Source organism: Sturnus vulgaris, chromosome 3, assembly GCF_052056855.1.
Source record: "Sturnus vulgaris isolate bStuVul1 chromosome 3, bStuVul1.hap1, whole genome shotgun sequence".
Taxonomy (NCBI): Eukaryota; Metazoa; Chordata; class Aves; order Passeriformes; family Sturnidae; genus Sturnus; species Sturnus vulgaris.
The window spans coordinates 45,204,479-45,340,598 of record NC_142245.1 but is presented as its reverse complement, the minus strand read 5'-3'; the positions used below and the strand labels follow the sequence as shown (position 1 = coordinate 45,340,598).

Below are 136,120 nucleotides of genomic sequence, written 5' to 3'. Positions count from 1 at the left end.
TAGTGTAATTCTTTGCACTAATAAGCTGCATTTGATGAGATCCAGGGTTGGATTTGCCAGAGCACTGAGCTGCAAAAGGTGTTTGCATTCACAGCAATGACTACTCTCAAAAACCCATGCTAGTGCTTATGACCCAGCTGCTCCTTCCCACTGGAATAGTTAACAGCAGGCAACAGTGAGGAGAGGTCCCTTTGTATTCAGGATTTTCCTCCCATATGTTTCATCAGGCTAATACTGTGAACATGAAAACCATAGAGCATAATGGTTTAGAGCTCTCTAATGCCACAGAAATATTAATTTCTTCTTTGGAGGCACTGGTGTGTGCAGTATGGAGGAGCTGCTTTAGTTGCTATTTTGCTTTGCCCCAAAACACTCCAAACTCTAATCTAGCCTGGAACCAGCAGTAGAATGAAAACCACCCTGATGATGGTTTTGCAGCATCAGTAGCCTCTGTGCTGCTAAAAAAAATTGCATTCGTGTAGTATTACTTTTGCAAACCAAACACCATCATATAGGAAGCCTTGACATGGTGACAGACCATGAAATTGCAATATTGTGTTGCCTATGGATGCCTTAAAGTAGCCTTCATTTAAATGGTACTTTGGGTGGAAATAGAAGGACTGTGCAACAACAAATTGCATACAGATTTTCAGGCTAAGGAGATCTTTAGTGTTCACCTGGCAAACTCACGTGAGATATTACTTTTTATTCCATGATCCCCTGACCCATACAAGGCTCCATGCCAATCTCCACTGTCTTCAGTGGGTATGTTTGTATAAACTGTAAGCCAAACTGGCATCTGCATAAAAATAAACTGCATTTGAAGCTTTTTGGCCAGCCTTAACCTGAATACCAAAGAAAGATTATGCCTCCATATGTAAGTTTTTATAGTACTGCTCTCTCCTAAATCTTTTCAAGACTGAGCATTCTCCGGCTATCTAGAATGCAATCCCTCACATTTTCAAGACCAGCAGGTCTTTAAGACAATGGGAGGCAATGATCTTATTTTCAAGACAAGCAAAGAGAGGAATATATGAAAGCTGTCTAAAAACCTGGTTAAGCAAATGGAGTTCACAGTTCATTCCTGATCTTTTTGGACCTAAGTATCTAATTGTGAGCATTTTCATTCTGCTTTAATTCAGAAAACTATGTTCATTTACACAAAAAAAAAAAAAGAAGAAGAAGTATAAATACAAAAATATTGAGTCTAAGATTGTGATATTGACAACACTATTTTTGTAATAATCACAATAGATGTATGGAATATTTTTGTTGTAGCACAACAGTCCTCTTTAAGATCACTGAACAGTTTCAGGCAAGACCAACTTAACTAGTTTACTGCTGATGAAACGAAGTTAACTGTCCAAAGTCTATGCTGCTGAAGAATGCTCTAACAAAGGGAGAGAGCTCTAAAACCCACACAGATTTCAGTCTACCACCTGTGAAATACTTATCAGTAATACTCATTCATGGGAAGAGCAGGAATCTGAGATGCAGCATTGGTTTCACTTCAGTCTGTTCACAGAAGCTAGAAATTATATTACAATTTTAAAGTCAGTTTCAAATGTAAACACTTAAATTAAAAAACCACTTTAAAAAATACTGTTTCTCCTATGGCTAAATGATTCTTGAAAAATATTTTATGTGTAATATTAATAGAAATCTTTACAGACACTTGACTAACTATCAATATATTTTGTTTTGGAAGGTGCAAATTCACCAGGCAACCAGGTCCTTTGTGTTGCTAACAATTAGTGTTCCTGTTAATTAATGTATTATATAAGTTGTTTTGTTTTTTTAATTTCAAGCTTACACAGTACCTTGGTTGTCCATTCATGGTATGTTTGATAATCTTAGAAGAAAAGATCTGCAATATAACCAAAATTCTCACTGCAGCAATAATTTTACTTCTCTTAATGTCCAGATATCACCAGCCTGCCTGAACCCACATTTCTGGAGGGTGACCTCCCACGTTACCTACACTGAAAGGGAATGTAACATTATAATGTTTAGGCCCTACTACAGAAAATTCACACACAAGACTGGACACTGCAACTCTAATTATCACTAAAGGAGAGAGAATTTTCCAAATATATCCATTCCATTACAAGCACACCTGGGAATTGGTTGTACCAAACACAGAATGCCCATAGCTAAGAGTTTGTAGCTGTTTAGGGCTGGCAAGCAAAGGATCACAGTCACTGCAAGGAGAGCATTCATGTGGATGCTACTGCAACACAGCCATGGCAAGCTCTGAAAAGAGTATGAGAAATCTATTTTTGTGAAGGTGCTGGACAAAAAAACACCAAATAGGCAACAACCAACATAACACTCCATATTTGCACTCCGAAATATCAGTGCAACTCACTGGAGTAGAAATACCAGCCACAGCAGAGCAGCACTCACTGTATTTTCAGCTCAGGCAACAACTGCAGCATAACATTTACCAGAGAAACCCTAAGCCTGAGGCAAAGCCATAGCACTGAGGTGTCATTTTGCCATGCACTGACAGGGAAGCTAAGCTTGCCAGGAGGTTTTGGTCAAGGCTGTGCTGAGTAGTGAGTGCAGACAGTAGGTTTTTAATTGCTCCCTCGCCCCCAGTTCAGGGTCCTGAAGTGCAAGATACAAAATAAGATTTCACAGGGCTTCCTGACAGGCAGACTTCACTCTGCTGGTTAGATTTCTCGACAAGACATCACACAGTTATGTTGAACTAGTTTGTGTTGGCTTGAGCTCTTCTGCAAAACTCTTCAAGGCTCTTCAAGACTCAAGATTCAGGTGGGCTTAGATTAATACATTTTGCTCTCTCACAGGTGTACATAGCTGCTGATGCTAGAGGCAAGAGTAGGACAAAGGAGGCCAAAGATCTGAAATATGGGAGGCAGTGACTGCCTCTGGTGGAGATTAAAGCAGATTTGTGCAGAAACTCTCTATCTGAGCAGTATTTATTTGTGCACTGTGGGTGTTAATAGAACTCAGAGCCATCTTCACAAGCTGCATGAGTCTTTGCAGAGACTCTTAGGGAGCTTCTTATTCTCTCAAAGCAATTCTCATTAGTTTCCATAGGAGATCCAAAGTGATATCATGGGATGTTAGAGACCCATCAAAATTTGCAAATGATAACTGTAGCTTCCCATTAGTGAAAGATTTTACAGAGATGCCCAGAAAATTTAGACAAAGTTCACTGTATTCAAGCCTGATCAGAGATCACAGTGAGTGAGAATAGTCACCATTTTAAAATCAATTACAGCTTTCATGAGTTAGGTGCAATTTTCAGAGCAATCACATCAATTCTGCAGATAATCATTCTGCAAGATACGAATGGAAATTGTATGATATCAAAGAGAGAGAAGCCAATTCCTTTTGAGTTCACATGACTGAAAGTGAAAGACAGCAAGAAACATCAGGGAGTCATTTTAGCAGAAGTACAGATAGCAGGTGTTTAATTAGACTCAGACTATTTGTGTCTGACTGAAAATGTGTCATGCAGAGGTAGCACTTCCACGAGAGACTAGGCTGATAATCTGTACTTTCAGAAAATATGTAGAGAAATTATCCTGGCCACAAATAATCACAAACTGACTGCTGCAGACGTGCATAAAGGATAACTTTGGGCATAAAACATCTTAAAGTATACATTCAATGAGACTGTAGTTTGTATATGACAGAAAAAACCTTTCTGCCAGACTTTGCCCATCAGAGATGTGCAATTTACATTTAATGAAAATAACCTACAGAAAGTTTTTGAGTGGCTTGGTTTTATTTTCCATCCGACTGAGATGAAGTACATGTCATGTTTAGGATCGATACTAGTACATTTTGGGAACAATTTTGTAGAGCTATAGAAATAGCTATAGGTTTTAAAGTTGCTTGACTTCTTGTGCCAAGAAGAGAGAAAAGAGAGCAATGGGTTGATTATGGGAAAGATGTTGTTGCTAGGAAGAGTTAAATGTATATAGGTAACCCCATTTCTATACAAATGAGACACCAGTTAGGGAACACACTTGAATTTCTTCTTTATCCAGTTGTTACAGAGTCTACTAGCCTGTCTCTGGGGACTTCTCAGCCACCAGGCTGCAGGAGAATAAACAAACCCAGATTTTCATCCGTGTGTTGTTTATTTGAGTACACAGCTCCAAAAGAGACTGTAGACGAGAGCTCTTTATGACCCAAACAGATTTCTGAAAATGCCACTTGATGAAGCTTACAAATTTTCTTGTGCCTTTCTATACTAGCATTGTTCCTGGCCTCCAGTGCTTCTCACAAATCCTTGAAATGCAGGTTTTGAAGGTATAGGGAAACACTTCAGCAGAAGAATGACAGCTTAGCTTAGTTCAGAAACAAATAAACCTGATTTATGTTTGGACAAGACCAAGAATTAAAGGACAGTCTTTGGAGACTCTGCTTTAAGTTGGAGAGATAAATGATTTTTATACTTGGATGCTCCTGTTTACATTATTCCTAATGTCATTAGTTAAACAACTTATTATTTCTTTAAACAATCATGAGATAAGGCGAGGATTTCAGAATTGCTTCACATCTGTATGAGTAGATTACAGGCTAAGTCGCAGAAGTTCTCTGACTTCCAGTTTGTCAGGAAATAGAGATGTGATAGTTTATCACTAAACCACCGAAGATTTCTTGTTTTGTGTGAGCTTTTCTCCCTAAGTACTCAAATCCCTTTCTTATTCACATACTTGTGGACCATGATTAAGTTACCTCTTAACCTTCAACTGCAATAAGAAAACAGATTAAATTTTATATCCTTTTCCTGCCATTTAAATTTTTTCTTAAACTCTTTTGAGCAAATAAAAGAGCATTAGCTCTACAGAAGGTTGTTTTATTCCTGCAGTGGTGGTATTATTAACCTGTACAGAAAGAGCATTTTCTTTCTGCTCATGCGATATTTCTTTGCTTATACATCCTTTGGTCTAGGACCAGGTAGTTTCTTAATTGTCACAAACAGGTATTTGAAGAGTGCTACAATGCACATCAGAGCAGTGTACTCTGTGATTCCCTTACCCTCAGGAGATAAAATAGAAATCCATTAAAGAACCAGATTTCAGTCCCTCTCTTTATCTTTAATATTCATTGGTCATGGACTGTTGGGGTTTTTTTTAATTAAATATTATTTACAGAATATGAAACAGGTCCATAATGGTACCAGTCAGTTTAGTATCTTGACTAAATACTCTTTTCATGCTTCTGTTATGCAAATGTCTTAGATTCTAAATAAGTAAAATATAGTAAAAATAGAAAGTAAAAAATAACAATGACATCTATATTAATACATATATGTAATATATGTGTGTTAATAGGGATATCAATATGTTAAATTGTTGTTGGCATAAGCATTCTAAAGCACTTACAATATTTAAGTATCAAAATAATTATTTTAAAAATATTTATTAACATGAGGAGTTTTGTGATATAACCCTCACTCAGTTTCCTGTAGAACATTTGTCTTTTGAGTGTTAACCCTGAGCTCTTCTTGGTTTTTTTCCAGAATCACATTCTTCACCTCCACAAAACCCTAGAATGATCATGCTTTGCTCATAGGCAGCTGTAGAAATTAATTTTTAAAGTAGAAACATGTTTTTAGAGATAATTCTCTCTAGCAGACATAGAATAATCCAGAGCCGGTGGCAACACCTTGTTTGGAAAAGTAATATTCAGAGGGTTGACAGGTATTTTGCCTTAGGCAGGGACAGCCCTGTGGTATGTGACCTGAAATTCCCTGTGAAAATGCAGATCCTTTCTGAACACAAAGGAGCCGCTTATCTCTGTCCTTCCCTTGATTTGGGCATGGTTGCAGACGTCCTGCCAGGAAATCCCATCACTGCACCAGGGGCACTCCATCCCTCCCCCTTCTCTTTGCCAGTAGTTACAGCAGATAACATCACACCTGTGCAAAGTGCTCATCTCTGATGCCTTTCAACAGCTGGTGGTTCAGCCAAGGCCCACCTTTTCCCTTTTAATTTCAAGAGTTTCAATTAAAGAAAAGAAAATGAAATCCCAACACATTAATAGATCCAGATTTATGGCAAACTGAAAATTATACCCCAGCATGTTATGACTCTCTTTTTTTTGTATCAGTGGAAAAGGGGTTTGTAAAAGAGTTTCCACATATTACATAGATCAAATTGTTTGTCGGTTTGTTATTCAAAATCTACATTAGACACTTAATAGATAATTTAGAATTCTGAAAATCACAAGTGGTCTGCAGTTTCTGAACCTAAAGCTGCTTTATCACTTGAGGCACTTGAAAATAGCTTTTTTTTTTAATGATATGTATACATAAAGAATGAAATTTGCAATAGAAAATGCAATCCCAGAAGAGCTACTTCTCAAGAGCTAATAGGATTTATAAATCCTATTTTCACATGCCACTTTTATACACTATATACACATGAGCCCAGTTTCTTACTATTTATTTCCGGATTTTTACATTAGCTGCATGTTTTGATCTCCTTTTTTTCCCCAGTAGGAGAACTTCTTCGTGCTTATTAGGTAGATGCAAATCATCTACGAATAGTAAGTAACACAGAAAAAAAAAGTAGAGATAATATACGACTTCCACTGATCTCCAAGTTACTTCCATATTTCATAGACTTTGAGTCATGCTCTTCTGGAAAAAGAAAATTAAGGTGGCTGCTCAGCCTTCCTATGAGAAACAGGGGAGGGGATTGAGGCTTGTGTGTGAGCTTGAGAAGAAGAATATCTTAGCTGCTACTAAAGGATGGAAATATCTGCTGGCAGATCAAACAGAATGCAAAATCCATGCTAAAATTGAAAAAGAGCACTGAGGTACTGACCCAAGCATCAAAAGGACAGAAAGTGAAACCAGGACAGTGCTGGCCTGGGCAGTCAGTGAGCAGTCTGGCAACATTTTGACAAGAATCATCCCTCCAATATTTAAACTAAAAGGTAGCTGAGGTGTCTGGTGAAGGTCAATAGGATAAGAGTACTGAAAACTTCAGCCTATCAATTACTTGAAGATAAAAACCCATTTATAAAAGAAAATGTGTACAACATTTAGGCTAAGTGAAGGTGGATACACACCTGCCCTCCAAAGTGATGATGACAACATAACTATTTTTTTTCACAAGTAAGTAAAACCATCTACCTGGAAAGCAACTTGTGGCATCAAATATGCTCAACTAATTGAGAGAAGTCAAGGTGACCTATTGACCTTCACCAGACACCTCAGCTACCTTTTAGTTTAAATATTGGAGGGATGATTCTTGTCAAAATGTTGCCAGACTGCTCACTGACTGCCCAGGCCAGCACTGTCCTGGTTTCACTTTCTGTCCTTTTGATGCTTCGGTCAGTACCTCAGGCTTTGGTCCCAGGCTGGTGCTGAGGACTTGCTGGAGGATGAAAGCGCTCAGGTAAGATGCAGAACCAAACCTCTACCCTCTACAGGTGTCACCTTTTGAGGACAAGGGCGGGGAACAGCAAAGTGCTCAAAGTGATCAGGTAAGACTTGGGTGATACCTGCTAACACTGGTGCAATGGAAAGCTGGGAGAAGACATGAGACTGGTGACAACACCCTCCCTCAAGAGTGCAGCCATGCTCTTTCTGCAAAAGAAGAAAAAGAAATATTTGCATCCAGAGAAGAGACACTCATACTCATTTTTTTGGTCAGGTGGGCCAATACAATAGGAATGAAGGCAGCCACTGCTATTTGATACCTCACATAGCCCTTCCAGTGTTCAAAGATGCCTCAGGAGAACTTCATCCATGACTTTTGGTCAAATTAAGTGGCTAGGTTTTTTAATCAGAAATGGTTTATTTGAATAGTATACATTTTAAAATTCCTTTAATTAATTTTAAAAGATCAAATTTATAATTGTACTAATCTGTTTTAACACTTAATAAAGAAAGGGGTGATTAAAAACTTCCTCTCACAACTGTATTACTTTTCATACCAAACTGTCTTGTCAAGAACCCACAAAGCTGAACTTTTCCTTTCAGATTAAAGTACTTTTTCCTGCTCCTTTTCTCCTCAGTCTTCAAACCAGGAGGAAGAACCTGATTCCATTAGCAATCCCACCCAGACTGTAGGGAGCAGAGAATAATCTGTTGCATGAGAGACTGCCGTGTGTGATGTTCACTGTACAGAGGAGGCAAGGGATGAAAAGACAAACCAGACCCACAGAAACTTCTCCATATCTCTTCCCCGAGCCCTTCTGTTGATCCAGTCCTGTCACTCAAATCCTATGAGTTCCCACACTGAAAGCAGTTTCCAAAATGCTGTTTCACTGTAGCTTCAGCTGCATTGCTTTTACATACAATCTTTCTTTTACCTGTTGTGCCAAATGTGTAGCATGCTGCATGGCATTGGCAGTGCAGGCATTATCCAGCTCTAGGGGGAAGTGTTATAAATTCAAGCATCTCCTGGCATGTCAGCCATTTACCTTTGTAGAGAATTTCTACTGAACCCACCTGCGACAAATCTCTTTTCTCATTGCCCTTTCTTGGATTATGAGTAAAATAAAACACAACCTATGACATTAATGGTCTTGTAATATTGGTTGAACTATCTGGATGCTAGGAAACATTACAGCTGAGGCCATTTTTTCAAACAGTGTATTGTATTATAAGTTTCCACTTGCTCTTTGTTTTGCTTTTTTCCTGTGGGACCCATTTGTACACTGAACAAAGTAGGAACTTGCTTAATATAGCTATTCAGCATTTTATCTCACCTTCCTTGTCCTGTTTGACCATACTATTTCTGGGTTTTTTTTATGAAAGGAAAACTGCTACTTCTTTTGTTTCTCTGCACACTCACACTGTGCTGTCTGAGTACATAAGAATTAGGTGTACATTTACTGCCAAAGAAATCTGGTGTTGAGGGACTTTTGCTTTCTAGCAAAACTCCCTTTCTAGGTGGAGGATAAAGAGAAAATGAAATGTCAGACCATCCATTCATGGCATGGTCAGCTTCAGACAGGTGGGAGTTCTCCTTATAGAGCACTCACATTATGCAAACTTGAACACCTGATAGAGTTCTATAGCAGCAGATGTGCTGTGGGCATGGTGACACTTGAACTAATTCAGGTATTGCAGGCAAACTAGCAGTGGGAGCCACAAAGGATTGCAATATTTGCATTGTGCAGAGAAGCACCAGTCCTCTCATAGCCCAGTGCCACCTCACCTAGGCACCACCTATAGATTTGAAGCCCAGTTCCTAGCTCTTTAGTAGTGGTGTGTTGGAGTGTTGAGTGCCTTTGTAAGTCTTATACCCAAAAATAGGGGAAATCAATTACAGGATTTGTCTAAACAGCAAAACGAGGTGTATCAGCTTCTGCACAAACATTGAGTGCAGCTCATGCTGTGGGAGAAGGAGACTCAAGCAGGCTCTGACATGCAGGGGAGGACCCAGGTGGTGGTAGATGTTCACTTCTCACGGCCCATGTCCTCAGGCAAAACTTTTTATTTATGGTTCTGTTTGTGGCTTGCAGAAGCAAATACACCACACTTACTAGGAGGTTATACACGGTAATTCTAAAATGAGGCCAATCTTTGTCTGTTCCTAAGAGCTGTCACAGTGTCAAAGCAGCGATTCAGGTGGGAGCTCAGTGCCTGAAGGCAATTTCTTGCCTGTTGTCAGCATTTAATTGCCAGACAGCTCCCTCTCTTAGAGCCTTAGAACATGGGTTTTGCAAGGTTTGACCTTCAAAACTGCATCTTCCTATGAAGAAAAGCAACAAGATTCATGCCCTTTTCTTTCAGACGCTGTCACTGGCAAAAGTAAATTATAGAGAATTAAAGTCTTTCTGTCCATGTGATCCACAAAAGTTCAAATCATTGCCCCTTCTCTCTGTGTCTTACTTCCTTGTGACCCCTTTTGGCATGGTCCCTATTTCAAGTCTTTCTTCCCTTGGTCTTCCATCCTGTGTCTTTCTTTTCCTCTCCTGCTTCCTTCAGCTTGTAAGCTCAGCTTTCAAAGACTCCTGCTCCACCGTCTGCTCCCATAGGACCTCACCCAGCTCTACCAACTCTTTGTGCAGCACTCGTGCCCAAACACATTAGAAAGTAAATCAGCATGCCAGGTTGTTACAGACATGGACAGAAAGTCCAAAGAGAGTGGCTTCTCTTTTGCTGTCTTCAAGACCAGCAATCAAAGCAGTGGATTCTTCTGCCCAAGAGCCCTGGTGATCTCTCTGTCAAGTGCTGTACAATTTGTCCCACAGCAAACACAGCACAGAGAGCAAGTGAGGCAGTAGAGAGTATAAAAAGCAAATTGCCCAGCTGATGAGGTGATGAAAGCTTAGAGCTGACAGTGTCTGAAAAAGCATTACTTCTTCCTGTGAACACCAGATATTTATTATGAAGTCTGGTCTGGGTTTGAAGGCACTAGTTTTTAATCAAAAAAAGTTACAAATGTATGAAACCTTGAATCTGGATGTACCATTAATGCCAGCTGAACAGCTTGAGAGACACTGGCATTCTACACAGAGTTCACAGGATTCAGTATTTTTTTTCCTTTCACTCAGCCTTAGTGTTTTGGTAGACTAGAGAATTGAAACCACCATTTTTTGAAAGCAACAAACTTAAATACAGCCATAAAGGGTTTACACTCCACAGTCTTTAGAAGCAAGTATCAGCTGTTAAAGTTTGTGCACAGGTGACCAGCCCTTAGGCTGAACTGGTGAACAGTGTGGAAAAGCAATATACATTGCACAGGAGAGAAGAGGGAAAGCAGCTGGCCAGCCACACCTGGGACTGCAGTAATCCAACAGGAACCAGATAAAACTACTAGGCATTTCAGGAAGTGAAGCAGGAGCATTGGAAACTCCCTTTAGGTGAAACCCCAAGAAATAGGGAGGTGCTGATTTGTTGGCTGTCACTGAGGTCAAATAAACAAAACTGAGCCCTGTGGGTGAAAATTAAATAGAGGCAGGTTGATTATTTGGAAAGGGAAGGTGTGAAAAGGGATTGCTAGGTGAAACAACACATATGGTTTGGGCTCTGTGGATTACTTGTCAAACACCCATGCAGCAACATCTCAACATAGCCTGGACCAGGACAATAATCCTGCTGTTGTAACCATGCTGTGTGCATCCGGCCTCCTTCCCTTGTCAGAGGGGGCAAGAGGGTGAGCTCAAAAATCAGGTTGAACGGGACTGAAGGAGGGACCAAACACCACCTTAACATCAGGGGTCCTAAGCAATCTTCCTAACAAAACCCCAACTTTGTTATTGTGTTTAAATGAAGATATAGTTTAAGAGGAAGTGTTTAGAAGTAGTTCTGTTGATGCAGAGCCCTGGTCTAAGCCTGTTTACACTCTCCTGCCACGTTATCCTTTGTAGCAGCCCTTGGCTGAGCATAGCCATGAAAATGATGTCTGTGCTCCAGCCACACCTTGGTGTTCTGCCTGTACCCTGTCCCACTTGTTTTCCTTCATTAATACACTGCTATGGGAAGGTTGAGGTTATTGGCAAAGCTGGGCAGTTTCTGGAGCTGCCTCAGTAAAGAAGTACAGGGGAACTCATGCCAGTCTGTCTTGTACGTGTGCCCTCGTCCTCTTCCTCCTTTATTCCTGTCGAATATTTTCCCTGGTTAGCAGAGCAGAAACAAAACTTCAGCAATACAGAAAAATCCTGGAGGTGCAGTCTCTTCTTGAGCCAGTGGATCACTTTGCTAGTTAACCCATGAAGTAAGTTAGGGAGAGAAAAAAATCCTTTAGTGGAAAAAAGCCCTGATAAAATAGATACGTTTGTAGCTGGCAGCCAGCTAAGGATAAATTCAGAAGCAAGAGCTCTGGCAGGCTGTAACCATGCAGAATGATTTTTCCCAATCAAGTCATATGAAGGGGGGTTTGACAAATCAAACACACAAAAGCTGTAATTCTGCATGTGTCAAGCAATTCCATCAGTGAAGTTTGGCACAACAATAAGAAAACTAGCCCTGACTTCTCTGCCATGTTACTTGGTGTGAGGTGCCACCTGGGACATCCTAGCTTTGTGGGCAGAGAAGAGCCCTACCAACCTCATGGCTTCCTGCAAGCCACAGCCCCCTCAGCTGGGGCCGTGTGAGATGCAAGCAGAGCGTGAACCTCCCTTAAGGAAAACAAAACAGAGAAGGGCTACAGGCAGGTGGAGGTCTGTAATTCCAACTGCAGGTGCCCAAACACTACTTCCATGCAGGATACCTCCAAAAAGGCCCAAACCCCTATTCCATGTGGACTTTTTCATTGTGCCCTGTGTTGGTCCTCCAGGAGCAGCACCAGAGCCTGGGCTTGGTGCTTTGCCTTGAGAGGACTCCCTCAGTCAGAATGTTGTGGCAAGCACCTTGTGACAAGAGACATGCAATTCATGCAGGAAAGAAGAGATGGGTCCTGTCCTCAGCTCATGCTTACTGGGGTGCTCAGGTGCTGTGTCCCCTCCACAGCTACAGGTCCTGTCTCCTGCCGGGCTGTGGGGTCAAACACAGCCTCAGAACTCTTCCATATGCTCCACAAGCCACGGTGTGGGTGAGGTTTTCATACCAGCTCAGACTCAACCTGGCTGAGTCCAGCTCCTTTGTACACTGCTGTGCCTCAGCCCTGACCTTCTCACAGGCTCAGCACAAGTGTCGTGGTGTCTCATGTCCTACTATTACTGTTACCACCAAGCAGGAAATGCACTCGAGTTGTTGCATGTAGGAAAGACATTTTCTATGTGAAATTTCACTCAACCTAAACACAGCCGAGTGCCAGCCTTAGGAGACTGGACAGAGATCATATCATTACAGGCGTGTTTTAGGGCAACAACGTTCACATGTACCTTGCCACAGAGGGATGTCCCATGCAAAAATCTCTCCCAAATAAGCACAGTAGAGACATATCAGACTGCCAATCTCTAACAGACTAGATTTTGCTGAAGGTTGCTTCACTTTTTTTTTTTTAACTTTATGAACATTCAACCCTAATGCCTGACTCCCTGTGGCAATCAGTTCTTTGATGTTCACTTGGCATCACAATGGGGAGATTTCTTCTCCTGGGAAGTATCTGGAGCAGCTGGGTTTATAAAGGTACCAGAGACTCACCATGAAGGCACTTTTGCATCCCAATAGGTTTCAGTTGGTGAGCTGGACAGGGACAGAGGAAAGAAGAGCCCAAGGGATCCCCAGGAGGGGATGGTTCAGCACGAAGTGGTCAGAGGAGAAGGGTGATGGGGTGAAGGGAAGACTGAGAGGAGAAAGGAGTGGGTAATCAAGGGGAAAGCAAGGAGGACTTAAGGCAGTTACAGACATTGATGAGTGATCATTTATGACATTGATACGGGTGACAGCTGGGATTTTATGAAGCATTTCAAAGAGTGACATGCTTTTTAGGCATTTTGAGTCTTTTCCACTGCTGTCTGATAAGGGGAATGCAGCTGCAAGAAGGCATATGGCTCAGATAAGAGGAAGCTAATAAACATATGAATGAAATTTAAACCCAGCTAGATCAAAGGAATTTTTGGCTATTCTCATAATAAGGGCATTATCCTTGCCTTGCTATTTCCCTCAGATAGAAAACTCATCTTTTAGTCCCAGGGAAGTTTAGCCTTTTTCTCTAGGTCTCCAAACAGAACTTGTGAGAATCTAAAAGGAAAATTGATCTTCTACGTTACACTTGCTTCCAGCACAGCCCTCTGATTCCTTTCTAGTCTCAGCTACTCACTCCCCAGCATCACACTCAGTCCTTCACAGCTGCACCCACCCCAAGCACCAATTGCAACCCCTCACCAGCCCTGGCACCCCTGGATCAGGCCAGGACGCTCCACAGCTCGGGCCCTGAACTGGAGAAAGGTGCAGCGAACAAGAGATGCAAATTTGGGTCTTACCTTTTTTGCCGGAGCGAGGCCAGAGCTGTTGAACATACCTGGATGCACTGACCCGGATAGCCTGCCTGCAAGGTTGCTCACACCTCCTGCTCCTGCCAGCACTGATAAGAGCCACCATCACTCTCTGCTGCAAGCCCTCACTCCACAGCTAAAGCTGCCAGGACTGGTTTTACCAGGTGGGATTTTTTCTTACATTTTCATGGTATTCTTTTTAATCTCTCCACAGAGGAGAAGCTCTTGTCCTTCAAACCAACCTCTCCCCAGGCAGCCACTGATTGCCATCACCTACATCAGCTGCTTGGCCTCACTGAGGCCAGTTAGAGGTGGAGCTGCCTGAAGCCCAGAGGACACTTTTTCTTTAAGGAGCTCTGCAGATCACTCTGTGCCTGTACACTCATTTTAACCCAGTGAAGTTAGCAAACATGTTTAGCTAAAATAAAATGACAACATCTTAAAGATAGCATTGAGTATGATTTGGGGGCAGGATTTGGTCTATTGAGGAATATTAACTCCCCCTTTAAGGCAATATCTACTTTATCTGTTGAAAAAAATACAGCTTTGTTTACTCTCTTTTGGTATTTGCCCAACAGACAGTATTGTCTGATTCTGAAAACACATCAGGCCACACAAAAGAGCTTCCAGACTCTTACTGAGCTGATGGTTCTTTTTTATATCATCATTTTCCTTATCTTGGGATCCAGGCTGTCATCTTTAATTATTTTAAAATGAACTGCAGCATCTTTATCAGGATATTTTATCCCCTGGTCACTCTGCTATCTCTTCCTTATTCATAAAAGCAAAGAATTGTGATTTGTTGTATTTGATTATTGGTGTTTTACCTCATTGCTTCTTAAATTGAGGAAACTTTAAAAAAAGAAAAAGTATATTCAGCTTCCCTTTATATTCTGGCTCTCTGGTGTCAGTGCCCTTCCTGGATGCTCAGCTCTTTCCTGCAGACTTTTCTCACATTCTGGATGGTGAAATGCTGTGTCCTTCTTCCAGTTCACCTGGAACTTATCAGCAAAATGATGCTGGAGAAGAAAGACTCCTGGAGTCTAGAACCCAGCTGTTCTGTCTGCATTATTCCATTTCTCCTGCTTCACCAACCCCAGATCTAATGTACTAGTCACTGTGCCCTTTCCCACCAGCTCAAACACTGTGCCCCTTTCCTGTGTTCACAATTTTCCTTTATTTTAATTGCGGCCTCTTATTCACAAAAATCAAAGTTTGATTCACACAATGTGATCCCACACAGCATGGGCAATATATAGATAAATGCTTAGGTGGCTACATTTCTATTAGTTCAGCACAGCACATGCATCTAGTGATCAATAAAGTACAAATTTGGATAAGTGCAGATCAAGTAAAATAGGATTTTAGCATTTTCATTATCACAGGAAGAATGTAATGAAGCAGCTCTATACCACAACACCCCAAGAGTCATCTGATAACCTGCATGTGCTTCTCAAGAGCCATTTATTTAATATTTTATCATATTATGCTTAAAATTAAGAAGCCTGCAAATACAGGAGGATGAGACTTGCAGGTACAGAGTAGAAGTGGAGTGAGCATACAGACTAGGAGGAAGTGAGGGTGGGACACTGGGCAACAAGCTTCCCTGGTACGGACAAGAACCTGATGAGTAGAGGTGCAAAGAGTGGTGTACAGCAACCCACAGAGCAATCAGAGCTCTACACCAGAGAGCAGAACAGTAACTGGCATCAGAGCAGAAGCTGAAATGAAAGCTGACAGTGGAACAAATGTTGGTCGGTAAAACACAGGCTGATTATATACCAGTTAGCATTGATTCGGGTGCCAAGAATAACAGCAGGCACTGGAACAGAGTGGGGGAGTGTGAGGCACTGAGAAAGAGCTCAGCACAACAGAGCAGGAGATGATTAAACAAACAAACAAACAAACAAACAAACCCTCACCCCGAGGAGGAAATTATTACAGCAGCATGAATATGGAGCTGCAGCCATCTTCTGTGGGAAGCAAATTCTGCAGTGAGCCCACAGACTAGGAAAGCCCACAAATGGCAAGTCTACATTACTGGGGTAAAATGAATTGGTGAGAGCTGTTAGTCAGCATATGTTTGACCTTTTTGAGAAAAGCAGTATAAGCACCTTCATTAATGACCATGGCAGGGAGATGATCTGGCGTGGAAGGAGGTTTGATTTCCGGACCATCTGCGATCCCGCCTGCCAAGCAATGGGAAGGCACCAGCCAGCCCCAGCCCTGGCCAGTATTCCTTCTCACAGGCAAGAGAAGGTGAGACAGGCTTCTGCCCACTTCTCATGTGCAGGGAATCTCATTTAACTCTTGAGCACCTGAGGACCAGTTGGAAATTGTGCAAACAAAAGGCACTGCTCACTTGAGCAGAGGCAGATCTGGGCTCTCTGTGTCTGCCTCTTACTGGGAGAAAGGGAAGGATGTCAAGCAGAAACACCCAACAGATTAAACCATTTTAGGTCTGGTATTTCACATATACAGCCAGTGTTTTGGTATCCATCAAGACACAAGACACTTCCTTTTTTCTTTTAAGCACACATGGCAAGTATTTTTCATCTCCTTTGTTACATTTTATCGAAGAGCAGCGGTAAAGCTGGAAGATAGCAAAACCCATCACGCTCACTGAAAAGAATACGCCATCATAGAAATATCTGGCTGTTACATACAAATACATATAGATGGGAAGTGCAGTGAAAATAGCACAGATTGGTTAGCCTCATCTCTACACAAGAGTTTAGTACAGTGACTCCCAAGAATTTGTTTGCAAAGTTGGTCTGTACTTCAAGAATTACAAACAACCTAAGGACTTGGGCAAACAGGACAGTATAAAAAGATCAATTGGTAGGGGTGTTACCAGCCCACAGAGCTATCTCAAATCACAAATTAACCATCTCCCTTCATGCCTATGGTTCAAGACAAGGCCTGTATTAATAATGGATGACTGGATTCTGTCATAGGAAGAATTAGGTACTCCTGGAGTTAGTAAAAGTATGGAATGTGAATGGGAAAAAAGGGTAGGATAGTTCACCTGGGGTCAAAGAAGAAGGTGTGTTGCCTTGTGCTGAGATATTTTCAAGGGATGCTGAGGAGGAGGAGGATCTGGTTCCTCTGCAAAACTGTATGCTGCTGCTTAGGCTAAGTGCCACAGCCAGGAAAGACGTGATAGTAGATCCAGGAAGCATCATGTGAGAAGTTTTCCACAGTGTCACAGAAGGTCCTGGCACTGGCTAAGGCACCACAACAGCCTCACTGAGCTGTCAGAGTGCACTTCCCATCAGCTGCCTTTTAAACAGACAAATGGGAAAAGGGCTACTCAGAAACACGAGTTGAGTTTCTCTGTTTCTGAAGGGAAGATCAAATAGCCTGTCTTGTGTAGCTCTGTTAACAGAAGACTGAGAGAGGTTGGATTATATCTGAGCAATAAATGCAGGAAGAGAGAGGAATTATTTCCATTTAGATAAAAGCTGCTACAAGATTAAGCAGGTGTACACTGACCCTGAAATTTGGCTTGGAAAGAAGATATTTAACTTTCAGAAATAAAGTGCCAGGGCAGCCTTTGAACATAAATACTGGAAGAAAGCATTTGACTGTTACAAGATAATGTCAGATTAACTTACAGAAGAGATTTTGTGAACAGAGGGGTGGTTCTCGGGTTTGGAAATGATGGTGTGAATATGGGGTTTCAATTGCTTTAGTGTTATTCATAATTCCAGTCAAAAAGAGACTTTAAAATATCATGCTAGGCCAGGTTCCCGGTTATCCCCTGGTGCCAGGACAGATTTTCTCTTCTGTGCTTGATGCTGTTTGGTTTGGGTTTGTTTGAATTTTACTCTTCTTAAGGGCAATACTGCTTTTTCAGCCAGCATCAGGATGTTGGTCCAGATGTGTGGATGCCTCAGTGGCACAGGGACAACTTTTTGGCTGTGCATCAATCTGTCTCCCCCTGGCCTCAGAGTGGTCCAGCAAGCAATTTTGCTTGCTCTTTTCCATGAAATTTTAGGTGGCATTAGATAAAGCAGGGGAAGACTCATGTCTGGCAGCTGACAGATCATGAAACCGGAAAAGTATATGATGAAAAGAGGCACTGCCATTTGAAATTGAGATGTCCGTGCAACTGAGGGTCTTTTTCCTCTGATCTGAACAAAGTCCAGTCCTGCAAAGATTTCCACACACCAGTAGATCTAGGCTGGGAGAGATCCTCTCATTTTGGGGAAAAATTGCCTACAGAAACCATGACTATTTGTAAAGTATTGCTTTCAGTCTGTACCCTTCCCAAGCTGAACACTCATCCAGGTTTTCTTGTTTTTTTAGAACAGGACTAAATAGAACTAAATCCTATTAAGTGACAACAAATATAAAATGTTGCATATAAATATCTGAAAAGGTACAACTTATTTACACATAACTAACAGAGCTGTTATTTAAAGTGCTCATTTTTAACCCAGGACTATTTCCCAGCTGCTAATTTATAATGTAAATGGGCATGAGACCTTCTTTCTTCAGCAGGAGCACTATTTAGCAAAAATCTCCTTCAGAACCAGTCTTGGCAGCCATGAAACATGCTGGATGTGCTTAGCCTAAACCATTTGACAGCAGCATCTCTCAGAGTACTGATAACTGAGTAAGACTTAAGCCTGTTACAAACATATTTTCCGCCATAGCTTAAATACATACCTGCAGCTGGTATGAAGCCCAAGTCTCTATTTGTTTCGAATTTGTTTTGAATTTGTCCCTCAAATTGAATTGTCACAAATAACTCACTGTAATCCACTTCACTGAGTTTGAGGCTAAACAATACCACACATAAGAATAGCAGTTAATGTTCTGATTTGTGCATATCCTTGAAGTTTGAATACAAAATAGACTAATTTATGTGGAATTTGCTAAACTTCAATGAAAATATGCAGTGTGGCTGCTGCATCATGACAAGAATATGAATGTGATCTAAGCAAGACAGGAACTGAAAATCACCTCTGATCTCACTGACTGTTCTTGCTTCCTCATAGTCCTTTAAAAACCACTTTGTCATTACAGAGACAAATTTAGGCTCTGGATATTGAGGGAGAAGCTCCAGGTCTCATACAAGTTTCTGATTCTTGGATAAACTGTTTATGTGAATGCTTTAATCTCTGGTAAAATAGCAGCACAAACACAAAGGGGACAGAATCTGGTTGCATTTTTTAAGTGTGATAAAAGCATGGTCTATCAAGCAGAAGGGTTTATAGAATCATTAAACAAGATAAACTGGGTTCTTTCTGAGAGAGGTGCAAAAATACAGGCTGAAATTGGAGTGGTAATTCCTTCCAATACTTGACACAGGTTTTCTACTGATTTTATATCTCACATCTAACCAGATGAGATGCAATTAAAATGCCAGATTGACCACATGACCTCAGGGAATGGAGCTGCCAACACGATAGCATTAACACACCATCATGCTGCTGATGTAACATTTCCATAAACATTTAAAACCAAGCCTGTATTGCATTCAAGAAGGGTTTCTGGATTACAGGATGGCTGCAAAGAGTGATAGTGACATAAAGGCAGAAAAACAGCAGAAGGAAATTGTTATCTTTGCTGTCCTCTAGTTCAGTTTGGTGCATACACATCCTCTTGTTTCTTGGAATTCAATGGAATTATCTTATTGGGGGGTCTTGCTGAACCAGGGTTGTGTGCTTTCCATTCATCCCTGCTTCTCTGCTCCAGCTACCACCTCTAGGAGTTTAATCCAGGCTTACATTTTGCAGCTGGGAAAGAAAGTCCTGGCTAGCCATTTGCTCAAGGGATCTATTTTTGTTCAAGCTTTCAGTGTTAGTCTCCTGTTTGTGTACCAATCATTACATTATTCTGTTTAGTCAACAAGCTCACACCCAAGGGCATTCAGGACTAAAATTTCTCAAAAAACTATTTACATGTTGAGATTGGTTTATGCTTCAATGCATGACTTGCAAATCAAAAATTGCAACTCTTATTAGCCTCCTTTGTGGGAAGACGTGGTAGCAATACTTGCATCATCAAAACTATCAGTAGCTTGGCAGATACTCACAGGGTTTTGGATTGTTTAGAGATGGGACCTCGCTGCCTGACTCATATCAGTACCTTGGAGTTAAGTCTTTTGCCTCATCTCAAATAGGAAATTGCAGCCTCAATTGCATTTTAATAACAACTAGACCTTACCAAGGGAGTTGTAGTATGAGTGTCCCCAAGACCATCAGAGGGGCACTGTCTATCACAGGGGGATGCTACAGCCTTGGAGTGGCTCCAGTGCATGTAAGATTTTTTTTTAACCTGTACCCTGAAGTTAATAAAAACACATCTTCCTTCTCCATGCAATGCCCTCCCTCCTCCCCTGTAAGGGGCTTCACTCCTGACCAAGGGTGCATTTATACATTCATATTTGTTCTTAGTACCTTATTGATGACTGAGGCACAGCCAGAAGGGCAGGAGGATTGATGAGATAGCCCTATTGCCCAAAATGAATGCTCTGTGAGTGCCTGAAGTAAATGTGCAATTAAACCCTTCTGGAGGGTCTGGCCATGTTTCTTCTGAGCTCTGACAACATCTTGCATCCCAAGGGCCTTCACAAGAGGCGAACAGCTTCTGCACAGCAGGCTGGGCAGATGAACTAGGAGGCATTTACAGAGCTCCTGGCTCTTGTAGGGTGCAGCAGACTGTGTTTAAAACCAATGTCTGTGTGTTAGACACTTAGGACCATCTAGGGCAGAGATGCTGCCACAGACACTCTGTCCCCATGCATCTCCCCCAGGTTAGTAGGGGTAGGGACAAGGATCAGGTGTGCTCCACGGGTGATTAGAGGGATGAAGGGAAACCTGGGGGACCCCAAAAATAGAGAAAGAGTGGAGGTAGGGGCATGGTGGCTAATGCCATCTCCCTTTTCTACTTCATGGCCACAGCACAGCTCCTCTGCAGAGCTACCACCGTGGGTACTGGCATGAGTGTGGCACCCTGGTTTCAGTGCTGTGCTGAAAAACGCATGCTGGAAAACTGGACTGGGAATGAGCTGAGCTTTTGACAAGATGCTCATGTTCAGTGCTCAAAGGAGCATGGCCTGCTTCACCTGTTAAAGAGGAGATTTGAAGGATGCTCATCTTTTCAGGGCAAGCTGGTAGCTAATATAATATAGACTGTCTCTTAGCAGACAAACACGTAACAAAGTCCTATAGCAATGTTGTTTTGGGAACAATTAATTAGAAATTGTGCGGTTAACCAAAATAAACAGGAAGTTTTAAACAGGGGAAGTAATTAGCATCAGGGACAGAGGGTGAGAGCTGGGACTGTTTCTGTCCGACCCAGAAATCCTATCTGCTCTAATAATGCAGATGTGTCTTGGTTCCTGTAAGAGGCCACAGAAGAGCATCAAAAGGCTCCTTTCTGCCTGTAAAAGACAGAAATTCATCTTTTCCCTCCACACCTCCTACTTATAACAGATTGACTAGTTTTGTGCTAGTGACAACACCTCTTTGATAGTCCTGCTCTCAAATTATTCTCCTCGTCTCTTCACCCTGCCTTGGGCACTGGCCCCTCCTCAGGAGCTGGGCTGGAGCAGGCTGACTGCCCCTGACCTTCCAAGTCCCCCCATGCCCCCCTTCACTGGCCATCTTTGCTACTTACCTTTGGCCTCAGAGCAGCTGTGGTCTCTCCTTTTGTGCCCCATGGAAGCTGCTCTCCCTGCACCACTCCACCTTCTCCAGGTGGATGATGTTGCTTGCAAACCTTCCAGGGGCAGACTGCCTGACTTCACACTCTGCATGGGTCAGGAAGCCCAGGGGGTTTTCTCAGCTCTCAGCAGGGTCAGCAATACCAGGTCAAGCTCCCCAGAAGAGGGAGTACAAAATGAGGATCGTTTTCTTCTTTCCTATTGATTTTTCTCTTCACTGAAAATGCAGTAGGAATTTGAGTTTAATGGAGTGTGGATTTTCATTTTTGCATAATAAATTTTAAACAGGGCTTCATTATCCCAGGCAAATAACATTAATCTGCAAAAGTAGCCTATTAAACATTTGAGGGACTTTATCCCAAAGGTAATGTTGTACTTCATTACTGGGCAATGATATCTTTTGCATCTCTGTTCAGAAAGCATGCCTCAAATCACAGCTGGCAATCACTAAACAAATTTAATAGATCTTTGCCCATAGTCAGGAAACCAGCCCAGAAATGCAGAATTAGGATTTGATAATTCCTGTGTAAACCGACACTATGGTTTGCTGTCTTCTGTTTATGCAAACATGTGAATTTATTTTTGCCCACATGGGACTGAGTTGGAAGTTTTACAGTTGTAGGATAATATGTTCAGATATAATGTTGCAGGCCAGGATTCAATCAGTCTAATGTTCATAAGCAAAGCAGCAATGCACTCAAAAAGGAAAATAGAACAATTTAATTCTTCTAGATGAGCTATTAGTTTTTATGTCATTATGTTACCATTATCATGAGCACTGGCTGACATGCACAGTACAGGCAAGTGAATCATACAGTGCCAGACATTGGATATGGTTTTAGAAATAAAGTGGTGGCTGCAGCTAAAGCTAATTGGCAGGGATGGGACTTTCCTGTCCCCTCACCTAGTGCCCCTCCCTATTAGGGCAGACGATGAAGTCCCTTTCTACTCTCTGAATCTCACCTTGCCACCTATTGATACGGCCCAGCTAGGTACTAGTGAGAGCTTAAGGACAGTCAGAGAATACTGTGAACTATGTTCCTAAATGAAGAGGAATTCAGAAGGTTAAAGGGGTCAGCCAGCCTCAAAAAAAGGCATAGAGAAAAGAAGGAGCAGTTCCACGTTCTACTCCAGATACTTACGCATAGGCACTATACACACAAGACTACGAAACCCCTGGGATCGGCACCAAATGGATTTGGGGAGTTTTGAGCCTCCCAAAAGAGTGGGTTTCTCACTTTTTAAGGTAGAGAGTTTACTCCTGTCTTTCCAGACAGCCTAGGCCCTAAACTTAAAGGCTGACCCAAGGCCAGGCAGTGCCTTGAGCCACACTTGCCCTTGGAAAGTTTCAGCAGTGACACTGACCTATGCTCCTGCTCATGGGTCTGAACACTCAGTAAACTTAACACAGAAAAAACTTGTTAGGATAACAAGCATAATTTGCCTCAGGGGCCACAGGAGGCATCTACAGTGGGGAAATGCCAAACCATTATCCTGGTTCATAGACGATATGGTGCAACTGAAGTTACAGAGTTACAGACTGTAGATAAATGGTGAAAAACTTACTTCCATTAAACTTCATTTCAGATTACTTTTGGCAATGTCCTTGCTCTTCCTTCCTCTAGCTCCTAGTGACAGGCAATGAAGCCCAGCGAAAATGGTGTGGTCACTTAGCAGTTTGCCAGGATGCTTTTTCCCTGACATTGGCTGTCAGCCTGTGCACCTGCTCCCAGCCACACTGTCCCTCCTCATTACCTAAATCTGTCATTTGGCCCCAACTGCCACGAGTGAGATCATCTTGTTATCAGCTAAGGCAACAGCTCTGGCAAACCTGCATCATCACCAGCAAAATAACTGCACCACAGTCCTCATACTCGTTGGCAACATGATGACCTTTGCAGATAATTGTCATAAGAACTCCATGATTAAAAGTAAGTAGAATGGTAACTTAGTAGGCATTAAAATTACATACACCAAGTACCTAATCTGCATTAAGCAAGACACAGCTTTGCAGAGGCAGTCTCCAGGATCTCAAAAATATGGTTTCTGTTCAAAACAAGCAACAATAAATTTTTTTTGCTATCTACGAGCTTTATGATATATGCTGAAATACTGATAGTTGGTAGCGCAGAGAGGAGAAACCCCATTCTCTTGTACTGGTGCACACTTGGAATAACACTGCTTCCTGTTATAGTAACTTTATTTTGCTTCAGTAGAAAGCAGAATCTAGAAGAATGAATAACAATGAAATCATGTTAGAGCAATAGTATTTTTAGCAACTTATGGTTCATCTCACTACATTTCTGGCAACTGTTTACAAAGCAAATTGTAACGTGGAGATTCAAGATTTGGCATTGGCAAACAGGTTCTGTGCAAGTTCCTACCTACCTGGAGGACTGTCCAAGTAACAGCGCATAAAAGGCTTTCCCCTTTCCCCTTCCTTCCCTTTTTCAAGAGCCCATGCCATGCATGCTAGCTGCAAAGCATCCAACTTGAAACAGCTTTGTGGGCAATCTCCATTTGATCCTGTGCAGGACAGTCTCTCACTGACCAAAGCAGAGAGCAGGCACCTCAGTGAGTCTCTTCCACACACCACACCTACGTTGACTTTCCATCTCTCCTAGATACTGCCATTGATCCAGAGCTGCACACTGCTGGGAGCTGGGAGAACATCCTGGGAAATTGTTGCTGTACACTTGCCCCTTCCTTACACAAGTTCACATATTGCTCCTGGCCATTGCCAGAGACAAACACTGGGCTAGACAAATGCTTAATGCAATCCAGAACTGCTGGTCTTATGCAACTTCTCTGACATAAGCACCCAGATAGGGAGGTTTTGCAGTGCTGGTATTAAGGCTGCAAACCACCCAAGTCTATGGAGTTACCTACTTAGAAAATAACTCATTTCAACCTCCAGCAAGTCTTCATCACCCACACAACATGCCACTGGTGAACCTTGGGAAGAAACTTCAGGAAGAGAACAAGTTCATTAGGGGACAACATGGCTGTCACTCAGCTTCAAAATCAAAACTCAAGTGAGTTTTTCCATTTTCTTTCCTCCAACACAATGAATATCCTGCCAGTTCTTTCCCTTAAAATAACAATATAGCAAGTTTATATTTAATGACTGACAGACAAAGAGATGGCGGCAAATGTCAGCTGTAGCACAGGAATAAAGCTATTAATGGGATATATGCCTGGAACAATTGAAGACAGGAGTGAGGACAGAACCCAGGCAATTATTTTATGTGCACAAGTAATTTGCTTGCATTTCTAACTCTCTTGCAACTTTTTTTCAGCACTGTTGCTTTATGAGCCATGCTCTCCATCTGAATTTACATGCACCTGCTTCACTGTTTGCCTCTAGGTAAGGGATGCACTTTATACTGAGGCTCTTGCATGATAATCTTACTCCTTCTGATCTGGATTCCAGTTTAAACTTATCTTATATGCTGGCCTCATGTGAAGATGTAAAAGCTGTATGAAATTAGGGCCATTATTTTCATCAGTTTTTTAGGCTTCTCAAATATTGGAGCAGTTGGTTCATAAGGACATGATAAATGCTATGTCACTATTTCTTATTTCCTATAATCAGTCAGCATCTGAAACAAAACCAAATATACCTTAGATTGCTCTTCTTTTTTTTTTGGGGGGGGGGGGAGGGGAGGGGGGTGTTTGTTTTTGTTTTTTGTTTTTTTAAGAAATAACCAGCACAATATTAAGCCACAATTAATATCAAGGTTAGGCACCACTAGCATTAATAGAGCCTCCTTGAGCTGTGGAAGGCTAACTAAAAGATGCACAAACAGGATTTCTTCAAGGCACACACCTCACTAAAGAAAATACTCCCACTTCATAGTGCAGGCAGGCAAAAGCCAGACTTTTTATTTAAGTTCAAAATAACAAATATTCACCTACAATCACAGTATACTGCTTAGTTTATCGCTTCTGCTTTGAATTCTGTGCTTTCGTTTCACGTGTCTACATTTCGCATTTGTGTACACGCTGCAAAAGTAACTTTGTATATCATTTAAGATCTGTGCATATCCTTTAGAGCTTAAATTACAAGGAAATTAAAAGAAATTTTGAATTTTAAGGTACTGAAAACAATCAATAAAGTTCCACTGAAAAAAAATTGTATAAATGTTTCTTATAGTACAGTACTCTAATTTTATGTCAGTGTCATTTTAATGCCATAGTTTTCAAATATTGGCTGTATAAAGAGGAGACTAGGGGAAAAATTATCTAAAATGCCATTCCTAAGTCTGTTAGACTCTGGTGATTTATGATATATGTACAGTATATAAATATATTTATGTATATATGTACACATATATTGGTTAACATTCATTATAAATAAAACTGTGTTAACCTAAGCAGTATAAAAATAGCCACTTTCCTGGGAACATGCAAACACAGTATGCTCTCACCTAATCTATAAAACACAAAACAACCAAAACCTTTAGCTCTGATTTTCTATAAATATAAATTTCAATTGAAGACTTTCAGCTGATTTAACCATAAAGTAAGTTTTCCAGTAAAGATATAAAAATTTGTTTGATGCTAGCTATAATTAAGCTCAAACACAGTATATTTTGGGTTATTTACTTTCAAGTATTCTTCCCATGTGCGCTAAATCTAGACACACTGTATTTTTTTTCTTTTACAGTAAATTATTATTCAGCTCTAAACACTAAAAGCCAAATTACAGGCAATCTGGCATGCTTGCACTGCAGGTAAAAGGCTCTCCTCTACACTGTTCCTATATGGGAGGCTGTCCTAATATGGCTATTTGTGCTCCAGATCTTTTGTTCATTGCAAAGCATTATCAAGATTTCCCTATCATAATATTCTTAAGGCCAGAAGAGAAAGTACTACAACCACTTAAATCTCGTCTCATGCTCACTGAAATTCACTCTGAGGTCCCTGCATTCAGCACAGTGACTGGTAGCTGGACTAAAACACCTCTCCTATTTCAGCCAAAGAGGTGCCAGCTTCAGAAGTTGAGCAAGATCTTGACTTTTTAGTGACTTTTCCCAAGGGGAAAAAAATTCGGTTCCATCCGAACCAAATGTGACGTTTTTCCTTTTTTCTTGCCATATGAAAAACTGAAAAATCATTTTGCCCTGAAACATTCCCTTCTCCTCCGAAGTGCTCCGAGTATCAGTTAGAAAAGCAAAAGAAGAAATAGGAGCTATGTTCAAAAGTGATGCTGTGTCTGTTCCTCCATGTACCCATCAGCTCAGCAGAGTGCACACTGGGCTGGACTGTGGGAGGAACAGCACCAAGTCCTTCTGCTAAACGGATTCCAGCCATCTATTAGGAGAATGCCATAAGCACATGACTGTGCCACTCATGTGTGGCATAGGCTAACTCATTTTTCATTCCATTCCATGCAGCTAAATACCCACTCCTGCCCATTTTGGAAGACTGAAATGCATCTGTCTTCCTTTCCTAGCATCTCACCTCATCCAGAACTTTGAATTGCTTTTGCTACCTCTCAGAAAAGTATTTCATACAAAAAACAAACAGCATGGAAGACTCAAGGCACACTCTCTTTAGGACAACATTTTTCTGGTGATTAAATGACCTTTTAAGGAAGTAGGAAATTTAGACATAAATGGCATGGGCAAAGGAGGGACTGCAGTTTTGGTTTTGCCTTCCTAGAATTATTTTTTGCATCTGCAAGTTACTGGGTAATAGAGGGATGACCTATATATTCCCCCCTCCACCAGATCTAGAGATATCACTCTGAAAATGCTTTCCAGATTAAGTTGCTAGCTTTAATTGGATTAAAACTGTGACTATCAAAAGTGCACATCCCAAAATCTGCTGTCAAACCAGTTGCAGGATGAGGTGTGCAACCCAATGAGCTGGATGTCAGTGAAGGCCTAGTCTTCTAAAGATGTTCAACGAAGCTACTTGTGCAAGCCTTTCTCTCTGGCATCTCTGAATGTGGTACACCTAAATCCTTATCCCTCAACCAAAACGGCCTTATGTTCCCAGCCACATCTTACATTTATTCCCATTACCCAGGGTGGCTCCCACATTTTTCCCAAAAGTCTTTTCTATGTCAGAAGTGATGAATCCTTGTTAAAGTAGCACAGTCTTCCAGCTTTTATATTTTGAGAAAAAAATATGAGGCTTTCTATTTCTTATGGTAAGTAGCATAAATGCACCAAAACACCGGTATGGATACCCGTGTATTAATTGTTTAGAGAGCTGTCATTGGAAGTTGGGGATTGGGAATTCACAAAAGGCTCATTTGCCTTCTGATCGTCCTTCATGGAGGCTGCTTGGTCTGAGATGGAAGAGAAGGAGAGCTGGTCATGTTCCATTATATGCACTTGGTCCTCTTCCTTGTCCTTCTTCACATAAAACAACTTCCTAAACTTTTTGAGCTCATGGAGTTCGCAGAAAGTCTCAAGAACCACCAACATTGCGATAAGGCCCATCAACAGATAACCTGAGTGCAAACAAAAAAAAAAAAAAGAAAATGAATTATTAGCAAACCAGGTAGGGCTGGAGCAGTTTTAAGCCTGTGACTTTTCTCACCCCTGTCATCTGTGACTAGTATGTTAATTTTCTTTATGGCATTATTTCAGACCTTTGAACTGTGATATCCTTGTCTTTTTCCTTTTTAATTCTACAACCAGCAAGACTCCATGTAAACAGAAAAACAATATCAGTGGTTCAATTCTGTTACAACTGTGTAAGAAAAACAATGTGTAAAGGTATCAAAATAAACCAGAATACTAAAATTTATCACATGCACACTCCCCTACTTACTTATGACTTTCATGATTAAGTGCCCTTCAAAAGATTTTGATCAAAAGATGGAAAAACTTTTACCACAGCATTCCTATATATTGCAAGCAGAAGTAAAATATGGAAGTTAATTATGGTCATTGGTTATTTGCATCAGTTTAGCAGAACAAATCTCTTACTATTCCATGAAAACTTTGGAATTATTTTCATCTAAAATTATTAGACGTACAACACCCTGAAGTACCTGAAAAAACAAAGAAGCTAGAAACATGTAATAAAACCAAATGAAAAATAAAACCAAAATGAAAAATTACTGTAAAATTACTCCTGGAATTTGAAAAACCTGACACAGTTACTCCACCTTTTGGGGATATTTGCAATGTTTTACTAATGGACACAGATTAGCGAAAACTTGGAAGTGTTATAAAAAATAAATTACAAGTTACTTTAGCCGTGTACTGTCTGACTTATTTTTAGAGATAATAGTCAGGTCTCATAGTCTGAGACTGTTGGAAATGGAGATCTCTATACCAGCAGCACACTGTGCTCTTTTTTTTATCCTCTCCAAACATACACGTGTATAGTTTAAAGGAAGGTGTTAAAATGAATATCTATTAATCTCAGTGTTTCATTAGATCCCTACTTCTGATCATTAAAATTCAATGAGGAGCATGACTACTTAGTTATTTTATCATTTCAATGAAGTAAATCAAGCAGACGCTGAGTGTGTAACTATTCGCAGAATGCACTCATCCAAGGGCTGAACATCAAGTGTGGTGAAAAATCAACACAGATTAATTATTATAATTTCCATATGGTCACTGTTCTGTTACCTAAAGGCATAAATATTTCACCTGTAGTTACAGATTATTCACTGGCAGGAACACTCTCCTTTTCTTTCCAGGAGTACCATTAATCATTTTTTTAATACTGAATACTCATCTAAATCAGCACTACAGCTGAAATTTATTAAATGTTTTCAAACTTTATATCATAACATCAAATAGGAGCTATATGTTAACACAAGGAAAAACTGACAAAGCTATATCAATTGAAAAGCATCTATAAATCTGCACAGAGAATTTGTAATTATCTTTGAAACTCAGTCCAGTTGATTGCCACATTGATTTAGAAAGGGGTTTGCATTCTCCTAAAAATTCTTGAAAAGCCTGTAGTACTCATTAAGCATTTTCTGATGTAGAAGTCCAAAATATCTTATAGAGAATTTAGGTTCAGGAGAAAATATTTGGTTCCTTGAATTGTTCACATGAAAGGAAAAATAATAATTTAAAAGTTATAACCTTAAAACCTATTGAAATTGGATATTTTAAGGTCATAACTTCACCTAAAAGCTACTTTTTCCTTTTAGTATTTCCTGCAATTTATTTCCTAATTGTTCTACAGCTTGAAAAAGCTTTAATCAGAGCCATAATGTTTTCTTCAGATTCTGAGTTTTCGGAACAGCAAGTCTGTAACAAGGCCTTTGCCATGTGTGACTTTCCATTCACTTCACCACTTAGCATCCCCAAATCAACACTGCAGATCAGCAGGTTAATAATTAAAAGCTACCATTCATAAGACAAACATGACAGGGAGAGGAGGAAATCTGCAATGGCAACAGGCCTAGCAGGATAAACAAAGTGTTGTGTTGGATAGTTCAAGGCCCTGATTCAAGGAATGAAAAAACCTCTCAGGTAAAACACAAAACCAAGTTAACAAACTCTTTGCCTACATTATGATTGCTGGATCATGCACAGAGGCAGTCAAATGCAGACCAGCCTAAGAAATGGACCTGACAGGAAAGGTTTGCTTTGCCTGTTCTGATCTTTTAACTGATGTCTCTGATGACCCAAAGACTGCTCAGGTTGAATCTGTATGAGAAACTGCAATGTTTCAAAACACTGTTGCTGGAAAATATTGCCCTCAGCATCCATTTACTCAGAATACCAACATAAAGATAATTTTCTTCTTAAAAAACTTCACTTTCTTAAAATCACTGATCACCATAATTTCTTCTGTAATGCAACAATTTAAATTTAGCATTCATGGTCTTGCTTTTCTAACTTTTCAGTCTACTTGTCTGTCTTTGACAGCTGGTATGTACCAGTGCCAGCTTCAGTTACCTTCTGTTACAATTGGAGTCAGAAACTTTGCTATTCAACCCCAGTTTCCACGGCTTCTTGGCTTATCTCTGTCCACCTGTCATCTAACCTTATGGGATGACCTTAGGTTACACAGATCATCTTGTCTCTGTGATGCACTTAAATGTTAGCCCAAGGTGCTCTTAACCATTTTCATAACAGTTACATGAGGGGTTTTTTCTACTATTAAAAGAGAGTAAATAGCAATGGTTAGAATAATGGAATTCTAGTTTCAGCTTTTTCTTTCTTAACTAAGAAAACTGACCTTACTTAACAGCTTCCTCTTTACAGAGCTACCTCAATTAATGCCGTGTTTGCTAGCTGACAAATGATCATTATTCACAGAACGGAGAGGAGAAGTCTGATTGTCAGTTTGATGTTGATTTCTTTTTAAATATAAAATGCCTTTTACTTAGCTGGTTAGTTTGACACTTACATGTAATTCCAATTTTATATAGTTCTCGGAATTTTTGATTGTAGCCTTCTCCTGGCACATAGTCTCCAAGGCCAATGGTGCTCAGGGAAATGAAACAAAAATAAAAAGACTCCAAAAAATTCCAGTCATCTTCCAGGACAGAGAATATTGCTGCTGGGATTAAGAAGAAGCAGGAGACAGTGACAAACCCGAGGACCATGGCATGGATGATTGCAACGACCTGCTTGGAGAAGCCCCAGCGGATGTGGAAGTACAGCACGGGCCGCCTGGTGACGTACACGACGATGCGCTGCACCACGGCCGTCAGGAACAGCAGCGTGAACGGGATCCCAATGACCGAGTAGATGATGCAGAAGGCCTTTCCCCCATCAGATAAAGGCACTGTGTGTCCATAACCTGCAACAAAGCACAGCAGGCGTGGGCTGAGTTAAAATTAGGAGCTCAGTGAGAAGAACAAGCTGCACTATCAGTAATTCTGAATTCTGCTATTCTTGACAAATGCTGTTCAAAGGTCTGTTTTAAGCAGGCAAACAAAACTCAGTACTAGCCACGAGCAAGTAAACCCAAATATTTTTATATTTCTTTTATATTTCAAAATTGTGAACATCGTTGTATACACGCTTATTTCAGAGAAGGAAGAAAGGCCTAGTCAGGAGTGAAAGCGTATGCCAGGAAATTCGTGTTTGATTCTGGGTTTTCCTGCTGAACTTTTTATTTAGTTTTACAAAGTGGTGTAACTTTTCTACCCACCCTGTAAGCCGGAATAATACATACTGCAGAAAAGTGTTCCTAAATCTACAGTAGTAACACACTCTAACACCTTTTGAGAAATCAATTAAATTACATAGAAATAATAATAATTGACATTCCAGGCTATCTAATTCCATGCTTCCAACAGATTATAATCCTTCAAAGGTATCTAAAAGCAGAACAAAGATTTTTCACACCAAAACTCCAAGGATATAGCCACTGTGGCTAGATTTTTGCTTCATCATTTGCACACCAGAAGGATGAGTAGTGATGAATGCAGAGTACAGGATGTTGTGGGGGCTGATCACAGCCAGCAATCCCAATGTCACAAACCTGTGCAATTGTACTTGTACCCAGTGCAAGTGGCTAAACTGTCAAAGCACACTGACAGACAGCATTTGGTTCTAAATGTAAGTCATCACCACAGAAAGGAACAGTAAATCCAGCATAAACCAGGAATGCTTTCTTCTGTCTGCCAAAAAAAAAAAAAGAGGTTTTTTTTTTGTTGTTGTTGTTGTTTTCATTGCAGCTAGGAAAAGGAAATCTCTTGAAATTTAGTCTGGGCAGCCTTCACACTGATATCAAACCAAGCAAGTGCAGACAGGCCCTACCAATTCTGCAGCCTCAGATCAGCCAGCCCATTTGGGTTATATTACTGCTGTACAGCAAGGCATTTTCCAGAGCTACTGCAGCTAGCTATCTTGAGCAGTCCAGGCAGAACACGCAGTCAATTCAGGCTTAGCTGTTTCTGATTTCTGAACTGGACTCACTCTGCACCTCCCCATGTGCTCCCTCTAGTGCTGCACTAGACTGGCAGACATTCCATGAGGCTCCTGGGAAGTCTCTGCCTGCTCTCCTGTGAAACTGGCTGTTCTCCAAGTCTCTTTTATATGAACAAAATAGATTTCTTCTCTACTTTGATGGATTTAATAATAGAATCATTGCTTTTTAAGTTTTCCAGAGGAGTAAATAAAAAATAACATTTCCTTTTCTTAAGATGCATAAAGACACTTCCAGACAATGAGAGGCAGGCAAAACGTCTTATCACTACAATGTACAGAGTCTTGTAAAAGAAACACATGAGGTGTAATTTCTCTGTGTTAGCTAACCCAACAGGGAATTTCAGTTGTACTTGAATTTTAATGATACTGTGAATAATTTACCCATGTTCAGTCTTTTGAGCCCTGGTAAATCGTATTACTTAATGGCTTTTATTCCTGCTCACCTTCTCCTTACTTTATCTGTTTTGAGATAAGAGGATCAAAACTGCACAGAGCAGTTCAATCAGATTTATGAAATTGTAGAGAAGTGTTCTGCTCTGTGCCTAATAATGCTGGAGGTTTGACTGGCATTTCTGACTGCCACCAAGCTGATGCTTTCTTGGACCTGTCTATCAGAACTCTTGGATCTTGCATCCACCAGGGCATATCCCATCACTTAATGTTTGAAACTATGACTGAGCATGATTTTATCCACACTCATTTTCAAGTGACACTTTACTGCCCGGTTGCCATGGGGCTCTTCCATCATCCTTATGGCCTTAATTAATGTTGTGTCTTCAGTAAACTTAGTTGCTTCCCTCTTCCAGGTCATTTAGGAATAAGTCAAAGAGCACAAACCCAACAGATGTACAAGTAACACCACCTGTAACAATCCCTAGGGGAATTAACAAACCATTCCTTCAAGAACCTACCATTTCCCCTACTCTGTTTGCTACCTTTTGTATATCTCACATCTATGCAAGTCCCAGTTAACTTAGTTTTCCTGAAAATATTTTGTGACACAAGTTTGCAACTGCAAGTTTGGCAGAGAAGAGTGTTGTAGGTATATCATAGGATAATTAAAACTGATCCATGTGACACAAACACAAAAAAAGGCAGCTGCACTGCTCCATCACATCAAGGTATCCTCAGTAAACCAGAACCATGGGTATGTTATTTACATAAGCAGCAGATCAGACCTCCTTTGGAATAATCTACCTCATTCTGTATATCCATGCTTAAAGAATGCAAGCATATTGGAAGAAGAGCAGAAAAAGGTTACTGAAACCAGCACAGGAATAGAGATCTTTTAATGAGAGGAAGATAAAGGGTTGGCTTTCTTGGCATAATTGAATGGAGGTTGAAAAGTGATATAGTATCTCCCTGCTAATGCATCAGCATACAAGTACCACCAAATAGAAATGCTTTAGATAAAGAGTAGTAATAGCGCCACAAAAAAAAAAAAAAAAAAAAAAAAAAAAAAAAAAAAAAAAAAAAAAAAAAAGAAAACAAAAAACCACAAACAAACAAAAACCAACCAAACAAAAACAAAACAAAAAACCAAAGCCACACCACTTTGTTATAACATGAATATATTTGGTCTAGAAATGAGAAAAAGGTTTTTAAGCTTCAGAGACGAGTTTTGGAGCAACCACCCATTTCCAGAACTGGGGGAAAAAACCCCAAATGCCTATGTTAAAATGGAGCCTGATGAAGCTTGGTAACTTTGTGGATGGTGCAGGAACATGAAGCTATACAAGTAGAAATTGAGCTTGCATACCCAGAAAGTCCTTTGCAAACTCCAGGTTCCTGAATTTAACATATGTTTGCACTGTACAATGAATCCAAGCTTTCATAAATTTGAACACAAACATCTGTAGTGTGCATACAAACAGCAATATCAGACACATTTGTCAGATCGTTACACACAGAGCAGCTTGATTGTGGCTTAATTCCAGCACCCGTGCTGACCCAGGCAGCAATAAACTCATTTCTTGGATAGGACGAGGGATTCTGTTACTTCTCTGATACTTCTCTCACAATTCCTTCTGAAGGGCAGAAATTACTGCTATACAGTATTCACCTAAGCTCAGAGGAACTGAGTCTGGAGGAACACTGCTCTCCAGCTCCTACCAATTACAGGAACTATCACACTAAAGAGCATTGACAGTTTCAGACTGAGGAGAAAATATATGCTCCACTCAATCAGCAGCAGTAAGATGACATCTTCCAAAAGCAATGTATGAGTGATCAGTGTTTGGGAAAGAGAGTCACTGCTTGGGAATGATGATATAGAAAATCTTGAGCTGAAAGAGTCACAATTTATGAGGCTATGGCAAGTGGGGAAAAAAAGGATTCCTATTTTTTGCCAGTATGTCACTGCTTTATGTAACTTTTCTTGACAGTCTTAGCTAAAGAAAATTGCCTTTAATCTCAGTTATCACTGTACAAAAGTCATTAAAACACCCTGAACTAACAGAGATACACTTTAAAAAAGAGGAAATTACAGATCCAAGGCAGGAGATACTCCACTGCCTGCTTTCAGACACTTGTGCTCTATTGCCTCCCACCTCTGCTCCTGCACCTGTTAGTACTTTGTACTGTGTCCTCTTCAGGGAGGTGTGTGTGCCATTCATCTTTTTCAGTGGAAACCACCATGATCAGAGGCATCACGGTTGCAGTCCTAAGGTATTATTTTTGCTATGAGAAAAGGATGCTCACCAGAAGGGCACTACTTACGAAGGTATTTTTTTATTCTATCAAGGGCACTTGCTGTGTGCAACCAGAATTTAATAATCAATCCAGCCTGATAACTGTATTACTGATTATGAAGAAAATAAGATTTATTGACTGCTGTATTTTCATATTGTGTAATGAAAATATCAGGTAACAATCACCCATTAAAATCACTGACCTTTGAGAAATCAAACCCTCAGATAACCTGTCCAAGCACTGCTACACACAGTGACACAAGAGATAAAGGATATCACTCAAAAAATATCCCTTCTATTGTCTATTCATGCTTTAGAGGTACTAGTCCTTAAAAAAAAATTGGAAGAATGCATCCAAGACCAGCAGATTTGCCAAATGAAAGAAGATCAATGATCCATCTAGCTCTATGTCTTGAGATAGACCATACTGGATTTATTACACAGAGTAAAGCCTCATAAGATGCTGACAGTTGTGTTTCAGTTCTGTTCACATGTGGACATTTTTTCCTTAAAAGCCATTTTCTCCCTTATGACTTAGAGGATTTCTAATATTATATGCTTATATAAATAAAATGTCTTTATCAGTTCTGATGTAATTCTGAAGGCTGTTGCAAAAGTGACAACATACATACAAAAGTGTTTATTTTGAGAAATAATTTAAAATACTGAAATCTTTTTATATTTACTTTTGTAAATATATGTTATACACATCAATGTTGTGTTCAATAAAAATAAAAAACCTTCCCCATGCTGTACTTCAAGTTAGTCTTCTGCTCTTAAATCTTTCTAAAAAGGCTCAGTCATGACTTTTCTACACTTCTCAGTGGGTTGTATCCCTGTTGTGCAAGTTCCTCTTTCAGTTATTTTATCCTCTGCCTTAGCTGTGACTAATTGCTCCAGTTAGATCACTTTGTAGATAAATAGATAGGATTGGCCATTATATTCCAGGTAAGATATATTTTCTCTCTCCATTTTTATATACACTATCAGACTTCATTTTCCAGAGTCTCTAGGTAGCTTCCAACAATGGCCAATTCACAACAGCTTGTGTCAAACCCAGCATTGCCTTTGAGCATTTCACACTCTTCTGTCCTCTATTAGCTTGGTACTTGTTGGCAGTGGGTGTTCTTTTCTTTCATCCGTCTCAGTCACTGCTTTGACCAATCTAAGCAGTTGTGCATCATCACTGCTTTGTTTCTTTATAGTTCAGTCTTTCCTGCAGCTCATTAATGAGTCCTTCTCTGTGTTAAGAGGCAGTGGCTGCCTTACAGCTCTTTCAGGACCTCAAATTGTGCATTTAGTGCCAGAGTGTGGAGGTGCCATGGTTCTGTGCTGTAATAACCCAGCCTAGACTTCCACACAAATCCACAGATGATACCCCAAAGAATGGATGTTTGAATGGCGGAGATGGATCTAACATCAAGTGAGGCAAGTGACAGGCAAACAGAAGTGCTCCAGCCCTAAGGAAGCCTCCCCCAGCCAGCCTCTCTCTCCCAGGCTATGGGGATGAAGCCCCAGTGAGTACCAGCCTGTAGCACTGACTCTCTTCCATTGCCTATTCCATTGCCTAGTTTAGAGGCAGGTTTTGTCAAGCCACACCTGCCTCTGGCCCCAGGTGACCTGTTGCAACACCACCAGTCCTGTGCAGCACCCTGAGATTCTCAGGGCACAGAGAGGGTTTTGTTCAGCACATCCAGTGTCCTCCCCAACACACCCATTCAGATGGCAGTCACACCATGCAGCATAACACAGCAAGTGTGCTCATGCCTTTGCTGATCTGAGTCAGTGTCCTTGAAGAAAAGTCAGACCTTTAAGTCAGCTCATAATCTCAAAATGCCCCAATAAATTAAGTGCATCATGTATTATGTATTTTTAAGTGATGCAAAAATCTTTAATTCATCCCAAGCATAACATGACTCACTGGAGTATGATGAAGATGGTCAATGATAATATTTACATAATTTCTAGACTTTTATTTTTATAAGCCTTTGACATTTTCCACTGTGTTTAACAGTGAAATACATCCTTTTTCAGAACTGGTCTATTATCTTCTAAGATAAGGAGGAAATGTCAGGTGATGGTCGACCTGTGCATTAACAGAGATCACCTTGCTTGCTGCTATACTCCTCCTTGCAGTAGAGGAGAATAGTTTGAGATCTAGTTTTATGAAGAAAGATGTATTTCATTGTTAAACACTTTTGGAAAAGTTCCCTAACAAGGTTTTCCTAAACAAATTAGAGAACCGGGATTTCCAGCTAGGCTGAAATATACCACCTTATACTGCAGAAATGAGGAGGAAAAGTTCCACTGTAACAGGCATTTTTAAGCAGAGGAAATCCATTTGGAAATTATATTTTGCTACCTCCTCAGTTGATTTAATGGAACCGATTTTGTGTGCATTAGAAGAGGGAAGAAGTGCTGTAAACTAAATGATGAAAGAAAAGAGAAGAGAAGAGAAGAGAAGAGAAGAGAAGAGAAGAGAAGAGAAGAGAAGAGAAGAGAAGAGAAGAGAAGAGAAGAGAAGAGAAGAGAAGAGAAGAGAAGAGAAGAGAAGAGAAGAGAAGAGAAGAGAAGAGAAGAATGATGAGATTTGTTTGAAACCTAGTCCATTTCATTAATGAAAGCTTACTATGCAGCCCTCAAAGACTTGCACTGGCACAATTAGAGACATGATGAAGGGTGTGGCAGAAACCTCTTAAACCAGTTTTGCCACTAAAGAAAACAGCCATTAAGTTCATTCTCACACAGCACCACTAAAGGTGATTTAAAAGTGATTTAGACTTCAAGCTGAGGTGATTTAGTATGGTGCTGATCCAGTTCTCTTCGATAATAATATACTCCTCAAACCTCACTAGAATAAAAGTAGTAAAACTATATTTAAATTAATGTAACCATGAAGATTAGATCTTCTTCACAGCAATATCTCACCTTTTCATATCTCAGAATAGAATCTAGAGTCAAGGGGCTTCTTCCAAAAGTACCAACCAAACAACCAAAACTCCAGAAAGATTCCAACACACTGATTTACACACATCTCCTATGTTTTGATTCCTTCTGAGACTGTTCTCTGCTGCCACTAGTTATCAAAGCCAAAGACTTCTAATTGCTCTGAATCAGTGGCCAGCCAGCTAGGTTTGGACTTGCCACGGAATGGACATATAATGAGCTCACAAATGTCACCTGCTGCACCAAGGAAAGCTGAAATGGCTTTTAGCACAGTCAGTTTAGTAATAAATACTAAATAATAAATAAATACTCATATGAGCAATTTGGCTGTCAGAAATATCCGAACCAAAGAAACAAGGCATGGATATATTTGCTTCTATGGTCAAAGCCAGTTTCAAAATCAATTTCTACCAGAACAGCTGGATGTCAGAACATTTTTATCTTGCAAAGCATTCAAAATCTGCCTCGTCTGTTCGTGCACAGGAAGCAATATTTCACCTGCCCAAGAAACTGCATCCACAGATGCAGGGAAAAGGGGATGCTAATGAATCAAACTGGGGAAAATGTTTGTATGAAGACAAGGGATATTTTCACACTTTATTCATATTTATATGACGAAGAACAGCTTGCTCTACAGTCTTATATTTGGTATTGTTTAAACTGCCTATGGGTTTGTACCAATGCTAGCAAAATATTGTTGTTCACTTCCTGTTCTTATACATTCTGTGTCAACTTAAATAACTGGTATGAAAATGGGTTTATTGTGTATGGACATGCAACAAATCCTCATTCAGAAATCATGGTGATCAGTAATATTAATAAAAAAATAAATAAAAAATATTATTCTGGAAGCAAAAGTAGTAATGCTTCCAATTTCCTACTGAGTATGTTCTTAGTCCTCTGAAAAGCCATTCTGCAATAAGCCCATCCCAACTGTGATTTCTCTGAGAGTCCTACATGAAGGGACAACAAAGTTTTATTGACTGGGACCTTTGAACAGAGCGGCACTTCTGGTGGAAAATAATTACCCATATAAAAATACATCAAAAAATCAGCAAATAACTTGTGTATATATTATTTTTAAATAAATGTAATAAGCCCTTAGAATTTAACACACAAATATTTAAAACTAAACTAAAACTAATGTGAAAGTATTTTATGTATCCTGTAAAAATGAACATTACTGTTTGTATTCTTTTCAGTTATGTAATACTTACTACTAGTAATACATTCTGCTACCTAAGCAGAATGAAAATACTTCCTTGCCTTCAAAATGTATACCTTAAGTACAAAAATACAAGCCAGCCAGTAAACATGAATGGAAAGGTGGAAGAGAATGATCTGAGAGGGGCAATGTGCAACACAGCAGCATCCATATGCCACCTGCAACATCCCTCCCTAACCTACCCTATCAGGTAATCACATGCACTGGTGAGCTCCCCACAGAAACTCTCCTCTCCAGGCTCAGCAGTCCCAGTCTCTCCAAACCCTCACAGGAGGGATGCTCCAGTTGGACTCTCCAACAGCTCCACGGGTTTTTTTGCACTGGGAGGTGCAGAACTGGAGCCAGTCCTCCAGGTGTGGCCTCACCAGTGCTGAGTAGAGGGGAAGGATCACCTCCCTCAGCCTGCTGGCAGCACTCCTGCTGCAGCCCAGGGTACCATGAGCCCTCTCTGCCATCTGGGCACACTGCTGGCTCACCTGCCCCTCATTAGTAATGCAAGGAAAACTTGAAAGTGCATTAAGTCTCTTCAAATGAGTCAAACAAGTAGGATCAGAATAAAGCCATATATTATGTATCTATTAATTTTCTTAACTAGAGAAAAATTACAGAACCCTTTGTTTACAACAAGAAGTGCTGTATCTTTTTTGCTATTCTAAGACCATTCATATTTTTCTAGAGAGATAAATGCTGTTCCCTTCTGCAGCTTAGTGATCCTGTGAACTCTCAAGTTCCAAAAAACATTTCATCATTTCAAAATTATAGCCCAGAAATTCTTACATTATTTATGTTTACCATTAACCAGTTTCCATGATCTCCAGGGAATATTTTCCTCTCAGCTAGGAAGTGTATTATGATGGTTATTGCTTTTGTTCCAACTCAGCAGCTAATGCTGGAGAATCAGCTATTCAGGGAAAAATTTCTGTAATCTATTAATGTTACTACGCACTTTTGTATGCAAACAGGTCTAGAAGGTGGGAATATTGGTTTTGTGGCCTGGGCACGTTTATCCAATTCTACATTTTTTCTGTATCAGTAATGCAGCAGAAGGAACTGTTGTCACCTTTTATATTTAGGAAAAGTGACAATAAAGCACAAATAATTTTTAATTTATTTCTTTCTTTAAATTCTGACATACTTCCATGTAAATTATTATGAATTATTATTATACTTTTCTGTCATGCAGAGATCAAATGATAAACATAAGAAAAAACACATTCTTGAAGACTGATAAAAAAAAGCTTTGCTCGGCTTCAGAGTTAGCTGCTCTCATGATCCACAAAGACTAATATAAAAATGCAAGCTAAAGACATTTTTCAATCAAATTAGACTGGAAAAACATTAAGTAGTACAAATATATTGTTGTCATTTCAATCAGCAAGAGAAAATCTGCAGTCACTGGAGGAGGAATCCTGGACACTACATATTTATAGATGGTAATTTACTATTCAAAACATGATAATTTTTTTATACTCTTCACATACCACCAAGACAGCAGGAGAAATTGCAAGATGCCATGATGAAAAACATGTTTTTGTGTTGGGCTTGTGAGCAAAACTTTAAAACATGAAAATAGTTTGGTTGCTACAGGAGCTTAGATCTTATATCTGAATGTCATGAAAAAACATTTGATCATATTGCTTAAGAGATCAGATATCTGCCAATTCCTGTCCCAACTCAATTATTTTGATGATTAGAATGCAAAGTACAGCCACAGGAAAAATATAAATTGTCACCTTGTTTACATTAGTATTATAGCACAGTAAGTGTTGATCCATACTGTGGAATATTTGGTAGCATGTACCTGGATTTAACATTATATTTAAGCCAGGGAAGCCAGGGTTTACTTCAGGTTTGCTATACTCTGTTCACAAAGACTGGATGCCCAATAATAGCTCGGGTACTTACCACTGCTTCAGGTTGTTTAATTAGAAAGAAGTCCAGGCTACATGCTCCAAAACTGTTCTACAAGTTTGAACCAAAGCAGGAAGTCTGAATGATCTGTAGTACACTCTTGATCTGAACCTGAGCACAGGGCCAAGAAATATAGCATATTTCAGTTGCCTTCAGAATTTGAAGTTGAATTCAGTACCTCCCTGGCATTAGCTCCTCCACTGGTATTCCACAGCAGAGCTGTGCCAAACTGGCTCACACTTCCCTGATGGGCTCCAGATTTTTGGGAGGAAAGACTTTCACATATTGTTTCTGGATTTCCATCATTGCTCAATAAGATGAACAACAACAGTATTAAAGGTCTGTGAGGCTACCTGAACCCCAGGCCACTTGATAATGCACAAGGACGCTCTATTAATTGAAGGGCAGCTAAACATTACTCTGATCCAAGCCAAACAAATGCTAGTATCTCCTAATTCTCATGACAGTATTCTGCATTTATTGTCATCAGAAAGATCATCCATGTCTCTCTCAGACCACACAGGCCAGGCACACCCACAGTCTGATAGGAATTGCAGGATAGGAATAGGTTACTGCAGCTAGCAGTAACATTTTGTCCATTTAGAGTCACCGCTGTTTTAGACAGTATTTACCCATAGCAAGTAAGTGAATGAAAAACACCACAACCCTACAGCAGTGATGCTAGCAATGAAGTCACTCCCATATCAACAGTTAAGATGTGGTGGGTGTGTACAAGGAAGTACTTGTTACTAGAGCAGCACAACAGCAGATGGAATCCACTGCACAGGAACCAAATGCAGACATAAGATTAAGTACAGAAATCAGTATCTCCCCTCCACATCCGAGATTATTATTATGAGTGTTTGGTGCAGTATTATCTCTTCTCAAGAGAAGTATCGAAGGGAAACACAACTCACAAGACAGTAACTTTAACTGGAAAATGATAGCACTCTTTCCTGCCACCACCCAACACTGGGTATTGCTCCTCCTGCCTGGATAGATGATGTATGACCAAAACAGGTATTATCAACCCAAGGGAACTCTTATATCCTTCCAGCAGAGTCTACATGAAAATATGCATTCCTTGCCACCAGAAAGATACCTACCATATGTGAGACATGGCTCCAGGTGAGGCACATTCACCATTCAGGGATAGTAAATATGCCTATATAAAGAGCATGTTCTCCAGGGATGCAGACAGCAGGCAAAGCTTTCCCACTTATCCTGAAAGAGCAGGTTTTTTCAAACCCTGCCTGTCAGCTACATGGCTCCTATCAGACTCCCTGTTGAGAAACTCTTTTTTGTTGGGACATGTAAACTTCCAGCCTGTCATGCAGTCTGTGTGGGCTGGACCCATATTCCCACAGAGCCCCAACAACTTCAGTCATGTCTTTTAGATGTGTCATTAAAGATTTCCTGTCCTCTGTGTGCTTCACAGTGCACCAGGGCAGGAGCAAAGACTAAATGTGAGTGACTTCAGCAGGCAGAGGTCTGCTAAACCTCTGTGCCAAAGCATTCAGGCCTTACTTTTATAACGGATGCTAATAGAGAGGCATGCATGAATTTCAGGGTTTGCCATTTAGGTTTGTATGGGTTTTATTGGTTGGTTTTGTTGTTTGTTTTAAGCTAACAGCACTTTTTCTTTCTTTCTTTTTTTTTTTTTTTAAGTTCAAAGTCTTTATACTGGAAATTGGTTCCTCTTAGTGTCATCCTGGATTTAAGATCCTCTAAGGGTTTAGCTGCAATCCAACCAGGATCCATCTGGTGTCGGGCTATTTTTCCCCCCACAGAACTCTCAATAACAGCATATTTCTAGAAATACCCATCCAAAACACAAATATCACATCTTTAGATCTGCTTCTAGCAAAAAGTTAGCATAAATAAACAAACGCTTATCTCATTTCAACAATTATTTTCTGTTATCTCAGATTCATTTTCCAATGGGGAAAGAAGTAAAAATAACAAAAGTCTGTTGAATAAAAACCAACAGGTCAAAAGCAAGGTGAGACTTCCTGAGGGCTCCTCTGAGAATTCAGCCAGGAAAATTCCAATTATTCTTTTATTGGTTTACTTGCCCGCTAGGCAACAGATGGTCAAAAATCTGTATCAAAGTAGGGGCTCCAACAGACTACTTTATTATTAAGGTTTCCTGATAGAACAAACCACGTACACGAAACTTAAATTTGCTAAAAGAGAAATAGGAGTGAGTTTTATTAGGAAAGTTTAACTTGTAGTCCTCTGAAACACTAGAAAACGAGATGAGATTTTTGCACTGGAATGTTCAGCAACATATGTGCAGCAGCATTCCCATAATAATGGATTTATAAAGCCACTGATCACCAAGATTAACAAGCAGTCAAAGAAAAAAGTTCTTTAAAAAACTTCATAAGAACTTCGATACCAAATTCAATGTATTGAAAGGGGTTGTTGTGATTTAACACCAGATGGTAACTAAGTACCATACAGCTGTTTGCTCACTCCTCCCTCATGGTGGGGAGGAGAATTAGGAACAAAAAGTAAAACTTATGGGTTGAGATAACAAATTTTAGTAATTGAAACAAAGTGAAATACAATTATAATTATAATAATAATGACAATAGTAATAATGAAATGGAGAATGAAAGGAATAAAGCCCAAGATAAACAAAAGGAGCAAGCACAATTGCTCATCACCTGCTGACTGGTGTCCACCCCATCCCCATGCAGCAATTGACCTCTACCAGCCAACTTCCCCAGTTCATACACTGGGCATGATGTTCTGTGGTACAGAATATCCCTTTGGCCACTTTAGCTCAGGTGTCCTGGCCATGAGCTCTCACAGCTTCTTCAGTGCACCTGCTCCCTGACACATCATGGAAACTGAAAAGTCCTCCACTTGGGGTAAGCACTACTGAGCAACAACTAAAATTCCAGTGTTTTATCAACCTTATTCTCATAGTCAATACAGAACAGAGCACTGTAACAGCTACTAAGAACAAAATAAACTCTATCCTAGCTGAAACCAGGGCAGGGTACAAGCCTTTTTGCAGTTCTTCCTGAGGTTCATATACTGAAATATTCAAAGTAGGAAAAAACCTCTTAACATGGACAATGTTTTGGCAGAGAGAAAATGTCATTATTGATTAGACTTAGCCAGTAGCTTGTCCATGATATTGATCTTCTCATTTCTCATGTTGATTCAGTAAAAAAACATGATGAGGCTTTCACCCTGACTGCAGCATAGAAGTTGTATATCTCACACATTAGATTTTGCACATCCAGCTTTTGTCTTTAATTCCAGAAGTCTGCACCTATGTAAAAATTCCTTTTAGCAGCTAAGACCCATTTGGTATCTAACTGGCAGTGAAGCTCAGAGGACACACACTTCCTTAAGAGACTGATAGAAGACAGAGCTTTTTTTGTTTTTTTCCAGAAAAGGTCTGCAACCTTTTATTCATTTAATGTTGCAACTTTGTCTTTCCACAGCCCCTCTAATTTTCATGTAACAGGTTTTACAGTTCTATCAATTACTTCAGCTTTCCACCACTTGAAAGACCTTGTGTATGCATGGTGTACCACAGGGATGTGCCAGCTGCCACTGCTGAACCAAGCACCTGTGCACTGTGGTGCTCTGCTTGAAGCCTCGTACAGTTCACTGGAAAAGAGATTTCTAAAAATTTATAATTCACACCTGTTACCATCCCAAATGCACCCTGGGATGTGTCAAAAGCTTTGAATGTGTTGCAGTGGCACTCATTGCAGTGTTTTAATCACATATCCAGTTACTCAATAATACCTATCTAGTCTTGCTAACTTATTTTCTCACATTAAAATGAGCCATGGTTTTTCTTCCTGCCATCTGGAAATAAAAAGAAACAACCAGCTGCAAATTAGTAGGCTTTCCACCTCCACTTTGAAACGAAGATTGTTTTATTGCACAATCAGAAATTACAGAGCATGAAAACAGTGAAGAAAACTTGTATTGTGGGCAGAAAGGAATTATCACACAGCATTAAAAAATTAGGCCACTTCACACTGTCGAGTTAAAATCAAATCCGTAAGCAGCATCTTTGCATTAAAATGCAACCTCACGCAGAAGAAAGTGTTATCTACTAGATACAGCAGGGGAATAGGAATATTTACTTCTAATCTTGTTATTGATTTGACATGTGGAACTCAGGGAAATTATGAGCATCAGCTCCCTTGTTTGGCAGAGGAAGACACATAGTCCTTGCCGATTTTTGTAACTATTTCAATATTTCATATATAAACCAGTCAGTCAATCACCATAATGTATTTGCACGTGAATAAATCCTATTACTCTCTTCTGTTTCAATAGCTACTTCTCAGAAACATGAAGAATTTAACAGCACATAAAGCCAAACAGAAACAAAACAATTTAACACAAATAGGAAAAAATCACTAAAGCAACAAAAAAACCACACAGAACTGAAGTGCATCACGCTCCACTTCCATGCAAGCACATTCCATCTGGAATAATAACGATAAATTATGAGACAATATTTACATAAGGACCAAAGTGAGATACTTTTACAGATGAGATGGCTTATTCAAAACTCTAAATCACAGTCCTAAATATGATGCTTGATGATACTCTCTCATCTGAATAGAGTCTAGCTGAATATATTCACCATTTCAAGCTCAAAATAGAGCACAAATTTGCAAAAGTCAATGGGGAAATACTTCAACTGTTGTGAGAACTAGTTTACTGAACCATAAACAGATTTTATAGATACACTAGTCCTATTCAATTACTCACATTTAAGACATCCCACATAGCAAACAATAATTGTGGGAAACATAAATTTGATTAGTTACACTGGAATAAGGACACCAGGGATAATCACAGCTGTATGTCCTATCAATAAATAAAGGGAAATGAAAACAACTGTGGTTGCACATACTATTTATGTTCACAAGCAGATGAAATGTAGAGGTTTTAGCTTACCTAGAAGTTATTTACAAATAAATAGGAATGTAGCATTTAGAAAGGTGAACTACCTACACAAGACATTTCGCCAGCAATGTAAAGACACAAACAGAGCAACTTAAATACTCTGTGTTTTTCAAAACCTATGTTACCTGTTTAGACTAATGGCAATTTGTTTTAAAACAATGCACTTCACTTTGCTACAAAAATTTCTCTTGGTGGGATTACTGATGATTCCAAAAGTTCCTACAACTATAGGATGACTTTCCCAGTGGAAATACATAATTCTAACCTCTCAGGGCCAGAATAAGATAGCTGTGCATATAATGAAAACAGGCAACGTTAAATCACTATGAAAATTCATCAAAAAATACTCCAGTTGCACAATCACAACTCTGGACTCACCAAGTCAGTTAAAGACTGTCAACACTGACCAAAAAATTTTGAGACCCATTTCCTTAAATCCATTTCCAGTAATGCAGTACACATACCAGAAATGCTTAGCAATTATCCGTGCTGAAGGTTTCATGTTCAGCACCCTCCTGCCAGCTCTTGCATTTGCAAACTGTGACCAACATGGAAAAGGCTGGATTGACACAACCTGTGGCTGTGTAAGGAAATCAGTATGCTGTACGTGGCATCTCTCAGACCTCAGCATAAAGGGGAGGGGAATATAAAATTGTTGGTAATTCCAAAAGAAGAGCCTAGCACTGAAGAGTCTGAGCAGCAATGAGTAAACTGATAATTAACACATCTTTAGAACAGAAGATTTCTTTGCAAGTCTGGTCCTATGAATGCATCCAGTTTCTTGTAATTGTCAATGATAAGAATTTGTGAACTGGGTACAATGGTATGACTCCATTACTTCCTTACTAACTCCAAAGACAATGCAATTTACCACATAACAGTAGTTACCCAGCAGGAAAAAATCAAATCAAGTTCCCCTGAAGATATATGGACCTGAAATACACTGGATAGAAATATTTTAATGATGGCATCTAAATTAACAAAAAGGAATCCAGTTAAAATTCTTTCAGCTTTGCTAGCTGACATTTTAATCCTGTGTGAAATAATGCTCCTTTACAAGGGACAGCCAGCAATTGTCAGATACATTATTAGCACAGGAAACACTTTCTGAGGTTACCAGCTCCTTTCTTATATCTGTTGTTGATTTGGCTGTGGTTTTTTATTCTGTCTGTGCTTTTACCACATTGCTATATGAAATGCCTAACTAATCCCAGAGTAACTGCTAGGAAAAGGTTGCTATTGGTTTTGCCCCCTCTTATATTGGTTGCAGCTTGCTCAAATGTAGTAACTCAGAGCAAACTAATCCAGCAGGAAGGAAATATGTTTCTTCCAGTCTGATAAACTGACTTGGCTTACTGTTGTAGTCCTGTTGGCAACAGACCTAGCACAGGGACCCCAGGGTGAGAATCAGGCATCCAAGACATCTTCCTACCACTGGCAAAGCTGCTAGGTTGGCTCAGCCCATTTTGTTTTACAACACCCTGAGCAAACCCTTTGCTAGGTAAAGAGAGGCATCCAGCATGCTAAAGCAGAGAAAACACTGCCACCTTCTCACAAAGGCTACTCAGGCATTTGGTCAGTTATGTGGGCAGCATTATCTGGTGTGTAGTTTGTTTTCTACATGTAATACACAACTGAACAATTCCCTAGAAGGGAGAGGCAACATTTCTGGATTGTCCACTGAAGTAAAGATACAGAACTCTGCATTGCACACTTTGATGTGGCTTCTGTAAAACTCAATTCGAGTAGCTGTGATTTCCTCTAATATTACTGAGCAGAAAAGCTATTACTAAAGGAAAGGAAAAAAAGAACATCAATTGCAAGAAATTAAAATCCTTCTGAAGTGCATCCACAGGATGGGAAATCAGCTTACCATATGGGAACACAACCAAGCAGCAGAAATGGAGAATTGCAAGACAAAATACACAGATTCCTATTTTCAGCCACACTAATGGCTCATACACAGTCTTTTACGATTGTTTTCCCCTTGTCTTAGTTCATCCTTTAGCAAAATACATACAAAAATGTCACTGTAATCTCTCAAGATGCAGTACATAACAGTAGTGCACTAATCAGCAAAGCAGCTTCTGGTATGCACATGCTTCAAGATTCACTGATAAAATATTAACATAATAATGCGAAAGATTATCACCATCTTCCTCGTGACATGGTGCAATGCAAGGCTAAAACCTGGTTTGACATGTTGATTGAGATTCCTGGCTAACAATAACTCCCAGTGGCAGCTAGCAAACCTGACCTGAGCATTCAGGTGGCTTCACTGAGTACGTAGAGCTGCACTAAAAGATACAACTGAAAACTAAGGATGCATCTTTCCACTATAGGGAGGCAGAATGTAAATACGTAATAACTATAATAATAAACTGAGGTCTAAATCTAAGGTCTGAGATTAGTCTTGGGTTTATTTCTTTTTTCTTTTCAACATGAATGATTAATTCACACAGTGTAGCATCCTGTAGTGTTCACAGTTCTTTGGTTACCCAACCAGAGTTGCAGCAGTGGACCAGGAATCGGGCTGGAGTCCTGGATTTCTAAGCAGATGTGTAAATGCACAGAAGTAAATTAAACAACCCTCACATTAGAGAAATCCATTCCTAAATACTAATCACTCAGATTATTTACAGCATTTTGTGCTAATTTCTGTGCACCACTTAGAGTTTACAGAAGCTGGGTATTTCAAATTGTAACACAATGATACTTCTTAGAGCCCTGTCCATTTTTACTATAGTGCTCAGTCAGCATTCCAACACTAACCAAAAATAGAGCCATGGAAATCATTGATCATAGAACTGTTAAAGTTGGAAAAGCTCTCTAAGATCACCAAGTCCAACCATCAACCTATATAATATATATATAAAATATATATAATAAGTAACAAGACCTGCTGTGAAGTGTTTAAAATTTAATTGCCCATTAGTAAATCATATGGCCTAGAGCTTCTGAAACACTACAAGAGATGGAAGTTCTCTGGTTTGCTTTAGAGCTTTCTCATTTCCTTTAGGCTGTAAGCTTCAAACGAAAAGGTCTATGCCATTCTTGTACAGCATGCAGTTGGGAAAATAGCTACTTTATATAATACACAAAGCAGAGATTCCAAGGCCTTCCCATATTAATCTTAAATACAATGATAAATATTTAAGGCTCTTTTCCCTTTTTGTGGAGGGAGATGTATAGACTTCTATGATAAAGTCCCCAAGAATTAAACATCCAAGCTATTTAATTTTTAGCAGATCTCTGGATATGTTGCTACTTTCTGAACATGAGGATGTTTTTTCTACTTTAAAGCCACATACAGTGGAGTTTTAGCCTGTTGGGCAAGAGGTGAAATCAGATTTTTGCCTTGTGTTTGCACTTTGTGCCTCTGAAGTAACATCTTCTTTCCAAACTACATTGTAAACAAAAAAGCATACTTACTCTAACTTGCCTCTGGACTTTGGCACTAGTACTGCATGTTGCAATGCTGCCAATCACATTTTAAAAGCTCAACCGAGCAAAATAGGTGTTCACAGTCTGCCATGTAGTTTTAAAACATCAAACATACTACAACTAGATATATCATACAGCCAGTACAACAAAGAAATGTCACAAAATCTAAGTATTGCCTGAATGTATTTTCTTTTTAAAAGTCACAATTCAGAAACTAGATGCATCTCTCATTCAGCTTAAAGGAAGAAAGAAAAGTGAACAATCATGTGTCTTACCCTTATCATTTCAATATCTAATTCTGGTTCAATATCTAATTCTCTTTTACCTTAAACCAACTTAATGTCTAGTCTTATAAACCTTCTGTGAAGAAGCTATTGTTAAAGAATTTAAGGTTATTCAGCTGAGACAATTTAAACAGTGTTCAAATAATTGAAAGACAGAAGGAGGTACTCATACTACAAGTAGAATGAAATTCAGAGGTACATTTTAACCTTTCCATTTAATTTTGAGTTATTTTTAGCATACTCAGAAAAAAAAATAATCAGTGTGTCAGACATGAAATGCATGAGGAGCAAGAGATATATGGCAAAACCCCATTCCCATAGTACCAGTACTCTCAAAAGCTGCATTTGCAATGATATTAAATTACACTTGAAAACATTCTATACAGAGATTCTGGTCACATCAGAAGTTTTCAATTTGTTGTAGAGGACAGCAGAAAGCCTCTGCTTGCTGTTATCATAACAGTCTGGACCCACAGTTTGCAGGAAAATGGAATTCTGCTGTAAAGTTTCTAGCAGTAAATAGTATACAGCTTTGTCAGAGGGCACAGACTCAAAAGCAAAGGGTACTTGGAAGACTATTGGGCTGGCTTGTTTCACTGGCAAAACCTGCTTCCCAGCCCAACCTGCAACTGGCATTTCCCTGGTTCCTCAAAGATGATGTGATAACTTCCAAAGCTGCTCCAGTGACTGGCACAGGATCAGTTTAGAGTACAGATCACAGTAATACTTAAGAAGCATCAGTTAGTAAATGTTTGGAGTATGGTGACAGCTGGTGTACCACTTGGATTCATATGTGCTTTTTCTACAAGGACATATTCTGTTTTCAGAGATGAATGTGTATCTTTTCCCTTTCCAAGGGAAAGGAAATCCATATGTTCTTCTAAGAAACATTTGGATACTTTTGGAAATCACAGTCACTTGAAATGCTTTGCTCTATTCATTCCTTTCAATCCTGCTCTTAACCAGGACCACATTGCTGTTCTGACCTCATAAAAAAACAATCTGTTTAAGGTTCAGGCAAGGTTCTTCAATGAAAAGATGGCTGGTACATTTCTCCTCGATCTTCTGGGTCACCATCAGTAACTACTGTGGTTCTTGAATTCTGCACAAATATTATAACTGTCAAGCAGCTGAGGTCAGATCCAGATAGACAGTAGGGATTTAGGTAATTCCCAAGAAAACTTTTATTATTGTTCTTTAATCCTGAAGGCATCAAAACTCTCATAGGAACCCCAATTTTTCCTCAAAATGCTAAACTTACTTCTTCACAGGCCAAGAAATGTTTTGGTCTTCATATGGTTAGTAGCTTGTAACCTACTTTATAATTAACCTGGAACAGTGACTAAAATAGACATTTGTCTGTATATATGATGTTACTCTATCAAAAGAGCCCCACAGATTATTAAAATGATGATACAGTGGGCCAGAGTAAAACAAGGACAGAACCAAAACAACCAACAAATTCAAAAATTACATTCAGATAAAAGTGAAAATCCTACTAAGTAATGATCAGGAACAACAGGCTTGGTTGTTTTGTTAAGCTCTTGTTAAGTTTTAGAAACCCTGCTCTGAAAGTATGCATGACTTAGGATTTGATTTAGACATGTCAATAGAATAACAATACAAATTCTAGCTTTACAAAAGGGTTGAAAAATAGAAAATGTTTAAAGGAAGGCAATTTTGGGGGAGATTGCTCTCTTGTTTTCAACTGTTTGTGTTTCAGCACAGGAAGAATGACCTTGGCAAAACACAGAAGGACTACAGAAGCAGCAGCTGCAGTCCTTCACCTGCTGAGAGTTGCTGGGGTGGCTCCTCATCATTGGGAATTTAGCAAGGCAAGTGGAACTGGAGGATACAGAAGTGAGGGCAGAGTTTGTAAGAAAGTTATTCCATCCATCAGCACCAGCATTGCTGCGAACAATAATGCAGTCTCGGTAGTCCATGGTTTGTTTCTTCAGTTTCTGTCAGGAGGTGGTTTTTATTACTTACTGGCCTGTAAAGAAGGCCAAATATTGGTTTAGAGCAACTCTTGACACCCTTTGTTTCAGCAAGCATAAGCAGGCTCAGCTGATTGCTGTAGTCCCATGAGAAACCAGGAACTACCATCCAGCCTGGAACATAAGACAGAGAGAGATCCAGATTTCCTCTCTGATACTGCTTACTTCAGTAGAGAAAACAAAACCTTTGTCCTGGGCATACAAGAGATAATGTGACCAATCTGCTGGCTGTAAATTATCTCTGTTACTCATCTCTGGTAACTGAGTGCCTTCTGTCCTGAAGTCCAGAGCCTAATATCTTTCTCAAAAATGTTTATTAACATTGATTTTGACAAAATAAGGGGGTTTGGAGATATTCACACTACACATTTTTTGTTTGTGTATTCTGGTAGGTTTGCTTGGTTTTGTGTTGCAGTGTATTTTAACTTGTCATATCCCTTCTTTTTAAATGCTTTAAATGTGATTTGTTTTTCTTTTTTACTAATTCATTGAACATTCCCATGATTTTATGTTTTATGAAATTTATGTATTTTATGTAAGGCACAGATACCAGAAGCATCCAAGCTATTTTCTCAGTATTAGTCCATACATACTCAGCTTCTTACACAACTTCCCAGGTGGTGATGTTTTAGTCTCCTCTTCCTAAGGAGTTCTAGAAAACCTTAGCTCAAATCCTTGTCCTGAGAATAACATTAAGCTGAACTCAACTGAAATCTCCCACATCCCAGGAGACAGCATCTTAACCCTGGGGCCAGACTAAAATATAACAGCAGCAAATCTGGAACTGCTCCATGGGTATAGAATGAAGGAACTTCCCCTGAGAAGAAAGCAGACACACAGGTAGACAGAATGACTCCTGGACTTTGTGTTTATACCACTTAAAGCAAGAGGTGGGAAGCCTGGTTCCAGGACAGTCTACTGAGCTGAAGGCCAACAGCCTTGGGGCCAGTAGCTGTCATTACCCTGTCCCAGAAAACCCTGCAGGCTTCAACCACTTGGCTTCAGATCCAAACAGTTGGCTTATTGAATGTAATCCTTCTCCTCTGGCATCTCTCTCAACCTACCTCATGATTTCCTTTGCTCTTACAATCTCTCTGGTATAAAAAACATACTGTTGCAGAGCACAGCTCAACCTTCCTTGGCCTCTGCTATGATTCCCAGCAAATTACCTTTCCCTGTAGATGTTGTTTCCAAGTAACAAACAACTATTAAAAGAGAAACAAAGTTCCCAAAGTTTGGCATGCTCACCCTGGTGAATAGCTGCAATTCATCACCCCGATTTAAATAATCCATGAGTGCTGCAGTCAGAACAGCAGCACAATGAAGCTTCAGTGGTCTGCTGGAGTCAGGGGTGACTACCAGTGAGACAGATCTCAGTTTAATCCATCACCAAGTTTGTGTCTTTTCAGATAAGAGGCAACAGAGAATCTTATGTCAGGTCTCTAGACAGACATTTGGTATGAATTACAAAACATTTATTCGGTGTGTATTAATGAGATAATACAGGCATCACCAGGGACACAGCCCACATATTCTGACAGCAGCAAAAATAATGTATGCATTTTACATTGAATTCAAGCATAGGACAAAAAAAACCTTGTTTTCTCTAAAGCCTCTTCACTGTCCTCTTATTTATTATCCTGTTTAAGTTATATTCAGGTCTTTCTATAAAGGTATGAGAGACCCCAGTAGTTTCTTCCACCTGAGGGCTTTACTGTAAGAGCCTACAAATCTTATGATGTCTTTGTAATGCTCCATTGTGATGCTTTCATGGCACTCCCTCATCTTCTATGGATTTGTTAAGATCTGTAATGCACACTAAATATGCACTGAATGTGGGGGCCTGTTCCCCTGAGGGGGAAGAAAGGCAAGAAAAATCAAGCACTTGTGAGAAGAATATGTAGAAAATGGTGCAGACTGCCAGGCTTCTCTTTCCCTGGTCCCTTCATATAGAATGCACTCTCTTTTGCAGTACATCACAACCTCACAGCCTATTACCTGTCATAAATAGTTTAGTTTCTCTTGCAAGTCATCAGTAGCAATGCTTATGAGAGTCAGACCTAACAGAGAACACCCTTATAAATCAAATTATAGATGCATTAACTCCTCATACAGCTTGGCAGCTAAATAACTTGTATGCAAAACCTTCCCTGAAAGTTATATTGTATCTTTACTAGCCCTTCAACAAAGAACTTTCAAAGTAACAGCCTCTGACAGCATTTATCTGCAACTACTGAATTACTATTGTTCCTTACTCCATTCACAATATAGCAAGCAGAATCCCAAATTCAGTCCATTATGGATCTTGGGTGACATTCTCTGAATGCAACACAACACACCATCCTCAGCACCAGCAATGAGACTGGTACAGGCTGAATGCTGGAGAAAATGCTGCTTTCACTTTGCAGACAACCACGTTACAGGCTTCAGAAGTGGTCAGATACTGACAATCCTCCCCTCTCTTATTACCTTAAACTCCTGTTCAAATGAGAGGCCAGCTGACCTTAATCAAAGAATTTAAAACACACGTTGCCATCATAGAAGAGGCAACTTCTCACCTTTCCTCTGCAAATCCCTAAATCAGGACAAGGCTATCCTCACTTCCTTCAAATGGGTATCTTGCCAACTCTATCACAGCAGAGAAGGATATAAAGAAGCTTTTCCACAGCATTCCTCTGGTGTCTAAACGTTATGTGAAATCTCCAGCCATGTTTGTAGATGAAGGTAAAAATACTCAAAGCTGCACAGTCAGAATAAGTCTTACAGTCTGTATAAAACGCCACGGAATATACTTGCACTGAGAAGACACTTTTCAAAACCAAACAGAACTACAGGCCCTAAGTTCCTAAATTGGCAGCTCCTTTCCTTCCCTACCTATTTTACCTTCAACAAGCAGCAGTCAGTGTACTCTTCATATCTGTCAACACAACCAGTATCATTTTCTTTGGTTGTTTCATTCTGCTTACAACTCAAGTAATGCAGTATTCCCATATTGCACCAATATGGGATAAGATGTTAGACACTGACAGCATGCCAAGACCAATGAAAACACCACCTGGAAGGGTGAGTGCAAAAAATTACTTCATTTTTATTGTTAGAAATAAGACTTCAGTACAGATGGCACCACAGCAAAGCCGACCAGAAAGAACTGCTTCAGCATAATGATTTGATGGCATCTAACACTGAGACAAGCAGACCATAGATGTGTGTCAGGTATTAATTACAGGGCAGACACTACTTAAATGCACACAACTATATATTCTCAGTGTTTAGGTTGTCAATTATTAATGACCAAATTGCTTCACCTTACACATGGCTCATATGGCATTCTGCACAACTACTTAAGTGGCATAGGGAGAAATAAAGTCAGAAGAGGAACCTGCTGCCTGGCACTGCTACAATCTACTGAAGCCTCACCACCAGTCCATTTCATTGCCCTTTGTTTGCCCGTCCTTCAGGCAGCTTGTGATAGTCCTCTGACAGCCCATGTGCACATCAATATTAATTGCTTTCAAGTAACAATTTGCCTTATTCTGCAACCTCCTTTCATTTATGATTTTTTTTTCCCAAATCCTTAGCTGGCTTTATCACTTTCTTCAAGGATTTTCTCCAGTGAGTAAGAAGCCAGAGACTATAATAAGGGTGGGAGGGAACAAGAAGAAATGTCAGGACTACCAAATTTAAACACTTTCCCTACATGCTTTGTATAGAGAACTGAAAGGCTATGAAAGAAGCCTTGTCCTCTGTACAAGGGGCAGGTGTGCATTTATTTACATATGAGAGACAAATTCAGTCAGCTGAACATAAGGAACATTCAGGTGTTCCCTGTAACTTCACTTAAGCACAGAAACAACCCTCAGCTGGCACGACCAGTAGCAGGGCTCTCTTTTCTGCTTTTGCCCTTACTGTACTTGGCAAAGGGAGGGCATTTCAGGCATACACTTTATAACAATACAGCTTATTTTGAGTATTCAAACACTTCTGAACAACTGTTTGACATGGCCAGGCGGGTTCTTCTGCTTGTTGTCCCTTTTAATGATCATTTCAAGATACTTTAAAGGTTTCTTACGCAGGTGCAGAGTTAATTGAGGGGAAAAAAATGCACCTCACCAGAAATAGACACACTCTGGGAAGAATCTGAACAAGCATTGGACATGCTATACCGGTCTGGATTTATACTTGTCTACTTGTACAAACTCTAATTTATATTAAATAGGGATTAAGTACAGCTGAAGGCCACTACAAAAACCAAGGAACAGATGGATTTGGTTAAAAGGGGCCCAAGTCAAAGGGCTATCAGACACAGAAGGAAGTACCACGACTTGATGCCTGGTCTGTTACATCAGTGGTGACTGGATGACCTCAGTTTATGAAACTGACAGAAATAACAAAAACTCACCTCTCACATGTCAGACCTCTGGGTTTTCTGTGCACATCCATGCAAGTGGCATTTTCTAAAAGGTTTTCCATTTGGACAATGGTACTTTGAGTCTTCTTCCCTGGGAAGGCCTCTATGATCAAACCAGCTAAACATGAAGGGCCAGGTTATGCCTTGCCCTGCAGCAGACATGCAATGGGAAAGAGACATCCCTGCCTGAGCTGTACTGCTGAAGCCAAAGATCCTGGAGCTGTGCATCAGCAGGAAGTGTTCAGGTGTTACCAACTCAGACCCAGCCCCACTGTCCCAATTGTGAACATTTTTTGAGCAAACCATTAAAAAAAAAAAAAAAAAAAGTGGGACCTTATTCAATGCCTTTTTTTTTTCATGTGAGTTACTACACAACAGAAAAACTAATTTGAATATAAAAATAGCTCTTGGACAAAATAATTTACATTTCATAGTACCTAACAGTATAACTGATTAGGAAGGAAAAAAGGCATTATAAGGTCAATTCAGTTCCTTAAATTTTAAGTGTTTTATAACTTTACTGAAAGAAAAAGAAAAAAACAAAAAAAAAAGAGTGCTGAAGTACTATCACAATTCCATGCTTTTTTCATCAGTAGTACTCCTATATGTTGATTAATGCTTAGAAATGTATTCACTGAAATCATTTAACTGCTTTAAGTGTGTCACTCTCTCTTTTTACAAACTCTAGTAATTAAGAAGTGGGGAGTGGAGGTGTTGTGGGAACACCCATTACCCTGTTTTACTTTTTAAAAACACAACTTCCTTATAACCCTAATCCATATACTCAATGACAACTATTTATAGGACAAGCATTGCCTGTTTGAGATCAGTCAGGAAGCACTAACATATGATCAGGTAAGCAAATTATTAAATGTCATCATTAATATCAGCTGATTAAATTTCCCATAATAGAAGGAGTGCTAACTTGGGGGGAGGGAGGGGAAAAAAAAAAAAAAAAAGAAGGAAACAGTGCATATTTTATAGTATTATCAATGCACTACCAAGACACAAAGCCTTCTCTGGTTGGACAAATTTTAGAGTGATTTTTTAAAAAGCTTTTCTTATTTGACAAGCCTTTATTACTTATATCAGTGCCCTGCATTCAAATCACCAGAACCCATCTTTCCAGCACAAATGCCTGCACTCATCCCTTAGGAGAGGGCTGTCCACTATGACGGTATGTGAAACGCAACTACTGTAAAAATAAGTCCTTGTAAAAACTGTGGTTAGAGGAATGCTTCCTCGAGATTTTCAGAACACCAATGCAAATTGCTATCTGGAAGAAAGGAAGCATTATCTTTCAGTCAGTTATATTCAAATATTAAATGAAAATTGACAGTAAAACACGAAAATGAAATTTAACTTAATTATAACCAGGTTGGCAGTCCGTCCCCGTATGTGTGTCCCTCCACCTCCGAAAAAAAAAACCAAAACCAAAACCAAAAAACAAACAAAGGAGAACTCATAGGGGACACCTCTAGAAGCATTTAAAAGTTGAAAGAAAGAGACGGGCATTTCTCCCGATTTTCGAAACCGCCCATGATTTCAGGGTGGGGGAATTGGCAGCCTGGCTCCAGGGGGGTCAGTCACGGGCGATGCATCCTGCACAGAACACGCCTGGAGGACGGGAGGGTTTGGGAAGCTCGGCTCCCTCCGGAGCCCGGCCCGCAGCCCCGGCCGCCCCACACCGGCCGGGCCTCCCCAAGGCCTCCGAGAGGCGCCGGGCCAGCCGCCTCTGCCTTACCCGTGGTGGAGAGGACGGTGCTGGCGAAGAAGAGGGAGGAGGTGAAGTCCCAGTTCCAGTTTCCCGAGGCGTTGCTGAGCACCGAGACGCCGTAGTTGCTGGCCTCCAGCACCCGCATCAGGAACTGCTCCAGCTGCTGCTCCGAGAGGCAAGCGTGCTCCTCCAGGAAGCGCTGCTTCAGCTTGCCCAGCTCCTGGCGCAGCAGGTCTTCGTAGGGCAGCTCCACCGAGGAGAAGACCACGGCGCCGAACACCAGGTAGAGCAGGTAGCCCAGCACCAGCAGCGCGAAGCACCAGGCGGAGCGGTGCTGCTCCACCAGCCGCACGCAGGAGCTGCCCGCCAGCGACTGCAGCATCTTCCCGAGCCGGGGCCGGCTGAGCCCCGGGCCGGGCCGGGCCGCCGAGGGGAGCGGGGGCTGAGGGGAGCAGGGAAGGGAATGGGGAGCGGGGCCGGCCGTCCCTGTGCGCCGCTGGCTGACTCGGAGGGCGCGGAGCGGCGCTGATGTGGCGCTCACGTGGCGGCGCGGCGCAGGTACCGCGGCGGAGGGAGGGAGGGAGGGAGGAAGGGCCGCCTCCTCCTCCTCCTGCTGCTGATGCTGCTGCTCCCGCCGCCTCTGCCGCCGCGTGTTGGGACACTGGCGCTTTCTCTCGCTGCTGTTCCCTGTCTCCGAGTAAGGCGTGGAAGCCCCCGCTGGGGCCCAGAGAAGCCGACAGAAAGCCTCCCCCCGCGCCCTGCGGCGGGCCTTTATTCCCCTCTCCGCGCAAAAGTCTCCGGAGATTGCCTTGCCCCGCTACTCCCCGCCCCCTGCAGTGAGAAACCCCAAAACAGCCATTCCTTCCACTATTTTTATGTTGTTGTTATTATTTACTTATCCATTCATTCATGTTCAAACGCAGAGTGAGGTGACGCAGTGTAAGCAGGAGGCTGAATTTCATTCAGTGCAGCATGTGATGAGTTCAAGGAGAAACCTAGATGTCATAAATGCCCTAGCTCAGGTCTGTAACTTCAAAATGGGGCCCGTTTGAACCAGGTGACCTCCAGCAGCTCCCCAAACAAGCTAAACGAGTCTTTGCTCTTATGCAGGGTTCCTGGAGACACTTACTTTTTAATGGTGTGGAGTGCCTGGCTAGTGCTCAGAGCAGCACCCACGGTGAATACAAACGCACTGTGCAGCCAGCCCTCTGTGTAGTCCCAGCCAGCAACCTTCACAAGTTTCACTCTGAATGCTTCTCTCTTCATCCATCTCGAACTCCAACCAGTAAATACAGTAAACAACACAGTAAACTTGCTAGATGAGGTTCCCAATCAGATGAAAAAGAACAGTAAAAGTTATAGCTTCCCAAACTATCCCTTAGGGTAAGTAAAGGCTGCTTCTAGTAAAGGAGAAAGAGAAAAGGTTGCCTGGTCACAGGTTCTGCCATAACCCTTCCACCTCTCAGCTGATGGCAATTTATACAAACACAAAGGAGTAACTTGCAAATTAGAAATTTACTAGGGCTGAGCCAGGGAGTTTGGACAGACTAAATAAAATCCAGCAACCTATATCAAGCTGTGAGGTACCCCTCTAAATTTAAAGGACTACGGTGGGGAAAGAATAGAAAAATGCAAGGCAAAAACAGTTTTTTCAGGCTAAAAACTTAAAAGGATATGTCAACATTTCCTTTTATACAACAGCTACATGAAGCTATGGGATAAATCTGGCCTGACAGAATAGCTCATCCAGTTCCTGGTCTATTTCCCACTGCCAGCCACAGCTGGGTCATTCCAGGGCCTCCAACACATCCCCCACCCCCGCGTTTCATTAAAATGTAAATGTGTTCTTACAAGCAGCTGCTTGAATGGTTGGTCAGTAGAGCACTTGGGGGATGTGGGAAGTACACAGGAGACAGGCCGAGCAGGCAGACTCTCCATGACGTGCTGGAAGCACACATGTGTGATATTCGTGATAGGCAGTGGTCATGTCTTTGCTATAAAACAGTATTTTCCCAACCTTCAAGCCAAATATTTGTTTAAAGGGTAGAAAAAGTTTGCCTAAGAACACACCTCTCCCTTCAGTTTTAGGAAACTCTTGCTGGGTAAGCTGAACAGTTTTATTTACCAGCCTCCTTCAGTTTTCCATTTTTATGAATCAGTCATTCTCCATTTTTAGAAGCCTCTCACACTTGGAGGCTTGCTGGGCTGAAAAGAAAAGGAGGACTCTCTGCTGTACAGAGCCTGAAATACTCTCCTAACTCAGTTTTTATCCCCAAAGCTTTTTAGAGGCATGGGCTGAGGGGAACAATGGCAGAGCATCACAGCTGTGTCAAAGCATTCAGTTCTTGCTTCCAAAGCAAACATCTGGACAGTCTGAGTTTTAGCCACCATTATCGATATTCATATTTTAACTCAAAACTTTATTTATAGATTTATTTGCGATAGAAAGGTGTCTTCATATTCATGTTTTCTGATTTTGAGTGATTGTATTTACCATGATAATATCACATGTGAATGCAGTTATGGCATTCCAGCTTCATTCCACACATGCTCTATCCATTTTCATGTTTTTTCTAGTCAAAGATTTTGCCTAGTCAAGGACTCAGTGTACTGAATTCTGTGTTATGTCCTGTATAACAGGACGTCACAACATGCTTCAGCAAGGAGTGACTGAAATTGGAGAGCAGGCTGTTGCAGAACAGCCTTTCCCCAGCTGAAGTTTCATTCTTCAGTGATCATACCTCTTAATAAAACATGAATCCAGTTAATGAAGTGTACCACATCATCACATTGTTTGTCCACCAGCAATACTCTCTGTTGACTGGGTTCCTTACTGTTGGAGAAGTCTAGCTGCAAGCAGAGTATTGGTAGATAATGGTACTCTCCATTGCACGAGACTCCCTCTGAGCCTCAGAAAATGCAAATACCAGCTGCCTGTCTACATGGGCAGAAAAGAAGGCAGACTTTCTAATCCGCCATTGAACTAAGACAGAAACCACAGTGGTGTCCTGGGGTGCTAGAAAACCACAGAGAAAGTTAGAAGTCTCCAACTCTACTGCTTAGGGGGATAGGACAATTCCCCTACCACATCACTGGGCTAGCAGCTTCTGTAGCATAGTCCAGAGGCTGAGAAAATCCTCTCCTGTACGTAAGAGTGTAAGGCCCTTTCAGAGCTGTATGAATCACTGACATTTTCTGTTGGGAGAAGTGAAATTGAAGTAAAGAGGCTTTGTGTTAATGGCAGTCTGTTTTTCTCTGATATTTTGGTTAACTAGAATAATCTTTAATTACTGAAACATTTCCAATGAAATGCTGAAGTGCTTGAAACACAGAAGACAAGGAGATTGTGGCTAGAGGAAGAGGACAGCCTGGTGGCAGACAGTGACCAGAGAGGGGGACTACTGAACTCTAGTGTTTTGTCCAGTGACTAAAAATCACAATAGGTAAAAATAGTAGCTTCAGTGAAAAGCAAGAATAGCTCTCAGCAGTGCTGCAGTGCCCAGAGCCTGGTCTGTACTGGGTGGCATAGGCCAAAGGGGAGGTTTGTCATGGGGGCTCTGCTGCTGTAATTGCTGAGCTCTAGTCTGGGAGCAGGAATGAGTCAGGGGAAACACTCATGTTTGGTATTGTTACATATATTAAGAGTATAAAATATTTTCACCACCAAAAAGAAAACTGAAAATAACTCATATGCATGGAAACTTCAAGCTGACTGAAAGATTGTTTCTTTTCCTTTTTTTTCCCCAAAAAGTGTAGTCTTGTGGCCTGATTACAAAATTTCTTACATCACTCTTGGAAGAATAAGCCCTTCCTCTCGCTATGTTGGAGAACCTTAAGTCCTAGAAGCTGGGTAAATAAAATTTGTTACCAGTTACTTATCCTGCCAGACCTGTTCTGCTCTGGCATACCTACAGCATGACCTCACAGTACAGGGAACAGAGGAGGTGGTGGTGAGGAAGGGTGGGATGAACCAGGACAGCGTGGGAGGCAATAAAAACTTAAGTGGGGAGAACATGAGGCAGTATCAAAGCTGTGTCACTCTGACAGCTGAATATTGAATAGCAGCGGAGAACTGATTTGTCCTTCAGAACTTTTCTTCAAATTTGGCATGGATATAAATTCAGTGGTTATGGCAAGTTTGAAGTCTGACTGATCAGTCCTAAATTATGTATACATGAAGAAAAATTGCCATAAATGTGAGATTCTCTGAATTCACTTCTATTAATGATTCTGCCCCTAAAATATTTTTTAATGAAACTGATGAGAAGTAGAATCCTTCATGATTTTCTCTATCTGTGAAGTGAAGGCTGGAACATAATACATTTCCTTTTATAGAAGAAATTTTTTTCTGATCAATTGTTTCTAAATATTCAATTTGCAAGCTTTTGCAGAAGTTACTACAAGGTTGGCTAGTAGCTCTGATTAAATGTCATATCCCCGTGGGCAGGCAGGATGTGAAGTATAAGAATCACATCCTCACAGGCACTGACACAAAAGTGGTTAAGTTGAGAAGCAGTCAGATGGGTTGCCATGTGTTCTGTTTCCAATGGGTAAGGTGTTCTATTTTGGCTAAGTGGAATCGTCTAGATTTGGGTCAAAAGAAACTTATAAAAGTTGAAACAACAGACCCTGACTTCTCAGGGAAAAAAGTAATCTGTGAAGAGGAAATGCATTCCCATCTTAATTTGGCAGGAGGATGGAGATGGAATAAGAGAGTATGGATGTATCCAAGCCTTCAAAATTTAACAGCAGCCATACTGGTGACAGTAGATACATTGCTATGGAAGAAAAAGAGTCAGCAAAATCTGTGTCCATGTTCATGCCATTTCCAACAAAACCTGCCTTGCTAAATTCTACTTGAGAGGGAAGGGAGAAGGCTTGAGATTTAGTGGTTTCCTCAGAAAAAAAAATTATTCTGTTTACTTAAGGGTGCAACTCTGTCCACAAAGATTAAGACCACTGATGTGTGATAGCAAAGGAATGAATGTGCCTAGTTTGGAGCTATATTTAGGGGAAGGTTTGCATCATGAAGTAGTAGTGCTTAGAATCAAGGAAGTTTATATGCATGGTCAAGCACAATTTCTTTCTTGAGTGAGTCATCCTTGTTCATTGTAAATGTAATTTTCCTTAGAGTTGCAATAAGTATTCATATTTAATCAATGATCTTGGTGTCCAGATAGCATAACTAATAGATAACTGTTTTGTTAAGATAAGCATTTAATGTCATGGAAAAAGTAATGTCATGTATATTTGCCATCAGGTTTACCAATGACATTATCCAGAAAGCAGCATGGTTTCTCTGAGAGAATAAAGATGAAGGCTGCATGTATGTACATAAACACACACACTCGTGTATATATATATGGTCTTATATAATTATATATATATAGAATGCTTCTTCAAACTCCTCACTACTATATTCCATTGTGCTGTTACTTTACTAGGATTGTGTTAACTCTAAAGAAATGTACTAGCTCAGAGAATTCAGGATGTCAACATGACCTTATTAGAGAATTACATTAAATAAAATTCAACTATTTGAATAAAGTGACCTTGCCCTTCTAAGTCCTGTGACAGTCACCCAGAAGAACTGATCTTTTTAATCTCTTGTTCAAGATGTTGAAAAGACAAATAGTTGATATACTTCGCAATTTGTACTGAAAAGTAAGGGTTCAAGTCACAAAATACTTTATATCTCTTCCATCTACTCTGTAGAATTTTTTGTCCTTCTTCCCCCAGCTTGGCAGTCTGCTCTTAAATGTGGTTATGGTGGGGAATAAAAGAATGCAGAAACTGAAGTGGGCTCACACAGCTGTGAGTGTCTATGCCTCCATCCTGATCTTACCAGTTCTGGGATCAGTTTTGATTTTGTCTTGAAGACGTTGTGCCAGTTCTTGAGCACACAGGAAATGATGGTGTCAGCAAAGCCCACCAGCTTTCTCTGGGCCAGTTTCAAAACATACAGACCTAGAATGGATTACACACTAAATGGTCTGTTTGTAATTACTTTTTACAGTAGTTGGACTATATTTCCATGGTTTCTGATTTTGGTTAACTGGGGTCTGGTCCAGTCTTAGTTTAGTGGTGCTGTTGGGAAACAGTAGTACATCCTTTTGCCTCTTTTAATTCAATTTGCATGGCTGTAGAATTTCTGTACTTGTAAAATCAATGCTATACAATGGGCTGAGTTGAACTTATGTTACAGTGGCAGGCAAAATCTTGACCCAGCAGTGGTGACGCTCTCTCTGACAGCTCACACACCCTCTTACCCGTTCACGGAAAGGTCACATTAACTTGTAAAAACAGCTTTCAGCTTCAGCTCCATTTGACTCTGTGTTCCTGGGCCCCAGCACGTGTACATAGCACAGCTCTGCTCTCCAAGTCCTCCTTGCCCTGGGCTGTGCATTTGGACAGAACAATATGTGCACGCTTGGACAGGATGTACTGGGGCCAGTGTGCTGGAGCCTGGTGTGGACACTGACTGCTCTTTTCCTCTGCCTTAGGCAGCTGGGCTCCAGCGACTGGGGATGTTTCTGAGGCTGGTATCATTCAAGCCTGCAACACAACGGTTCCAGCCCACAGGAGACCTAGTGGATAGTACACATCACCTCCAGGCCAAGATACTTCACTGAAGTAGGGAAGTCTGGTGCTGGATGTGGCTGCCTGCATGTGGATCACACAGGGCAGGATCTCAGGATGAGTTTCAGATGCTGCCTAGGTGCTGCCCAAGAAGTAACCAGCTGTGGAAGAAGTCAGGTTGAAGATCTGGGAAAGGATCTCTATTTCCTGCTGCATCCATAGCTGATAGCTAGGATGTATTGCAGCTTGGCTTTTCAGGGCTCTAGGCTCCTAGAGAGCAATCCTGACCACAGGCCCATCTTTGCAGTCTCTAATATGTAAGATACATTCTAACCCAGACACTCAGGCATACCTGAAAACACCACTTGTGTCTAACCCTGCCTATTTCCTGTGCTGTTTGGATCCTACAGTTTAAAGGAGCTTAATGTTTAACTGTAGGGTGGCATAAGTTCAGATGCTTCCCTGAAAATGTCCCAGCAGGGTGGAGGACCCAGGCAGCCTCTTCCCTGGGCATAGGCTTTGTGCTCCCCATGGTGGAGGGGAGCACTGAAACAGGCACCCTTCTCTCATCATTTCTGCAGCGCAAATCCGTGTGTTTCTGTAGCTGGTCATGATAGCTCAGAGGCCTAATAGTTCTTGTCTGGGCAAGCAGCAAACAGCTGTACCAGATACCCTCAGCCATGGCATTTAATCCTGGTAGCTGTAGGCTTGCATTACCACAATGGAGTCAGTAGGAATTACTACTTGGCAATGAGGAAACACACGCAAAACCATCTAATTTGTGATACTCCCACCTAACCATGCTATTTGGACAGGTCCATTTTCCAAGCAACCCTTCTGCCTCAGCAGTGTTAAATTTTAATAACTGCTATTCATTGTCTCACTGAACCAATGTCTGGAATAGTCCATGGGTACTATTGCCACATGCACCTGCTATAATGAACACCAAAGCCTATTTCAGTGACCTGAATATTTTGAAAATTTAGTCCTTTATTTTTATCCACTTAGAGGGAGCACAAGCTACAGTGTCCTACTTTATCTGTGTCATCTGACTCATCAATCAAAATTGAGGCTGAATCTTATTATCACCCACTGACTTTCAATCAACCTAACAAACTGATCAGAAGTACAAAAGAAAGGTTTTGTCACTCAGCCCTATACCTTTAAAAATCTTGAGCCATGTGAGATATTATAAAGTTTACAAAACACAATTTCAGCAAGGCCAAATCCTACACTCTTCCTTGGAAAGGTACGCTTAGATAGAAAGAATATCACAGGACAGAGAAAAACTTCTGTGGAGTAAGACAACTTTAATATGCGCTATTATACTATTGGGTTGCTTAATTTTAAATATAACACAATAGTAGTATTGTTTTATTCACTTCCATCAGAATCCACTGTACACTCTTATAACATTTACCAGATACAGAAATAAAAAATATATTTGGCCTACAAGCTGTTAAAGAAATGGCTTAAAATGTAGGCCTATCTAGAAGAACCTCTGTGAAAAACCTGACAGTTTTTTCCCCCTGTACTTCCAAAAATGCATGAAGCAATTTTAAAACAACACCTCACCACCACCCCTACCACCAAACTCTGGTTTTCTTGTTGTTGCAGCAAAACTAGTATCAGTAACCTGATCCTGTTCTGTCTGACTCATGACATATATGTAAGAAACAATTACAATACATGCTGGAAGAGCATTCCTTCCTTCCTCTTAGGAGCTCTTTCCCAGAATCCATTCTGCCATTCTTCAAAAAGTCTTCAGCCTGGCCAGGAATAAAGAATAAAAGACTGAATATCCCAGTTTCCAGGGAAAACAACCCACATTTCTCATTGTGCCACCATTTGTCTTCTCATGTCTCACACTTGATTTTCAGACAGATCTACAAAAAAGTTGAAAAGATGTTAGGTTGAGACCTAACATTCACAGCCCTTTTGAACATTGCCAACAGTGAATTTTCTTTTTCTGCTACATTGTGATTGTCTCTACATTCCCCTCTTCTTTGTTTAAACTAGTCCTACCTGTGCCTTTTCTTGCTCCTAGTTAAAGTCCTCTTCTCCTACACAAACCATAAAGTGAATTTAGGAATATATTTTCGTAAACAGAAAAATTAAATAAAATTAATACTATTAATATTTTTCAAGCTGTCCTTTCATAAATGAAGTCCTAAGCATTACCTCAATGCGAACAACTAATGATCAAATCTTAAACCAGGCTGCAGAATTGACCATTAACAGATTTTCAATGAAACAGAATTGGTGTTAAATTAATTTTTGGACAGTAGATATACAGCTTAGTGTTAGGAACAATCTTCCTATCAGGTTTTTTGCTTTGCATGAACCTCTTTTTCCAAGTCAACATCATACACCTCATCAACATAAAACCAATCAAAATATTATTGATTAATATAAAGTTATAACTAATAGTAATCAGATGTATTGCCAAAATGACAATCACTTTCATTTTGTGTTTATTAAGTATAGAGTTTATTAATTGGGTTTTTGGCAGTGCACAGAGAAGGAAAGACAAAAGAGAAACCCTAATATTCTTAGGTGTTGGAGTAACTTTTAATATCAATATCATATTGTCAAAGGGGCAAATGAATAGTTTTCACATTGTACTGATGTCTTCTATTTCACTACAGTTAAATTTTTACCATATTGAGTTTGACTATAAAATACAAAGGCTTTCATATGCTGTGTACCTCCATATGACATTAAATGTTTTTTTTTTTAATTATTATTAGTAGAGTGCAATTTACCTGCAACAGTACAAAAAACGGTTGGTGAACAAAAATTAATCTACTGATGAAATTCAGTACATCCAAAACCTACTACTGAATTGAAAAGGAAAGTATTGTTTATAGGGACATAATTTATGGGCTGTATAATCTTCTTCAGTTAATCTGAGTTTTAATTACAATAACATAATATAAAATATAGCACATTCCAAGGAGTGAAACCAGAAAAATCAGACTGTAATAAAAGAATGTTTCAGCAAGATTTTTTGTGAGAATAGTGCATGGTGATACATATTCAACATTAAGCTTCACTGATACCAAGCATTTAGGTTAGTGCTGAGTAGAGCCCTTAGTCCTCAAAGGATTCTCAGTCCCATTCCACAAGGGAAACAAGCATGAGAATTTAAGGAGAATATGCAGCAAGCAGCTAGAGGCTGAATGATCTCCTGTCAGAATTTCAGTAAGGACAAATCTCCCCTAGCCACAATCAGTGAAAGGATCTTGTGGAGCTGCCTCAAATGTTTAAGGCAACTGGAAGAGAAATACTATTTGTCAGGTAGAAACAGTTACAAGAATCACACAATGGGTGAGGTTGTATGGGATTATACTGGCGAAGAAAATGATGATGGTTATTCCTACTATCCTAAACCATAGCAATTTGGTCCAGGGTTGCAAAGAACTTCAATATTATTGAATATTTATATCCTCATGCTATTATCAAGTCTATCCAGTCAAAAAAATTATATACATTATATACTATATATATTGTACATAATACATTATATTACTGTGCCATAATTACTGAACAACTTAATAATTTTGAGCACTGAAAAGAGAGAAAGTTTCAGTGCTTTAAATCTCCTGACAGCTTGTGAGTGAGGAAATTCTGTTTTTCTGATTTATATCTGAAAAATGGAATCACAGAGACAGAAGATCACATTCTGAAAGCCAGTCACCATGAGATGGGGAGAGGCATTTAATAACAGTCAGGAGTGCCAGCAACCCCCAATGACTGACATCATTAGGAGTTGATAGCAGTACATTTTTGCAATCTCATGAAGGAATTGCCTGCCTCCTAAACCTCTAATCTCCAGTGACTGAAGTCACTGCATGGAGGAGAAAGCAATGATGGAATCAGTTGCCTGCTGCCTGGAAATGAAATCTATGTGCAAAGCACAGGGAAAGCATATTTTTCCACTGCATGTGGACAGGATTTCCAAGCTGGCCTCTTCCAGAAAATTTTGTTCGCTGGCAGGGTCTTACCTTACTCCTTCTCTGGGACACATTTTTTACCTGTCAGTAATCCTTGCAGGCTTTTCTGGATGTCTGTATGCATGCAGGCATGTCCAAAACTCGTTCGTGTCCAACTGCTCTGATCCCAGTCACCATCAGCCCTTTCTGCTTGACACCCTCCCCTGCTAATGATTCAACAAACATTACCCCCACTAAAGAACAACTGGTGTTTCCAGTTTAAATGGCAATGGATGAAGAATCCTACTGGTGTGCAGTCCTTACCTTCCAGCAGAGCATGTCAGGCAGAGCTGGCCTGAGTGACTTCCCGTGGTGTCTGGGCTGGGGTGGAAATGCTGGACATATGCCAGGGACACTGCAGCTGCTGGCTTGCTGCCTTCTCCTTCATGTGGCTTTACGTGGCTCATATATGGTTTTCCACAGACAAAGGGGACAAGAGACCTGAAGGACCATTGCACAAAAGAACCTGTAACAGATCAGGAAAGCCAAGAGTCTTGTGGTTAATTCCCTAAACGCCAATTCTGAAACTTGAAGATAGACGCTCCAAAATTTTTAGCCACAGGCTTCTTTTTGCTTAGACATTCCCATTCACATTCTGTGATAGATAGACATTATTTTGGAAGAACAAAATGGGCTATTACCACAGGATCATATAAATCCTCCCTGTCTTCTGGGAGGTTCAGACTGAAAGATAATCTGGATGTAACTATCTTAAAACATTAAACATTTATGAAAAATATATATCACAGCATTTTACATACAATTGTGCAATATACTTTTGTGACTTTACTCCCAAAGCACTTCTTTTAGATATTAAAGTGATGAAAAATGGTGTGATGCTTTGCAGAAAGAAAAGATCTCTCCTCCAGCCCCCCAAACGAACTCCCTAAGACGTATTTCTTCTGCTTCATGTTAAAGCAGAAAACTGCATTTCCACCTCATCATTTTATATTGTAATGGTTCTGGTTATGAAAATGGAATAATCAAGGAAGCTATTTTTAAAATAGCTTCACTAAACTATAGAGGAAATTATATTGTCTGCTGAGTTAGAAAATCTGTCTATAATTAGATTTAAATGTCACCCCTTTCAATACATTTTAGCATTTCTGCAGACCATAGTCCTTATGAAGCATACAGTTCCAGAACATAGCCTTCCTCTTTTGAAAATTATGACCCTGTGGCATGCTTTCAGGAGATTATGTCTTTATATCAGCTGTAAAAGATAATCTAATAGTTGATGCAGTCTCATTCCTGTGGCATAATTTGTTTTCATTTGCTTTTCTCTATGTATTGTGTGTTGTAAGGTTGTGAGGGAAATTATTCATCTATAGCTAAGGATAGTACAGAATCTTACTATAAATGTCTCTATTTCATATTTTACAAGTGATGCTTGTGTATAGGTAATGCTATTTACTCGACATAAAGAGCAGTGGAATTTCAGCAATTATAGTATTTTTTCTCATTCTGCCATCTTACTGTATAAATAAAGAAAAAAGGGATTAGTATGAAAGATATTTATATAACTGTCTTCTTGCAGAAAAAATGCCAACTTACCAGCTCTTTTTGGGTTTTTTAATTGCCTACAATAATGCCATTACTTATGAAGTTAGGTTTTTTACTCATCCACCTGTGATGGCTGTTTCCAAATTGGGACTTATTTTCTGAAAACTATACTGATGGGTAAAAAGTGACTCCTAAAGAAACTGTTGACACCATATTGCTGGTTCACCAAGACATTACTATGCTTCAGTGTCTTCTGGGTACACCTAGAGTACACAGGGTATGTACAGGGTGGAGAGATGGAGAGACGAGGGGGTCACACCTCGCAGCTCTGCCACACGTCCTGGTGACGTGCACTCGTGTGGTAGCTGCTGCAGGGCTGGCAAGCCTCCATGATCCTTTCCTCCTTGTCTTCCAGTCCACTTCTAACATTTCACCAGCTCAGATATGGCCCCCAAATCAATCTCTGAGCAGTGACAGGGAGGGAATGGGGAGTAAAGGTGCAAAAGGCCAGATCGTCAGCCAGTATTGAGCAGAGTAAACAAGACCAATGTAGATGGTTTGTCACCTGCAATTCTGATGTGATGCTTTCATCCTTGAGCAGAGCAGAGCTGACCCTCTGCTCTACCAGGTACATCTTGTTCTCAGGTGTTCAACCACTGCTGGATTTGTGTTTAAATCAATTGAAGTATAACACAGTGGAAATATTTTCCCTTCAGGACCTCTGATATTCAGAAGAAACAGTGTTCCCCTTGTTAGCCAGAAATCAACTATAAAAATCACACCTCAGCCCACATGAATTCTGACTGCATTTGAAACTTTAACCTAATTAAACTGTTAACTTTAAACTCTGGCATCAAAAGATAAAAAAGACAATTTTTACATTATTTAGGTATGGTAGCATCTCCCATTTTGGCACGTTTTGTACCACACAATGTTGAGTTCAGACGTTTCAAATCTAATATACATGGACTTCCACTAACTTGTCATGTAAGTACAGCCATATTCCCAGCTCAGCTGACCCAGCCTGCCTGGCTCTCCTTGCTTACCTACCATGTGGCTGGTGAAACAATGCAATTTATTTTATCAGAAAAGTCCTGACTCCAAAGATCTGTCACTGCAAACAGTCACGGGAGCAAATCACATGCCAGCCTAAAAAAATCAATATTGAAGAATAAATTGAACTATAATAGTGTGTCTGTCTGGTTATTTAAAAATAGATGAACAAAGAAAATGCAAAACACATGAAGCAGCCAAGAAAGTTTTACTGAGATTACTTGAAGCCTGAAAAATTGCAAAGAAACTCCCCTTCTGGAAACAGCCTGGTTCAACACCCTCTGAAAGCAGAGAAGTGGCTTGTTCCCATGCCTTTGAAAGTCTTTTTAAACACATCATTTGTGTCTTCTCAAACAAAAAAGGATTGTAGCTTTTTGCTTATATTCTCCTACTAAGGCCCATTGATAGTGCCCAAGTAAAGCAAAGGGAAGGGTCTTGGACATGCAACAATTTGGCCTTCAGGCCATGAACTTTCAAAGGAATGGCACACAGCAAATCCATCAACAAGCAGTGAGCTGAGATTGTCCCAAGAGGCCTTATTAAATTTGCAGGGAAATTATGGACACATTCAAAAAGTTCTACAGAAAATTGCCATCAAACCTCTGAACTGTTACCAGCATCTTTTGGTGATGCTCTTAAAGCTTCTTCTAACATTCTACAGTAGATGCAATTTTCCTTTAAACTCCACAGGGTGCCTCAAAAGTCTGCAAGGGTTATAATTTTCTAGTAAATATCATTGTAGCAAACATTTCTTTTAAAACTCTCTTTCAAAAGTAAAAGTAACAAAAAACAAAACAAAAAAAAACACTAACAAAGAAAGGTTTTGATTATCAAGAAAAAAAGGAGACAGTTGAAAAAATTAAGTATATATGAATATAGTGAAACTCAATGATTCATAAAGAAATTGATGACATTAGTGAATCCCCCTGGCAGGGATGTACAAATAATTACACATTAAAAGATTCTAAAAGTGACATAGTAGTTGAACAAACATCTTCTGACATCTCGTTCCATAGGAATAAACCTTTCTGGGTACCATATCAGAATCAGCAGGTTTTCTCTAGAAACTAACTTTAAAATGCTAATAATTTTTCAAAAGCTATCTATGAATTATTCCTACAACTATTCTGTGCAGCTGCTCCTTTTCTCATTTTTGGGGTTGTCCCCACTGGGAAGGGGGAACCGGCAAGCTCCAACCTGATCAGCTCTTCCTCAGAACCTGGCCAGAGGATTCATCATGGGAAGGGCTGATCTGATATCAATTCCCTAAATGTTGTGCTTGAGTCAGCTCCTGGCTCAGTGGTTATCAGAAGCCTGAAGAGATTTTCCTGAAGAAGCTGAAATAAATGAGGTATGTTAGCTTGTTTTACAAGAAGTCCACCCTGCTTTTAATGAACTATTTACCCTGCAGTCTTATTGCTGGTTATGCTTTTCTAATGCATTGTGAAATCTGCTAAATCTGTAGGCAATTATGAGCACCTCAGGTTCATTTGTGATTACAGTTTGTCACTGTATAAGCAGCCACTATTCTCACAGTTCACATTGCATCAGAGAAACTCAGAGCATTTTATGAATGCTCAGAACAATATATCAATTATTAATAAGATACATTATTATGTTTGAACATTATATTCTATCTTTTCTTCTCAGAGTGTTTTCCAATATACAAATACACTAACATTCTCTGTGGCACTGTATACAGTCTATGAGCAATCTAATAAGGTTTAGGGTAGGAAGCAAAACTGTGGCTCCTCGAGAAAATGACAGAAACTACTCTGAGATACAAAAAGTAAATACTCAGAATTTGGCTAGGATATGGAAGCTAAAATCTCTGTACTATTGGAAATTAAATAATGCCATTTTTAATGACTGCAGTGTCAGGGGTGTGCCCTTACAACTGTTTAACACAGCTCCTATTAGCACCAGTCGGGATTTTATGTTACACAAGGTCAGAGAGATGAGTCATACACAGAGCAGTAACAGCGGATCGCTGAACCCACACCCGGGTGAGTGTCCTCCATGCTAGCTGGGCATTAGTGGTGTGTGACTGCTCTGCTTAAGGTGGCACAACTGCAGCACTCAGCAGGAGCAGGATGGATTTTCTCTCTGTCCACGGCAGAGAGCATGTACTCTCACCCTGCATCACACAAAGGATGGGCAAACGTGCAGAGGAAGGGCAAGGTTTAGGTAGGGACAGGCAGCCACATCGCTCTATTCATTCTTGGGCTCTGCAGTACATAAAGGGTTTTAGATATGGGAAAATAGCTGATGCAGGGGTTTGGCACACGAGAGAGAAGGCTGCAATCCTTGCACCCTGCAAATGCCAGAAATGTTGGTGCTGAGGCAGGGGCTATTTGGTACCTGTGTGAGGGTGTGTGCCAAAGAATCTTCCGGTTAATGTAGGACGATTGAGCCAGAAGGAGGCTAAGTATTTTTTAGTAGTTGTGCCACTAGCTGGTAAGATAGGATATTTTACAGGCAGAGAACTGAGACAGTGATGAGGTGACTAAATTAAACCCAAATATGTGAGACAGCCAAGAAATTAACTAACATCTCCATATTCCCTGCCCAGGTTCTTCAAGCAGACAGCATTATGTGCTCTACTTTTTATCTCTGCCTCTGTGAGAGGCTGTCCCTGTTGAACAGTGTGCACTGTTTTGCATGCTAACAAAATACTGTGCATGATGAAAGGCTCAAAGCCAATAGCTGTAGCAGCCTTACTTTAAAATGCAATTAAAGCCCTAGAATGAGTTACTTTAGCCAAAGGGGTTAGGAGAAACCAGAAAGTTGGTCTGGATGGGTTTTTTCCCCCTAACATATGGAAGTGGGAATGGAGCTAGAGAGATAACACAGCAATTAAAAATGAGAAATGGATGAAATTAATGATGAAAATGGCTGGGAGAGGCTGAACTTTTAAACTTTTTCTTTTACTCTGTTTATAGTATATTAAATAAAGAAAAGAAGTTTGAATAATCAAGAATTCAGAATGTTGCTATAAAATTAATTGCTAATAAAGAACACAGAAAAAATAAATTTAAAATATAAGATATATGATGAAATGGCTCTAGTTGAACATGTCCCCAAGGAGCTAGAGGAACTGTGCTGTGTGAATGGATTTGATGGGGTGCTGTAGGGTGTTTGCTTCATCTGGTTTCATGTACCTAATGGCAGTGCTTAGACTCACCCCTCTGTAGTCATGGTGAGGGAGTCACTTCCAACACCACAATACTCCATGGAGAGACCAGAACAAATAAAGTGTTTTTTGTCAGGGATAGATATGATGAAATCTGATGATGATAATGCTGCTGCTTCACTCAGCTTATTACAGTGTTCTTATTACTAGGACTTTAGAGCCTTGCTGATATTGAGTTCACACTGGCTCTGTATTCCCTTAACTCCATCAGCTTCCAAAGGAAAAAATGAAGGAAACTGAGACAGAAATGAGAAATCTTCAAAGGGCAAAGTTGCCACTTCAGTTACTTGTATCAGCACTAAGCTGAGAAGGGTGAACTTCAAAGGAAGTGAAGCCTCTTTTCTCCATCAGCTGGATGAAGCAAACATGACACATACCAGCAGAGATATAGTTTTTTCCTGAATCCAGAGCTAAGAAAACATCTTTCATGCATCTAAAGACTAGGAAATCAAAATTGATTCCTTGCCAATTTCATCCTTGTGCTTTAATCCTTTAATCAGAAATGATCTCTGGCAAGAATCTTTGTTATCAAGAACCAGCAGCAAACTGTAGAGTTGGTATATCTCAAAAAGCTGCTGAAATTGCTAAAATAGCCAGCAGCAGGACAAGACAGGAAGATATCCAGAGATCAGTGGTTCATCTTTCCATTGTGTACCAGCCTTGCCTTCTGCTGAAGATTTAGGCATCCTTGACCATTTGTATCTGCTGCCTGGGCTCTGAAAGCAGTGTGGAGTGACTGTGCACAGGGTAGTCTGGAGGGGACATTCCAGCTGTCACGTAAGGAAAGTGCTGCTGTGCTGGTGTGAAAAGAGAGAAAACAGCTCTGGCAAGCAGACCGTGTCCGAATTATTAAAATGCTACCTATCCTGGCTGCTGGAATCCTGTGTCCAGCATTAGCACACCATGTGCTACAAACAGGTGGCACCAGGGAGTTTAAGAAAGAAGGGAAAAGCTATTTTGCATATTGTGTTTCTTTCCTATAGGCTGCTAATTAAAAACAGACATATCAAAAAGCAAACCCCAACCCCACGAAACAAAGTATTTTCTTTGCTGCCCTGCCCTTCCTGAGCAGTCTGACTGGGACAGAGCTGTCTGCATGCTGCTATTCCCAGCAGGACATTGTGTCCACCATTCCAGCTCCACATAAACATCCCAGAGAGGACAGAAGGACGGCAGCTCACTGGCAGCATGTTTCACTCACCATTTTGAGCTGGAATGAGGGTAGAGGTCTGAAACTCCCAGTTCAGTCTGGAAGCAGGCATAGAACCTCATCACACTCCATCTCAGAGACCAGCAAAAGCAAAAGCCATCTGTGGGTAAAACGTGACAGCAGAAGACCCCAAGCCACTAAACAGACAAATAATCTATTTTAACTTTTGCTTCCAGGGCTTATTCCCAATGGCCTCCACTCTGCCCATCAAATCAGCTGGAATAAGGTTCATCAAATTCCAGGGCTTCCCCTGGACGATTCCTCTTAATGCATGTGTGCAGAGGAAGGCAGGAGAAGCTTGAGTGGCGTTTTTAACAGCTTTAGCTGAGGCAGCCATCAATGGCACATTTTTTCCTTAGCCTGTTTGCAGTCTTGAACTCCAGTGCATCCAATTTGGTATTTTCCAGGCAGCATTTTGGTATTTAGTCAGAAGGGAAGACCTACTGCAGGCAAATGAAAGATGAGCAAAATATTTCCATCCAATTCTGCCATGAACACTGGCTGGTCACCTACACATTTCTTGTTCAGAAACCTTGGGGATAAATTTGCATGAAACTGCAAAAATGCACACTGAAAAAGACAAGCAGAGCATAAACTGGGAAAAGCAAGGACCACAGAAAAAAGATAAACTTGAATCTCTTGATCAGTTATGTTTTAATACCTTGTACTTCTTTATATAGATCCACACTGTGTTTCATTAGCTCCTCTGACCTGATCTCAGTGATTCCTTTGACTTTACATATTCCCTCTTCTGTCAGCAGAAGATATGGGGGGAAAAACCTGCCTCCACTGGGTGTGGAATGCATCACTCTCTGCCCTAGTGAGGATGCTGTTCCTTGATGTGCTCCCTCTTACATGTCCTGTGTTCAGACCCACTCTTTTAGTGATCATCTGCACCAACCTCTGTGATTCAAAGGAATTCCCCACTCAACTTGCCCCATTTGTTTGTCACTATTGAGAGTTTTATGAAAAAAACGCAGCTAACTAACATTACTTGGCATGCTCCCCTTTGGTTTTCTGGGAGGTGTTACAGTGGATATACTCCTGCAATGATACACAGGGGGTCAAATACATTCCCAAGACTTCTATGTTCTGTAAGTAAAAATTATCAGCACTAAACTCATTATGAGTTCATAGCCTGTAACTCTCATTCTGCCTTCAGGAACAGGTGCCATTGAAGCATACAAGAATAAAATTCCACATAAAATCCATACTATTAATCTCTGCTTTGCTTTAACCCCACTTAATAAGCCCTTAGTGCATATTATTGTCCTTAGTATTTTACCAGTGATGGCTACTATGAAGGAATTAGATACACTGGTACACTCAGGATCCTTTACCAGTGACACAAAATAAATGAGAAAGTTTTAAGAGCTTCTGATGGCTTTGAATTGCCTGATTAGCACAAAATTATGGCTGCAGTGCACTAAAAAAATTCACTCCATAATCAGTGTAATTAAAACCTTATGTACCTCCTCCCGTTTCCCCCACAGAGTGGTCATTTGTTAAATTGCCTCGTAAGGCTCCTGCATCAGCTTCACATTTCAGCTTGATTTTATGGTGTAATCACTCTCTGTGCTTGCTTGCAGGTAGGTATGTCAGCACTTGTCTAGTAACTACTGTACAAACCAACCAATTTCAATCAAACCTTTGGTCCTGTAAGATTTACAACAACACAAAACTCTGTGGAGGGAGAAATTTCTGTACATGCTTTTCCTGAAAGAAATGTAAACACCATCCATGTTATTGGATGTAAGGGAATCCACTCAGGAGCCCAATTAAGCTTTACTAGTCCTCCAGTTTGCCAAAAAACTTGTAAGTAACCCAATCATCCCACAAGTTCAGAACCATTGCAAAATAAGGAAAACAGGAACCTCTGAGGGGCTTCTAAACTGGATAAATGATATTGTGTCATACCTGCTAAGAATCTGTCTAACCTGGTGAAGATTCCCAGCCATGAGGTCTCCCCAGGCAATTACATGAGCAAACAGCTTTATTCTGTATTGCTTTGTGCTACGGCTGAAACTTTGTAACACATTAGTGAAGGTCTGTAAAATATGGTTCAAAGCCTGTAGTTTGTGGCTGCATTTGCATTTCAATTTAGAGCAGCCTAGGTAAGGCAAGGAAGGTAAAACAATGCTACAGTATTGATTTCTCTCAGGGACATGACAGTTGCATAAAGGGCTCTGCTAATTATAGCCACCAGCTATCAACAGACCCCACAAAAGCCACAGCAGCTCTGCAGCTATTTGGTGCCTGCCACAGTGCATAGCTCTGCAAGCTGAAAGCATCTGTCACACTTTAGAATTGATTTCCAAAGGTAATGACCCAGCAGGCCCCTGCAATAAAACAAGGGTGGACTTGACTCTGAAAGGTCCTTCTGATGGTGATTAGCTGCCAGAGCACTTTCCCTGCAGCACACCTGATTTTTAATTGATGGGATTTCTCAGAGGTAGATCCATTACACATGACTCACTCAGATTCAGGACCTTAATCCCAGAGAGGTTACTAACAAAGCTCCCTTAAATTTATTTTGGAAACAGTATGGACCATCCTCGAGACGAGAAAAGGCAGTATTTAGGTAGAAATATGCAGTTCAAATTTATTTGTTCATAAAAGAATGTCATTGCTACCAAAAAGCCAGTAACTATTTTCCAGGTTAAATGGAATGGGTCTGGGTAAAAATTGCTGTCTTCATGCAGACTTTTCACTGCCTAAACATAAGGCTACATTTGGAGGGATATGTGATAATTTTACACACAGTTAAAAGCAGTGTTTTGTGGAGAATTAGGAAATGCCAGCCTCTTTCCTTTCTCTGGCTTGAGGGAGAGACTGCTTGCTCTTTTGCTTCCTGCCCAGCTGCCACCTAACTTGTGTTTACTTCCCCTCTGGGTCCCTAGGCTCTGTCTATACATCCTGTAAGGTTTGGGGAAAGAGGCAGCTGAAGCAATATCCAGGAAAAACAATCTAAACAACTTTCCTTGACCAGACCTTAGCTCTTTGCCTCTCCCAACCTTTCTCTAGGAATAAAACGTTCAGTGTGAAATTTTCTTTGGCGAAAATCCTTAAATCCTTAAAAGATCCTCAGCATCTTAAAAATCTGTGAGCTGCTGCAGTTTGGCAGCAGCTCTCTCTGTTGCACAGGGGCCGTGTTGGCTTCTATCAGCTTTGGCTACCATTGCCTTATCAGTGCAAGAGGGTAATTCCTTAAAAGAGTGAGATAACTTCATAGAACAAGGCAGCGATGCAATTCATACCCTCTTCTCCCTAAGCTTGCCTTCTTGCCAAAAAATGACAAAATGTTTAAGCATAACACAACTTTTTAATGGTTTGTGGCATTTGGAGTTGAAACTCTAAGCAATAATTATGCTAATGAGAGATAAAGTATGTTCTTGGCAGCTGAACACTTTTTTGTTGGCTTTGTCATCGATTTGTTTATTTGTTGCTTTCTTTTCATCATTGCTGGCTCGTATTTGTATGCAGTAAGTGCCATTTACAGCTCTCCTTGAGAAAACTGCTGCAGCTTCCAAAACCTGTTTTTCCATTTCTTCTTTTTTTTTTCTTATTTCAAAAGTAACAGTGTTTTGACTTTTCAGGCCTTTGACATGCCATGGAGTTTTTCCCTTAAAAGGGTAATGACTTTCTCACCAGAGCAGCACAGCAGAGCACCAGGGGAATAAATGAGGGGACTAGCCATTACAACAGACAGGAGAGAAATGAAGTGCCTGTCCACAGGGGCCTCAGTATTAGGTTGAACAATCACATTCCCATTTCAGTCCTTAATTGCACAATGAGCAGGATGGAATGGAGTAGATCCAGGGGGATCTGCAAAGGAAAAAAATAAAATGCTCAGCCAGAGCTTGCTGCAGAGAAGAGCTTGCTGCTCTTCAGCCTACACATTTTGAGCATAAAGAGCAGCTCTATTGAAACAAAGCCATTTTCATAGAGAAATCCCTGGAAAAACCAGTGGTTCAATTCTGCTTTCCTCCAAAGATGAGTCTTTGCTGAGCTGGACAAGGGGAGAGGTGAGCTGAAGGCAGGGAAGGAGAGGCTGCTGGGCAGTGGCACAGCGCTGCCCTCAGTGTGCTGAGCAGTGGCCACTGCTGTGAACAGTGGCAGCAGAAAGGCTGAAGTCCTCAGGGCTTCTGCCCTGCTGGGTTCAAGGCTGTGTGTGGATGTGCTCTGCCTGCAGAGGAACCCCACCTACACATGAAGGACCTTTATCTTCCCAGAGTGCCATGAGGAATGGAAGCATCAGTTCAGCTGCAATGGAAGGATGCCTCAGCTCGCTTAATCACATTAATGTGATCTGCATGAGCCAGAAAAGCCCAAGCTTTTTTGTGAGAACTGGGTCACAAGCTCTATGTAGGAACACTGCACGGCAGTGTCTGTGACATGGATCAGGACTGGGAGTCTTTAAACAGGACCTTTAAAATGGATAGGGGGCCGATTTCCCAGTTTCCCTGTCACACCTGTGGCGTGGCATACAGCAGGTTTTGCCATTTCTTAGTAAGATACAACTGATTCTGTTCAGTGACTGAGTTATCCTATGACACTAGTTTGAAATGTAAATAGAAAGTGAATTCTGTGCTTGGATTTAAAACTACAAATATGAGCGTAGCTCTTAGAAATAAGGAGCAGAGCACAGAATGTCTGCTGGATCCACTGTACCCACACTGTTCCTCTAGCATGCAATAATTGATATTCTTTTCTTTTTTCACTCGTTGGGGGTATTGCTTGAAAAATCTGCTACTTACCAGTTCAGTGAATCAGTAGATGCTCTGTTTCTCCTTGTACTAGATCTGCACTAAGCACAGCAAGAAAAAACAGCCTCTCAGAGCATGGATGTTCATGATTTTTAACACACAAAACATATATCAAAGCTACACGTTCCAGCACTTTGTGTTCCATATCACCATTTCTCCACCTTTGTGTACACTGGGTGAGCAGTTGAGGTTTTAGGTTTGTAATAAAGAGTAGAGATTATTTCCAAAATTACAGAATCATATGTAAATGGAAGAGCTACAGACTGACCAAAATACGCCTTGTTGCTTGCTTGGGATTATATCAGAAGCACCTTTCTGACACTCAGCAGGCATCCTGAGAGCTGTCCTGCTGCATTGTGAGCAGCTGCTGATGACAACCCCACCAGCCCAGCATGACTTCTGCTGTGCTGACACAGCCCCACTGTCTCTAATTCAGCTCCTTGACAGAGTATCAGACCTACCCAAGGCACACTGCTGCTGGGAAAACAATGCAGTACACACATAAAATAAAAACAGCCAGGAATCACGAGGGTACATAAAAGAACATAGACTTTGTGCTGACTGACGTCAATGCAAGCACAAGTCACAGGAGATTGAGGCTCTACTCTCTGGCAGATGCTTTTCCTGCTTCTGTCTTGGCTCTGATTCTTTCCTTCCTTATTGCTTAACTCAGTAGTCAAAGCATGTAAAACACCATGCAGTTATGCTGTGCAACACATCTGTAACACTCCAAACATGAAACCCGAAACAAAATAAAGATCAAGGGGGGATGTCACCAGCTTTATAACAGAGAGCAACACATGTATGAGAGAGTATTTCCACAGGGCTTGGGGGGAGCCACTGATGTATCCCAATTAATTTCTTGAGACCCAGATAAGCAAAAAGGAGAGAAGAAGTTAAAAAGTTGCTGCCATGTCAGTATCTGTTTGCTGCTAACACCCAGCCCATGTAATCATTTACGCCCATGTTCAGTATTTGTAAAACCCTCCCCAGATTGCACTTCAAATTCATTTTGTACTCATAAGGAGTGACCAGATGAAAGCTCAGGACCAACGCACTTCTACCTGCTCATGTGTCATCCATGAGCCTCACACTTCAGAAAACTCAGGATTTTTCTTTTCAGCTACATTCAAGATGTAGCTTTTGTGTTCAGCTATAGGTTACTCAAAAAGACTGGTGCCCCCTGTGCATGCCTTCTGAATCCTAAAGGAAACTGAAAGAGCACACCACCCATGAGATATCAGGATTTACATTTCCTTAAATGTATGCCTTGAAATATATCCCAATTCCAGAATAAGAAGGTTACTATAGTTCCTTGAACGTAAATGAGGATGTTACATCACTTTTAGAAAAGCAAAGAAGAAAACAGTGATCTGGGACTCTGTCCCAAAGTCTGAAATAATTTTTAGTTGGTTGCTGGAGGAACATTTGGATATTCGATTTTGCTGCAGTAGGGAGTTTTCTTTCCATTTAAAGAGTCTGAAAATTGATTTTCTAAACCAGGTAGCATGATATCTCAAAGACCTACAATCACTATACCAGGTTTTTTGAATGTGTTAATAACGATGTTTTTTTATTAGAATGGAAGAAGGATAGGAGAAGGCAGGTGGTAGTCACTGGACAAATGATTTTCAAAATGTAGAAAATACCAAGCAATTTAAAAGATGCTGGCTGTAACAAGATTTCTGCAAGTGCTGCTGACTACTAGGGAGATAATTCACTCTCAGGTGGATGAAGATGCACTTGATTTGTGCAAAATGATGAAGGGCAAATAAGGCAAGGCAGAACAACCTCAGGTCCATTCAGGAACTTCCCTCCACCTCCCTTTAAGCAGCCCAGACAATGCCCATATTCTAAGTCTAAACATCACCTGAAAATTTGGGCCTCATCACAGAACTTAAATATCTCTTTTATAAAGGTTATTGAATTTCTGCACATGATAAAATGCCTGGTTGAAATATGCCTCAGAATTAGAACTGAGTGAGAAAGACATGGACAATTTTATCTCACAGAGGATTTAGTTGTTTCAAAACCTGTTTTTCCTCCAGTTCCAGTATTTCTAGTGTCCTAGAAACTCCCAAAATTCTAGAATAGTATTCTAGATTTCTAAAGTTTGTATAAACTGGAAGGGGACGGTCTACACTGAGGTGGACCAGGAGCCCAGGAAGCAAAAGTGCCACTGTCCTGCCAGGGCCTGGAGGAACCCAAACTCCTGGATCCCTGACAGCCACAGGGGAAGTGAAAATACAGTTTGTGTGTATGGCAGGTGGGAGACAAATACTATCAGAGGGAAAAGTGGCTTCTAAACAAAAATTCAGACTCCTGTCAGGTTGTGCACAGAAATTTGTACATGATACTAATCAAAGAGCTGCTGTGGCTGCTGAGATTGTTTTGAATATATAGTACGTTGCAGTGCCATGTGAAACCTAAAAGAAATTCTCTTCACTTGAAATTTATACAGATTATTTCAGCAGATTTGGAGCTTCATGACTGCATAGTCCTTTGACACTCAGTAAAATCTCATTCTTAATTTGGTCTGTGAAATCAGATTGATTTTAAAGTGCATATAGATGAAGTTATATCTGTCTCGTTTTTACATCTTGTATTGGATGTGCACATTAAAAGATTAGTTTGCAAAGAAAAACATGGAGAAGAAAATAATCAAAGGAAAGAATGTCCTTCCCTGTCATTTGGCTCAAGACAAGTTGGATTCTGATAGCTTAAATGAAGCATGCCTAAGGTGTTCATTCTTGTACCTCTGGTTCATTTACTAATATGATTTTATAGACTCTTGACATCTTTAAGTTATATTTATGTACTTTCAAAACATCTTAGCTCTTGGTGCATCTTCTCAGGTGTTTCTGTTGCCAGGCGCAAGTTTCCCGTGTACATAAAAGCACAAGATTTTTACCAGTACATTCGGTTACACCTTAGAGCTGATCAAAAGTGACACTATGTACAAAAATGCCACGTAGTTATTGTGTTATCCTTCTGCTCTGAGTACCCTGGACATGCCCTTAGCATTCACAGCAGGCCTTGCAAAGATGTGCATTGGCTTTCTAAGCAGCCCAATAACCTCCAGAGTATCGTAGGTATGATTTGGTTAGTGTGCTAAGATCATGCTTGGCAATTATTTTGAGCTGGTTTCAGCCTTGCAGAAATGAGGACAGACTAATTAGACTTGGACTCTTCATCTGAAAAGAAGAGACAGCTGAGAGGGGAGATAATAGAGGTTTATAATGATAACTGAAGTAAACACAGAACAATTACTCTATCTTCCACCCTCTATGAGAATCAGAAGGCATCCCAATTATCAGCAGCAGGATTAAAACAATGAGAAAGAAATGCCTTTTCCCCTAACATCTAATTAAACTATGAAACTAAGGTCTCATGGAGTCTGCAGAGGCAAAACTTACCAATCAATTTTAAAAGGGATCTGACAAATTCATGTAACATGAATGTCCACCAGTGGTGAGGGAATGTGATAGTCTGGATGCAACCTTTGGCTCAGGAAGCCCCTTGAAAGAAACCTATAGCTGGAAGGTATAGCATTATATATATTTGCATTTGTCCTGCTTCTTATGCTCTCTCATAAGAGTCTGTTTCTGGCCACAGCTAGAGGCAAGACACTGTGTGGATCTTTCAACTCATACAGTATAGTTGTTTTATATTCCCATTACAGTCTTCACTGGGCTGCCATAGCATTATTTCAGGCATCCATATCATGAGAAATGCAGTGACAGAAGAGCTGTGAGAGATGCTGAGCTCCATGGGATGATGAGGAGAAAGTGGATGAGTCCATCATGCCTTCAGCAGTGCAACTGGCCTGAGGTGGGTACCAGGGTGCCCAGTCTGTGGCCCTAGGACAGTACATCTGAGCCCTGAACTACTTCTGCACAGCAAAGTGACTGCACTAGAACATGCATTCAAGTGTCCACCATGATAGGATGGTCACCATGGCACGAGAGTCACCACAACCTCCTGCAAACCACGAGCAGGATGGGTTCTGTGGCCTCAGCCAGCACCACAATGTGGAGAACCAGGTGCATATGTACTCTCTTCAGGACTTTCATTACAACAAGGGACCACAAAAACAAATTAGAGAATTTATCTCTTGGTGGAGAACAATATGACCCAGACATTAGGTGTACTGCAGTTACTTCCTCGGTCCTTGATTTTCAAACTCTTGTACAGTTTGCTGCTGCTCCAAGTTTTGCCATGCTATAAACTGGGAAAGGCACAAATATACACACAGAGGCACAGCATTCAGCACATGCAATACTCTGCTTTCTTCTCCAAGATCACCAGCTGGGAGGAAACAGGAACTCTTTATTCAGTTTTACTGCTTTGCACTTTTGCTGCTTGTGACCTTTTCCCCTTCTGAGAAGTGTAGCCGCAGGGCACAGTCCTCCATTCAGTAGAATCAAAGTCGTGAGAGAATCAAGACAATGATCTCTCTTGAAAATAAAATTTATTTCATTAAAGGAATGAAAGAATCTCTCTAGATAAAACAGAAACCTATTTCAGATGTCATACAGTAATAAAAATCCCAAAAACTTCTAAGCCAAGGAAATCACTGAGGAATCGTTATATACAAATTTCAAATATTAGACATATCACCTCACCAAAGTGATGGAAAGTGTCCTTTTAGGAGCTCACAAACCTGAGAGAAGAATAATCTAAAGACACGAAACTGAATCAATATACATTCTACTTTCCTCCTGAATGAAGATTGGGTTCACTCTAGTTTTCTCTTTGAAAAAAACGAGAGAGGAAAATGACAAGACAAAAACTCAAAGAAATAATATAGCTCCCTTTCATCACAGTTCTTTCAAAGCTGATTTTAGATCGTAATTTGCCTAGAATTGCTTCCTGAAAGTCCCTTGGCTTCCTATCTGCTAGTCCAGGTTGAATGAAAGGCACAGTTGCTGCTGGTAAAATAAGCTTTCTCTTTTGACAGTGTGCCGACTTATGCTGTCTGCTATCAGCAGATGAGCCAAATAGTTCTTCTGAGGAGATAAGAATTTCCAGACAACTCAGCTATTTGAAGCCTCAGCATAATAATACCAAGACCAAAAAAACAGAAGTGCAAAAGAGAAAATAGTCCCCTCTAGCATCCATAAAGACAAAACAAAGAGATAACAATCATCCGCTACCTAATTTAAACTGATGTGAAGAACGCATGCAAGGGGATTTCAGGAAATGTCAAAATCATTAATGCTACAGCTCAAATATACAGAGAAGGTTTACCTTTTGATCCAGTGTAATTCTATCGATATATAGGTTGCAGGTGATACAACCTTATGTGTGACAATCCAGATTGCCCACCAAAAAAAAAAAAAAATAAAAGCAGTTTAGAGAGGCAGATCGTGCTGTCTTTGCCCACCTTCTGCCATTTGCTTCCCTGGAGAAGCTCCAGCCCAGCTTGCTGCCAGTGGAAATGGCCCAAGCCGGATGGGAACAAAAGCATCTCCACAGGAGCAGGCATGGCAGGTGAGGCTGCAGGACCACTCTCTGGAGCAGGCTGCAGAGGGCTGGGTGAGATTCCACCCTCAGCAGAATGTTTGGCCCCTTTGCCAGAGTGTTGGTCATGCAGCAGGGCTGGAAGAGCAAGGCATATCCCCAAACCTCCTAGAAGTCCTAAACAAACTTTCTTTTATTATAATTTTTAGCTAAAGACCCAGATGTTTTATGGAAGCTGCCGAGAGGCAAGTGCCTTTAATTCCCCATTGCTATCCTCCAGCAGCAGGCAGCCCCCTCGGGGCTGGAGGGGCAATCCCAGATTAAAAGCCTGGCAGGCAGCTGCAAGGTGGCTGTGCACCAACACCCAGAGGCTGTGTCTGTGTCTGGTGGCAGAGATTAATCATCAGGCTGGTTTTATTCTGCTGAAAAAGGTGTCCTTTCCCTTTTGTTTTCTCTTGTTGAGGCACCATTTAATTTCATTTCATTTCATCAAGCAATATGAAAATACTATCTTGGAGCCTACAGCATCAAGTGAGGGAGGAAAACCACCCCTGGCCAAAAAGTCCTGATTAAAACGCTACACAGATATAGGAATAGAAAGACATGTTTTGATCTTAATAGTGTTACTTGGGAAAAGCTTTATACTGGTGATTTTAGAAGCTTTCTGGCTGCCCCTTGCTGAGCAGAGCTGCAAAAAGCTCAGGACAGTATGGATCACACAGCAATGCTTGTGTTCTCTGCCAGCCTGCCGGGCAGGAGTTGTTTTCCAATCTGTACATCATGTACAGTGTGTTCCTGTATTTCCATGAAAGCTGGAGCATTTTGTAAGTAAAACCTTATTCCATGACAAAGAGAGCTGTACAACAAGCAGAGACAGATCTTGGGAGGGTAGCAGCTTGGGAGAGGCTGAACCATATCCATCCTTGGGGCTGATGCAGCAGCAAGGGCTATGAAAGACAGGAAGCCAGTCCAGTGCAGTGTTACTACAAAAAAAGCTGCTGGCAGGATAAACAGAAGGATAGAGACAGGATCAGCAGTTAGCTTGGTCCACCTTTCTTGGCTCTGGAAAGCACATCCTCAATCTGCATTCAGATTCTTGGCAAACCTGCGGTTCACGAGGATTTTCTACAAAAGTCCTTGCAAAAGCATGATGCTGTAATGTTTATGGATGGCTGCTTTTAGAGTGTAATACTGGCATGCTTCATTACAGAGAGAAACATCACTGTAAACGTGAGGAGTTATGTACTTGTCCAGGAAACTGTTCAGACAGAGGGAACCTTGTCAGACATTTGCTATAGAAGCTGCCAGCAGAAAGTATGACAAAAAGGTAAAACCCATGTCATGCCTCACCTGGCAAATTCAGAAGCCCTCTGGTCTAAGGCTGATGACATAAACCAGCAGTTCCAGTTCACTGTGGTTTGCACGCTCCAGAGGCTTTTCTAATAGCAAAGCCTATTTGAATTTTGTTAAGCCAGCAACACTAGATGACAACTGGTTGTATATGTCAGGCGGGAAACACATGCCCGGGTCTGTCAGCATACATAACCCCTCTGAATGAGGGGTCATTAGTCAGGGAGAGATCCTGGCATGGCACACATTCAGACTGCTGTGTATTTTTAGGAATAATTGGTGGAAAGCAGAGATGTAAAGCTTATTCTACAAGATAACAGCAGCTAAGGCTACAAAGGCAATGACATCCCCAGAAGTTATCATTTCCTTGCAGGTAACGTGCAGGATCTAGGGCTATTTGCACTGAAGATTTACAACCAGAACCTGTCATCTGCTTTGAGAAGGGTTAGCTTGAGCAGAACACAGAATAAATGAGCTAGTAGGGAAAAACAAAAAGGCATGAAGAACAGAGAAGGGAGAAATAAGTAAGTTGTTGAGCAAGGCTTATGACATTTCAATGAGAAAATCCTTTCTCAGACCACAAAAATGTTTAGAGAGGAAATGTTGCAATAAAACTCAGAGAGGCACTGATGAGAGACTGTAAATTCAATTCTGAATGTTTGAGAAGTTGTTAAGTGGACTAATATTAAGTGGGATTATAAGTGTAATGGCATGTAATACGGCTTTTAAGTAACTAGGGAAGCATTATATGAACTGACAATGGTGATCTGTGGCTGTGGGACCTTAATAAATTTATGAGAGTTTATTACTAAATTTCATTTATTGCCATCATAAGAAATGCTCACGCATGAGAACCTTACATGAATTGAGATAATTGATCATCCAGGGAGATGTCTAAATGCATTTAAAGGAAACTTTCAAATACATATTTCAAATTAACAAGAAAAAAAATGTTAAAATCTATTCAGGGAATATTGTTGTTAGCAGGACAATGACAAGCCCCTTTGGCAAGAAGTGTTCCCTGTTATATTTGATCTCAACTGCAAGAGAAGAAAAGTTTTAAATCGGCCCTCCCAGCACAGATACTCTCCCCAAACACTCAACAGTGCCCACGAACAGCACTGAAATCAGTTCACTAGAGGTCTAAGTACCAGCTTGGGCTCTGGTTGCTCATGTGCCCTAATTGCAGCCTCACATTCAGCTGTGCTGCTGTGCTCTAAATCCAAGGAAAAAGCCATGAGGGTTTCTTCAACATGAGTGTCAGCCGGGTTGGAAGGTGGCTCCAGGGCCAGGTAGTCCAGCATCTGCTCATCTTTTCCCAAGGAGAGATGGGAACGTGAGCGTTTTGTGCCCTCAGGCTGAGCTGGGGGAGCACAGGGTCACGTCCCTTCCCTGCACGACTGCCAGACACTTGTGGATATGGTGTAGAGTCACCAGTGGACACAGCTGGACCCCAGGAGCAGTGAGGGAAGGGAGGAGGGAGAGAAGGAAAGAAGAAGGTGTCAGAAAAATGATGAAAGATAGAGGAAGGGGCAGTGTAAGGCATAAGAGAAAGAACAAAAAAAGAAGGGTTCTTACACATTGAATAGGACGGATCAGAAATAAAATAAGAAATCAATCAAAGAGAAAATATACTTGAGGAATGGACAAAGGACAGTAAAAATTAAGAAACAGAAAGTTAAGGACAGAAGCTGGGGCTGCAAATGCTAATACAGAAGTCCAGTGCCAAATCTCACTGAGCCTAAATTGTGTCTTTTTATGTTTGAATAGGATTTTTTAATGAATTTTGTGGATTTTCCTAGTAGTCCAAAGAGCTCCTCTTTCAGTACAATTTCAATTTTACAAGATTAGATGATGTCAAAACATTGTGACCAACATATATGGAAAACTAAAGGAAGATAAGATTAAAAGACTACAGGTTATACAATGAGCACAATGAATTACATGTTGGTGAAACCAGCCCTTGGCTAAGGTCCTGAGTAAGTAAGAAAGAAATCAAATAATGTGGTCTAGAGCCACATAACTCAGTTGGGACATAAATGACACCAGTCCAGGATCCAGGGAGAGACAGTGACAGGTTCCCAGATGAATCACCATCTCTTTCTCTACTACACTTCACCCATCTTTACAACCTCCAAACTCTAAATATCATCCCTTATTCACTCCTAGGTCTTAGTACATAATTTGCCTGGCCTTTTTTTCAGACATTTTTATTTGAAAGCCTTAAAATACATGCATATTCTATGGCCTTGACTGCTTGGTAAATGAATTTGTTAGAAGGCTTTCAGTAAATTAAAATGTTTAATGATGTGAGACAGTTTTCCATAGGACAGTGCTGAAACAGGCAATCAGATCCAAGAAACAGTGTTGATTTTTACTGCAGCAGAAGCACTGTCGAAACCCTGGAGAAAGCATCTGGTAAATTAACAGAGTATTAAATACAACCAAATAATATAAAGTCAAGAGATGTCACCTGTGTAGCCTTGATGGGAATTTACTAAATGTGCTCATTTTCTAAAAGCAGATGGTGACCTTTGGAGCCTCTCTGCTGTACAAGTCTGGGAATGAGCTGGGAGCCAAAATGGAGAGTTTTCATGTGAGAGGGCATTTGCAAAGAACAAGTGGTGAGACAGCAGAGCTGTTTATATTTCCAGTACTTCAGAAGCAGGCACTAGGCCACTGCCATTTTAAGCTCACATTTGTATTTGGCCAAGATGTTTTTTTGGTGATACATTTCCAGTCAAAGATGTGTGTGTGTATCATTGGTCCTGCATCATCGGGATACAAACACAGGTCCATCACCTCTAAGCTGCCTGTGGAACACACAGGCAGTAGGAAAGCAAATGGGGGGAAGGAGAAATCAGAGTCTGTCATGATCATCACTCATGATGACTGTCCCTCTGTACTCGCACTGGTGAGGACACACCTCAAGTAGTGTGTCCAGTTGTTGGCCCCTCACTTCAAGAAAAACACTGGAGGGCAAACGAGGCAACAAAGGTTCGAGAGAATAAGTCATGAGGAACAGCTGAGGGAACTGGGGTTGTTTAGCCTGCAGAAGGGGAGTCCTTAACATTCTCTACAGCTGCCTGAAAGGAGGGTGTAGCCAGGTGGGGGTCAGTCCCTTCTCCCAGGCAACAAGTGACAGGACAAGAAGACATAATCTCAAACTGCGCCAGGGGAGGTTTAGGTTGGACATCAGAAAGGAATTTTTCAGTGAAAGTGTGGTCAGCCATTAGTAAGGGTTGGCCAGGGAGGTGGTGGAGTCACTGTCCCTTGAAGAGTTCCAGAAATGATTGGATGAGACACTTAGTACTATGGTTTAGTTGACATGGTGGTGTTCTGTCAAAGGTTAGACTCGATGATATTGGAGGTCTTTTCCAACCATAATGATTCTATGATTCTGTGATTTATTCTCTTTTTCTTTCCCTTTTCTAGTCTTTCTAACCATTAGCCCATTAGAAAAAAAATTAATTGTACTTATCTATCATTTGCCCACTTGTGTATGTGAAGTGTTGCAAGCCAGCACAGTGATGTCTGAGCGCCACAGTGTGGGTTGAAGTCTGCTCTGTACACTGGATCTGCTTCTCTGACATCTCTTTGAAGTGCACATGTAAACATCTTTGCTCATGAGTCATTGAGAGCCTGAAAGGTTTTGAATGAAGGCTGGGCAGCTCAGTGGACCAATATGCTTTTAATGAAACTGTGATTTGATTTTTAAAAAATTAACTGGGCACATTGTTGACGTATTTTCTCTCTTATTTCCATGTTCCTGTTAGGAATGGAGATCTGGAGTAAATAAGGACAAAAGAGCAAATTCTCACTGGAGAGTTACTAGCTTCAGCTTTACTTTTGAAATTAATTTCTTGTCTTTCTTGCTGCAAAATCAGAGCAGGAGAGCAGGAACACTGTGTCTTATGTCCTATCCCTGGTGACAAGATTTATGAAGCCTTTGATCAGATTTCTCAGCACACAAAGCAGAGTCTGAGTCACTGAGATGTTCCTGTGGCAGGACCCTGGGAAGCTCAGAGGACTAACTTAGCAATATTACAATTCCTGTTACATACACGTCCCTCACCAAGCCCTAACCCATGGCAGCATCCCTGACTAACCTCTCCTGCCTGGATGCAGGTGTGGATGAGGGACACAGTGCTAAGGAGAGCAGGCTGGTTCCATCCCATTCCCTCCTGGCCCTACGTGTTCATCTCCCACTAGAAAATCAGCATGCATCATTTATACTCACTCAAACTGGAAGTGGCTCTATTCTTCTTACCCCTTGCATCCTGTTTCTCGTGTCTTGAAATTGTAATAATCCCTTCTTGCCCCTTTTGTATTTCCTTGTCTGTAATATTGTTTTCAGAATACACATACACACACTCGGCAGCTCAAGCCCTGTAAAAATAAGAAATCAGCTTTTATGAACTGATGTGCTTGTGGGAACATATGGTGGTGACTTTGAATCTCAGTATCAAAAGAAGACTGTTCTCCTGGGACTTCATTTGGAGTTCTATAAATACTTTGTGTTTTCATTTTAAAAAACAAATTTTTTGTGCATTTTCAAACTGAAATGAAACTTCTGGAGATCTCAAAATGTCTCTCTTCTGAGAGACAATCTAAGGTTAGTGGTACATAATATACAAAACTAGTCCTAAGAGATAATGCAGAGAATATGATAAGGAAAGAAGTTCATTCCTCTAGTATAGATCAGATATCAAGGTCACAATCCACACATCTTTTGCCAGAAAAGATCTTGCAGAGGGAAAGCTTCTTGCATCAAAGAGAATCCCTGGACAGTATGTCACTCTTTCTATCAATTCCGTTTTCATCTTTATTCCCATCTAAATAATTTTGAAGAGCAGAGGTGAACAAAAAAATAAATTCTGAGGAGCACAGGCAGCTCCAGGACTAAAAGACTCATGCACCTTGCACTGAAGACACTCAAGAGTGAAAACTGAATGAGCTCTGGATATATCCCTAAATCCTTTAACGAGTCATCAAGTATTAAATCTTTTTTGTTGTAGTTAAATAAATTGCCTAAGGAAAAAATCCATAGTTGAATGTTTTCAATAGAGATTGGAACTTGAAAAAAGAACAAAAAGGCTTTTTTCTCCTAAAAAGGTATTTTCTTATACAACTCTCAGTATGATTTTGAATGCAGGAGGAGCAGCACAGAAGTGTAACTTGAACAGCAAACTCAGCAGGAACTGGAGGCTTGGAGCTGCTGCGTCATCCAGGAAAATGCCCATGTTTTTGGAGGTGAAGGTGTTCCTGCTGAGGTGAATATAACAGGAGCCATGAAACACAGGATGTTTAATCAAACCTTTGCCTGTGATGAGGAGAAGCCCTGGCTCTTTATTGATGCTGGCATCAGCGGGGGGTGGATGATCCCACCACATCTCAACTCTCGTGGGCACATACTGGAGGAGCTCAGAGCAGTGAATGCACCATTATGTCCAACTTAGGAGTGTGCCAGAGGGCAACCCACGACAAGGGGGCAGAGCCATCATGAAATGCTCTCCCTCCACTGTCTCCCTCCAAAAAGTCTGGTATCACCACTCTCTATGGTCCCTGGTGCTGACAGTGAAATCTCAGCAGGAGTCTGTCTTAAGTCCTTCACTGACAGTCAAGGGTCAGATTTAGGGCCTATGGAAGAAATGACACTTGCCTGACTCTAAGGGAGGGTCTGAATCCCCTTCCCATCCAAAAGCTTCAGGTATTGGAAGGATTAATTTGAAGAAAGAAAACTGGTGTTGCCCCAGAGCAGGGTCACTCAGAGGCTGGTCATGCCTTCCTGCACCTACTGAGTTAGACAGTGAAGAAAATGGTGCCATTTGGTATCACATGGTGCAGTGCCTTTAAGATTAAATCTTTAGGAGCCAGAAAACACTTAGCTTGCTTTAATTAGATCCTAATCTTTCAGTCAGAATTGTAGTTGCAGGTGCACCAGCTGATGGAACAGTTACAAAGAGATGAACTGTAAGGCAACAGTCTTGAACAACACCATCTTACTTAAAGGCACAAAAAAGTGCTGTTGAATGCAGTAATGATTTGATATCTGGGAGAAAGCCTATTCCCCTCATCCTTTATCTAAATACTGAAAACTTGAACAGTGCCCTGATTCAGCCCTGGAAGTGTTGGTGCAACTCAAGGGACCAAACAGTCAGGGGCAGCACAGTCCAGTTCTTTGTGGCCAAGCACTCTGAAAGAATCACTTTGGCCAGCACCAGATTTTATTGCTAAAAAAGTAAGCATATCAAGACTTGATAAGCAAGGAGCTATAAGGGTCAACTGAAAAGAAGACTTTCCACAAGTAAAATGTTTCTACCGGAGCCGTGAGGGCATTTTGTGTTTTTAGCAGAGATGTTGTTTGTGTGAACATATGTTATTTCTCTAATACTTTCTCTTTATAACCTTTGATAAACATATAGAATCTTCTGGCACTCAAGGGCGAATCATGAGGCCTAGTGATGCTTATATAGTCTAAAATAATAGTCTGTTTGCTGGCCTAGCCACACAGTGTTCACATTGATGAGGGTGTCTTTGCTGGTACCTGCCACACATGATTTAAAGTGCACTTGAGGAAGTTTCCTACTGTGACTTCTTCATTCTTTGAAAGCTACTGCAGAAAGGTTGGTAGGGATGAATGATTGAAATGATTTACAGTGCTTGTCTGTTGGGTGAATGATTAAACAGCACAAGTCTAGAGGAAGAAATAACACAAAAGGTTACTCAAGTGCACTTGAGTTGCTAGAAATACCTCATAAAATACACCGTGCAGTTTGAGAAACAACATTTAAGGATGGATGATTACCAGTGATATTCAAAGACATCTCAATTGACGTTATGTATCATAATCTAATTTCTTCTAGCAATTGTAGCACTTTATATTTTCCACTCTTTTTTTCTTTGTAGTTCAGACATGCTCTGTACATCAGAGCCTACAGCACCTCAGACTTCAACAACAGCTTTTGCTTCTTTTTCTGCTAGAGGATTTTAGAACAAATACCAGTCAATGTAAAATAATGTATCATTTCAAACCTAGCTTTGTAATGAACTGAAAAGCTCTGAAATTGCTGCAATTACCATCTCCTAAAAGGGAGTAATTCCCAAAAAATTACAGTAGATGATCTGAACAAAATGGAGAAGAAAATCACACTAAGTACCTGATATGTTTGCAAGGCTGTGGTGTTACATCTAGTACGGCAGGTGCAAAAACATGCCCTGCATAAGATTTGTGGTACAGACACTGCCAGAGATACACCCCAAAGCAAAAAAATGAGTATAAGCGTTTCTCTTTTTTCATTAAGGAATTTTGTATATCAATTGCTTAAACTCTGATCCACCATGATGTCACTTCTGCTATTCAAGACTTAGGTAGGTTGCATTTTAAAAATTTCAAGGAACAGATCAGTGTAGAAAGTATTTCTCTTCATCTCATTCACCCACGAGACACTTGGCACAAAGTTAAACTAAACTTTCCTCATTTGAAACAGTAACAAAGAAGGGAAGGAGGGAAACACGGCTGCTCTACATTAAACCTCAGGCATTAAACCTGTGCGGCGTCTTCAGCTTCGTAGAGAGCATCACTATGAAGGGAAAAGTCAGTCCAGAGACAGATTCAGATCTGCAAGGTAGCCTCCCATAAAGGAAACTCATGAAAATGACAGGTAATGACAGCAGTCGAAGTAAAACCTAAATGGTCCAAAACCAGCTATTTTAATTTTTAAGTATTATCAGACTATTTAATTCTCAATATTAAAAATGAAGAGGCTGATCTAAATATATCTAAAAATAGGACTAACTAACTAAAAATAGGGCAGAGAACAAGAAAGGGTTTATTAAATAAAGAAGACAGTAACCAAGGAGATCTCTAAATGAACAACAGCAGGAAAACATTTACAATTTCTTGGAGGTAGAAGAAAAGGTGCAACAAAAGGTAAGGCAAGCAACTTGTCTCCAGTCTGCTTTGTAGAATGGTTGTAAAGATGACTGAAAACATTTCTAAAAGCACAACTGTCACAATACATAATGAAATACTTCTAAAGAGAAGATATATAATGGCATGAGCAGAACAGAAAAGTCTGTGAGGACAGTCAAAATTCAATCCCTTCCATTGGCAAAAATAGGGAACATTGATTGTTTCTGTGATCTGAACTGCAGGGACTGGAGTTTTATGTTGACATGGGAATTTTTCCACTGAGTTCATAATAAGATGAAACCATTGAAAAAATAAAAAAGAAACACTGAAGAAATGTACCAAAATTAGTTGTTGAATCTCAAATGCTAGTCCACCAGCAGTGAGAGCCTTTCTGGAGAGAACCTGCAGTCCTCTGACTGGAATGAAAAATAGTTTTGTTCAGTAAAGTCCCTGCTTTGTACAGGACTTAAACATATCACAATCAAGACTTAAAAGGCAAAATACAGTTGTCTGTGAGGGTGGTTGAATGCAGAGTGCAACTGCAAGATATGGTATCTCACTGAGCTACCAAGAATATTTTGGACCCCCTTCTCTGTACTGAAAATGTGACTCTAATGTTATCTCTCTATTTTATAACTATTATACCTTTGCCATTTACTACAAAGGTAAGTGGTGCCATCAGGAATAATTGCTTGGTTCCTGCCATCTAGATTCCTGGTGATGTCCTTCATGCCAAATATCTGGTCAAGCCTGAATTATTTGTACGTGGCAGCTCTTAGTATTTTGTTAAACTGGGAATAGCTGTTCCATACTCTGAATAGTTTGCAGTTTAAGGGTGAAACCCCAAATTCTCTATCTAAAGGCAACACTATTATGGAGTTCAGTTTAGAAATTAACAAGATTTGGATCTGGAAATTGATCCAATTTTGCCCAGAGGTCACTGGCAAAAGAGTGAAGGATGTTGTGCAACCATAAGCTACGTTAGCACAAAATGTATTTAGAACATAAAGGTATTTTGCAGAAGTGAAGCAATTGAGAATAGCTTTAGATCTAAGCAAGCTTGTAATCAGGCCCCTAAGACAGACTTTAATATCTTAAGTTAATATCTTCTAGTCTTTTATGGTGATGATGCAGTCTTCATCTCACAAGTATGAAACAAAGCCAGTAAAAAGTAAACATATTTCTAAATGAATAATGATGAAAATTAGGAATTACCCTCCACAGAAGGAAACAGAAGTAAACTAAGAGAAGACAAGAAAGGTGCTAGAAGTCTCTACCAAACATATTGATCTGATAAATTGATTGACCTGGGATGAAATTCGACATGGTGTAAGGAGAGAAGAACTGGCTGGAAAAACTCTCAAGTTTGATAATATCAGATGGTAACTTGAGACAAGAATGTGCCATGATCACTCCTAAAGTTACTAACAGATTCACAATGGGCATAGGCTTAAGAGATTTTTTAAATTATAAACCTATGCCACACACACTGCCACAGGGGTGCTGGAGGAGGAATGCCTACACTTTATTTACATTTTAAAGGTCCTATTAGTGTGGATTAACCATTACAAGCATGCTGAGATGCTGAGAATGTACTTGCTTTCAGGGTCATCCAAGTTGACTTTTCTCTCCAGAAAAATGAAAGGCTGCCTCTCATTTACACAACTATGGCCAAAAATAAATCTTCTACTGTCTGTATTTCAATTTATGCAAACCTGTTGTTTGAAAAATAATGTAAAATGACTCGGAGACAATCCCAGGTCAACGTGTGGTTTTAAAGCTACCTGTAGGTCAGTGCTACCAGAAAGGACAGTGATTGAGACCAGAAGATGACTGGGAAGGTGTGGGCATGGAACCAGTATCATCAATGCAGTGGTGAGACCAGGAAATGGGAAAAGAAGGTTAGTTAGGTGTGTTATTGAAGATAAATTGGCTCATTCTTTTCCAATATTTAATGAAGAAATTTTTATTAGCTTAGCAATAACGTAGTTGGTGTTATCTCTAATGAAGATTTTCTTTCTGCACTGTCCTCACTGGTTTGGGGAACCTGGTGTGTTCTGCTATAGAACACCTCTATGGATCTAGAATTAGAATGTAGATTTATGTAAAATAGGAGAAGATAGATAGATAGATAGATAGATAGATAGATAGATAGATAGATAGATGTGATTTTATTTCTCTCTTAGAAAATATTATCCATGTGTTTAGATTCCTAAGAACTTAATTAGTTAGGACAAATGCACCTCATTCAGCATTGATGAGACTTGAGAAAGCAAGAAGTATTTTCTGTAGCTCGAGAGCTTTGAGCTACAGGTATTTTATTTTATTACAGAAATTTTAAATAGCATAAGCTAATCAAATTTAAACAGCAAAAGAAATTACTAATACTCTGAATGTTAGAAGACACTTGGATATAAGCCAATAAATTGGCTAAATAAATGTCTAGTGAATATTAGCTAATGTTTTTTCCCTTAGGAACATTGCTAAGCTTGATTTAATTTATTAATATAGTTTAGTAGTTATGATTTCAATTATAAGAATATAGTAATATGAAGAAAGCAGGATCTTCTTCTAGGTGATGTCTTTCTCATTTTGTTCCACATTAAGTTTACAAAAATATGGCCATGACTGTGTATGAAGGAAATGCAATTCAGCATACTGGAATTACTGCCAGCGTTGTGCATGCCACCCAGGGAATTGGCCCAATCACCTTAACAGGATTATTCCTACTGGTTATAAGAGCTGAAACATATTCTGCAGTGCACTTAATACATCATTAAAAGCACACTGAACATATTAAGCCTAATTAGTCAGCAGTGTAAGATCAAGAAATACACCCAAGACTGTTGCTGGCTTGACACAACACTGCATCCTGGTCCTTTATTTCAGTCTGTCACAGAGACCTTCTCAGTATATTTTCCTCTCATTTCTGTGTTTCTTTCTGTTCCTTGTGGCTGAACACACAGGTAAAGTTTTGAATTTCTTGGGTGAAAGGTACTCCACAAATGCAAGGATAGAATCTCACATTATTCAATAAAAGAGTCAGCAACCCACAGCAGTTTGATTCCTTATCAACAGGTTTGAAACTGAAATAGTTCTCATGATAACCTTACCAGTTCTCTCCCTCCTCAAACACTGCTTATAAACTTCAGCATGTGAGTCACCCTGCCTTTATAACTAGTGTGCTGAGGCACACTGAAGGGATTTCATTAGAATTCTCTTCAGGTTGGAATAGATTATAATAAGATTACTGTCACCAGCAGAGGGAAAACTGCAAAGGTAGATAAGAAATTCTAAAGGTTGCTGGAGGTGTAAGGGATGCTAGAAAAATAGGATTCTTTTGAAATAAATAAACAAATCAATTCCCCTTAGGAAACTGGTAACAGCAATATTGCAGAAATGGTTTAACAATTGTGTGGTAGAAACATTCCACATTTGCTAGAAGTGCCAGTGGAAAAGAATTTGCAGAACATATGAATTTTAAAAGGAAGACTTTGAGGTTAACTGCTTTAAACTTTAACTCTCCGAAGAAAAATATAAGTCTCCCAAACATACATAACACTTTTTACAGAACAGCTGGTATAATATACTGCCTAGTGCTGATGAAGTACCCTCCAGCTGGATCCAAAACTTGTCCCAGGTGCAGGAGGAGAGATTCTGGGTAGGACAAGCCAGGAAACTGCAAGAGGAACCTAAAAGAAAGCACTATTTCTACCTTACTTACATGCAGACTTGTTGATAAACAGTGCAAAATAAATACTGATTTCCACTCCAGTTCAACCCATACCTTCATTCCCTTGTAACATTTGGAAGGAGTCACATTCTTAGGACCCTTGTGTTCCCCTTAGAGGGAACAAATTCAAAGCACAAGCAAGGCCAATTGATTGCCACCTTTAAAGCCTTCCTTTGCTATTTTCCTACTTTAACAGCAACAACTGAGAAATTTAACAGCAATTATGATGCAGTTCTGCTGGGAATTGCTGGCTGTCACAGCATCCAACATTTTCTTACTGTTTTGTTTTAGCCTCTCATCTGACTGCTGTCCTCTGTCTGCCTTTATGTTTCTGCTCTTTGGGAGAGGAATCACTATTTTTTGGTCTTTCTGCTTACAAAGAGTCCTGCAGTTGAGCTACCACAATGCCTTGGCAGAATAGCAACAGTAAAACATTTTCAGGGGCCATGAATAGGCAAAAATGGAAGATGGGGGAAACTTCCATCCATCCTTTTCCTTTGAGATGGGAGACTCAGCAGGAACACAAATCCCCCATGTGCTTTATTTGCTTATGGGACAGCAATATGAGTGTGTGATTTGAGTTCCAACACACATTTTATTAAAAAGATTCTCCCAAAAGATACATACATACCCCTCTTTCATCTCTCCCAGCCTCCTCCCACCAAATGAGTGAAATTTATCAGACCTAACAAAACAAGGAACCCTCTATTTCTAGGAATGTTTTTATGGTAAATAGAAGTGGCAAAGACCAGGAAAGCCAACAGAAGCATTCTTAGTGCATTCTCTCTTGCAGGGTGCCGCTGCCAAGTCTACTTCTATAATAAAACACCCTCTCTCGTAACAAGTTTTGAATATTATAAACATTGTTACAATGAGCAGTTCCCTGCTTCTTATCTTTTAGACATAGGAAAAACCGTATGTTCTGTATATTTGTGTCATTTGCCAAAAATTATGTTACTGTGGCCAAAACTGTGTTAAAGACAGAAGTGTAGTCCTGCAGTATCCAGCCTGGCTAGTTGGAATTAATTTCTTAACAATTAGAGACATTTCAGTATATCAACACTCTAAGCATTTAAATTTTTTAAAAATGAACAAACAAACCATGCAAACAGTTCATACAGTTCTGACTTACCTTCATAATACCTTCTCACCATTCTATAGAAAACAGTAACATGAGATTTATGAAAAACTTACCAATACAAAATTTTTGGAATTCAATCCTATCCCTGAATATATACACTTTATGTCAAGAGTAACATATTTCATTCATTCATACACTCATCAACGCCATTCCCATCCGTACAAACGTCACTTACACACATTTGAACTCTGGTGAACCAGAAAGCACAACTTACATTGCTTTCTAATTAAAAAGCAAATCCTTGGTCTTGTTCAATTTTTGTCACTGCAGCTCAAAATAGAGATCCCCCAAAGTAATATGTTATTTTCTAGAAACATGGCAATTTGAGTAAATCTGATTTATGCTGTTGTGTGAATACTTGGACCTATGGATGACATTTGATTTCTAAGTGAAGGTGCAGGACAGAAACATTGCTGAACAATATGCAGGTTTTGGTGCAGGTATCTTTTTCTTGAGTGCAAGATACAGATTTGGCTTTCACACATATTCACTTTCATATTAAAGTGCTTTTTAACCCTTAGTTGGACACTAAAGATGTTCAAAGGATCTTTCCCATCTGCACTGAACGTCATGGTTTTCAAGAACCTGTTTCATTGACTTCAGGGGTAAGACTGGACTATAATTTGCACTTCTCCAGTCATGGCTGACATTTGCATAATATTATGATTGCAGTAGGTCTGTTTTAATCACAGCAGTTTAAGAAAAAATGGTTGTTAAGGACTGAAGCATTTGGATAGATCTCTAGAGAACACACAGTGCAATTAGGAACTCCCATAATCTAATTTCTGCAGAATACTGTGTGTTGGATCCTCTGGTAAAAAGAGACTGCAGCTATACTAGAAGCATCCATATGGAAATTGCTGCGCATATTCAGTCTACATGGCCATTCAGTCTGTCTCTTGGGACTGCCAAAGGCACTGATAACTGGGCTGCTTTGTTATCTGGGTGCTTCATCACTAGGAGTGCAAATAATCATTGCTGTGCTCAACAGAGACAAAAAAAAAAGGGGCTTTAACTCATTATAAAGGCAGGATTTAGTGCAGTGATTTGAACAACAATGAACAATGATTTGAACAACAATGTTCCATATCGATTTACCTGTTCTTGCCCTCAGTCACTACTGTGAAGTCCCAGGATGTTTCACTATTGAAGAATATTAGGTTTATAAATAAGATCCAAGACACAAAGTTTTTGAAAACAAGGGTCATGTAATGATCAGAGCTTTCTAGCCCTAAAGTTATCTTGTATTGTTGAGTACATCTGATTTAAGGAAACATCATTTGAAAACATATTCTTTTTTTGGTGTGTCAGCTGTTGCTAAACATATAAATGGAGCTTTCTCTACTCCTAAAATTGTCAACTTAACTGAGGTATATCATATCCACAGGGCTTGGTTTGCAAGCATTTATCTTACACATTTACATCTGCAGGGCTGAACTGGTGCACTGCTTCCTAACCCTTGACTCATGGCTCACAAGAAGACCTTAGAAGAGATTCAAAGTTCTTATTCTTCCATCACAAACTCAGGGAAAATGGAGCTGAAATAGCAAATCACTGTATTTGTCCTCCAAGTGCACGGCCAACTTAGTTGTGCATAAGACATTCCTGACAGATTGGCATTTTATTTGAAAATACTCATGATGGAGAACCTACATCAAGACAACCCCAGTTTTTCTGTCTGTACTATCCAAAAGATTTTCCTCAAGAGTCAATATACTCCTCAGGTGCTCATCCATAGTGTACCCACAGAAAAGTCTGTTCCTCTCTTTATTCAAGCTATTGTTTAAGTGGTTGACAGCAATTTCCATGCATCTCAAGTTCCAGTTACTGGTCCAAGACATATTCTGACTGCTGTGCTGTTATGGGAAATAAAAAAAAAAATCTTTCTATCAACTCTCTCTCTTTAGCACATCAATCATAAATTTATCCTTATCTTGGTATATGCAATTAATTTACTCTCTTTTGTTTGTTCACTTCTTCCCTCACTCTCCTGAGCTTTGTGTTCACTAAACTGAATCATTGTAGGGAAAATGGGATCTCCATCCGTGGAAATAATAATAATTTGACTGGACAAGACCCTGAGCAACTTGTTCTAATGACGAAGCCTCTTTGAACAGGCAGTTTGACCAGATGACCTTCAGATTCTCTTTCAGACTAAATATTCCATGATTAATATTTGTAGGTTGGAACACTTAGGATGAATGTCTAAATTAGCCTTTCCAAAAGTATCATCTGCTCCAAATTAATTGTCAAGCAACAGATTACATTTAACATCCTTCTCTTCTACCCATGATGGATGAATCATTATCTCATTGTGAGGGAAAGGTGTGACTCTAAAAAACCTAATGCAGTAGCAGTTGTTTGCTGAACAAGTATGTCCTGAGGCTTAATTGGGTAAGGGAATTACATCTCCTTTTTCCTCATTCGAACGTGGTCACAAAGTCTCTGGTTTTGATTACCTATTCTGATTGATTGCCACTGGGTTTTTCCATTTCACATTTTAAATAAATTTTCGTTCCTCCTCACAGTGGCTTCTCTGCTCACAAATATTCATATGTTTAAGCATTCTCATCTATTGGCATCAGCATTAGCCAGCATGTGTTTTCTCCTCTCAGCTTTGTGCTTTCCAGAGGCTAAGAACACAGCAGGAATGATGGCTTTTGCTCTTCTGGGTGACTGAGTCACTGGTTCAACTAAAAGAAACTCCATTAATTATGAAGGAGGTAGCAATAAATAAACAAATTCTCATCTGTGAAGATTTGTTTTATTCAGTTTTAACCATAACTAATTGCTTCTTTAGTAAGTGTTGGAATAAGTGAACAGATTTTTATGTTGCAACAACCGTACTGGAGTGTCTTTTAAAGGAAGAGCTTTTTATTGCTGATTGCATTTTAGTGGGTGAGCATATAAACGAGAAACTTATTATTCATCTAGGAGCTCTTGTATCTTGCTCCTTAAACATAATTATTTTAGTTCAAAGTCTTCCCTTTACTTCCAGTACACAATATATCTCAGGATTTTAATGCACAATCTACTCTTCTCCTACCCATCATGGGCTCTGCAATGCAACAGAGGTGAGTGTTCTGCCAAAAAATCTGCACACCTTGTCCATATTCATCCAGTTGGGACAAATCAACTATTACTTAGAAAGTTAGATCAGGAGGCCAGTCATGCCTCTAGAAAAGTCTTGAAGTGCAAGGTTCAGTCTCACTGCAGATTGCTGGGAAAAAAATACAGGTCTAAGGTGTTTATTGTAAGAATGAACCACATCTCTCATTGTTAAATTAGTATTAAGAAACCATTCAATATCTCAAAGTTAAATTAACATCTGCCCTGTCCTTCTCTCCATATATGTACAAACAGATCAAAATATTTATATTTTTTTACTTGTGATTTCTCTTCTGCAATAAATACTTTAAAAGATGTTAATTTTCCATTGTATTGAAGTTCCAGGAGTGAGAAGGTAATCTCATGCTGCTCATAGAGGATAGAAGTATTTTGAAAATATCTGCACTGGAAGTGTGTTTATCCCAACTTTTTCACAGTTTTCCCTTTTGGGGCCTTTCATGCAATCACCAAACATCTATACATTTTCCAAAAAAAAAAAAAAAAGCCTCTTATTAAAAAAAAAAATATATATATAATGCAACTTTGGAAATATTTGTACAATTATCCACCTCTCAGAGCAAAGAATGCCAGAGCTGTCAACAGTTTCTAATCTATGTATCATCCAGTCACAGAGCTTCCTTTTTTTTTTCCTTAGTGGTCAGAGTCTGTCAAAAATAAGTAATTGGTCAGAGAGGAGGGAAGGAAAGTGCTGAATGATGCTGCAGGCAGTGGTGTTTCATGCTAGTCAAAACCCTGGCATCACATCATTATTTTTGGAGAGGGAGATGAAGACTGCAGCCTTTTTTGGGTGCATCCCTTTTCAGGATGGTCATCTTCACACATCTTGCACATTGACCACCTGACTATAGGATGTGCATTTAGTGCTTGAATCATACTTGGACTCCAGAGAGAACATCCACAGAGATGGAGAATGGCAAATGGTCCTTGGCATGAAGGATGTCCTTGTGAGCAGGGGCTGGTCCTGGAGCAGAGCACAGGGCTCAAGGTACACTCTCAAATTCAGCAGCAGCAGCTCATCACCAGCCCTGGTATTCACATGAAGTCAAAGTCCTCTTCTCAAGCTTCAAATGTGACAGCTCCCATTTGTTAATTAAATGGTTCTTCTCAGAGCTGCTAGGTACCTCCTACAGCAGGAACTTTGGAGAAGGTCATTTATTACTGATGTATTTTTAATAGAGCAACTGTCTCTGAGGAAATCATTGATCATTGCAGCTAATGACCAGAATATCATACAGTGTAATTAATAATTATATCAGCACCAGCTAGTCATTTGAAAAATAGAATTTTTGACCTTTGTAGGGTTTCTAATTCTATAATAATACCTACGATAGAGGCTGAACAAAGAAAAGACAAGATTTAGGGCTCAGAAAACATTTAACGAGAATCCACTCGGATACAAAGTAAAAAATGGTCACAGAACCATTACATGTAGCCCATCATTATTTCTCGGTGCAGCCACAGAAACGGAAAGATCTTCTCCCCTGCATAAAATGAATATGTATTTGCAAATGAGGAAAATTACATCTATGACCTTTATTTGCAATATGTTCTTGTTCTGCTGCCTGTCTTATTTTGAGCCTTTAAATAATCTTTAAATTTGCCTCTGAGCAGACAGAAAAAAGTGCATGTCAGGCTGACATTGAGTCAAGCAAGAAAACAAAAGCAGGAGGAGGATGCAAAACAACACACAAAAACCTGAGACCTCTTGATCTCAACATTAAAGGACCTGAATGGAAAAAACAGGGCTCCAAGACAATGTCACACATTTATTGATCAGCTGTTGGGAAGGGCTAATTGGCTCATACTTCCTTTGAGCCTAGCAGTGAGGGTTTGGAGAATGTAAAATTGAAATGTTGCAGATATACTGAGAGAGAGGGGCAGGTCAAGGACAGTGTGACAGAGCAGAAGAAACTGGAGATATAAGCTCAGAGGAATACAGAAGTTTAAAGTAAAATAAAAAGACAACGCAGCAATACACTAGAGAACAATTAAATGTTACTTTGTACAAGCAACAGAAATAGTACAAATCTGAGGTAATTGCCAGCATGTCAAATAATCAAAAGAGAGCAAACAAACCTCATCTAACATGGACTACTTGCAGTGGTAAACATCTCTGCATTCGGAACAACATTAGACACAATGGATTTATTCATAGGTGTCTATTGTAAACTATAATAACCTTTATATGGCCTTGTTTTAATATCAGTCCTACTTCCCAGATACATTTTCTCCCATATTAGTACAGCACCTTGAATTCCAGCAGTGCATTTTTAAGAGTCAGATGTAAAGACTACACCAGGAGGGACCGGCAGGGTCTGTCTGGGGACAGGACTTTTCTTCCACACTGCCACAGCTGAGGCTGTGTCCATGGGTAGGCAGCAGCTCTACACTGGCAAGTCAAGCAACACTTCACAGAGTGCTTCTTCCAGGAACTCAGAAGGAAAAACCAACATGATATAGTACAGAGCCTGATAGCAAATGTTTCTGTGGAACAATAACCTTTGAGCCTGAGTATGGCTGAACCTCTTTCTTTTTTCTCCTTGCAAGGCAACATTCACCCAGCTGCCATAAGCAGCTGCCCCCATCCATCTCTGAGGCTGCTCCCACCAGAACTGAAAAGTGACTGGATTCTGCTGTGAAAGGAGACCCAAAGCTAGGACAAGGCCAGGTGGAAAACATGGGGGAAACAGCTACTGCTTCCAGTTACGTGGCATCATGACAACTGTCCCTTAGCTCCCATGGAGGCAGCAAGCAATGCCCTGGCAGGAGGATCATTCTTTGGCATGATTCCCCTCAGGATGAAGGCACATCCCTTGCAGGCTGCCATGCAAAGTATCTGCCATGGGAACGAGCCAGCTTTCCTACAAAGTAGACTTTAGAGAATTTGATCAGAGATTCCTTTCATATCACTGCACTTCACATACTTATAAGTAACAGCAAAAAGAAGCTGTGAGAATGCGCACATTCTGTGAGAACCTTCTACTTTCCTAAAGGTTTTCACTGTCCTGCTTCATCACTCCAAAATGCCTATTTGTACATATGAAGACCATAGGATGCTTATTCCTGTGAACATAAGTCCTGAAGGGTTTAGCAGGAAGAGTGGGAAAGAGAAGATGTGGATCAATACGAAAAATCTCAAAGAAACCAAAGTTGTCTGTGGATAAGATGACAAATGACAAATAGAAAAGTAGTAATCAAACTAAAGGCTCCTACAAACACAGTCTCTTCCAACAGTGCAGAAAATCTGGCCAGGGAAATATTTCAGTTATGAAGTGCTCTATAAAGAGAGAGAAAGAAAAAAGAAATTGAATTAAGCCCCTGCCCTGACAGGTCTTGACTTTTAATCACAGATTTGAAAAGTATTTTCTGCTCCCCAGCAGTCTAGTTTTCTAGACACTTAATCTCCCTCTGTGTTGGTCACTGTCCCATCAAACTGTCTTCCATTTTGCCTGATCTTTGAGTCCCCAGCTGCAGCATCACACCTGTCCTTGGGGCTTGGTTTATTCAGCACAAAAATAAATGTGCTCTGCTGCAGTAAGCTTAAGCCTCTTGGAGGAGCAGGATTTTGACATTTTCCCTATCTGTTCTTAGAGACTTGCATCAAGGTGAGATTTATACTGCCCACTGTAGTACAGGATTTTGGCACTGCACACAATTCTGTAGATGTACAACTTGGACACTTCTGGGGTGGGGCCAAAAATAAAGTAAAATTGAAGCCACAGAGAGATATTGCAACCTGTTTTCTCTCATAAAAACATCTCTTTGTCTGGAAGGAGCAGGGAGCTGCTCAGAGAAGCCCCCGAGCAGGGAACCTTGGGGAAACATTTACAAGATGACTGACAACCCAAGGAAGTTTTGGCTGGAGCAGATGGTGCTGTGCTTGCCTTTGGTGCCTTTGAGCCAATCTGCTGAGGGCAATCACCCTTTCAAATGATTTGCACAATATGATCCACACAAATACTTTTTCCCATTTTCCAGATAAGATATCCTGATAGACCAATGAAGAAAGGAAACTAACTTCTTAGAAGCTTAGTCAGCTATTGAGGGATAGATAAGCCAGGCCTGTGAAGAAGAGGAATCTAAATGAGCACAACAGCGACATCCAGAGGGCAGAGACCAGCAATCAAGATTTTACCAAATATAAACAAGAAAATAAACACCACCACCACCACCGGAGATGAGTTTCAAGCCCACTTGATGGTAGGCTTCTCACCTTCCGCAGCTGCTGCTTTACCTGTGTATCTGACCACCCAAGGAAAGCAAGGGATAGGGAACACTTCTTAGGCATAAAGAATTGACATATCCCTCCTTTTGTAGGGCAAATGAAGATGGATGCACAAATGGAACAGGAGCACACATAAGGTGCAGCACCACAAAAAGTGGGTCCATTCTGGAGTAGTCTCAGCCTTCTGAGGTGACTCAAGCACTGTTACTGGTCCACGCTGGCTTGTCACCACTGCTCCTGGTGAACATCCTCTGCTCTTTTCTCTGCCCCACTGGGCATGCTGTGAGCTGTCTTTTTGCAGCTCTGGCTGACCAAATGGATTTTTAGTTTCTCCCCATTGCAAGAGCTCTGTCTGTCAGTCTCTTATGCCAGCCCACATCTCACCTACTCAAATTTCTGCTTCGCTTCCAAACCTCTGATTCGACACACTTTTAAAAAGTACAACACAAATATGTACAGAAGCAGATTGCTGTTTTCTGCAGTCTTCACCAGGGAGATTTACTGTCTAGAAAATGAGACAGTAGGGCAGCAGAAGATCTGCTTCAAACTAAAATTGTTTGTTCTAAGGAAACCCCAAGACCACAGGATCCCTATAATCATTTTCATGACACATGGTATTCTGGCTACTTCAGGAACAGGGGTTTCAGACTCCTCATATATATGAAGACAAAGTTTGTTGTATGTGGGGTGGTTGTGCATTCTTGACCCATCCAGATTAAACTTGGATGGTGTTAGATCAGGACAGATTTACTGTACACAGCAGCAGGTGAAAAGGTGAATGTTCTGCCCTCTTGCAAGGCAGGCTTGAGCAGGCTGGGTTTCACTTGTCTGCAGGCTTAGCAAGGCTTCTGATTCCTCAGGCAGGAATAGAAATCCCAGAGGGGGAGACCATTATCTTATTTACTGAGTCACGATGATTCACTTAGCATTCAGCTTCCATCAGATACAGCAGCTCCTGGAGTTTAAACTAAATCTGTTTCCATCCTGCTGTTATTTCAGTTTCTCACTGGTTTATCCAACTCCCCAGAAACTTACACTTTGTGAGAGGAGAAAGTAGAAAGCAAGTCTGGGTGTTTATTTATTTATTGAAGATACATTTGGAGAAGCTTATTTTAAGTGTAAAGTACAAGGAGACTAGGCAGAGGACAAAGTACACAGTATTGTTAAAATCTTCAAAAACTACTTGTCTTGTTTAGAACACAGCTTTCATGTCATTGAATGAAATGTTCCAACCTACCGTGAAAACAACTTCAATGAAAGACATCTTGAAAAATGCTCTTTTTTGAAAATTCAGCCAAACTGTGACATAGCTAGTTACTAACAGGATCTTCCTGCCAGGGGAGCAAGCAGACAGCTGTATCCAAGAGTTAGCAAAGGGCAATGGCACAGCTTCAACGTGAGTGCCAGGGGCAGCAGAGATGCACAGCAGCTGCAGCCCTGACCAGCTCTGTGGCAGTAACTTAACGGTGGGAGAGGAGGCTGTGAGGACTGACACCAAAGTGACAGAGAAAGTTCGCCTTAAGACTGACCTGGAACAAGAAATCTTGCAAAAGAGAGGCTTCTTTTCCCCTTAAAGCCCAGTGCTACAGAAAAACCGATGTTGTACCCAAGATCAGAGGGAGCCTGCAGCAGAACCATCAGTCTTTCCCTCGGCCCTGGAGATTGCCTCGTGCTCCATAAATTCTCAATGGGCATCTGGATGCTGCTGACTGGATGCTCAGTGTCCATCTGGATGCATCTCAGGCATAATCAGAGTGCATTACTTGCAAATGTTTAGGAGAACCTCTGCTTCCAGCCACATACTAAACCTCACCTCTTCTGAAGTCAATGAAAATTCCCAAGATTTCAATGGGACTTCGATTTCAGTCTGTAAATCCATCTCTCTGCTATTCAAATTAGAAAGCATGGTTTGAGCTTTCTCAAAAAGCTCATGCTTATCATATGATAAATGATAAATTATAAATTCTACTGAGCAAGAAACACATATCAGTTTAAAAGAAATAACATTGTATACAGCTGAGCTGTGTTCCAGTCATACTCCTTGAAACAGTGCTACTGTCCTCATTTGAGTTGTCCCAACTCTCTCAGGTTCTCCTTGCATCTCCAAGGAAAGAGGTTTCCCAGGAGCCATTTTAAAAGCATCAAACATTACAAGCCACAGGAACATGCTTCTGAAAAATCCTCCACAGTGAGTAGCATTAATTCCAGAAGGAGCAACTTAGCACTGATAACATATTTCCAAAATACATTTTTGACAGCTCCAGTGGCTTTATCTATTTTTCATGGCAGAACAACAGCTTTAAAAAGTGGCTTTAACCTTTGTTCATACAGCTTGTACTTCATTGGTCCCCAAAGGTTACAGATCCTTCAGGCAACCAGGCTTCAGGACTAGGATTTAAGGTACTTGAATCCTCACAAGGGATTGTCAGATTTGTGAATGATTCAGAAGCAAAAAGCTATGACAAAGCCTCTTAAGGCAGAGTTGACAAAGTTAAGGCAGTTGTGACCAAGAAAGTCACAAGATCAGCAACATCTTCAGCTCCCAGGTCTGTGGCAGTGCTTTCAGGCACCATGTCCAGCTCCAGCCTGGTGAAGCACAGGCTGCTGTGAAATCTCTTGTGAGGACTTTCAAGCACTCTTGTGTGCATGATGAGGAACAGAAGATGCACACCTTGTGTCTAAATGAACCTGGTAGCTTCTTGGGCTGCTATATTTGTCCATTCCAAAGGGCAACTTTCCACAAATGTTCAAAGAAGAAGCACCTGGCACAAATTAATGGTTTTTATACTTGGGATGTATCAGAACAAATTCTTTTCTTCATCTGGCTTTAGTCCTGAATGTTCATTTTTTCCAGTTTTACCAGTATATTTTTCATATTAATTCAGAAAAGAAAATTTAGGGAGTGTAAAATCACTGCTTTTTGCTAGAGTAGGAAAGATTTGGGCATCTCTTCGTATGGTGAAGTCTTCTGTAAAAGTCTACTGCCATGGCTAGTGAGTGGAAGAAGGAAGAAGTAGAATTGTCAAAAAAAGGCTGAACTTATTCTATGATCTTTGCTTCATTCTTTGTGAGGAAGGGGAATACTAGCTAGACACCTGCACACTGTTTAACATCCCTTTTCTCCACGTGGCCTCTGTTCCCTCCTCTAATTACCTGAGGTTCTGGATGGCATTCATCCAGGAGTGAAGACAGCTAACACACTGAACAGTCTTGAAGGACTTTGGAAGATGAGAAAGGTCCTACAGCAATGGCTATGATGCTTGATCTTCCCATCAAGATACAACAAAGAGATGGAAAAATAGAAGCTCCTGCAAAATTACACATTAGTCACCTAAATTGTGACAGGAGAAAGGCCAAGTTTGGATCTGTTGGAGCTACTATATGCTACTGACTCGAGTGATGGACTAGGAAACCACCTTCCAAAGAATCCAACCCAAAACTTAATCGTGCTTTGGGGCAGGGTTAAAATTCAGAGTGTTTCCCCCATTCATTAAGCTCAGTCTCAAGGCAACAAACTGGAACCGATTTCGAGAAGTGCAGAACAGCACACCACGGAGTGGGAAGAAAGGGGATGAACTGAGGGCTCCTCAGGTCTGCAGCGTCAGATTTGCTTTAGGTACATGAGAAAAAAAAGTAATTTACCAAATGAGGGAGGTAATTATTCCTCTGCTCACCACTGGAAGGTCACAATCAATAACATGTCTACTCTTGGAGAAATCACACTTAAAAAAAATGGGAAAATGTCACAGTCCAAATTGGACCAACATTAATGATCAAAGAATCAGAAACATTACTTTTAAGGATAAGATGAAAGAGCTGAATTTGTTTAATGTCCAGAGGAAAAGAAGAGGGGAACAGAACAACAGTCTCCAAACATAAAAAGGGATTTTATCAAGAGAGACAGCAATCAACAGATTATACTCCATGTCCACATGGAAAAAAAAGGAATTTAGTTGAATTTCTCCTTATAAAACACCACTATTTCTGTTTAAAAAGAATGGACATCTGTCAGGGATTATACAGGTAAAGCTAATGGCATGTCAAAGCAGGGCAGCAGGCCCCTTGACATCTCCTTTGGAGATTGATTTCTTTTGATTACATTATTTTATCTGTCCTCAGTCATTTCTTTCATGTGCCCACATTATAACTGCTAATAACAAAAGCAGAGCTCCCTTCCCTTTGAAATCACTTTTCTCCACTGTATTATTGTGCATAATGACCATATCATTAAGTGTCAGCAGGACTAAAGGTTTTCTGTATTTTAGTTTCCAAGCATTGAAGCAACAGACTCAGAGAGGATAAATGCAGCATAACTGTTGCTTCTGCTAATGAGGGAGAAGAAAAAGGTCAGCATCAATACAGGAGGAAAATGCTCCACATGAAGTGTGAGGATAAAAGCAAATATTAAAGGCAGAAATGTAGAATAGCAAAGTTCCTTAGCAACCCAGAGTGACAACCACTACAGGGAAATACAGCAGATCACCAAGAAATATTTGCTTCTCTGAAATTCATGGTACTGTCTATCCATGCTTAAGAGTCAGTTATTTTAGCTTCTTCACACTAAATACACATTCATATTTTCTTGATTCCTCCATGAATTGAGGTATTTATGGACCCATGTCATAAAACTATTTAACCTAATGAAGTTACAGTGAATATAACACAGAACAATCCTTCACCAGTCCCTGCAACTCCAAGAATTTTGCACAATTTTTGAATTTCCTCCACCCTCGCTCAGTAACAGATATCCTCTAAATGAAATTATTTCCTCCCCTCCAAAAATTTTTGAAAAGTAAGGAAACACTAAACCTAGGTTGTTCTGAGCTGTGAAAAGACAGGCATAGTGATGCTCTACCATTAAAGAAAAAGGATGTTTTTGAGTTGAGAGAGATTTGGGCAAGGTTTTGAAAGGGTCCTGTTAAGGAGTTCTAAAGAGAGGAAGATAGGTTGGAAGGAGGAAGGGAGCTACTAGGAAGATGGTGAGCCAGGACTGAGTCCCACTCTGCCATGTATTGTGGTACCAAACAGTGAGGGATTACTGCTGGATAGCAGACTGTCTCAGTTTATCCCCCTACAAACATCCCTTCTTTCTTGGTAGACAGAGTCAGGAGGTCAGGGTGGGAAAGAGAGCTGTCTTTGTCCCTCACTGACCTCACCAGGCACCTCACATTAAGAGTACATTACAGTGGATTTACTATGAAGCCTGCATAGACAGGAGTCCAATTTTGTGCTGTCAATGATGCTGTAGAGAAATGGGCATTGGCCTTAGTCCCGTCTTACTGCCATCCCAAATCTGACCCAGATAATATAAACCAAGAGACACAATCATTTTTGACCTGAAGGTCAGGATACAGAGGCATCTGTCAGTGTCAAGTGTCTTGTGATGCTTCTCTTTGGAGTGCTCCCAGTACAGCTCTGCTGACCCTGATCCACTACCAGGAGCACTTCAGCACCCTTGGCTCTGGAGGCAGGTGTGTCTTCTCTGAGCACTGACAAGAGCAAAATCATTTCTCAGCTGAGGGCTCTCTTAAACCATTAGAATGCAGAGCAGTGGCTTGCATTGCATAGTGTGAATGTGGCAGGTTACCAAATACCAGGACTGTAGAACTGAAAGTTGGGGTTTTTTCAGCTTGATGCTGAAATAGACATCGTGACTGTTTGGATCAAAATTCTGTCTTTCATGTTTGTGACGTGTGCTTCTTCTGCAAGGCAGGTAAGGGTAGATGGAATCTGGGAAACCTAAAAAGAGCTGCACTGAAACCTTAGATGTCCAATGTCCCAACTTACTCTTGTCCAAGTCAGCAACAGACTTTCAAATGTTTGCTTCTACATTTACAACTTTTTTTTCCTCAACCTCTTGCAATTTTTTTTGTCACAAAAGAGTCACAAACGTCTTATATGGGGGGTGTGTGCGTACTTTGTATAAAGGGTGACTGTAAAGAGCATGATTTTTCATTTTCTCACATTAAATAAGAAAAGTCCTTCCATGACATTTTATTAAAAAAGGTGCTTGAGCAAATCTGGTATTCCATCATCCTGACTAAAAACGTTACTTGATAGAGCAGAACTAATTTTCACCAAAGCCAACCAGAAGGTAAAAGATCACAACAAAATACTGACCAGCTCTCCCCCACCACACCATGCTTTCCCATGCAGGAAAACAGGAGTGTGAGGTCCTGACTCCTGCCCCTTGCACGTGATTCCAGATCAAATAATATTTAGGTCTGTCTGGCCACACCCCCTTCCCAGCTACTGTAAAATATTAACCCTGTCCTGGCTGAAACTAGGACAGAAGCAAACAAGATGACCTTCAGGAGAAGCTGGCGCAGTTGCCTTTCCTAAGGAATTGCAGAGCATCATTGTGTTATTCAGTAACCTGTCTTCAACCCCAGAGCAGATAAAGATGATGCAAAGACACAGTTTCTGAGTATTCCAGGCACTTAGGATAGCAAAAATAAACAAGCAAACAAAAAAATCCCTTTGTCTTGTCAGAAAACCTAAATTATTTTGCTTGACAATCTATTTAACTCATTACTATTCCATATTTCAGCCAATGTGCGAGGTGAGTCACCACCATGTCTTGCCTAAAATAAGCAAAGAGAGGTTGTTTACAAGAGCATCAAAGTGTTTCCTTGTATGATCTGGGAGCAAGGAGGTTTTTTTCCTTTAAAAAGAAGTAAGATAATTCTTACACGACAGACTGTCCTTTCACTGGAAAAATGTTTTTGAAATTCAGCAAATAAAAAATAAATCATGCAATATATACCTTGGTATACCTTGTCTGTATTCCTAAAAACTGGTTGTGCCAGGGAAGAATGTTTTCAAAATCACCATTAAGGTGATGTATCAGTATGGCTCAGGTGGAAGGGACTGAGTACAGACCCAGAAAGGAAAAGCCTAGGAAAAAGTCCTTCTGTCACATTATTTAATAACTTATGGGGCCATTAGCACAAGCCAAGGAACTCCTGATGTGGAGCTTCCTGCTTAGCCTGCCTGCTTGCTGTGAAAAGATCTAATTTGGGTTTCACACATCACTGGTCAAATCAGGGAGATACTTACCAGAGAAGCTAACAAACACAAAATTTACAAAGATCCTACACTAATGCACGGATCTGTAAGTGTCAAGGACAGACTTTGTATTGCCTGGCATGTCTGGGGTTTTGCAGCTCATCTCTCCTTCCCTGCACCAGCTATAACAAACACCATGGGGAACAAATGTCAGATAGACAAGAGATTGCTGTTCTCTGTCAGAGAAGGGAATTAATGAGTCTGATTTAAACAACTCTTGAAGAGCTTTAAGTCTTTCCATTGTATTTTTAAATGATATTCAAATAGTCACAAGTCTATAATGCCTGGTAAACAAAATTATTGCAGCCATCTAAAATCAAAACTAATTTTTTTTTTTTTGCAATGCCATGGCACAAGCAGAAATTTAACTCCTTTTATAAGTTCATAATCAAAACTTGTTTTTTTCACAAATCCAGGATGGTCTACCACAGAATGCCTGGAGAAAATCGAATTTATTGACATCCCAGCAGCACATAACAGCAGTCACATGGTAGTTTTATAGGTATGCCGCTATCAGAGATAATGTAGTCTATGAAGATATAAAGATAAATTTATTTTTTTTCTTTAATACAAAAAGGTGAGATGTTCACATTTCTGGCATTCACATATGCATGCAGTCCTTATGATCCAGTGAGCTTAACTGTCAAGGTGGTTTAAAAGTGCAAGCCCAGAAACTTGCCTCTGTTGTGGAAGTGCATTTGGCCACAGCCATTTGAATACAGTAACTGCCAAAATTTGCAATTACAAGCACTGACAAACATAAAAATAATCTCCATTATCTGCACCTTAAGTCAATTACAAAAACTGGTGGCTTCAGTTACTGAGTCATAACCTTTAAAACTCAACAGGAACTTTAAGCCCAGAACCAAGGTAGTGTACTGGTCAGATAGGCCATGTCAACTGCAGCTTTGAGAAAAATCAGCAGCCCTGGGGTCTGAAAGTATGAGGGCCTGTTCTGATGAAAGCTCACATGACGTTTGCCATAAGAACCCAATGCCTGCAGGTCTTTGAAGGTCTGTAATCACAAGCAGCCCTCAGTGGGTGCCCCCTGAGGTGCAGCAGAATTGCCTCCATGCTATAGGCATTCAGAAGTACTCTTGTCTGGCTCCAAGGGGCGTGAATCTGACTCACTACAGTGAGACCACTTTTCTTTTACACATCTTCCATCCATCACTTAATATTGCTCGACTAAATCTCCTGCCCCAACCTGTCTCTAGCAGCTTCTAGGAAATATATTTGGATGGGCAGACAGGAATTCACTTATCACTGACAGAATTATTGGCAAATCTTTGAATTCAGTTACGTCAAAGGCTGCAAGTTTTCAGCTACTACTTTCCAAGACCAAAATGACATTACAGAACTGTATGGTACAGCTTAAGGAAGTGATGTCTGGATTCTTATCAAAGCTATCTTTTTGAGCCAGCCTGATGTACTGGTGTTGACTGTGTTTAATTGTATTAGCTGGCTGCTCTGCAGTGCAGCACAAATGTTCAGTGAGGTAGAATATTTCAGATGCCACAGCTCCCTGTTCATTTCACAGTGTGAGCAAAGATCAGCACAGGATCAGCACAGACGCTGGAGGGTAGGTTAGGAGTCCAAAGATCCAGTCAGTGTACTGCAAGCATCTCCTGCTCACAAACACAGGAAGGGAATATAGGTTGTCCTCGGGGAAGATCTCTACAACCCTTGAAAAGATCTAGGAAGAAAAATGTCATGTGAAATATCACCATCCCTGTCTGACATTTCAGGTGAGTCTCACAGGCAAACAGGAAATAATACTTCTTCCCAAAACATAATTTTTAAATTGAAGGTGCCAGTTCCTTCAGCATTATCTGGGACCCACCTGTAGCTCTCAAAAGTCTGTTTGCACCAGCTTCTTGACATTATCAATTTGTGTTATTTGCTGGCTCCCAAAATGTCAGCTGCCTAACCTTTCCAGGCTGCTCTTATACAGTCTGATTTTCGAAAGCTCATTAAATATACCAAAGACCAGCAGCCCTGTGTAAACCTTGCAATCAAGCCAAGCTGCAAAGGGTTCAAACACCTTGGTGTTCCATCTCAGACTTTGGGTACCTCCTATTTCTGGATGCAGATGTCAGCCCCGCTTGCCAAACTGTGAGAAAAGGACATTGCTTTTCTTTTTGATGATATAGACAATGCTACTTACAGCTAGCCTATTTTCTTCACAAACATACTGCAATCATAGATATTCCATGGCTACACGGGAAAAAAAAAAATTGACAGCAAAAGTCAGTTCAAGGCCCATGATTTGGTTTTCTGAATTGCCTCTGAGCTCTGCCTACTGTTTAGATTAATCCCCAGTATAGACTGTCTTGCACAATGGGCACTTCATGAGTGTCTAGGAAATCATGAGATTACTGCTACATCAGACAAGTCAGTATTAACAGCAGGTGATATTATATTATATTCCAGATAATATACATTATTAACTTTTCAAAGGAAAAAGACAACCATTAAAGTGAATTCTTCCAGTCCAATATCCTGTATGGTTTGGGTTTTTTAAAAGAAAAAGTAAGTAAACTGGGGTTTAGTGTTTTACCTCTCAAGCTAACTAAAAATAAAAAAAAAATCCCAACCAGAATCACCCTTCCAACCAGTGAGTTTAATTAGAAAAAAGCTCTGTATATTGTAATTGAAGATTATTCCAGTGCTAGGTTGTCACATATAGGATGATGAAAGGTTGGGTGGAAAATGAGCTCTTCCTTTCAACACTGGGAAACGTTTCCTTAAAGAGGCAAGGTATAAATTACTAGGTTTCCTGTAACATATTTAATGAAGTGCAGATCAAAAATTACTTCACTTGTCAGTTGTGCATCAAATAAAAGACAAGTTGCCAGAGAGACTTCAAAAATTCTGTCTCTCTTTTGTTCCTTTCCACAACCTTGTATTTCTTATCAGTACATTTAAGAAGAGATGATGAGGATACAAAGAATTAAGTTTTGTACCTCAACTCCTCTCATGACCTTCATCGATGGAACCAGATCACTAATATTGTTTTTCAAAGGATGTGAACTGCACACTGTGCTTTCAAGCAGATAAGGCAGCACCATTATTTTGATCTTTTCCTTCAGCGTACAGCAAAGAGCCTAAACCGAGCTTTGATTCCTCTAATGAGCAGAGAAAGGAGTTTGAGTGCTGGTCAGAAGTTGTTTTGTGCAGTCAGAGAAGAGGCAGATCACTCTAGACGTGGGATTATGGCATCCACTTGCAGTGGGGATAGAGCAGCAGAATCTCATCCTGGTGATCATGGTGGTTCGGACATATCCCTTCCTGTAAATCTCCCAAGAGAAGCTAGGGGTTTGGCTGACCACACTTGTTTTCATTTCCTCTAGAGACACCGGTGAGATAACCTGGTGGGTGGAGTGGGATGGTTTTAAAATCCCACCCGAGGTCTTCAGAGATTGTGCCCTTGCTGAAGCTGCTGATAACCACAGCACAGGTGGCTCTACGGCTGCTCGGCAGCAGGCTGGGTGGAAGGCAGGGAGCTCGCTGATGGATAGCAAATGCCAAATGAGACAATTGTGCATCCAAGGCATCTAAGCACCTCAGGGGAGCCGAGATTAACCCAGGTGATTTTGCCAGATGGAATTGCACATTATCAGCCAGTGCAGGAAAGCAAAGCAGTCAGTAACCTCTAGCAGCAAAGGACAGGCAGAGACATGAAGCATGGCCAACACCTGGAGCAAAGCACACATACAGGTAGCTCCAGAGGATGCCTCTCCACAGCCTCAGAGCTGCTCACTCTTTGTCTGACTGAAACTGAAGTGTTTGGAGAAGGACCATTGTCACCAGCAGAGCTGGGTGTGGCAAATGAGACTGTCATCAACTGAGAAAACAAGTTTATTTTACAGCCATGTTTGGGCAAATCTAAACAGCTCTTGTAGACCACAACTCTGTGGAAGAGATGAGAGTCAGTGCCCACACTGAGCTGAGAGACCCCACAATCAGCACAGGAGCACTGTGGGTTTCTCCCCCAGTTCCCTGCCCTTTCAGAGGAAACAGACTCTCTCAAGGAGAGCTCAGCTGTCAGTGAGGTCTATTAGAAAGTTATTTTTCCATTATAGCTATCCCCATGTAACTTATCTCTGTTTTACCAAGTTGATCCTGAGGGAGTTTGTTCCATAATGAAGGGTTATTCCCTGTGAAAAGCAGATTTAAATCTGTTTCCCCTAACTCATATTTTCATAATCATTTTGATGCTTAGAAACATCATTAAAATAACTCAGCATTAGAATTTCATAGATGCCATGGGGATATTTCAGCACATCCCAGTAAATTGGGATAACTGAAAACACACATATATCACCTTTCAAGCAATAAAAAAATTAAAAACCCACAAACACCACCACCACCACACCACCCCAACTAACAGCAACATCCTACTTCCTTTCTCTACCCCTTTCAGGATTCAATTCTATTGAAGTAATTTGTTAGGGATTTAAAAAAAAAAAAAAGAAGGAAAAGAAAAACAGTAAAACCTCAAGCCTTGCTCTCTGTCTTGACACCAAGAGTAAGTTTTGCTTTAGGAACTCTGCAGCTGTATCTAGCTTTTTCAGTTTAACAGCTTGTACCTGCCATTTCTTTAGCATTTACCCTACAGTAAAACCATGAGGAGAAAGGTCCAGGTCACCTTATAGTGCTTAGAACCACAGAAGGCTTTAACCTAAACAATTTCTGTCAAGATGAAGCAATAAAAGAGATCTTGAATAACTTCCAACTGTTCATACCCTGTGATTTCATCCAGATTACCTGCCTGTGTCTCAGCCCAAATTTTATCCTCTCTGTAGAACGTATCCTTCCTGTGTGCAGCTGTTTCAGTGCCTTCCAGTTGCTAGTAGGGTGGCCCAGGGGAGAAATTTAGCATTCTTGCAAGCTTCAACTGTTCAAAGATTTTAAGGAATGGATATTCTTAACTAAAGAGCTAATCAGGTGCAAAAGTGCTCACAGGAGGATGTGGCTGAAGATGCAATGGGTGCCTTCACCAAGCTGTTAGAGTTATAAATACAGCAGCAAACTCAAAGCCCTGCAGCAAAACAAGTGTGCTGGCATCTGCAGAGTTGGGGAGGGTGTGTTGGGGCACAGAGGGGTCCCTGGCCTGTTCCTGGTCTTGCACAAGGGATGAGAGCCAGATTTGCCACCACCTCCCTTGCCAACAGCCTTACTCCTGTGCATGGTATCCCTCTCTTTCCAGGACTAAGACCTTTGCTAGAGGCAAGAAAATGCTCCAAGGACTGCAGCCTGAGCACAGAGCTGTAGCCAATAAGTAACTTATTTCTTCTTTTAGTTCAGTTTAATCTGTAGAACTGCTGATTTGTTTTTGTTTTATTTTAAGGTAGCGCAGCCAAGGGCCCTGCCAAGTTGGAAAAAGCAAACCTGTTCTACATTTCTCAGGCCTGATCAGCACAGCACAGATGGTAGGGTAAGAATTATTATACCAGCTAAAAGGGGTTGGGCAGTGTAAACATACACATTTTATACTTAGAGGAAGGGGAAATCAGCAAATGAGAAACATCTGCAGGAATGTGATACTATGAGTTTGTTAATTAACTCAATATAGGTGGGTTTTTTAGGTTCCTCTTCATTCCTCCAAGTCTTGGAGTTGTTGCAGTTTTATTACCAGATATCTTAATAAATTTTAATAATATCCGTAATTACTAAGCCAGATTCATGGAGCTATATTTAATGAAATATCTTAATACAGCAAAAAATAACCCTACATCCCCTCTAACACTTTGTAGCATTTGCATTGACAGCAAGAAGAATCCATTCAGACTAAAATTCAGCAGAAACAGTTGAAATAACATCTACATCATGAACCACAGAAAAAAAAAAGGACTTCTACCTGCTGATAAAAGCTTCCATGGTATCATTAGAGATAACTAAGGTATGGATCATGGCAGAAAATATTAGCATTTGAATATATTTACTATTTCTCTTTTGAAAGAAAACTTCCAGGAATGCAGATACACCTTAACCATTACTCTTTCTGAAGAAAAATCTTTGGAGAGAAGAAAACCCCTCTTAGAACACAGTGGGCACCCCACAGACACAGTTCCACAACAAAAACCACATGGATTACAAGCATCACTTCTTTAGGATACTCTGGAAGTATTAAGGTTTAAATATTCTTCCCTATGCCCTTATCGTTTTTTACGAGTGAGAACAAAAAGTTATTTTTAGATCATGAATGCTCTTAAGGTTCATTAGGGAAATACTGTTCTGCCAGAAGAGCTATACAGGTTACTCAGGGCAACAATAGTTTGAAATTAGGGGATACGTGTTCCTGACTTGAACAGAGGTTTGTTGCATGGCCTGAAGTAACATGTCCCTTGCCTCATTTTTACAGAGTCGTAGAAAAATACACTTTAGTCCTTTGGATACCTTGCAGTTCAGCCTCTTATTCAAAGCATGACTCATTTCAATTGCTCAAGGTGCAGAACAAAAAGACAAGAAGTAATTGTCACAAATTGCAGAAGGGGAAACCTCAAGGTAACCACTTCTGTTGTGATGAACTTCTTGAGCACAGGAACAAGTGCTCAGAGGGCTCTCAGGAATTCTTGCTGGTAAGCCTCAAAACTCAAATATGCTAAGGCTTGCACAACCTGGTATAACTTTGAAACTAGCCTTGCCTTATTCAAGGGGCCCTTTGCCAACAGACAGCAAGCACAGCATTCAGAATTTCCCCTTAGTTTCATTACCAATAAGCCCAGCTAAAGAACAGACTTACTTAAAGGTAATGAAATAGCAGTGCTTCATACAGGGCTGAAACAGATTTCCATCACTTGTGTAATTAGCCATACCCTGGAGTTTGTGCAAAATACACATATTTAAGCACAGTTTCTATGACTACCATCATTCAGCTCATTATCTCTGTAGGATTAGCCCAGGGATTCTCTTGAAACGGTGTTAAGAAAGGAAAATCATGATGGCATAGTATTACTTGGGATATGAGGGGTGTTAGGAGTGCAGTGAATCATTTTTCTCACACCACTACTTTCAAGACCCTCTCTAATTTGGTCAAGTATATTTGTGCTTTTGGCTCATGACTAGTCATTTACAAACCTGCAAAGAGCTTTCCAGACAGAAACAAAGGAGCAGAGTTCAGAACTGCAGCCTAAAGACAACCTGTCTTCTCCAGCCCAGAGGGAAAAGGTCAGCCAGCTAAAAACTCTACTTAAAAAGAGCTTTAATTTCAGTAAGGTTGGGAAAGGGGGTGGAATGGACAGAGGAGATTTCCTTTAAGAATTAGAGGAGCCCAAAGTAATGAATTTATCTCTACAAATTTTGCTTTTATGTCTGCATCAGTGACAAGAAAGAGCTGGATCCAAGGCTCCAAGAGGATCATTCTCTGTAGAATCAATAGAAAAGGAGTTTCCTTCTCTCTGAAGACACCCATGGACTTCAAAGTGTGCTTTCATTCCAAAAAGAGACTAAAAAGAAAATATCTTGGAAACTTCCACAAGAAGAAATAATTTTGCTCAAATGTCATTAAAATAGTTTTTTGAGCACTTATATAATTTAGGTTCTGATACAAAATTTTAGAAATCAGAACATTGTCCAAACATCTAGAGAAATTCGATGAATTTACATAAGCCACAGGTTTTTTTACCTTGATTCCTTGTTCTGCAACCATAGCACTAGACAGACCTTGAAAGAACAGGTGAGCTCTGAGCTGTACCTCAATTCTGGGTCAAACCCATGGCGAGTCTTTTTCTCTGTACAGTTGAATTTGAAAGGCTCAGGAGAAGCTGTGCTGTCTTGCATCAAGGAAAAATCGTGGCAAATGAATGATAAGGAACAAAAGCAAAATAATTCAGGACACATTTTCAGGCTTACCAACACAAATAGAAAGAATAACACCCTTCTAGATGCTGCTCACTGTGTGCTCAAGTCTTAGGTGAGTTCTGCTACCAGCTTTGTAGAACTGGTGATAGAATGCCTGCAGGATTTCAATGGCTCCCTGAAGTCTGAAAGGGAAACTAATGGCATTTCAAAGTACTAGCAAGAAACTTGGGATTCCTTCTCTCCTATTACAGGAGTAGAGAAATCACAGGAGGCTAACTCACCTTAAATTAACTGCAGCCATTCTATAGCTCATTTTAAAAAGCCACAACAAAACCCACCAACCAAAAAAACAAAACACTGCAAATTCCAGAATACTAACTAGCTGTTGAAAATTTTAAGAGCAACTGCATGGTTTTGAGAGTTTAGAAGTGCTGTAGGAACTTCATAGGGGTTTGAAATGTTCAGTTATACCTTACATGATTTGGCATTAAATGCAGCTCTCTAGCAGCTGCATTAGTATAATCACAGTGGTACAGTACCACAACAGCCTTTAGAGCTTTTCAGAACACAGTTTTGTTGTGCTTGAGACTGAACACACTTGGCTCCTGGTGAAAAAATGTTCCCACTTGCTCTGTGTAAGTAAAGGCAGAAATGAATTGGTTGTTACCACACAAAGAACCACAGAATTTTCTTAAGTGAGGGAGCTCCTGCCCTTCCAACATGGATAGAAAGATGCTGGCTGATGCAAGGCACCCAGTCTCCCAGTCTAACAAAGCAATATGCAAAACAAAGACCTCATCCCAAAGTTCCAATAACTTAGAGGAGTAGGTTTAATTAAAGTTCAGCCATCTCTTAAATTTCCCCGTTCCCAGACACACAGTTCATGCTTAAAGGAATTGGCTCTGGAGGCCCAGAGATGGTGCCCTCTGCTGCGAGCCCCAGCAGTCATGGGCTGGAGAACAGCCATGCAGCAGCTGTAGCTGAGAGAACCTATAATCCATGGGAGACTAAATGAGATCACACACTCCTAGCTAAATATTCAGTCCTACACCATTTTGCTTCTGTGCAGAAATAGTTGTCTTCCTGCTTGCTTCCTGACAGCATTTAGTGCCATGGTCTGCTTGACACAGTGGTGCTGGATCATAGGTTGGACTCAATTTCAGAGCTCTTTTCCAGCCTGTGATTCCTGGTATTATTTCCTTTTTTTTTAATGTACCTTTAAGAAGCTTAAATCACTATAGTTGCCCCACAGCATGGGTAATGAAACATATTAATCTGTCAAGCATTTTAAGACAAATGATGCATAGCAGATGAACACAACGTTTGTGTCACTGTTAAACAGATGAACACAACATTTGTGTCACTGTTAAACAGATTTTGGAGAGGCACAGTGTACCTCTGGTGGCAGGCTGCATCTCTAACAGAATAAACTTCAGCTTGCTAATTGTCACAAAGTACAAATTGGCTGCTGGGGTGTGCCTGGAGGTCCTGGGTGATAGACTGAATGAAGGAAACTTCTGTGTAATTGCCCAAAGAGATTTGGACTGAAATCTTTAACTACAGTTTTAATGACAAAAAAAGAAATCTGCTTTCGATCATTATTGAGTCACCAGTTCTGTGCTGGCTTTTGCCTACAAGGACTGGAGATGGCTCTTGGTTTGAGTTCTGTGGTGCAACACCTAGGCCACGCCTATGCCTAAATGGACTCTGCCCTAGGAAAGGTGGAGAAGCCATAAACATAACAAAAACACAGAGAGAAGAAAGAAACTCCACGTTCTTTTTGTGATGTTCTGGAAAATCCCTCTGTCCAGTGGAATTGGAGGGAGAGAAATGACAGGCAGGAAAAAACCCTTCAGTCCTCCACTTCTGGGGAGCAAGAGGCAGATAGAGGCTCTGTCAAGTCCAGAAGCAAAAATGTCCTTTTGGTGGCTGAATGGATGGATGACTGCAGCTACAGCCTGTGGACACACACATTTAGAGAGCTAGGGAGTTACAGATTGGAAATTCTTTTTCAGGCCTGGATTTCTCCTGACTCTCAGGTCCATTCCCAGGCTGACAAGCTGACTGCAGCTTCAGTTAGGGAAGCAGTCTCCCAAAGTGATAACATGGTAAAAACCAGAATGAAATTCATAATAAAGATTAACACCTGGTGTCTTTCCCGTGGGACATCCAGACATGCTGTCCCGGGGATGTTTTTCCCAATTGTCCAATAAGCTACTGTCCTGTCCTAGCTGCACGTAACACACTTTAAATACAAGTTGTCTGTACAATAAAGTTGGCCTTTTTTCCCCAAAAAAAGTCCGTGTGTGTTGCTGTGTTTTCTCTCTCTCTGCAGCGCAGTAACCACAGCAGCCAGCATTGTACTTGCAGTTAAATCCCCTCAGTACTTTGCCCCAGCTCACCACGTCTGCACAGGCAACAGAAGGACGGGCACTCCAGCTGTCGGTAACAGGGTTTGTTCTGGATGTTGTGGAGGGCAACATTTCGGAAACAGAATCTTCTTTACAATAGCAAAGTCTCCATCTACCTTTCCAAATTCTTTCCTTTCTATAAAGCTGTGCCTTGAAGGAACGGTAAGCAGTACAGAACTTGATCAAGGTCACAAGACTTTATGTCCTAGCAGAACAGTATCGTTCAGTTCAAATTGGGTAAACAAAACTCGTGGATTTGTAGGCACACCAGAAAATAGCTGTCTAATTCCCTACCTTCCTTTCTTCCCCCTGGCTAACGTACTTTTTGTGAAAAGATTTAGAGCCCAGGGGTTTGTATTCTCCTGCAATGAAGTGTGGCTGTCTTAAGAAGCTTATAATCCAAGATGTTAACACTACTCATAATATTCCCTTGGATTTCCAGGGCCTAAACCACAACACTACCTGAAAATGCACATCTCTCCTCACACTCCTGCTCTCTCCTTTACTCTGACAGCAGGCTATGCAACACCCATATGGCTGTTTTCCAGTACCAACGCTATCACACTGAGAAGGTACTGTGAAATACTTCCTTTTAAAGAAGTAATTTTGCTTTACAACAGTCTGGCCTTAGATTAAAAGGCAACTTGTTCCCCAGTACCTAAACCCAGTAATAACTCTTACAAATGCAACCTCCACACATGGACCATCCAAAATGGTCATTTTTTCCTCATAAACAGAGGGCCCCTTCTCAAGGCATTAGTAGTGGCATATGAATCTTTATTCTGTATCACAATACTCCAGGCAATGACAGTATGATGATAAAAAGACCCTTTTAACCACCATTTTGGACCATGTTTTCTAAATATGTTATTTTAAAAAAGTCTTGTACATTTTTCTGTCTTTCTGGAAGCAGATTGCAGCAAATTGGAGTCCCTTTGTAAAATACATTACTGAAAGCTAATTGTTTAGCTCAAATACTGTATAGCTCAGTACTAATTTTTTTTAGAAGTTCTACTATCCCAGAGAAGATTGACTGTCATCCCTTGATTTCTCTGCTTTTTAAAAATTTGAATTTCAAAGAAGAAGTCAAAGAGAAAGAAGAGATTCCACAGTAACATCAGCTTAATTAAAACGATCATGAATATTCATTTCCCCTCTCATCTCCGCAGAAAGACTGGTACTGCTGTAACAGTTGCATGATGTGCATGAAGACAGGAGCTCTACTGAGCTCTAATTTCAAGTGAAAGAGTATCTATGCATTTTTACACTTGTTAGTATAATTATAATTCAATATTTTCATTGCAATAATGCCTAAGCAATCCCACAGAGATTCATTCTCCTATGCAATGTACAAACATGTTGACATGACCCCCAAAAGGGCTGGATGATTGCCAGTCCCACCTTGCAGGCACACACATGTTTAAAGGCTAAGTCTACAATGTTTTTGACAAGACTCGTACATTTGCCCCTAGCACAAGCTCCTGAGTTAGGAAACGTGAAATGAATAGGCACTTTATCATGTTTTTCTACTGTGCTCACACAAAGCAAACTCTGCAGCTGAAGTGAATATGATTCAATATGTAGCACACAATAATCCAGGCACATTCCCAAAGCCCGCTCAAGAGGATACAAGCACTATAGTTTTAGCTAAGCACACTATATACCCCTTGTGAGTTAGGTAGCTCACAAGCAAAACAGGATTCTTCATTCATTGTAGTGTTGTGCCAGAAGAAACTTTCAGAACTTCAGATGATCAAAAATCTGCAGACACTCTGTGTATTTACACATACAGACACGCAGCTGTATGTGCATGCATAAATACATGCCCGTGTGTGCACACAAACATCCCCTTGATACCCTCTCACACCCAGAGAATTGAATTTAAACTCTAACAGCTCAAAACAAAGAGCAGAAAACAGTCACAAAAATCCTCAGACAGGGAACAATGGGGAATTACCCAAATACTCTCATACCTTCTCCTGGGATGCACAAGATGGTCCTGGATGGACCAAAACTACATCTCAGTAAATCCCACCAGCTTCAGTAAGGCACAAGAAATGCAGAGACCTCTCAACATTCAGTCCCAAGGCCTTACAGGGTAGAGATAAGTGCCCCAAGACACAGGCCAGCAAGTAACACAATCATCAGCTGTGTCAACTCTGCACATCATTACCAGATCTGTAAGCCATTAAGCCCCACCTTGTTTCAATTGGGCTAATCAACTACTGCTTTGCAGCACTTTCATCTTAGTTGGACCCTGCTGTTGCCAGATTAATTTCATACTAACAACAAAGAAATTTTGTGCTGTGAAGAAACCTGATAGAAAGCATTTGTATTTACACAGAATAGCAATAGTAAAACAAATGAAAAATCAACTTTCTGGCAGCTGAAGAGCTGCACAGCATTATACAGGTGTGCTCTTGTATCATTTGGCTCAGCTGGAATCACAGGAGAAAAACACCAGCCTGTTTCAGGAACCACAACCTTCCTCTGCATTTAATGCTTATATTAGTTCCTGCCATATTCAGCAAGACCTTTCAAGCTTCAGCTAGTGATGAAGTCTGAGCTGTGGAAATCTCACCTTTATCAGATGAGGTGGGCAGTGGCAACAGTGGTTTTGCAAGCCATGGGTTGTCTCTGATGTAAAGAGGGCAAAATTGCTCTCCACCAGCACAGACCTGCCCACCCTGGTTTGGTGATGTAGCAGCTTGGATGGGTTTGCAAGGGGTGAAATGGGGGCAGGCATCCAGATATCTGAGCCCCAAAATCTCTTCTCCCTTCTCTGCAAACAGCCACAGACAAGTGAGGGGCAGCTGGGAGCAGCTCAGCTCCCCAGTTGGTACCTGGAATGACAACCCCGTTGTCATCACTGTTTCCAATTTCCCCATCCACTGCTCTATCAATGGCAACCTCAGCACAGTGGTCAGTGTTGGCAGTGAGACCAGCACGGGCTACTGCAGGCTTGATGTGGCATAAACCCCTGAGTCCAGAGGTTTGTTTTATCCAGGGACTTCAGAATGAAGTCATTCTGTCCTCCTCCACCTGGACTGCAGCATTTCTAACAACACCTCTCACCTCTGCCCGAGTCCTTAAAATCACTTTCCTTACAATAAAAGGGTGCCTTTAACACTCTGTTGATTCTTCATGTTGAAATAATACTAGCAAGTGGTTGAGAAAACAAAATAGTTTAGAAAATAAAATGCACCCAGATTTAGTTGGGTTTTCTTTCAACAGAAAAACACCCACAACTTTAATCGTGTAGCACAGAAGTCAATGAAATATCTGCTGCTTCTTAGAACTCTTTTTAAGGTTAGAGTTTTACTTTGAGCAGAGAAAATCCTAATTGTGCTTCTTGGCCTCATTTAACTTAGCTTTGGGTGGCACAAGGCACACTTTATATCATTAGACATGAGATACCCATTTTAACAAAATAAAACCATCAATACATTAGTCACCATATTTGCATCAGCTGGTCAGCCTATTCCATTCAGTAACACTCACTTTCTCCCTGTGGAGCTCCAGCTGGCCCATGGCAGAGGAGGCTTGGCAAGAACTGTTCTTGCTTTGTTTAGTGCTAGGTCTTTTATCAAGGGAACAGAAAAGACATCTATTGAGGACATCTGGACTAACTTGTTTTGGGAATCTTCACCTTTAAATCTGTTAGTAAAAAGTGATGATTATTTAAAGCTTTTGGGTAGTCAGTAAAAAAGCACCATACCTGAAATCCTTCTATAGGAAAAGGACATCTTAGAAGATAGCAATAAACATACTGTGGGCTCACTGAAAAAATAATCCAAATCTCATGCTCATTTAAATAACATGTTTCCCATCATGTTGACAGCCACAGAGATAAAGGGAGGCAGAAGAAGGTGCTACAGGACTCTTTAATGTTCCTGTCAGCCATGGAGTTTAATTTGATCTCTTTATTTATTTGCACCTGAAGAAAAATTCAATTCTATGATTTTCTCCCTTGCTCTGAGATGAATAATGTGTACTTTTCCCAGAGATGACAATCAAATGTTGATCACAGTGACAGGTGCCAGCCCTAGCTGTCCATAACAAATTAATTCCTTTAAGATCTAATGGTTCACCATTGTGAAAATGCATCACTAATATTTAGATTCCTTGTATCTCCAGACACAGGCTCTTAAAGCAGTCATGAATATTATTGTGAAGCAGCCAGTACGAATACCAGTTTCATCTGAGCAAAGGTTCTTGTCAAAAACAAACCTAATGAAACCCCTACAGTATTGATTGTGTTCATTTGACAAGCAAACAGCATTTCTCAGGTAATGAGTGCTCCTCCTTCACATCAGTTTTTTCCTCCTGTCATACCAGTGGTGACAGCCCATCTTTCCACATCTTCCCACCTTAGCTGCCTGCTGCCATCCAAAGGTCCACACTAAGGAGACTCCAGCCCTGCACTGCCCACTGAATGGCCACAGCTGGAGCTTCATGGTACTTCCAGGTCTCTGTCCCTTTGCACCAGATGTAGATGCAGGACAAGGCAGCTGTGCAGCTGCTGCATGGCATGGGCAGTCCTCACAGTGTCTCCTACAGCCCAACAGGAAGGCAGAGGTGGCTACCTCATCTGGCTGGTTTTATGGCCACACAGCCTAACAAATATAAAAAAGCTGTGCTATTGCTCTTATCCAGGTGCATTAGACTGCATCATCTTTTAGCCTCGGCAGCATTGCAGCTCTTTATTTTGAAAATGCATGGTGGAGGTGGACTGTAGAGTGGCCTGAACTTCCTGATGGTCATGGAAAACAAGGACAGACTGCTTTGTTATAATCAGAGAACCAAGTTATGGAAAACCTAGTGATGGTATTAAGTGCTAAGGCCTGAATAACAGGCCCTGAGCAAAAGCTGACCTCTAGATGAACCTTCCAACCACGTTATATATAGATATATTCACTCATTAACAAAGTATTGTTATATGTGTTCATTTATTGACAAAACATGTATTTACCCATCCATGTCTAGAAATTGGACAAGGCCAGTTATTAGGAGATTATAGAATCAAAGACAATTCCCTTGGTTCCTCCTTGAGTCCTGGCCAGGGTTTGCAAGAATGACAACAGAAGAATTGAATTAGAAATTATGTCAGATTTGTTTGCAGAAATTTGTCAGATACTGTTTGTTTTACATTATAAAACCTGGGCTACTGTCAGCAAATTTGGAGGAGGTCTTGTGTCCTGCGAGGTGGATGCACCATAGGATTTCCCAGTTACTGGATGTGGTTCTCCAGTCCTTCGCTGTGAAAGCTCCCCCCCATCACAGCCGATGTGTGGATTTGGATGATGCTAAAGCATCAGTGTAACTGGTGATGTGTCTCTCTTAATCATTATAGGCATTCTTTGGTAGCAATGGTTAGGTGCTTAGCTTATCCTTTTGTGATTGTTTGCAATTTTACGTTATAGTAAATTCCTTAGGCTGGTGTCCGGGTCTGTGTCTCTGACCCTACCCACCGACAAAACACGGTATCAGACTTCAGGTCTTAAATTACTAGACAGGGATACATGTTTATATAATTTAAGAGTCCCAGAATATTGTGGAGACAAAAAGAATAGCTGGGCTCAGAAAAGAGACTGACAAGTTTATGATTGTAAAAAAAATCCACTAACCTTCTCCCTCAGTTTGCTCTCCTTGAGAAATGTTTTGTCTTTTATCAGGGACAGGGAGAGTCAGACTATTCTGCAAATCCCCAACAAGTGCTCCATCAAACCTTCACCTTTGCTGCAGCTAATTATCTCACTCCAGCAGAGAGTTCTTATCAGAGACTGTACATTTCTCTGCAAACAGGGAAAATAACATGCTGCTATTCCTCTGTGTGTCTCTGACAGCTCCAGCTCAGTGTATCTCACTGTATTCACAGAGAATATCAGTAGTGATGGAAGTAGGAGGAAAAAAATGTCCTCAGAGAAAAAAAATTGAAGTATTTCATCAGCATAACCATATAAGATTTACACAATAAATATTTTTCACCTTTTGATTGTGCATTATAATTTCTCAGATTAAGACTGTGCAGTGATGCCATGTAAAGCTATTACACCATGCTCAGGAAAACCACACTACAAGGCTTCGACATTTCAAAAGAGTAGTCCCTGAGGAATGCCCGAAAAAAACCACTTCCTTAAAATTATTTTCTTCTTCCAGTACATCTTCAATAATCTTAGCACTCAAACATTTCCAAGCCCTTCCAAAAAATATTGTTACAGATTAATTTTTAATTAGCTTTCTGAAAGACTTCCCTATTACAGGACATAAAGTGCTGTAACTTACAAAGAAGCCTTGTAGACAAGCTGTTTTTCTTTTTAAGGGTTTCAACTTATGCAGTTAATTAAATGCTGCTGAACTCATTCTCCTCATTGTACAGCTCTGTAACCTATTAAAACATTTTCCTCTGGTGCACACACACTGCACTCTTAACTATTCTGAACACCACCGACTTTTAACTGAACAATACAAGAATTATTTTTACGCTCATCAGCAAGCCACTTAAAAAATCGAGTAAATCTCAAGACCGAGAAGGTGAGCAGCATCTGCACACTGAGAGCAGGAAAAGGCCACGTCTGATTTCTCACTTCTCTTCCCACAGCAGTAGGGCCAGCCCGAAGTGAGCCGGAGGGCTGGGGGCTGCAGGGAGGGGACACGCTGCGCTTGGCTCGCCAGGAGAGCTGCAGGAGGAGCGGGGCTCCAAGAACTTGGGGTGACTCATCCCTGCAACAGGAGCATCCCTGCCGGCTCAGCAGCACCACGGCTCCTGCAGAAACAAGGCTCGGAAATACTCACTCCCAAAAGAAAAGGAGCTGCTGCAAGTCCAGGAACAGAAGAGCTCTTTTAATGTTTCATTGCTATGTGTTTGTGTGTAAGTTAAGTCAGATGTGACAGATTCCTTAGCCGGGTATCATAGATCCACCATGAGACCACATGGCTAAGGGGATAGGCTTTCTTATGGGAAAGATCGTCAAGCTGTTGGCTCCTTCAGCAAGAATGAAAACACTCAATGAGAAGCACCTGTGATAAAGGAAACTGAAAAACAGTTATCACACAGAAAAAAAATTCACAAAATACCTCACAAAGCCAGTTGCTTGGAATTGGGAAATAAAAATGCATGGAAGACAAGGGAGAGTGACTATCTCCAGCATTTGAAAAATAATGGAAGGAAATTAATAACTTTTCACATTTTGGAACCACGTGCAGGGAGTACCATCCAGCAAATGCTGTAATGCTGTACAGCAGGAGGCAGCACAGATGGCAGGGCAGACTTCTATGACAGGACCCTGTCTGCAAGAGCTGAAACATCCAAACTAACTCTTTCACAAGAAGCAAATTACATCCAAATATGCCCTTGTTCTGAGAAAAATATAATTTCGGGGCAAAATCTGAAAAAATGTGACTGGATATGAAGGATCCCATCTTCTTTTACGGGAATGATTTGACTTTGAATTGAGAAAACAAAACACAGCTAAAAGAAGAGTGTAAAATACGGGAATAAAGAGCTAGGATCAGATCTATTTATTTTTTAAGGGTGCTTGATTCTGGATTTCATTTAGAGAATGCATACAATATAGGGATAAAAACTCCATAAATAAAACTAATTCTCAGATATCTTTAATGGGACAAGCAGATTTTTAGTGCTTCACTGCCCAGCTACCAGAAATTTCCTTTGTAATATCTGTAAAAATGTTTTTATAAAGTTTACTGACTGAATTAGAAAACAAACTGAATTTACCAGCTGTAGCAGGGAGAAGTGTAGGAGGCAACTGATGTAAATATTTAGGACATTAAACATTTGGTAAATACAATTTATCCCACTAGCAGGACATTCTTATCATTATGGTTGAAGCTCAATATTTTAAAATAAGTTTTAATGGTTCTGGCCCATTTCCCTAGATAAAGAAAGTTCAGTATGCACTTCCAACATGCTTCAAGGGAGGAAATACTGTAACAGAGTACTTAGTGAGTTAAAATCTCCTCCTGGTACATTTTTTCCCCCTAGAATGTGGTACCACAGCTACCTAAAACAGCTTCCTGAAGGAATACAGGGCAAAGTATATATTGACAGCATCCTGGGAGAACAACAGTAGATCAGAATGAAAGGCTACAGAAAGGATTCCACAAAAGGGCTCAACAAACAGAGCTGAAATTAAAGAGATAACTTGAAGGTCACCCAAATGTAATTGACAGGAGAAAGACTGAAAACAATACATCCAGGCATCCAGGCACAGTGAACTCTGGAGGAACAACCACATCAACCTTGTCATCTTCTGCTCATCTCCATGTCCTTGTACAGAGAGAAGGAGCAGGAATATCCTCCTAAGAAGGGATTTCCCTGCTTTAAAAGCCTTAAAATGAAGCTATCATTTTTGCATGATGAATTTACACCAAAAGACAGAGCAAGTTTTCCATAAATACCTCAGAAGGCAACATAAGGCACAGTATGTGTGCAAGAAAATGATGAACTTTGGGTGTGAGTGACACATGCCCCCAGAATTCTTGCTGACAAGTAACACCCAGAATAGGGTGTTACTGCACACAGGCACACTGAGGGGAGACCAGTTCTGGCAAAAACTGGCAGTGACGATTCTGCTGCACAGAGAAGGATTACACCTTAAGAAAACTGGCCTTTTTCAGCTATAGCTTTATGGTTTGCCTGCTCTGTACAAAATGCAACATTAGCTGCTGGTGGCAGATGTGCTCCTAAGAGCACCTACCTGATCAATCAGTTCTCAAGAGCCATAGGAAAATTACATAAGGCATGCAATGTCCATGTATGAAAATTAACTCATGAGAAATGACATAGAATGTATTTGCAGAAGCAATAATAAAAGATGAGATAGCTGCAGAAAGCAATTAAAACTTATTTTCTTGTGTGGCTGTGGAATTTTGGCTATATTACCAATTCAAATCATCATGGCTTTCTGTAATTGCTGGCTTGCTATTTAAGGGTGAGAGAAAAGTGCTGCCAGAGGCACTACAGGCTGACCTGCTTCTAAAAACACATTAAGGTCTCAGTGGTAGGCAAAACACAAAGGAAAAATCATGTGGTCTACTGCACTGGCCAGTACTCTGTTTTCCCTGTCAACCCATGGAAAACTTCAGCACTGGAAAAAATATAAGTCTAGGATCATGATCTACCTGAAATACCTGTGTTGTCTTCCTTCTAGAAATGAGGATAAGGAAGAAGAATTTTTTTCACTATCTCCACAAAATGAAGCAAATCTGAAAGTCTTATAAAAGGACTGAAAATCAACAACAATCAAAAAAGAAGAAAAAACGCCCATTTGAGGGTAGCCAGGACATACAGGGTACCTGCAAAGTGTAACAAGTACTGATGAGCAACCCACAGCCGAATGGATTTTGCAATACAATAGTACCATTAGATAATTTTCTGTTGGCAGAGTGGAAAAGAAGTAAAGAACAGCAACTGTTGCTTCAAGTGAAGTAAATATTAGAAGACAAACCAGTGATCCAAAACAGCTTGCCAGATGAAGTCACTGAAAGAAAGGATAAATGGGGTCTGAACACTTTCCTCCAACAGACCCTTGTTAAGTTCCTTCTCTCCTATATACTCTATTTAAGTGTCCTCCTTAAACCTTGCTCACAAAGCCTCATAAAAGAAGTTGAAATAAATGCATATCTCTTATGTTCCAGATGGAGGCTTCAGCAAAATTACATCTTTCTCCTTGATTAAAGAGAAAAACTTTCACCAAAAGAAATTTAGGAAAATTATTAGCTTTTCGAAAGAGGATAATTCTGCCATTTTCACCTCTCTTTTTTATACTTCAAACAAGAAATACTTTTGGTTTAATATTCCTATCCATATTTAAAGCCCCTTTACTACCCTTAAGCCTAAGACTGCTTCTCTTTAAATCAAAGGGAAGATAATTGAAAAACTGAGACATTTACATGTCATGACATCTCAAGTCATTGTTAGTATCTGTACCTAAGGCTAAAGTAACTTGTTTAGGAGACTCCCCTGTCCCACACCCTTCTCTGTTGATCTTTGACTGCTCCCTGCCATCGCTGTGTTACCATCACTGCCCACACACACAGCAGCAGTGAAAACCAGCAGCACTGAAGTGGTGGACGCTTTTCGAACCTGTACAATTCAGGATGATCCAGAGGCGTGCGGGAAACCACGTTTTCAATTGGTGAACGTCCTGGGGAAGAATTAGGGAAGAGATGGAAGGGTTGACAAAGCACGGGGCAGAGTCTGACCGGAGAACAGCGCTCCCAACAACAACGCGCCGCTTTCGCTCCGTGCAGTGCCGTGGTTTCCTCCGCTGCCTGCCCACTCGTGGATGAACACCAAGCCCCCCTCGCCCACACATTTTCCCACCTGTTCCAGCCACGCCGAGTCCCCGGGCGCCCCCGTGCCGCTGGTGACATCTGGTGGTGGCACGGCTCCCGCGCCACTCGGCTCCCGAAAGCACCGCCTGACCTCCCACCCGACACAGAACCGGCCGTCACTCTCCTGAGCTTCACTCAAATGTCACAAATGTCACAAATCTGAACCCACACCTAACATCTCGCAGTGTTAAGCTCCTCCGGACAGCAAGCGACACTCCAGCAGCAGACTTCAATTCCTTGCTTTCTCTCCTTTTCCGTACCAGCACTTGCTGCTGGCAATCTTTGAAAGTGCAAGCATTTTCCTGTACCACAAGTATTATTACAATAGAGAAAAACAGCCTGCAATGTCGTCAAAAAGCATTTGTGCTCCACGAAATGATGCTACTTGTGAATACTTCCACCATTTGCCTATAGCAATAGATTTAAGTGAGCCAAGCCTCTTTTGATGAGAAATAGTAAGCTATTAAACTCACCATTTGAACAGGTCCCGGGGGTGATTTTTGATTTGGTTGGGTTTTTTTTTTAAATATTTTGGCAATTATTTTGACTTAACATCTGAGGAAGGAATCTACACAGTTTACTTGCTCTGCTAGTCCTTTGTCTTCCTGTCTCCCCCCACTTGCTTTCTTTCAGAGAAGGGAGGACTTCCCAATCAAACTGGCGGACTAAAACAAAACTGCCAGATGCTGCAAGGAAAACTGTCTCACTTAGCTTTGACAAGAGACATGGAAGGTTGGTAGAGTAAATGGCTCATATCATTTCTCAGGATGCAAGTCCCAACTTTCTTACATCTACACAGCTCTACCCAAACCCTTAACCTTAAATATTTGTCTCATATTCCCAGAGCTCAAGCAGAGGACTGGAGCTTCAAGGAAACTAGAGATTTTTATGCAGCTACAAAAGCCACTTAAAGTCACTTAAAAAACTTTTTTAGAGCTGCAAGGCTACATTTGTAGCAATTCTATGATTCTTCTACTAATTATTTTACTTTAGAAAGACCTTTAATTCCTTGAGATGGAGTTTAAAGATATTCTAAGCAAGAACTTCCACACCAATTCATCCCCAGAAGCATTTATGCAACATGCATTTAGGGTCTGGTATCTTACACTTTAGTGAACTTGTCAAAAGAATTTTTTTGTACAGAGGCATTTTGACAAAGCTTAAGAAGGGAATTAAAGCAGCACATTAGGAAAATTTGGTCTCTCCTCCTTCCTGGAGCCTTAGACATACTGCTCAAAAACAAGGTTAATAGTAATAT

At 40.5% G+C, this 136,120-nt stretch overlaps 1 protein-coding gene and 1 long non-coding RNA gene across 4 annotated transcripts; both read right to left on the bottom strand.

Moving 5' to 3' along the window:
* Positions 1 to 25,360: 25,360 nt before the first annotated feature.
* On the bottom strand, positions 25,361 to 58,517 carry KCNK1 (potassium two pore domain channel subfamily K member 1). The gene is made up of 3 exons (XM_014874979.2): positions 57,991 to 58,517; positions 30,854 to 31,249; positions 25,361 to 27,974 (listed from the first exon to the last, which is right to left on the bottom strand). Exons 1-3 carry the CDS (start codon positions 58,343 to 58,345, stop codon positions 27,715 to 27,717), a joined length of 1,011 nt encoding a protein of 336 aa, XP_014730465.1. The 5' UTR covers positions 58,346 to 58,517; the 3' UTR covers positions 25,361 to 27,714.
* Positions 58,518 to 65,150: 6,633 nt separating this feature from the next.
* Positions 65,151 to 135,139, bottom strand: LOC148224314 (uncharacterized). 3 transcript variants are annotated; one of them, XR_015802361.1, is made up of 3 exons: positions 135,034 to 135,139; positions 68,802 to 69,003; positions 65,151 to 66,428 (listed from the first exon to the last, which is right to left on the bottom strand). It is a non-coding gene; the product is annotated as an uncharacterized LOC148224314 (long non-coding RNA). The 3 variants fall into 3 exon arrangements; XR_015802359.1 differs by having other exon boundaries at positions 65,151 to 66,311; XR_015802360.1 differs by lacking the exon at positions 135,034 to 135,139 and adding an exon at positions 71,091 to 71,459 and having other exon boundaries at positions 65,151 to 66,311.
* Positions 135,140 to 136,120: the final 981 nt, after the last annotated feature.

Excerpts from the sequence above, each read along its gene's own strand:
- KCNK1 (XM_014874979.2), bottom strand. The coding sequence starts at position 58,345 with ATGCTGCAGTCGCTGGCGGGCAGCTCCTGCGTGCGGCTGGTGGAGCAG. Across the intron at positions 31,250-57,990 it reads CACCGTCCTCTCCACCACGG|GTTATGGACACACAGTGCCT; the intron begins GTAAGGCAGAGG and ends GCTTTGTTGCAG. Across the intron at positions 27,975-30,853 it reads ATATAAAATTGGAATTACAT|GTTATCTGTTGATGGGCCTT; the intron begins GTAAGTGTCAAA and ends GTTTGCACTCAG.